Genomic DNA, 125,313 nt, shown 5'->3' with positions numbered 1-125,313 from the left:
ACTGATGTTTAGCTGTCTAGGAAACCCTGCATCTCCATAGCATGGTGGTACGTGTCAGGGCACATGTATGTTTGCAGTGCACATGGCCCTTTCAGTGTGGGGACTGAACTCTGAAAATGTGATTTTGAGCGACTACATGAACTACATGAGGTCACTTACATGGCAGTTGGGAAAGGATGGTGGACGGGAGGACACCAGGTCAAGTGGAGTTTGGCCTTTCTGTAGTATAGAGGAGACATTTCTATCTGCAAGAGATGGGTATATATATTTTAAAGGCATTTTCCTTTCATTAGTCACCCAGTCAGAAGTGCAAATGAAGAGGAAGCAGTTGGGCTGTACTTGAGTTGTGTCAGCCACTGATTTTGACTACTGATTTGCTCACATCTTAAAGACCCTCATCTCCTCCTGCTGAAAGAAGTAGTGATTTCTTTCTTTGATCTCTTCCTTGGCCTACTTGTCTGTCTTGCTTTCAGGGAGAGAAAGTGAGCTGTAAACAAGCGCTTTGTTTTTCTTTGTTATCTGTTGAGGCCATAATTAGCTCCTCTTAATTTGTCTTCATTTTTGCTGTAAATTATTAAGGGTCTATAAAACTCTCATGGTTATTTTCTACATGGAATAGACATTATTTTATCTTGGGAAGGGCCAAACAGTTTTTATGGTAAGTGGTAGGCAAAATATATTTTTGTATTTCCTGTAATTGTGTGGAGCTTGCAGACGGCCTCTGGGAAGAAGCTTTTTTTTTTTAATAGAGTAGGATATGTTTGTTTGTTTTAAAACCACAAATATTTCGGTGACCCTATGGGGATATTCTCTGTTCTAAAACTAGATAAAAAGATTGTGTCTATTCATGCATTGAGATAAATGGCTCTAAACATGTGACATCTTTCTCTGTAAGTGGTTATCAAACATGGACATTTAATATTCCTGTCCTATTAATAAGTTATTCTTAACAGACTTGGCTATAACAGAAAAGAAATCCAATCTAAGAAAAATCAGATTACTATATTGCAAGTATTAATCCTACCGGTTAATGATAATCATAGCCTTTGAGACTAAGGCATGAAAACTTGGCCCGCTGATAGAAATGAGGCCAGAATTTTACTAGCAGTATTAATCTGTGGAGTTGACACCATCTGAAGAGGAATAAGGAAGAATCTTTGTGCTGAAACATTCAGCCTCCCTGGACTTCATCTAGGGCTATAGTTAACTAACCTTCCAGCGCAGTCCATGTTACGCTTGTATCTTTGAGTCTCCAAGGGTGCATTTCCACAGCAGCTGATCTAAATCAGGGGGATGTTGCAGTTCTGCTTCCTCCCTCGTGCCAGCACCAGCACTCATGGGATCATGCAAAAAACTGTTTCAGAGAGCTGAGGCAGCTAAAAACTAAGCCCTTTTTCATGATAAAATTATTTTTGGCTGTCGCAGTTCTCAAGTGGATCGCTGTCTGTTTGCACAAGCATCAAGGCTGACATGTGGGAGAAGGCAGGATCACACGGCTGGAGGGCAGCAATCCCAGCACAGATCAATTCAGACAACTGTGGAACTACATCCTGATACCGTGCCTAATACAACACTGTAACCACCGGATCAGAAGTGTCAGAATATTCAGTATACACCTTTAGAAAGGCTCCCAGGGTTGGTCTTGGAGGGAAGACTTACACTTTTCTCCCAGAGCAAGGGACCAGTAGCCTGTCTGACATGGGATCCAGGATATGATCTTGCTGGAAACCAGGTCTGATATAGTCATTTTTTATTAACCTAGTCCCCAAAACTCTCTGCTTTCCAGTACTCTAATCTGGACTTCCCATCTGTGACTCAGGATGGTAAGGTGACTTGTGACTGTGAGTTTTGGTGGCAATGTTCTTGGATGGTGTGGAGAATAGAAGAGCACAGATAGGCTTTTGAAAGCCAAGCACGGGGATATAAACCAGGTATTACATGGGGGACTTCAAGGAAGATTTTTGCAAGTCAGACTCTTTCTTTGGAGGTGCAGATCTTAAGTGTCTGACAAATGCTGCAGTGGTCAGAAATATTCTCAACCTGTGCTAACTGGTAGAGGTAATATGACCCTTTCGTAGGGAACAGTATCCTAAAAAATTTTGGAAAACATCTACGGAATTATCATTCATAGATGAGACAAGACAGACCTGCTTTTCAAGATCTAGTGCCTGAAAAAGCAAAGCATCAGAAAAGAAGGAACAGAGCAAACACGGAGAGGTGCCCAAACAGAAGAGGAAGTCTTATCATCCGAGTAAAGCCCACAGTATATTAACATATACATTTACTTAACAAAGAGGGAGAGTGGCTTGCGTACTCTATATGGGGGTGCTTTAATGCTTCATGAGTTCTTGAGGTTTGCGCTCACTTTAATATATTCGCTTATGTGGTTATTTTTTTCAAAGATTGTCTCAACGTCTAAAGGGAAACTTTCATCTCATTGTGGAATTAATGAACAAAGGAAGAAGCTACCTGAAGGGATTGTGAAATTGCCTTCACTGGAGGTTTTAGAAATGGATTAGTCAATTACCCGTGAGGAGGATTAAGTTAACCTGAGTTTCAGAAACTGTGCGGTGCAGGTGCTAACGTGCCTAGCGAAAAGTGAACTGCCCTTTTCACCTTCAAGGAAAAGAAAATTTCGCCACAAAAATTTTTCTTAGCTCCTAGATAATTTCCAACATAAACCTTAGTGGGTATAAGAAAAAAAAATAAAAAATACTGTTTCTGATGAAAAATTCAGTGTGTTGAAAAGAGTGCTGCAGTCTTCAGGCTGACAATGTTTAAGGTACTGTTAAGGTAAACCAACCAACCAAAGGAAATGCATCTCACTATTAGTCATTTCAGAGACCTTGCACACCCTTGAACAGCTCTGATTATTTCTTTAAGAAAATGCCTCCTTTTCGAGCCGGGGAGAGATTTAAGGGTGAGAAGAGGAGGCAGCAGCAGGGTTGGAAAGAGGACTGGGAAACGGCGGAGGAAACAGTAGCAGGAAAAGCGAGGAAGATGCTGCCTGAGGGAGCATGTTGGAGAGGGAAAACGGACACAAATGAGGGAAGGAGAGCCGGCCAACGCTGAGAGGCAGCAGACAGGAACCGGACCAAACAGAACGGTCAAAACCCCCGAAGAGGGGCAGCCGCCTCCCGTCAGGAACAGCCTGTCCGTGTTGCCCCAAAAGGAAACGAAGGTGCAAGGCTGGGGCCCGCAGGTAAACAAAGTCCTACCGGACCGGGCTTGAGCCAGCTTTCGGTCCGCCGGTAACCCCTGCTCCCGGCCCTTAGCCTGGCGAGGCCGAGCCCTGAGGGGAGCAGCGGCGCCTCAGGCTGGGAACAACAGCGAAGCCCGCCGGGTCTGAGGTGCGGGGGACGCCCGGGGGGTGTGTGTGTGTGGAAACGTCCCTCCGTGACAGGGCGGGGGGCGCGCGGCCGCCTAACGGTCAGCGTTTCAAACGCTCCCGCGCGAGCCGCCCGCCGACCACTCCGCCCGCGGGGCGGGGCCGCCGGCGAGAAAGCGCGCGGCCGCGCCGGAGGCGGCTCATTGGCTCCCGTCCGTTGGCTGGACGCATTGGCGCAGCCCGGGCCCGGCCCCGCCCCTTCTCTCGGCGCGCGCAGGAGGCGCCCCAGCATCACCGGCCGCTACTAGCGCGACTCTATTGGCTGCACCGCCGCGTCCGTCACCGGCCAACCCCCGGGCCTTTTGCCGACGCGCGGCGGAGGTCGCGACCTCTGATTAGTCGCCGCGCTCGTCGATCGCGGTCGGAGCCCCGCCCCTAAAGGTGAGTCGCGGACGGCGCCGGCGGCGCGCCCTCATTGGCGGCGGCCGGGCGGGCGGGCGGGGCTCCCAGCGTCCCCTTTGTGTGGGCACCAGTCGCCGGCCCAGCTCTGGAGAAGTAGCAGCCGCCATTTTGTGCGTGCTTGTGTTTTTTCCCCCCCCGTCCCCACATTCCCCCCCCCTCCCCTTTCTGCGGTGAGCGGCGGCAGCCGGGACGCCCCGTCTACTTCTGCTGGTCAGGTGAGGCGAAGCGAAGGCGTCGGGCCAGGCCGAGGGAGCCCATCGCCGGCGGCTGCCGCAGCCGTGAGGTCGCGCTGTTGGCAGCGAGCGAGGGGGAAAGCAAGCGGCAAGACGGAGAAGGGGGGGAAAAAACCTTCGGAGCTGCCCCCCAACAGGAGGAGGAGTCTCGGCGCCAGGCCCAGGCGCAGCCCCGGCACCGGCGGCAGCATGGAGAACTCGCAGCTCTGCAAGCTGTTCATCGGCGGCCTGAACGTGCAGACCACGGAGGCCGGGCTGCGGGAGCACTTCGCGGCCTACGGTACCCTCACCGACTGCGTGGTCGTGCTCAACCCGCAGACCAAGCGCTCCCGCTGCTTCGGCTTCGTCACCTACTCGGCGGTGGAGGAGGCCGACGCCGCCATGGCCGCCTCCCCCCACGCCGTGGACGGGAACGCGGTGGAGCTGAAGCGGGCCGTGTCCCGGGAGGACTCGGCCAAACCGGGGGCCCACGCAAAGGTGAAGAAGCTCTTTGTGGGCGGCCTCAAAGGGGACGTAGGCGAAGGGGACCTGGTGCAGCACTTCAGCCAGTTCGGCCCCGTGGAGAAGGCCGAGATCATCGCCGACAAACAGAGCGGGAAGAAGCGCGGCTTCGGCTTCGTCTATTTCCAGAACCACGACGCCGCCGACAAGGCGGCCGTGGTCAAGTTCCACCCCATCCAGGGCCACCGCGTGGAGGTCAAGAAGGCCGTGCCCAAGGAGGACATCCAGTCGGGCGGGGGAGGCGGCGGCGGCTCTTCCAGGCCCTCCCGGGGAGGCAGAGGAGGAGGAAGGGGTCGGGGCGGCGGCGGATCCGGCAACCGGGATCACAACGGCCTTTCCAAGGGAGGCGGCGGTTACAATAGCTACGGCGGCTACGGTGGAGGAGGCGGCGGCGGCGGCGGTTACGGCTCCTACGGCAGCGGCTCCTACGGAGGCGGCGGCGGCGGCGGGGGAGGCGGCGACTACGGCAACGGGTACGGCGGGTTCGGCAGCTACAGCCAGCACCAGTCCTCCTACGGCCCCATGAAGAGCGGCGGAGGAGGTGGAGGAGGGGGCGGCAACTGGGGGGGCCGCAGTAACAGTGGACCGTACAGAGGAGGCTATGGTGGGGGAGGCTACGGGGGCGGCTCTTTCTGAGCTGGAGCGCCCATACCCATTGGGGGTGGCGTGGAGAGCCCTCCCTTTGATACGGGGCAGCTTCTAAATGGTTTCTCCCCTCATTCGCCGAAGGGCAGCTCCTTTTAAATGCCTCCCTGCTGTGGGAGCAGCTCCTAAATGCCCCCTGGGGGTCGCCTCTGCTGCCTGTGCCACTTCTTTCTCTCTGAAGATGGACTGGGCCCCACACACACATACTTTGTGTTACAGTCATTGATGGACTCTATTTTTTTATTATTACTTGGACCTTGGTCGTTTTTATACTAGCAACGAAAAATGTCTTGTTTTAATTTGTTTTTTTTTGGGGTACGGGGTGGGAAGTGTCTTGCTGATCTGGAGTAAAAACTGGGGAGGGTTATGGGGGAATTTCCTTTGTTGTAAGGACTCGATACCTGGCTACTACATTTTTTTCTACAAAATCTACTCGGATCCCATGACTGAAATTAACATTTCTGTAAAGGAGGAAAAAAAAAATCGTTTTTACGTTTTTTATTTTTTAAATAAATCATTGTGTTCATTGACCTTTACATGTCTAATTTTTTTTCCTAGGATCCATTCCGTACGGTTCTATGGCTTTTCTAGGTTTGAAGCAAGTGTTCCTCTGCTTTAAAAGCTCTATGTACTTAGAGTAAATATTTTATTGCCAGTAAAGGTCCTGATTGACTTTTTTGCTACCCCCCTAGTGGATTTATTGGTTTTCAAACACTCGACAGAGAAATTTTTGAAGTGCTAATCCGTGGATGTGGTCTGTTTTTAAATACTCGTTCTCACGCAGTTTGTGTGCATCCACCATCTTGTACTAGGCAGTTTGACGTGCTGACATGGTTGGTCAATTTTTTCTATAGGACTTTTCCATCAACGTATGTACTGTGTAGTTTTGAAGAAATAGTTTGTGTTAAGCATGTGCTTCATTCATATAAAATGTTCAGAATTTCCAATTGCTTAGTTTCAAGTCCTCTTATCGGTTTGTCTGTGTATGATTCCTTCCAGGAAAGGGTCGATATTTATCCCTCCTATTAAACGCATACTTGTTTTCATAGTACCGGGTTAACAGACTTTTCACTCTGGACTATTGTCCTTCGTTAAAGTTCCCCGAGAATCTCTCGCAGCACCATCTACCGACAGGATGGCAGCCCCCTTGCTGCAGGCTTCGTTACAGCAGGAGTAAAATTGGTTTGCTAACAATTGTACTAGACTTTTGAAAGTTATTTTATGCCACTAGATGACTGGTGTAGAATGCAATGACATCTGCATGTGAATAAAGATGGGCTCCATGAGTATTCACTGGAAAAAAGGAATGGATTTGCAATACCTGCCTGAGCACGTTCTTTTTGTTTTTTTTTTTTTTTTTCTTTAAATAATTGCAGTTGCCCATATTTCAAAAAGCGATAATCTAAACTACGTGGGCAAAGTGCTATGATAAATGAGCCAGCTAAGTGTACCAGTAACATAGGTGCCAGTTGTAAAGCAAAAATATCTGTGTAGTCTGCTTGATTAACAAATGTATATTTGTAGCCCTTTCACGCAATAGAATTAAAGTTTGTTGTTTATTAAAAAGCATAATGTTTTAGGGGAAAACTGCCTTCCTGCATAGAAATATAGAATAGCAACGTTTATGGGTTTATGGATATCAAATAAAGATTTGAATTCCTTTATATGCTTGAGTGAGAGTATGTGTGGTACGGGGCATGGATTTAAAAAGTACAAAGTTATTTTGACTTCAGGTTTCTAAGCACTTAGTCTTTAATGCTGATGCTTTATGGGGCTGCATCTTAAAAGCTGACTTTTGGCTTTGCTCCAGATATGCAAGATATTAGGCACGTAATTCCCACTGATTCCAGTGGAAAGTTAAACGTCTAGGTCTTTGTGCTTCTGGGCTGAAGGATTTCACATGAAATTTCAAGGTATTGTCAGTCTTTGGTGTCAATCTAACCTGATGCTGATTTTAGTTGAAATGAGTCTTTTTGTTGCTATTAGAAGTAAAACTAGCATCAACTTAATTACCTATGTGAGCTTAAATAAACAGGACAACCTTTTGGTATCATCAGGATTTAAACCAAGAACTGAGTTTCCTCTTGATTCCGGTAATTTATGGCTCTCATAGTGAAACTGGTTCTCTTTGGCTTAGCTTTTATAAATAGGTTCTAAGTAACTTGCTATTTGCAATTATATTGTAATTTTTTTATTTCAAAAGCTTGTTAGCCTCTGTTGTGAACCAGTATCACTGATACGTTGTTGAAAGTGCAAGTCATTTCAGAGAAGTATTTGTAAAACGCTGCAAGACCAGCTCTTGTTGGCAGATAGCTTCAGGTGGTTGGTTTTATTTCAGTTCACTGGGCTTGAAGTTTTTGACTTTACCTTTGCGCTTTAAAACCGTGTTGGACAGTCATCCTTGAACTTCACTTGAAGCACAGCTTGCCTTTTTGTAGCTGAAGTGAACTACTGAGTTCTAGGTCTTGTGTCAGTTGGGGCATATGATTTAGTCCCTTGCAATGGTGAATTGCCTTAACCTTATCAGGGGACAGCCTGGTTTGGAAAGAAATAGTTAAATTCACTTCTGTGATGGGGCTTGTCATTTGACTTGGGAAGGTAAAGATTTATGTGCCAACTGTAGCTTTGTAGTATTTTCACGTGTTACGTGCTGCGAAAGAATATGTTGATACTAGAAACAAGTAGGTTTTTTTTAGAAAAGTGACTTCATGTGTGAAATCTGAGAGTTTTGCCAAGCTATGGCTCGATTTCGAGAACTGTTGTACTGAAACATGCTGTTTGATTATCTGTACGTAATAGTCTTCTCGTAGGACTAATGTCTTTTCTAGAATAAAAAGTAGATCTGAGAAATTGCACCTCTATTAGGGAGTATGCTACCTAATTTCTCTCTCAAAAGATTGTCATCTGTTTAACAGTGTTCTGTGGTGAGCGTCTCGAGTAGGTAGGACTTGCTCTGCTCTGACTTTTGTCTCTTGGGAGCAAGAACTTCCTTGGGACAGTGCAGGTAACTTGTGTGAGCGCGTGTTTAATAAGGGGCAGTAATGCTAGGATGTACTGTGGAGTATAGTAAGAGGTGCAAGTCTGTATTGGGTAGCATTAAAGACACAGTGACTTAAAGGCTACATGTATCTAGTACGGTTTCTAGTAAACAGAAGAGGTCTGTTGCTAAAGCTGTGCTTTTAATGGTATTTAGTAATTTTCTGACCCCTGGGTGGATTTGTCTGCATAGAGGTGCGTAGGAAGAGCTAAGATGAAATGAAATATATAGCTGGCATGTAAATAAAGAAGTTTGTGACTGCACAGTTGCTCTAGGATGGTCATGGAGATAGATATAAAGTAACTTTAGTTTGCTGTTCCTTAGTTTGTAGTTTAGTTCTGAAGTGTATGTGTCTGAAATTATCTCAATAATTTAATGGCCTTCTGTTCAGGAATGAATGCTGGATTGTGTCGGTTTCACCTGTAAGAAATAGGAAGTGAGAGCAATTAGTTTACTTTCAGCATTTAATAATGAAAGTAAAAGTGCAGTAGTTTTCTTTAAACACAGATGTTCTTTTTATTTTTGTAATCTGCATGAACAAAAAGAAATTTCCCAAAACAAAGCTTTTCAGGGACTACAGTATCACAGTATAGCACAGTGTGTTGTGATGTGCGTGTTTTTTTTTTTTTTAATAGTAATGGGTATTCATGTCTACTCTAAAGTATGATTTGTTCTTGATTCTGCTTCTTGTGTGACTTTTAAATTTTATTTGGCTAATTTTATTAGCCTAACATACACTTTTATAATACTGATGACTACTGCATTAAAGAGAAACATGCTAAACACCTGTATAAGTAATTAATTGATACTTGCACAAATCGGTGGAAGTACCTCTCACTTGTTTGTTTTAACACTAGGTGATGAAAAGGTGGTTTAGAACAAACAGTAACAGCTGAAACAGCTTTGATCACAGTAAATCTCTGTGGGTCACTGACTGTGTTACAGCTGTGACAGATTTGCAAAATAAAAGCTGCGCTTTGCCCTGCAGGCTTGCGTAGCATACTTAGGTGGACAATCTTTACCGTCCAGAGTTGAATAAGCTTTTGGGTTTGTGTTGCGTGTTGAAGTAGTTGCAAGTGGTGTAGCTGCAGTACTAGCTGTTGGACTCCCAGTTCTGCTTACAGGAGTGCAGACCTGCTGGGAGGGCAGCGGTGTGCGCAGCGGGGGCACTGACAGGACGTGTGCTTGAACTCTTATCAGATACTTTGTGCATATGTACTTAACAATCAGTGAAGCAGAAATATTTAAGATGGTTAAAAATGTAATTTAAAGTCCTCAAATGCTTTATGGTGTTCTTCCCCCCCAACTTAGATCCATTCTGTAAAGCAAATTTTGCTTTCATTTAGCATTGGAAGACCTAAGTCAATAGGGTTAGGTCGGAACACTGGTTTATTATCCTGCCCTGTCAGCTGATACTATTGTCGCAATCTAATGGCATTCCTATTGCTGCTGAAAAGGGTCTGAGCCTTGAGTGGTGCTGAGGACCCCGACCTCCCATTCAAGTCTGAAAATAGAGCAGCTTCTTTTTTCTATGTACCTCAATGTGCTTTCTAAAATGCAGAAGTTTGGTTTAAATTGTTAATTAATCTCTAAAAAATAAAACTGGAGGGCACCCCTCTGATGTGCACACAGTAAACAAAACCATGGTGCGTTTTGTGAGAGTAGGATATTGCTCCTACAGTCTGCGAGATGATTGGTTTTCTAATAGAAGGTAGCTTATCCAAGCCTTTTTTAAAAGGATTGCTTGTCCTGTTGTAGCTGTTATGGATTAGTGTTTATCACGTCATCAACAGTTTGTACCACATTTACATGGTATACGTTGTTACGGACCTCTGCTAAGCTGTTTAATAGGAAGAAGGAATTTCCAATATGTCTTTCAAACTCCGTGTCTGTATATAATACCTTGGATTAATATTAGGTGATTGAAAGTGTGCCCCCAAAATTTCCGTCTTTCACCTTAGCCAGAGGTGTAGTTTATAAAACAATGGGTTATTTCATATTTTTTGCAAAACTGACTCTGTGATCTAGTGTATGCATCCCTTAAAGATGAGTTTTCTGCTTGTCATATTTGTATTTCTTAAATGAATAAAACAGTTACATCCCTGCTTCACTTTAAAATGTATTTCACGATGCAAGCGCACCATAAAGAGTTTTGAGCCAGCCTGAACAAGCACGATTTGGTTTTGTTAATGGGCTTTTTTTAGGTCTCCTATTGAAGTATTACTACTTTGTTGTTACTGGTATGTGCATATATATGCACACACGTACATTACTTCTACTTAACTTTAATGAGTATTTATTTGTACTGTAATGTAAGTACTACTATCGACTGGTGTCAGATGTATATTTCTTGTAACAAGATGAAAGTCTTTCTGCTATGTACCTTTACCTAGGAATTTTCTATCATTTACGTGCATACTAGGACTTGTAAAGGGGCTGATGGAGTAGGTGCTTTCCTCCTTGATGTTCCTTTGACAAATCCTAGTCTTTATGCCTTCTCTGCTCTCAGAACTCTCCTCAATTTCTGTTATATATAAAGGGGAGGAAATATATAGCTACTTTTGAACTGATACCTCTTGTTCGTATGGTTTTAAGAGTGTTTTAATCATATCTATGTTCCCCTTAAAAACATTTAACCCATCTTGTGGGGAAAATGAGTAGTGGGAACACTGAAAGAGCAAGGGCTGTAAAGCTGTAGTTTGGTGTAGAAGAGAGACATTCTTCAGATTCTTGTATTTCCTGTAGTTCTCCTATCTGCTGAATAGACTGAACAGTTAAAAAGATGGAACACTTCAGGTCTAGGCTGTAGCAAAAAACCCAGCGGCATGAAAAATAAAATTCTAGTACTGTTTTCTGTCCTTGGTTCAGCCTTTGCCAGTAGGAGTCCTAAACTAAAAGTTGCAACAGCATTTTCTTAAGTACTTTCTCAGTGCGGTTGATCTTGGTGTAACTTTTTTTTTGCTAAAAGTCTGTTAGGCAAAGCTGTAGTATTGCCTATTTCTATTACAGAAAGCATCAAGCTTAGAGCACTGGCTATTCTCAGACTGTCAGCCATCCAAGTAACCAAAGCTCCTTAACTTTGAAAACTAGATGTCAAGCCCAGTCAGACTAATAATGCCATCTGTCTGAGGCATCTGGATATTAACCCTCTTAGTTTGATGCGTACAGTTTCATTCCTGAATGCTTTCACAAATGGAAAATACACAGATTTGGAAAGAACAGCTCTTCCTCAAAAAAAAATAATCAAACTACACTATGTAAAGCTATGTATAATTTTGATACATATTACATGTACATTACATTACTATAAATGCCTCTTTTCATGTGTAATGCAGTAAGGAATTGATGCCAGTTTAGAAAGGGATTAAGTTTCTGGCTGGAAATATGTCAAGATGTACATTTGCTCACTACTATCAAAGTACAAATCACTGATGAACATTGCAGAAAAATTCTTTAGAAGCAGAATGAGCTGACGAATCTGAAAATACTTCAGTTGTTCAAATACTACTTTATACCATGCAATTGCCAAGTAGTTTGTCTCACAGAAGCCCTGTTCTCGCTGGGAATACAGTTTTGAATTGAAAGGCATGCAAAGCTACACATCTGAAAATATGCTGTTAGTCTGTAATCCAGTCAATATAAAAGATGAATATCATCTCAGTCTCTTCTGTCATTTCTGTAACTTTTGTTGCTTTCTGTGGTTTTACAATGGACTTTTTCTGTTTTGTAAGAAATATTGCTTTCCAAAAAATCCCGGAGGGAAGGAAGTGTGAGTCTAGTCACTGCGGGCACTGACTGGGAAGAAGAAAGGTCAGGAGTCCAGTCCCCATTTCCAGCATAGACTTGGATTAAAGCAGTGCTGGATAAAATGCACGAGTAGTGTTTGGGACTGGAGGTCTATGGTCTTTTCACTTGTTCTCTTTCTCTGTGGATCAATAATCGTGTTTTTTTTACTGGATACTAACACAGCTTCAGGGGAAAGCCTCCCTCTCCCAACCACACGGCCTGATGAATGAATTAGGACAACGTGGCAGGGCATGGCCCTGGGAGGAGGCTGTGCTTACCTAGCTAGAGTATAAAAGCACAGCACTGCCAGCTGCATTTTGAAATGGTTTACTCCGACTTCATCCTCCAGGTCCCCTCCCTCCTCAAAAGGGATGTCCTCTGATTTGGGGCTCACTGACTGCTCCCTGGCTGCAATTGCAGAGTCGTGGAAGGTTTCTGATGCTAAATTCCCAGTTCTCTCTATGTGGCTAGCTAGTAGCTTTTCAGGTTTTGGTAATCTTTTAAGTTTACTGGGTAACAAATTTGGCCAAAGTCCGTCACTGTGTGACTTCATTTGGGCCTGTTGGAATAACGATGCTCCGGTTACTGGGGAGAGCTCCTGAGTCCTGTCTGTCTGCAAGTTCAGGGCTTCTCCCCCCGAGATCACTGCTGGACTGCAGGATGGTTGCAGCTGTAATTGCTAATGCCTCTTGCATAGGCTCTTTAGCAGAGTGCATTCTGCAAGAGAAGTAATGCTAGCTTTCTCCTATTATTTTCGTGGCGATGTATCCTCCTGAAAAAGAGAGATCCCCAGGAGCACAGGGTGGGGGGGTGTGTTTCAAGCCTTTGCAGTGAGTAACCTGGAGCGAATTGCCATGTCTTTTTCCCTTTAGGCCCACCCGTCCATTATTTTCTGCAATATTAAATGTAGGCAAATTATTTTTTCTGTAATTATACTATTTAGAAGCTGTTATTGGAGTTTTCTTTTACTCACCCAGCACCAGCTAGAATTGGGGCTTCTGCGCTGTGGTTTCGGAAATGTTAACGTTGAGTTTGTGTGTAGCTGGTGGCAATGGGGAGGTCTTGATTTTTGCGTACTGGGGAGTCAGCTGAGACGATGTTGAGGAACATCGCCTTTGGAAGGAAGATTCGGAAGGAAGAGCTGAGCTTGTTTCATTGCTGGTGCTGCTCTAGGCCAAAAGTGTTGCAACAAGCTGGTGCCACACGCGCTCTAATGCCTTCTCAAAGCGTGTTTTCTTTCTCCCTCGCAGGGTGCACTTCTGCGTGGAGAGAGAGGATGGGAAAGCTGAGCCCTGAAAAGCACACCGCAAAAGTCCAGTAAGTGACCAGAAACCCGAGCTGAGCCCCTGACATACGGTTCTCACTCTGAATATGCTATGGAGATTGAGCAGAAAAAGGTGTTTGCCCAGGAAATACCAAGCAGGGTAATGAAGGACAATCTGTTACCTACAAGGAAGACATGCTGCATGAGACAGCTTTTTCCGTTCAGGTAAAATAATGTGCCTGCAGAAATAATCTTGCCTAAATTTTCGTGTGTGGCAGCTGTGTGATTTACTCACTCGCGTTAATATTGCGGCATGTTGTGTTATGGTACTAGGGTGGTGGGCTGTGTTTCTTGGCTTTTGCAAAGAATAAAAAAATGAAATGTTTTTAAAAATTCTAAAAGAGCAAGGCAATGAGTATACAAGGAGTAATAGTAAAGAGACTTGGGTTGGGGTGGCGAGATGCTGAATGAGAATAGGTTTGTTTATGCTGGTCTCTGAGTTACAGTATAGAAATATTAATTAAGCTATACATCATCTTTATGAAGCCTATGGGTAGCTTCCCCTTAATTGCAGAAGGTAGTAGTGGAAGCAATAAGGGATATAGTATAAAGACAATCACATTAAAATGATATCTTAAGCAAAAATTTTTGGGAAAAAAAATTCCCACATTTTGGACCATAGCCTAAATTTTTTCTCAAGTCCATGTGTTCAGCCTGTAGCAAGAACTGTACACTTCAGTAGATGCAGAAATGGAAGTCAAAACTAAGGGCTTATGAGGCAGAGGGACTTGGTAGCGTTTAGGCATCTGAATACTGGCCTCTGCCTTTGTTCCAGTGCCCACAACAGTTGTTTTCACAGCTTTCTTCCTGAACGTTAGTTTTTCCTTTTGAGCGCTCAATTCTAAACCATAAAATCTATCTGAAAATCTTCCAGTGAGTTTCTGATAAGTACGTAATATGACTACAGGGCAGGAAGTCTGTGCTTCTGACATAGCTGACTGCAGGTGACATCAATTGCTTCTGCTACAGGAAAGAGTAAGAGGAGGAGCAGGAAGAACATTTTTGGCAGATCTGTTACTGCTGGGTAGGGTGAGCGATAGAATGGCTTATGCCCCAGAAATCACAGCCTCGGGTGAAGATGGCTGGGGTGGTTATTCTAAAGGTGGTAACGTTATGATGAAACTACCGGAGTAAACCCGCTATTTTTATAGGAAAGGTGATTTATGTTAAAGGAAAACATATTTCATAAACCCCAATTTTGCTAGCCTGCGACAGACAGGACATGCACCAGCAGAGGGCAACAGTCCCGGAGGCTGGAGATGCTGATGGCTTCTGCAGCATCTCTGCTTGGGGAGCGGGGTCCTGGTGGGGGGAGAGTGCTGGGGTGGATGCTCCAGCCCTCTCTCCTCTACAAAACACATGCTTCAGAAAACAGTGCTTCGGTGGAAGTCTCTTACCTCTTAAGCTTCAGCTGCCAAAACATCACTGATTCCAGTTCTGGGAAGGTCCCTACCTAGAAGGTCTCCTCGAGTTTCCTTTTGAACCTTGTGGTAACTTGGGATCCCTGTGAGTCGCTGTAGTAGCTAAATTTTAGCTGCTGTTTTGGTCTTGTTATGTGAAAGCAATATAGCATGCTCTAAATTCTAGCAGCGGTTGGGCAGCAAATACCGTCAGGACTTCTCTGCCAAGGCACCTCGTGCTCCGGGTCCATTGGGAGCCAGCGCAGTACCCACGTACCACCTCCGGTGACTTCAGTTAGCCGCTGGGGTACCAAGGCATCTGTTTCAGTAGGTGCCTTTCACTGTTTTTCTTAAATTAATTTCCTTAGCAGACCTGTTCCCAGAAAACATATGGTCTAAATACAGAGCTATCTAAATGAACATTTATTTGATTAGAATCACAGAAGTTTAGTTGGAAGGAACTTCTGGAGGTGATCTGGTTCAAGCACCCCTCAATGCAGGACCAACTTCAGGGTTGGGTCAGGTTGGTCACTCAAAGATAAATGTATATACACACACATATACACACACACTTAATACATTTATAAAAAAATATGTTTATTTAGATAAACATATGGGTTTATCTAAAAAAAAATATATATCTCTGTTAAAAAACAGAATGAAAAATCATTTAGGCTGAGAAGATGCAGCCTCGGAAGCTTCCGTGAATGCGGTGTTTTGCGTATACCTTTCACAGCTCTTCAGTGCAGAAGCTATAGTTTTTTAAGAAAGTTGATTAATAATTTCGTGGAGGGGATTATGCAACTAAAAAGGAGAGCTGCTAAAGACAGCAACTTGTTTATGACATGGATCTTTGGAACATGTATATTGGTATATACCTGGAAACAGGTATATATATATAGGGGAGTGGAGGGTTCCTGAATCGTTGTTTGCGCTGTATTTAAGCTGTATGATCCCGTGATTTGGGGCTTTTCTAGTTTGCCTTGCAGAGCCAGAAAGGGGTTTTTCCCACCTTGATGTGGTTTGCTTTCTGCTGGGTTTTGGGGAGGGGGCTCTTTCTGGCTTCTGCTGAAGCTGTGGAGATTGACAGGGTGTTGTCCGAGCGTATTGGTGCTCTTCACAGAATTAAATTCTCGGAAGCACTCTGCGCTTTACTTAACAACCTCAGGGTTAAACCAGCTGCTGGACTTCGGGCCAGGAGAGAGTTTTGGATCAGATTGGCAGGGATTGTTTTTATTCCCCTCCCTTCCTGGCATTTTTATTGAAGAAATTCCTTGCTGTCTCAGGGACACTGGATGCTTTGATCTCTCCTCTCTCTATAGCTCGTTAGAGTTGGGGGATTTGGTCTCTTGGTAGATCTGAAGATTGTTGCAGGGGTCTGGAAAGGTTTTGGTGGGCCAAGTGACAGTGGTGCTGGCTGGAGCAGGCGTTCTGTGGACCTTTCTACTCTGAGCATCGGTTGTATGGTTGTCAGTGACTGAAGGTAGATGAGATGTAGGAGAAATTTAGGACGAATCGGGACTAGGAATTTTTGAAAGAGTCTGGAAAAGTTCCACCCATCAGGTGTTACTAATTCCTTTTAACTGGGTGCTTTTTGAAGATACCAGTCTTGCACTTAAAAACAAGCAAGAAATTTTTGTATTGGGGTTGTTACGCAGTCATGATTATTTTGCAAGACTGCTATAAAGTTAATCTCTGATTACTGGAACAGGCTTTCATCCCATTCCAGCAAGGACTGTTCACTGGTTTGCTCTTGTCTGTCACTGGGATTTGCCTTTCCACGGTTGCTATTGGCACTTAGCGAGTCCAGTGGTATATGCGCTGGTGGGGCAAAGCACATAAGAAGGTATTGCTGGTTTGGTTCAACCTAGGTGCCTGGTTCCCTGGTTGACTGAGGCGAGATGTAGATTTTTATGGTGAAAGCCTAATATTTTGTTATTTAAAATATATGTGTTAACAAAAATACACGAGTACTTCGCAGCAATTTCAGGACCTGCTCTGGACTTTTTATGATTACTGAGGGACTTAGTGGAAACAAGTTCTAGCCCGCGTTTTCTAGGTAAATTCTGCCATTTTTAGTATAGTTACTTTTTCTCTGGTTTGAACTCTTGTGTCTTGCAGTTTTGCACGTTGTGCATCAGGAGTGTAAGGGTGAATGGACACTGGGGAATTACTTGAGGATCTGGATGTCTTAAGCTGATAGTTTAACAGGATTCTCAAAGGGAACATGCAGGAATTTTGCCTGAATCCCGGGTGAGGTTTCACTTCATGGCTTTATCTGTATTTCTTCTGTTTATGGGGAGGCTGCCAAACTGTTTAAACAGCAGGACTCTTGACTCTCCATCCCCATGCGACTTTATCAAAGTCCTTTAACTTCCAGGTGTGTTAAGTTTTCTTATCTGAAGAATGGGGGCGAGGACTAGTTAAGAATCTCAAAAAGCTTTCAAAACCCTCGTGCGGAAGGTTCAGTTGTCATTGCTGATATATTTTAAAAGATGTATGAAACTTAGGCTTAGGACATGGTTTGAGGAGGAATGTAGAAGAAAGAGGTAATTTATTTACAAAAGAGATGGAATGGCATCTTGCAAGAGAAATCTCTTGATACTTCTACTTATCTCCTTTGCACAAGAACATTTTGTGAATGGAAGAGTGATGAAGACAGCAAATGCTTCTTGTCTTTATTATAATTAACCTCTAGGGACTCATTGTTGCAGACTAAGATTGGGAAAATCTTTTAATAAAATGAGGAAAAAAAGATTTACGTAAAAGTCCCTGCATTTGTATCAATTGGAATAAAATGGCAAATGTGATTTAGTCCAGTGCTTCAGGCTAAAAAGCACCTGCAGTTTAGAAGGACCCATATTGCTTGTGCAGCATGCATTTGCCCTGAGAGATTGCACGGAAGGACAGCAAGATTTTTACAAATTGTGGAACTGGAGGCTAGGTCCCGCTTTCTGCGGAGGGAGCGGGGAGACCTTGGGGGGGCTGGGACCCTCGTCGGCAGGTCTGAGCATCCCCGATCCTCTCCTGCGGCCGCCCCGTGCGTGGGCTTGACCTCGCGGGGGATTTTCAGTCCGCTAAAACTTTTTCTTTAGTCTACAGATTGCAAGGATTTACGGTAGTTAGGGGTTATCCACCGTCTCCCCAGAGGCCAACTCTGGAGGTGATGGCACTGGTAGAAGGACTAAGGGTGGATGCGTGGGTGGATGGGTGGGTGGATGGAAGGATGGATGGATGTTGGGGAGGCAGCAGCTGCTCCCTCCCCTCCTCTACCCGTTGCCTTCCCTCTCTCCCCCCCGTGAGGCCGGCTCGGGCCGGCCCATCGCCCAATTTCCTTCCCTCCAGCCCCTCATCGGGGGATCCCACCAGCTGCGCCAACCGCAGCCCGGGCTCTCCCGGGGGGGGAGGCTCTGGGGGAACCGAACCGAACCGGGCAGCGGTGAGGAGGAGGAGGAGGAGGAGGTCCGTTGCCCAGAGACGCTCGGAAGCTCGCCGGGGGCGGGGAGGAGGAGGAAGAGGAGGAGGAGGAGGCGGTGCGGGCTGCGGCGGCGGCTGCGGCGGGGCCAGGCAGCGCTCGGCTCCCGCAGGAAGCGGCCGCGGGGCGGGGGCGGCCGCTCGCAGCCATGCCGGCCCCGGGGCGCTGAGCCTGGCTCCGTGTGTGTCCCCCCCCACCCCCCCAATTTCCCGATTCCCCGCCGCACCCCACAATGGAGGAGGAGAGGTAGGGACCGCCGGCGAGCCTTTGTGGCCACAGCGGCTTCGGAAAAGGGACCGGGGAGGGGGGGTGCAGTGCTTGGCCGGAGGGATGCGGAGGGGGGGGGATGCCGTTCTCCGGGGCTGTGCCCGGGCATGCGGGGAGACCCCCCCCCCCCTTCTTTTCCTCCTCATTCCTGCCCGCAGAAATCCCTCCCGCGATGAGCGCCTGCCGTGGTATTACTAGATGTTGCAATGTCATGGTGACGGGCTGCTTCGCCCCGTGGACCCAAACCGATGGAAGAGAGCGGGTTTTTGGGTTTTTTTTGGTTTTGATTTTTTTGTTTTGTTTTTCAGCGGGATGCGATTTAGGGATGGATTACGAGGGAAGGGAAGGCTGCGCCGGTGGGTGTTTTCGAAAATCGCTCGTGGGGCAGGAAAGGTGGGCTGGGGTGCTGCGGGGTCACTCCAGCGAGAAGATGCTCCTCGGAAAAAACGCTGGGTTCGTGTCCGCCTTGTTCGTGTCCGGAACCTCCAGCAGCTCGCTCTGTCGTTCGGTTGAAGGCATAACCCCTGATATTTGCTGTTTTTCTGAGTGATGAATGAAAATCTGTAACGTCTTGTGGTTGGCTTTACCTGCCCGGGTCCGTGGAAGCCGTACGCTGCGCGGGTGTTACGGCAGGCAGGAGGGGATCCCGTGTCTCCCTCGCACGCTAGCTGGGCCATATATACTTGATTTCCTGCAAGGCAGCTATTTTGCCCCAAAACCCGCGTGCGGAGGTGCTCGCGGAGTCGACCTAATGTCCCCTGAATGCATAAAAGAGGATTTTGCTGCGCAGGGACTTCGTAGACGCCGGTTCACGTTCGGCGTTTGTGCTCTGCCTTCATTCTCCCTTCTGTCGGGGTGCCTTTCGCACACCAGAAGCTCGCTTGCACTGCTTCAAACTAAGCATTAAGCTGGCTTGGGTGTTGTTTTTTTGTTTTTGTTTTTTTTTTTTTTTTTAAAACAGGATATGCTGAGTGCTTCCTTTTGTGCTGGTGACCTTGCAGGGGGTGGGGGAACAAAGAGGGGGCTTGACCCGCTGGTAGTACTGATCGTCAGGGCTTGGCAGAAGTTTTGTTTAAATATGACACATTGGAAAATTAAGCCGGGGTCAGTCCCCAAATTCTGGAAATTTTTGCCTCTGTTGAGGGAAAACACTCACAGCAGCCTGTGGGAGTTGCTTTCCAAGCTGCGAAGGGCAGCTTTCTACCCTTATGTGACTCAAGGGTTGCAATTGTTTGTGTATTTAATGTGCAACCCAAAACTTTAAGTCTGCCACATTTCTCTTTAAATTGCACTGTAGGGCTGCTGCTTCCCATAAGGGTGTGAATGGCCACCTCTGGATAGTAATCCAGATATTAATTAATTTCAAGTGCCTTGAAATCCTAGCTCGTCACGCTAGATGCTAGCCCATGGAATGGGTTTTCCTTTTTTTTTTTTGCTTTATAAATGAGTCTAGTGTTCGAGGAAGTGGAGCGGAGCTGTTTTGATACCTCAGGCTGGGATCATCCTTGGCACTATTACTTATTACCTTTTTTTATGGTTACCGGCAATGGTCTCATTTTGACTGGAGGCCTTTTGCTGGGGATACAGCTGTGAAAAAGTCACTGGGAAAGTACCTGGACTGTTTTGCCTCACCCTTTTTTTCCAGACCATGTGTTTTTAGGGCATGAAGCGCTGTCCCCATCAGCATGTTCTCTGCCTCTGGAAGTGAGGAATGATTACCCAAATTGCTGCTTGTATTTCTAGTTTTCAGGAAGAGGAGGGTGGCCCTGAACTGCTCATGGGCAGTAACGATGTGGGGTTTGACTCTTGGCAAGGAAAGCTGGAAATATTCACCTGCTTTCTGGTTCGAAAGGGCACATCGTGTGGGACTGCGCCAAGGCTGCTCGGAGCAAGTCCTGGGAGGAGGTGTTAAAAAATGACCTTGGTGGGCCAGCACCGTGGGCTGGTTCTGTTCCCTTTTTTTTTTTTGTACTTTTGCCCCGCATTTCAACTCGGATCTATGTCATGCGGTTTAGGCCTCAAATTTTATACTGTGACTTTCATGACAGCAGAATTCCCCTTGGTTTTTAATGTTACTGCTTTTTCCATTTTTGTAGTCAGTGAGGAACGTGTTACTGGTGCTCGCATCACCTCTGACTCTGGTCCGAAGCCTGTCCGGACTCAAATATCCTGATAACTTGCACATCCGAGTTGTTCAGTGGTATCATGTGCCCATGTCATTGCACATGGGCAGAAGCAGCCAGGGGCAAGGGGGATTTAACCTGAAACGTTCACATTTGGCAGTAAATTATTTCAGAATCCTGATTTTCTTTTACTGTGCTGATAGGGACTTTCATTTTATGGAGAAATTACATAAGGCTGTATGATCAAGCATGGTACTCAGGTTCAGAATTAGTAAGATGTGTTTGAGTTTGAATAGGAGAAAACCCCCTGGAATGTTGATTTTTTTTTATCCCCCCCCCCCCCCCCCCCCCCCCCCCCCCCAAGAATTAAAATGCCTGTAATTTTAACTTTATATTTGAGTGAGGGTAGTCTCTTCCTAGTATTTGTTTGAGAAATACAATATTTGCCTTTGAAAGCAAATGGTATTGTCATATTTGAGTTATTTTGTGTTGTTTCCATTACCGTCAGCAAAGACTTTTCTTCTCAGTAGTTCCTGAAGTCTGCTTTTCCCCCGAGGTCTCCTTTGATACGAATATCCTTTTGGGGATCTGTTGTATAGCACTTGTGTGTTTTTTCTAAGCTAATGTGTCCATGTTGATGTAGGCACTGAAAAAGTTCAACAAAATAGGAAAATAATATTGCTATTAAAAACCAAAAAAATCCTTTCTGTTATGCTATATCCCCTGTGTTTTAATCATAATATGTTTCTCTGAAATCCTCTCAAAATCCATCTCAATATTTGGATTCCTTCAGTCAGGTTTTTTTTTACTACCTTTGTATATACCTAAAGGCAAATTCGGAAATTGAGATTTTTATAAATATGCCGTTACGCTGACATCTTTTTCTTACTGTGTCTGCCTGACTCGAGGAATAAAACTATTGGGCGTAATGTATTGGCACCATGATTTTGGCCATTGATTCTAAACAGAGAATTATGCCAGTTAAGGTAAAATGATTTTTCATTTTGCAAAGACTAAATATTTCGGTCTCCATTTATCTTAGTAGAGGCACTTAAGTTTTGAACACTAGTAACTGCTGTCAGGCATCTATCAAACTTTTAGATCAGAGCTATGTCAAACCTCTCAGAAACTAAAGATGAACATTTTACGGGGATGATTGTAACGTATCCCACAAAGAAGCTCCGTAGGGTTTGAAAATTTACCCTTAGCGTGTCACTTTTAAGTTAATATAAGGCTAGAAGTGCCTGCGGAGGTGTTGGATTGCCCGTGCTGCAGGAAGGCAGGTCACCGAACCCCGTTAAATTTTTGGCCAACTTTGGGGGGACCGAAGCTCTGCGGCGTGACGGGACGACCCAGGAGAGCGGAGCTCAGCCTGTGGTCCGCAGGCAGGAGGTGAGAGCAGCTCCCAGAGACCCCCCCAGCCACCACCACCAGTGCTGCCCAGTGGGGTGAAGCTGGGCTGGACTGGATATATCTGGAGTCCCATCATCTCTCCAAGGTGAGAACCTGGTGGAGAGGGACTTTCGTGGTGTCCACGTGTGGGCTAGGAGCTGAGCCCAGTGGCTCTTCTTCCAGAAATATGAGCAGAAGCTCATCCTTCTCTGCTCCGAAGGAAAGTGCGTTTGAGATCTGCCTCTCCTTTAGGGTGAGCTCCTGGCTCCAGTAAAGCCAGTGGTAGAATTGATTTTGGCAGAGCTGGGATTTTTGTTCCAGGGGTTTACCAGGAACAGCAATCATCTTGCCAGGGGACAGTTTAGCTCTAAGCGAGGCTTTTATTCTTTCACGTAGAATCTGCAAAGACATCTGTAATTACTGCTGGTAACTAAGGCAACCCAACTTTATAAGTGATACCTGCGTGCAGCAGAGCTACAGGTTATGGGTTTTTAAAATACCTCTCAGTTGGGATGCGGCCGTGCTCAGGCAGGAGCTGTGCTTTGAGCCAACTCCGGCTCGTGGGTCTTGGGGAGGAGGAACGCGGTGTAAATGGGGTTGCGATTAGCTTTGCTGGCTTAATTGGGGACACTCAAATTGGGGTTTGTTTTTTCTGCTTTGGGACAGCATTGAAAGGCCACGCAGGAGGTGGCGGTGGGGTTGGCACTCCATGAGAGTAACAACCTCTTTGCTTATTTTAGGAGACTCCTGCTGTGTCCCTAACAAGGATGTTCATCTGGCCCAGGGAAATTAAATCATTTGTCCATTTGCTCGGTGCACGGCCTCGGATAGCCCAGGAATAGAACAAATTGCTCCTGGCAGCCGGCTTGCGAGTCCCGCTGGTGTAGTAGGACATCAGCTAGGCAAACGCGAGGGTGCTGGGGGGAAAGTCTCTGTAGTCACAGGGTGCGGGGGCTCCAGCACGTCCAGGTGGTCTTGGCCAGTACCTTTGATCAGAGGACCCTGGTCCTCCTCTGCTTTGCTCCATTAATATAGTAACAGTGTAATAAGTGTAATAATTCTTAGTGTTGTGGGGAAAAAAAAACCCAGAAAAGGGCTACGCAATGCACGGTTTTGGTCTTCTCAGGGGTAGCTTTTGCTTTGCGGCAGGCTGCATTCGCTCGGAGTGTTTAGGTTCTTGCATTTTTACTTTGGAAATGTGTCGGTGATCTCTGAGAGCGTGTGCATGGGGGTGTGAAATCTTTTTCCCAGATAAAATCATCCTCTGTCCATTACTGGAACACAGTTCTGTGGAAGCTGAGTCAGTCTCAAAGATGAGTTAAAGGCTCTTGGCCATTAATTTTTCAAATGTGTTTTTTATGTGAGTCATTTGGAAAAACTTTAAATAGCATATCTTGATTTTTTTGAAACGAGTTTTTAACCAGACAATCTGCAGTATTTTCTTATAGTGAGCCGTTGGCAAAATGTGAAATCCACCCCTGCTAATAAAGCTGAGGATGATTTAGGATGCTTTTTAAAAAGTTACTTTTTATGCTTCTTAGGAAGAACTGGTTCATCTTTTTCAGAAATTCTGAAGCAAAATACACAGAAAAATGTTGGTGGAGTTGAGGCTTTATGAAGGCTTGTTGATCTGACATTTACTTTGGTGTTTAATGAAACTTGCCGTCTCCTTTGAACTGTATCTTTTGCCAGCGGAAAAGTTTGAACATAAGGTATCTTTCGTCTCCGGCACTGGAGTGCTAATAAATAAATCTCAGCGGTGTGCTTTTTCTTTTTAAAGAAGCCCCATGATTTTGGTGTGCATCGCTTGATTTCGGATCCCACGAGGTCTGTCTTTGACGATGACCGAAGCGGTGTCCCGTGGCGGTCCGGTGGGATGGGTACAGCTGTCCCTGCCGCTGCCTTTCGGTTTCACTTTCTTTTTTTTCTTTTTCTTTCTTTTTTGTTTGTTTGGTTTGCTTCCTGTACGTGTTTTGGCCTCGGAGACTGAAAGCTCAGTGAAGTCACTTGCACTTCCAGACCCTCGTTTTTCATGCCTTGGCTCCGGCGCGCCGCAAGGGCATGTTTAGCTGTTTAAAAAGCAAAGGTTTATGCCGGGGTGTTTAAAGCTGTGGTCAAACTTTGCTTGGCCTAAGATTTCAACCAGGGCTCTTGATAGAAACAACACCGAGGCTTAGCTGAATTTGGCCGTGTCCCTGGAGCAAGGAGACTCCCTCACTGGGGCGTGCGGACTTGGGGAAGAGCCGAGAGCCGCCGCCACTCCGTGCCCGTGAACGCTGCTGGCGGTACGTGTGGCACAGAATGAGTTCAGCTTTCTCTGGGGACAGAAAAGCTGGTTGTGTCGTTGCCTGGTACCAGTCCCTTGAATATCAAACATTTAACAAAAGGTATTCTTTCTGATTTTTTTTTTTCTTTTTCTTTTAATCCAGCCACACTAAACTAATTGGATGATGACTGTAACGCAGTCTGGGAAGTTGTCTCCCTCAGTGGGACATGTGCTGAGTGATGTTGTGCTCAGCCTTGCAGCTTCACTTATGACTGAAAATATTTCACTTGCTCAGCAAAGTGAAAGAATTGGACTTGGCTGGTTTTTGGCATTAACCTTTGTCTTGGGCACAAAGCTGGAGGCCGCTCAGTATGCAGGCGTGTATTCGAGCTGCGCACAGCTTGGCTGCTATTCAGCATCTTGTTTCTAGAAGGAGGACAATGCAACCCACCGAGGACAGCTGGGGGGGCAAAGAGGTTCGTGGGGTCTCGAGGGACATCGTGCTGGTAACAGCCACCGGTCGGGAGCTGGCAGCGGGGAGGTTGTGATGTTCAGCAAGGGCTTCACACTGTCAGGGGGTTGTCAATTGTGAATAATAGTGTTTTTTCAAAGGAAAAGCCACTGTGTGTGAGTATACTTATATATAGATATATATGTGCATGCATACGCACCTTAGCAGAGGCTGGCGGGCTGTTTCGGGGAAGGATCCTTCCACCCTTCTTCAGACATCATCTTCTGGTTGCAGGTAGAGCCAGGATGCTGGGCTGCCCAGACTGGTGGTTTAACCCAATTCAGCCTTTTTTATCATGATACAAGCCCAACTAAGAAAGGCGGCAGGGAGGAGGGGACAAACATGAAGCTGAGGGAGACCGTCCTTTGGAAGCAAAACTCCGAGAAGGTCTCCAATCTGGTGCATGGTGGCCACGGGATTATCTGCTGAGGTCTGCCGTTCGCTTGGGGCTGGCTTTCGACATGGACAACCTTGCTTGATTTGTCTTGTTTGCCTTTGCCTGCTGGCAGGTTTGAGGGGTGAGCCGCGGGTGTAAGCAGAACAGGGACCTGGCTCCAAGTGCAGCTTTTTTTCATAGGTGGAAACCTTTAGCGCCGAGTGATTTCACGCGCTTTCAGATCAGGGAGGTAGAGATATTGACCTGATGTCAATTCTGTGTGAAGAGCCAGCGCTCCCAACAAAGTAATGAGGACACGTATGTGCCTTAGGCACCTGTTGGCCTGGTTAAACACAGCACATGAGCGAGTGCATCTGGTTTGATATTACCTATATAACTGGTGGTTCTGGTAGGAAGGTCTGGTTTAATAATTCTTGCTATATGTTCCAGTGGCACTAAATAGACCTATTTCTAAAATGGAAAGGGGATGTGGCCTCTGTAAAGCTAATGCTTTGGAAGCTGTGCAGGGAGTTTTAATAGTCCTTTTCTACTTGCCTCTATAGAAGAAGATACAAGTTGTGTATTGTATGCTTGTGGTTTCAGATGGGACATTGAAGACTGAACTTCTCTTTCTCTGTATGGATGTTAAAGTATCCATGGTACTCTTGTAGTTCCCAGTGCTGAAGTCTATTTCTATTCAGTGAGGCAATTATGTTCTGGCTTGAATTTCAACTTATACTGCTTTCCTGGCCTGAAGCCTGTAGGGCTGGGCTTTGTCCTCAAGTGTTTGGCACTTTTTCCTTTTCTTTGCTGCTGACTGAAATGTGGGCTGGGTTGGCTTTCAACATTCATGCAGCAGTAGCTGCATTTTTTGATGCTCTTCACATGGGTAACCTGAGCAGGCTAACAAACATGCCAGTAACTCCGTGCATAATACCCTGTGCTGCAGATTTATGATACTTTTTTTTTTTTAAAGTGTCATTGAATCAAACTTTCTACTCCTTTTTTTTGTCCATGTTTTTAGCATTAAGCAGAGTTCCCGATCCTCTGAGGCAGCTGAAGATGAAAAGGACCAGCGCACAGTGACAGTCAACCCCTCTCACATGAGAAAGGCATTCAAGGTCATGAATGAATTACGGAGGTACACTTTTGACTTAATGGGCACCCTCTCTGGTTTAACAGAAATGTGCTGATTGGAACAGAAAGGCTCCTGGGAGACTTAGAAAAAAATCTGTGCCATCTTTGTCACAGCTAATGGTTACATGTAGGGGATTAATCAACAAGTAGGAAGAGACAGCTAAAATATAGCCCTTTTGTGGTGGGTTGCTCTTCCCAGTCTCAGACCTGTCCATCTTCCCAGCAGAAGGAAGCCAGCTATGGCTCAAAACCATCTGAGCAAGAGCCTTCAGTCATAGATGATAATTCATTTAGTTTTTTCCATTACTTACAGCAAATTCAGCTGTAAACTATGTTCTGTAAACTATGTACTTAACTGAGCTAATGGTCTGAAAACCAATAATAGAACATTACAGACACTAAGACACCTACGCATAATTACAGACCAAACATTATTAATGTGCTGTTCTTATTCTCTTTAACTAGCAGTGTCGCTCAGTCTGGGCTTAGCACCCCAAAGTAGGGAGTGAAAAAAAAGCCACAACTCGGGAAGAATGTCAGCTCTCTACTTGCAAATCTGAAAATCCAGATATTGGTTAAAAGAGAACACCTTCATCTCTACACAGCTGCGTGGGTACAGGGAGAATGGAGGCTGAAAAAACATCAGCAAACACAGTCTTCAAGAACTGCTGTCATCACATCAGCAATGTGGTGGCAGTGGTTAAACCTGAGTTGTTTCTTGATTGTTGTTATCCCATGAACCAGATAGAAGAAGTTCAGCGAGCATTTCTCTGACTGGTTCGTTTGAGTCCTTTACCATTCAAATAGAGACTTAGAAACCCAATTTTTAAAAGGATTCCTATGGAAAGTACATGTGTCATACCCATGAACGTATGTGCTCCCTTTGTGTCCAGATGGTGTGATGAAAGCAGATAACACCCTTTACTCTTCCTGCACACTCAAAGTACTCAAAAGATGCTGTAATAGCCACCTCTCTTCTGTGGATTAAGTAGTTTCCCAATATACACATACTCTGGTGTGGAGAAGGATTAGAAATGTCTCCTTCCACAGATGTCTGACAGCGGTTTTCAGTTGCATAGGAACAGAAAATGGAAATGTCCTTCCCTTGTAACAATTACATGAAGTGGAGTATGGTTTGGTGGTTTGTTTTTTTTTTTATTGGCATCCCTCTAGTGCTTTCTTTGTACTGAAAGCAAAGGATCTGAAAATAGAGGTTTCTGCGGCTATATTCAGAAATCTATTGTGCTACTATTATTCCTTTGTTAATTGAAGTGTAGTGGGAATAGCTGGAGACGGACAATGTTTCTTAGTGCCTATAGTTAGCTAGATCTTGTGCAATACTGAAGTGATCAAATGTAGAAGACTGAAAGCTGCCCTTAAGCACCTGTTTGGTGTTTTCTTCTTCTGGGTCCTCCTTTTTGTCAGCTTCTGCTATTGTTCTGGAATATACAGTTCTCGTGTCTATGGTATGGGATTCGTTAAGCTGTCAACAATCAATGTTAATAGCTATCTTGAATAATAGTGCCTCCAAATGCATCCAGAAATCTCATACAGAGGGTCTAGAAAAATCTTGCTGAGCCTTTAACCTATTTGCTGTATGTTGCTCACTTGAAATTTTTAGCTTTCAAATGTAGATGAAATTAATTCCACGAGCGGTACTTTAGATAACTATAGTCCAAAGAGGAATTGAACAGAGCCCCTTTTGCATAAGCTGAAGGGAATGAGGAAGCCTCCGTAAGGAGGCTGTTAAAGAGCTTCCCTCATTGCCATCCCCCTTCCAAACTGGGGTGAATGTAGAGCACAGACTACCAGTTCCTACTTTCTTCCTGTTTTCCAACTATAACCCTCCATTTCACAGGTGTTTTGTTCATGTATTCCAATATATGGAGAAGAGGAGACGTACCTAGTCCTTTAGAAGCTCTACGAGTGTTTATTTGACATGCAGTTTCCTAAAGACAAAGTGCAGCGTGGTGATAAGCATTTCTGAAGAGAAGGTGACATCTAGATTTACAGACACTGATCCTTTTTCAGGCTTGACATTTGAAAAGAACACCCTTATTTTGCATTTGTATGCTCAAACATCTTAAACCAACTTATTGGGAGGCTAAGCACTTCTAGCTGTCAGGATCTCCGAAGCCCTGTACAAACATTAACTAATGAATCCTCAAAGGACATACGTGGGGCTCGTAGAAAAGGTCACTAGTTAATGAAGTGACGTTTCCAGAGCTGTACAATGAGTCAGTGGGGGAGCTCAGAAGTTTTTTGGTTCCTGTTTGGAGGCCTGTGCTTTATCTCAGTGACTCTTAATCCCAGACTAATTCATGTGGTAAATGAAGTCCTCAGGCCCATGGATAAACTCCAGTGATTGGCGTCTCCTCACTGGGAGATGGTTGAGGCAGCCTCTGCGCTGGTCAGTGCGAGGAGATGGTTTGGTGGTCACGTTCTTTAGGGCCAAACATGGAAGGAAGTACAGAAATAACTTCATTTTTCCACTTTACCTTTCCCTCGTGGAAAGACGAAAGCACTGCTGGTGTTCCCTTGCACAGCTATTTCTTGTCTTATAGATCTGCTAGAGCTTGGCTCCACGTAGTGCCCAAGCTCTTAAGCACTTCTGTGCTTTTTCCCAGCCCTGCTTGTCTGAGAGATGGAAGGAGCCCCTTACCCATCTGTTCTTCAGCAGCACGTATGCCTAGTTTGGCTTGCAGATGTTTTTTTTTTCTGGGAAAAGCAGAACCACAGGCAGGGCTGCAGCATCAGGAGGATCCTGGCTTTGCGTTGTAGGCAAACACTGACAGGAGCTGGTAGCTGAAGGACTAGAGGACCCTCCACTGGGATTTGGCAGAAGCTCAGGTGCCTTGTCTGTAATGGTGGGTCTTCTGCTTACTTTTTCAGGATATACCGATGTAGCTTTTTGCCTGACCAGGAGTTCTGAAATGATCTTTGTCTTTTCTGGTGTTTTTCCAGCAAGCGGCTCCTCTGTGATGTGGTGATTGTGGCCGAAACTGTGGAGATGGAAGCCCACCGCGTGGTCCTTGCGGCCTGCAGCCCTTATTTTTGTGCGATGTTTACAGGTACTCTTCTTGACGCCAGACGCTGTACGTGGGTTGAACGGGCCATTGCAAACCCAGAGGCTTCTGGCTGTGTCTCCAGCAGGAGCTGCAGCACAGGCAGTAGGCACGGCCAGCGAGGAAAGGGTTTCTTTGAGAGAGAAGCAGTACGGTTAGGTCTGCAGTTTTCTACACCTGATGGATGATGCTGGTCATCCTTGACTAATTCCTCGAGGCACGGTATATGGGTATGGGCTGGTTGTATGGGTGTGGGGGGAGTGGGTAGCATGAGAGTCACAGGAATGTTATTACCATGAGGTTTGTCTCACTGGTTTTTGGGTTGGTTTTTTTATCCCCCCGAACAAGACCTTGGGTCATGAATACACATCATTAACATCAAGCACGTGTGCGGTGCCCTAAATGTTCATGGTGCACATCAAAGAAGTTGCTGGCACAGGAGTTGTAGTTTCAAGGCTCAGCCCTGCTGATGCTGATTTGCAGTCACGGATGTTTAATCTCCCGTGGCACTTTTTGCTGCTGCCCGAAATAACACCGTTGTTCTCTTGATCCCAGTGTGTTTTAGCAGCCCTGCCTTTTTGCAGGGTGTGTTGCTGCAGCCTCGTGTATTTTGGTAATGGCAGATGCAACCTCTGTGTGAAGAGGAGAGGACTAAATTCTTGCTCTGATCGCCTGATCTTGCCATCGCAGATGCCCTTTGGAGGCTGTGCCCAGCAAAAAAACCTGTGCCAATCCCCAGGTAGGGGAGTGACCAGCTTATTTAAGTCATTCTAGTAAAATTAGTCTGGTCAGGAGCTCCTTAGCTTCCTTCATTTTCCTTGCCCTCCTTTCCAGGATAGGAACTGACTTAACCAAATACAAAGAAAATGATTGTACATTCCAGGGAATGGTTGTTATCATCCCTCAGCTTCAGCGTAAATGAGGTTTGGAGGTTTTGCCCCTGTTTCACATTCCTTTGCCTGTGGTCTAGAGGTTGCTTCTTCCTTCTAAAAGCCTTGAGATTAGGCCTCCTTTTATTTGCTTTACTGGAAGCAGAACACAGCATTTCTGAGGAAAAAGCTTGTCCTTTGGGAAGCTTTCTTCCCTTCTGCAACGGAGGCGGGGAAAGAACCTTGGGTGTAAACAGACGTCCGAGTGTGAGATGAGATGTGAGGTTCGCCATGGTGGCTTTATCAGCGTGGGGAGCGTTTGTGTTTTCTAGGGCGCTGGTGCTGTGCCGTGGAAGTACTGGCTGTGGTGGTGAGGCAGAGGAGCAAACGCTGCTCAGAGGCAACCGTTCCCGCAGGGCACCTCGAGGAGGTCTTGCGAGCGCTTGGGATGCTCGTTCCTGACGAGAGGTTTAAAAAAAGAAAAAAAAAAACATTGGGGAAAAAAACCCCGCTCTGATCCTTAGAGGTCATCCGAGCAGGAAGGTGGTGGTGCGGGGCTGCTCGTGTTTCCGTGCAGGAATTCTCCGGGCCGTGTAATCCCTCACACCGCGAGTTAAACAGTAATCAGCTAACCGCTCTCACGTGGCCAGCTCGGCAGCTCCCCTGGGTGACAGCCTTGGCAGCTGCCCGTCCCCGGGGGCAGCGGGTCAGGCACGGACCAGTTCTCCCTTTGCTTTCCATCTAGCTAGCCCCAAATTTCGAAAGTCTGGATCTCCCTCTTGCAAAGACCGAGCGTGCGATCTCCTTCCAGCTGTGCGGTGGTTCGCTCTGCGGAGCGGGGGCATTTTAAAATCACGGCTTGAACCTCAGTTGGTTCTTGTGGCTTGGATTTTTTTTTTTTTTTTTTTTTTTTTTTTTTGCATTGCACATCAGTGATGCAGCCCAATCGCTGGGGGGGCAAGCTGCACCGTGTGGGTGTTTGCAGGACTGGGCAGCAGCTGCTTGTGTGTGCGCTGAGTCCTCACTGGAGGAGCCGCTTTTTGGGGGTGCGGGGAGCTGGAGGGGTTCCCCAGCAGTGCTGGCAGCCACGCGGTAGAGAACGATCATTATAAAGCTGTGAACGGTGGGAACCAAACCGAGACCTGCAGCTCATCCACCTCCACCTGATGCTTGCTCTGCAGCCCCTGTCCCTGTAGGTTGGGCCTGACTTTGGACTCGTGAATGACCTTGTAATGACCGTGGGGTCTTTCCTAAGCCATTTAGGGTCCTCTGGTTAGGCATTCCTCTTTGAAATAGCCTTGGGAAGTCTGAAAATAAGCAGGCACATCTTCCGTTTGTGACTGCCACTGCTGGGACCCAGCACCTCCTAATTGCGTGTCCCTTCCTGAACTGGCTTTCTGGAGCATTTTGGATGGTGGCTGGTCCTTGTTGGCACCATTCGGTGGGGATGATTGGGGACAGTAATTTCTGTCCATTTAGAAGAAAACATGCTCAATTCAGAAAGGGTAACGGATATTTCAGTGATGCTGCTAGGACTGCTCCTGTGAGATACCTGGGGGAACTTCAGAAGCGCCGAAGGAGGAGGCAGCAACGCAGAAACCTCCCTTGCAGGTCTTGCGCGCCCCTTCAAAGCGCTCGCCCCATGTGTGAGAGGCTGTGGTTTTGGTATCCAATGCGCTCGTATTCTCCTTCAGCACGTCTCTGATTTAGGAAAGAAGAAAAGCTGTAGCTGTGCACTGGGAAGCCTCCCTGGAGCGCAGTACGTAGGAGGCAGGGCAAGCTGCTGTGCTGGGTAAACAAGGCACCGCAAGCTGCTGCAGTTTTAACTCTAGTTCATCTTGCGACAAAGCAGGAGAGCTCTGCTCTCTCCCTGCCCTCGTGAGCAAAGGGAAATGGAGAAAGCACCGCTGGGTGTTGAGCGTGATGCCTGGGGGCTTGCCTTCACCAGGGGTTGGTGTCTGCAAAGTCTGTCACCTAAAGAGGGTCTGCTTGGAGCCACTCTGCCTGGCTTTTTTTACCTGCCTTTGCTCCCTCCGACCCTGTCCCTCATGTCTGCCCGACCGTGGCGGTGCGGGGTTGGGGTCTGTGCAGCCCTTTCTCAGCACAGCCCTTATGTGGAGAGATGACGCTAGTGCTTTGAATTATTCTGTAATTAAGGTATCGGGTAAGGCTCGAGTCTGACTGATGAAAGACATCCTAAGGGTTGGGTTTTGGGGGCTTTAAGGCGTGGGGTTTTCTTTTCCTGAAGGCGTGTGGGATGAGATGCCCGAATTGACCCACCGTGCTTTAGAGGCTGCGTTTGCCTTGGCTCTGCGCTCGGAGGAGGGGGCTGCTTATTGCCCGCTCCTGGTCTGCTCCAACCCCTGCCCTGGTTTGCTTGCGGGGTCTTCAGGTCCATCCTCGCTCCGCAGCGTTAGAGACACGTCCAGAGCATCACCGCCTGGCGAGCGGCAGGCGCTCCGTCACACCAGAGCGGCTGGAGGGGTCGGGTCCCATCCGACCGCGGAGCACAGCACACAAAACCCTCCTTTCCCATCGCGCTGGGCTGTTCGTGGAGCAGAGGCAGCGCGGGCTATTAGTATGCAGGGCTGGCAGCTTGCTGGTGGGTGTGGGAGCCCACACAGCCTTTATTTTTGTTGCCTGTGTCACATGAACGCCGCAAAGACAGATGATGTTATCGGATCGGTCCCTCCGAGCTATTCCTGCATCGATCTCACGGGTCCGTGCGTCCGAGCCTCCCCTCTGCCCCGTGTGCTCCCGGCGAACGCGGCAGGGCACCGGCTGCTCCGCTCGCCCCTCGCCGTGGAGGTGATGTCCGGCTGGGTGCTCCTTACGGGCTGATGGGACCAGGCTGTTCTCAGAAAGACCCCTCTCATCTCTGGAGATGTTTTTTTTTTTTGTGGGGGAGGAAGCGTGTGAAGGAGCTGACATTTATTTTGTCAATTAAAAAGTCCTGCCTGTTTTGAAGGCCTCCCAAATGTAGGTCATTTATCCCTTTGTACTTCTACGTTTGCATTCATGGGTTTCTCTGAAGAACATTTTATTATTTAATTTTAAAAATTGAATTTGGGGCAAATATTATTTCAGTCTACATTTCCCTTGGGACGTTGTTGGCTCTTCTAATACTTATGGTCTGAGCCCGCTCCTGTTATTTGCCTCCTTATTGGCATAAGTGAAGCCTGCAAAGTTCAATTTCCAGGATCCAGATTTTGCTCAAGCTTGGACCCCCTTTAGCATCTGACTCTGTGCTGTGCACTTGATGTACCCAGCCGTGTCTTGTCGCACGCTGTACGGAGATGTAGGCTGTAATTACTTCTCCCATAGGCTGCAGGAACTATTTTTCCTCTTAATCCCACAGCAATACTGAGTCACCAGATTTCTCAGGTAGTGATTATTCATGCCCAGGTTTAAGAATTGACACTTCTTCATGCTCTGCTTTGTTCAGCTTTGTTTTTTCACTTATTGTTTTCCTTCTGCCTGGGAGTTTGTTCTTTCTTTTGTGTGGTTCCTCAAGATCTTGGTGATTAAAACCTGGGTGAGGTCAGCGTATGCATGGACGATGGAAGGGCCCCGGGGAGCCCTTCCTCCTCCTCCCCACAGCATGCTTTTGATGCTTTTGTTCCTAGTGACGTGCTCCTGTTACGCACCGACTATGTGGGTTTGGTGCCTGCAGAGCGTTGGCCGCAACGGCGATGGCGAGGGTGCACGTAAATTACTGGTTCATGTATAGGCTTTTACACAGATACGGGTTTTACTTGTATATCCATAGGGGAAATTATTGCTCTAGTTCTGCATGTTTGCTGTTTTTTTTGTTTTTTTTTTTTTTAAGTTATGTATTTGGAGAAAAGGATACACTTTGGATCCAAAGGCTGCCTTGCCTCTGAGGTGTGAGGTTGGGAAGGTGAGAGAGGAGAAATACAGTTTTCTGCACAGATGCTTTGCATAAAGTGTAACTGTGCGGACAGGTTACAGCAGGGTAATTTAGGAGAGAAGCTTGCAGCATGCTGGATGTAACTGCTGGCTTGTGTGCTTGTTTTCCTCAGCAGGTTCAGGCTCTTCCTAAAGAAAGAGGGTAATGCTGCCTTGCTTTTATTGTAGGGTATACCACAAAGCACCCTAACTTAACTGTTGCAACTTATTCATCTACACATATATATATATATAAAATTTTTTAAAAAATATTTTTAATAAATATATAAAATATATATGTTTTTAAAAAGCCCTCCTAAGACTTGTCCACAGTCTCTTTGAGTCTGTCCCTGTGCTGAGACGTGGTTGAGGGTCATACTGGGTGTGTTTTTAGCCCCTATATGTGTTTGAATGCAGGTGAACCATGGCGGGTTCTTTTCTGGCAAGAAATTGAGCTTGTTGCATTTATTGACTTATTTTGCAGTAGTGTCTTCAAATGTTGAGATGTTAGGTGGCATTAGGAGGCTTCTGGGAATCTCGCTGGTTGTCCTTCGATGGTCAGGGATAGTGTCAGGGCAGTCTTTTAGTCAGATACCAGGAGGATGTGCTGGATGTGTGGGGAGCAAGGGCCTGCGACGATGTCCTGCAAAGCCGACTCTAACTGTCCTTTTGAAATGAATTTCAGGAGACATGTCTGAAAGTAAAGCCAAGAAGATTGAGATAAAAGACGTAGATGGGCAGACCCTGAGGAAGCTGATTGATTACATCTACACCGCCGAGATCGAGGTCACGGAAGAGAATGTGCAGGTAGGTCTGGTTCAGCGGCTCCCGTGGAGACCCAAGTAAAAAGCTTGAAACTCAAAGGCGCGGGTCCTTTGGGGGTGAGTGATCTCTTCAGGCTGCAGAAAGTAAAAGGTTGAGCTTGAAAAGAGCTACTTCGAGCCTCTCTTTAGTCTTGAGGCACTTCGCTGCTTTCCCCGCGCTTAAGTCATGTTGCATTTAGCTTTTGTGTCGAGCTCTTATAATGAGAGCAGGCATTTGCCTTCCAAGAAGCTGTGCTGACTTGTGGGTCAGTCTGTCGAAGGTCAAAATAGACTCAAACAAGCAGCAAGTCAAACGTTGTTTTAAGGTCATGGCAGAGGAATCTGGCTGTTTTTAAATTCTTCTGGGTAGTTTGAGTTGTTTGGCAGAGCTTTGAGTGGAATATATTGTTCAAATGAGGGCATTGTTCCTTTTTTTTTGTGTGTGTGCGCGCTCCGTCTTGAATTTCTTTGAGGTAAATATTTGTCCAGAAGTGGAAAGAGTAATTGAAAGGCAGCCTACAGATAAAGCAGGATGCTCAGGAGGAGAGCGCTTCACTGTGTCACGTGGCTGTGGCTGCTGGTAAAGCTTTTTCTTTGACTCTACTTGTATTTGTGGTAAGAAAACGGCTGTGCACTTAGCCACTGATTTCTGGAAGGGACGCTGGGAGCTCGCGTGCGGACGTGCTTTTCGGTTGGTCTCCGTTTTTGTTTGCAAGCGGCAGTTTGAGTCTGTTGTCTTCCTCCCTGTGACTTGGACGTTGGTCAGGGTAACAAGTCTGTGTCTGCGGTGCTGGAGAGACAGGGGCAACGCTGCTGCGTGCGTTCCGTTGACCTAATTAACATGGTAAAATTAGACAGGTTCTGCTTGAAACGAGGTTCTTGCCGTGGATGGGACATGCTCTTCTGCTCCAGCCCCGCAGGGAGGGTGCAGGTTCTTGCTGACCTGTTGCTCTTCCTGCAGGAACTTGGACAAAGCCCTGAGCTATCTCCACAGCCCAAGCCCTGTGCCATCCTTCATGACCTAAGTCTGCAGGTGCCTTTTCTTGCCCCTTCTGCCCTTCTAGTTTTACAACATTGACTTTCTGGCATGCTCTCAACCCGACAGTTGTCACACTGGTAGGAGTGTGGACCCTGGTTGCCCTATGGTGAGGCTGAGGACCAGCAGCGAGGAGACCTTCAAAGTGCCATTATAGCAGAGAAGCTGAGGCTCAAACCCAACGGTGGGTCGCTTGGATGAGCTGTCTGCTGCGTAACCCATGCTTAATTACAGTGTCAGGGTCAGCAGCAGCTGAGATACAACATTACTTCAGTGAGGAACTGGGGTGGAGATCCTTGGACCTCTGGGATCTGGACCTCTGGATCTTTTTTCCATCGCTGGAGGAAAAATGACATGTACACGCTCTCAGGCTGGTCTCTTTTCCTGTGGGAAATGTGAAGACTTGTATCCACATGCTCCCTGAAACGTATGCTTTCCTTCCATGCTGCTGGTTGTTCGGTGGCCCAGAAGCACCCACTCGGCACGTGGGACGCGCTGAGCTCAGGATACCATCTGGCGTGCTGGTCCCAGTCAGTCCGCCTTGAATGAAGCCTGCTTGAAGTGACTACGCATGCCCTGGCTGTTTTCCCATGAGAGTTTTTCAGTGCTCGAGTACAGCCGCACCTGGGTATAGGTGGCGTCGTGGGAGCTGGAGCAGGTTGGAGAGCCAGCTCGGTCCTGCTGTGCATCAGCAGCATAGACGTGCCTGGAAGGTCTGTGAAGAAGTCCAGATGTTGCCTTTCTGAGCAACCAGAAAGCTATCTTTTTTAGTAAAACATAACCAAAGCCTGCCTTCTGTGGCTTAGGGATTACAAAGAGTTAAAGTCAGAGCGCTGTCTGTATTTTGGCTTCCATCTTTCAGACAAGTGAGATAAAAGTAAGTGAATGCTAAGGTTTGGGCATGGTGGTTTTTTCCCAATCTAGAAAGCAGGTCCTTTTACTACAGGATTTATTTAAACAACAACTCTGTAACTCTTTAGGCTGGAGGTAAATTAATTCATGGGAGCTAAGAAATGAAGCTGATCTAATGCAAGATTAACTGACTAGTTTAAATTTTATTATGTGTTAAAAATGTCCATGCTGAAAATGTTTTATGGAATTTAGTATAATTTTGTGATGAAACCGATAAAAAGTTTAAAGAGAAATTTCCATGCTGTCTCTGGGTGTTTCACCCCTGAACAGAATGCCGTAAATAGGTTAATATTCACCTGCAGCCACAGGAAGGAAAGTTTGCAGGAAAGAATAATCTGATTCGTTGGAAATGTTCACATCAGTGAAGGCGAACAACATGAATAACAAAATATTAAGCTCCTTGCAGTCTCTGGTTTGGATTAGCCATGCCAGTCTTGGGAAGAAGTGAGCAGGTTTGGTCCCTTGCATCGTCACCTCCTCCAGCTGCACAGCTTTGTGTCTGGAAGGATGCCTCAGCAATGCCTGTCTGCGTTGTTTCAGCAACGTTGCTTCCCAGTCTTGCTTGAGCACGGTGGGACTTTTTCTTTTCCCAGCAGGTATCTCCTGAGGTCACCTGTTGCCATGTCACGCGATTTTCTGGCAGGCCAAGGGTGCATTTTTAAAGGGGTTTTTCAGACTTCTTCAGCAGCTGGAAAAAGCGATTTCTGGGTATAGGCGCCAGGTAATTTCACTGTAGAAACTACAAGAAAAAAGATTGCTAAACGGCATTAAGTGAACAGATGCAGCCAAGCTACCAAAACATGTGAATAAATGAAAAGACAATATCTTGTCAGTAAGCAAAATAAAATGAGAGCAGAACTGAAGTGAGAAAAAAGATGAGCAGCAAAGGTGATGTGGAGCGTAAGGATGAGTGTTCCCAAGTGTACTCAAATGCTGAGCAGCGCTCAGCACTTCACAACAAGAAGCCTTTTTACAGTGTTTTTGTTATTTCTGTCCTGACAGAAACCTGTCTTTTCTGCTTTTATAGGCTGGTATGGTGTTCAGGAAGTGAAACTCTCTTTCTACGCACGTATTTTTGTAGCTGATTGTCATTTCATTGCACAAAGTGGTTTTTGTTTTGTTTTGTTTTTTGTTTTTTTTAAGTAAGGAAGGATGTGTGTACAAGAGGTCAAGCCAGTACAGTCAGTTCCAGTCATCTTCTATGCAGTGGATTGCTGGGGGGAGTTTCATGCAATTTCTCCTCAACAGTATGTCCCAAGTGTGCAGGTAAAGGGGATTTTTCAGTCCACCCTAGCTCCATGAATGAGAGCACTGAGCCCATGTGGGAGCGAATACCCTCTTCTAACTCCGTTGGGGGTACGTGGGTGAGAATCGCCCTGACAAATGCAATGCTGCTTTATGCGTTGGAACTTCATTTTCAGAGTGAGATTTCAAGGCGATACAGACGCAGTAGTAGGAGGGCTCCGGGGTGATGGATGATAGAGGGGCTTCTGTGCCGAGCAGTGTTTTGCTTCTGAACGCGCATTTGGGATTTAACCTCCCACTTGTTTGGAAGGCATGGAGCAGAGGAGGAATTTCTGTCTTCATTGCAGTCATGTTGTAGTTGCAGGAAAATCAATCCTGGGATTTTTGTCCCTGCTGTGTCCTGTTGTTCTCTTCTGTTGCACCCCACATCAAGGTTGGTTGTAAAGATTCATATGCGTGACAAAAATTTCTCATTCATTTGAAAGCAGAGCTTGATAAATTTATTTGGAAAGAAGTTGTGCCGTGCAGTTTCTGTAAAAGTGAGGAAAACTAAAGTGAGCAACCTGGGGAAGTTCACAGATGCTTGTGCACAGCCCTGGTTGGCTTCGATGGAAACCACATGCACGTGTCAAACAGAGCAGAGGGCCTGCTGTTCTGTACCTGTATGGAATAGCTGGCTGTTTTAACATCTCAGTTCCTTGAATTTTTCAGTTAGGTCTTGATTTTGCAGCCAAACTGGCTGTGTTGCCGCTTGCTTTCCGACGCTCGTATCAAACCTGCCAGCTCAGTGAAGAGTGATGGGAGCAAAGTCCGGTGATGGAGCAGAGGCTCAACATGGTGTCCTTGAGCGGAGCTGAACGAAGAGGAGATTTAGGAATCTGCCTTCTCCTAGGCAGTGAAGACAGCTGGACCTCTGGCTGTAGACAGTGAATACAGTCTCTCTTCAGTGTGTCCCGCCCATCCCTACTGATAGCACTTAATTACTTGCAGGCAGCCTGAGAATTACCCTCCCAATTAAGAAAGTCATTACCATTAGGGTTGTAATGGTTCCCTGGGAAAAGTCCTGATTAACCTGATTCCACAATTAAATTCTTACGAACGAGATGCAGCATACTACGTGTGTGATGTGTCCTCCTATACTACTGCAGCTCGAGATATGGCTCACGTAGAAAGAATGAAGTCTGAGATCAGCTGTCTGGAGGAAATAGATATTGAAACTGCCAGCTTTGCAGACATAGTCATTTTAATAAAAAATGGCTTGAGAAAGGAGGAAAAAAGCTTTGCTAGAAGCTGTAGCATTTCCTTTTCAGAAGTGTGCTTCTGCAGCTCAGCTTTCCCGAGGGACTTAGGACTTCACAGCAAGGAAGGAGAGTGTCTGTGGCAGATGCAGTTTTGATGATAAAGGGGTGATAAGTGGGTCAGTTCATCTCCCTTCCCCCTGTTCACTCCAAAACCTGCAGCTATAGTAGGTGCAAGCCCAGGGTGAGGCAGAGAGCCTTTCTGCCTTTAGCTTGAGGAGATGCAATAAATCAGAGCTACCTTCCTCCCTGGAGCAAAAGCTCCTTGCCATGCCTCACCCTCCTGGAGTGCTGGAGAGCCCTGGTCAGCAGCAGGGCTGACTTCTCTGGGGTGTTACAGCAGATGGATTGGGGACCCTTCGTAGGCTTGATGGAAAGTCTTTTAAATTGGATTGGCCTAATAGAAAAGTGAGGAGAAACTTGTGGATGTGGCACCAAGGACTCTGCTGTGCCTGGTAGGTGCGTCTCCCCATTTTTATCCCACTGTTTAACCAAGGGATGGTGTATCTGCTCTGTGCGGTGAAGTTGGAGAAGGTAGATCAGGAGGGAAGTTGCCAGGTGCTCTCCTGTTTTCTCTCTCACCTCTGTATCCCTTGTCCTTCTCATGCCTGGTCCTGGAGAGGTTTTGTGGCCCCCGATCCTGTCACACATGCCTTCACCTGGGCTATTTCACCCCAGGTGGAGCATTTAAGTAGAAGCACCGTTGTTCACCCTCTGCACTGCCTGGTAGCAGTTGGGGAGTGATAAAGCCTAATTGCCTGCCTTGCACTGGAAAGCCACATTACAGTAATGTAGTTTTATCTCCACTACTTGTGCAGTTTAGAGCTGTTCATTTAAAACCGAGCATTTAACCTGCCTGCAAGCACACGATCTGCTTGTCTCTCTGGTCATGGATTCCCCTGGGAGGGTGCTTGGGAGCTGTCTCCCCGTTTGGGCAGATGTGCAGTTCCAGCTGTGGCCCTGGATGTGCTGCTGAGGATTACAGCCAGTACTCTTATTTGGCTCCTGCTTTGACTAAATTGTCAAAGCTGCTTATAAGCTTTAATACATCCTCTGCCTTGGGGAAATGCTCCTCTTCCAGTTTTGCAGAGGAGGAATGGTGTAGGTTAACTTTTGGCCAAGGTTACCTGGAGGGCTCTGTCAGAGCAGGGAACTAAACCCCATCTCTGAAGTCCAGCGTTAATGCCCTGCCTATTGAATGAACCTTACAGCAACTCAGAGCACTTTTGGCTGAAAGATGTTCCCGGTTCAGAGACATCAAAGGTTTATGAAAGTATTTAATTGCACAGGCAATGTTGTGTAAAACTTGAGATTGGTACAGAGTGTACAGAGTGAGAGAGCACAGCTTGCAAACTAGATGGTTATGGCGCTATATATATATATATATACACACACCCCCCATAGCTGAGGTTCTGGATGTAACTTATTTAGCAAAGAAGTCAGTCTCAGTAGTAATAGCAGAAAATTTTGATATAGTTTCAAAAGATGATTGGGCTTTGGTATGGAGGCCAATCTGGTACAGAAGCCAGCTCTCTGTAAATCGTTCGCGGTGGTTGGAGTTCAAATATTAAAAGCCAAATCCAGACCCAAGTGAGTAACTTGCCTGGATATTAATGGGGTTGCAGTTTGGTCCTGCTGCATGTTTAGGCAGGGCATTTCCTCTTGTTATTTCTAAAGGAAACAGACTTTGTGCTAGCGGATATCCTTTGCTTGCTTTTTGCTTTCCCTGGTAAAAACAAGATGAGTGGTGAGATGTTCAGCTGGGAAATAAGGAAGAGAAAATCCACTCATCTCCTGATAGGCTATTTATATCCTACTTCTGAAAAGTATTATATGATAATGCCCCTTTCCCAATAACTGCAACAGTGTAAGGCTCCTTCTACGTTGCCCTCTCAAGCCGGCACGAGGCCGTAATAGCAGTACTAGGATGTCCAGGGGGCTGTAGCATGAGGGTATTAGTGATGGTAGTGAGTACCTTCTGTTTTGGAGGCAATATCCCAAAACACTCAAGGTAAGCAGCCCACCTGCATTTGCAGCATGCACGCTGGATGGATGGGGGGTGCATGGAGGAAGCTCTGGCTGGTATATGGCCAGAGATGGTTTGCAGAGACTCTGACTTCTTTACCCACAACCCTTACGCAGGTCAGGTGCTCACCTTTCTGCTGATAGAAGGAGATGGTTCAGCTAGAAAGTGGTTCACAGCTAGGTTTCAAAAAATGGGAGAGCATTGCTACCTTGATTTAATCAAAACCGCAAACTATCTCCTCCTGGCATCAAGAGGCTTGGGCCAAAATGGGCTCCCAGGTTAATTGAGTTTTTTTTTGTTATTGTTGCCTGTTGAGGCAGCTGCTTGGCGGCAGTCAGACACCATATAGCTGGGCTGCAGCTGAAATGTGTCAGTGGCTTAGAAAAGACCTGGGGCAGGTTGTGAGCGTCCTGTCCTGATGTGGAACAGGACTGGGGATGGGTGGGCAGGGACAGGGAGGGAACATCTTTTTCCCCTCCCTGCCATCAAGATCCAGGGAGGCGAATGCTGTTAACCTATTTGTTTTGTTTAACAGCCGCTTGTTTTTTTGAGTCGGAAATAATTTTCCGGAAATCTGTGCTGAGATGGTGAGCACAGATGCCCAGTTAGAAGGACATGTGTGAAGCAGCCAGAGCTATGGAAGAGCTGGGATAAGACACATCTGCAATTGCTGTACGACATAAGAAAGGAAGTAGCTGATGTCATGGGCTGTAACATCCCGACCGACTATATTTTCTGTTTCCCATCCCACTCACTGGCCTCAAAGGTGGTTTTTCCAGCAGATGTCGCATTCCTGATCCACTTCTGTCTCCCTTTTCTGCACTTGGTTTTGTAGATACAAAGCAGTACCTCATTTTCAGATGATGCAGTCATGAACCACAAGTGTCCGCAGCATTTTGTGTGAGTGAAAATGAGGGCTGTTGATTTGAATAGTTGGCCCCAACTTTCCTGAGGGCCTTGCTGTCACCAAAACCTGCTTGAGCTTCTGTGAACTCCCTCTCCTACCTGGCAGTTTGGGCACCCTGCTCACAAGCCAACACGGCTTTGTTGGAAATAAGAAAGTTCAAGATTTTGAGGAGTGCTGGGCTGCTATGGGCTTTGAATGTGATGGTAATGCATATAAACAACATAAGCTCTTCAGGGGAAAAACAAAATAAAAATCTGTGTGCAGGACCCACCTGCAGCAAAGCCAGAAATTCAGGTGCATCTGTGGTTGCTTGTGTTTTGTCCTCCCTTTACCTGCCTTGAGGTCTTGTGGGGAGGAGATGTGAGGAGAAGAGCTCCACTTTTAGCCCAGCGTGGGATAGCCGTTTCCAGCTCTCAGAGCATGGATTGGGATCTTCTGCATGCGGATAGTACTAAAACTTTAACCTTCCTTCTGTACCCCACGGGGATGTGTCCCTGTCTGAAGGGGAATTGCATCTAATCTGTGCAAGCTGTGAATCAGACTTTCTTTGTTGTTAAGTCTAATTCCCCTTTCTTGCCTTTGCAGGTTTTGTTGCCAGCTGCTAGTTTATTGCAATTGATGGATGTTAGAAAAAACTGCTGTGACTTTCTTCAGTCCCAGCTCCATCCCACGAACTGCCTTGGAATCCGAGCTTTTGCCGATGTGCACGCGTGTACCGAGCTGCTGCAGCAGGCAAATGCCTACGCAGGTGAGGGAAGGGTCACCCGTTCGTTGAGTTAAACCTGCTTCCAGGTACAGCGACTCGTAGGTTGAGCAAGATCAGCACATCCTGGTTGGTCTTTTCAGGCTTCTAGTATTAGAACAGGGAAGGGAATACTTCGCTGGGCTGTAGACTTGTAACTTTCTGTGATGCTGCAAATTGTGAAATGCGGTTTGGTCGCAGAGGAACACCTAAGGAGGTAAAAAAGCCCTGATCCTCTGGATCGCAGCCCACTAAATAGTTCCTTAGTGCGTTCCTAGTAAGCTCTTTGGCTGTCTGTTGAACAGCAGAGAGTTGGTGTGCTGGTGTCCTCCCCACGTACACTGCCCCGTGAGAGCGATAGGCAATGCTGGGGATTTGTGCATTCTAGGAATAAACGGCACCAGGCAAAATTAAGCCTTGTGGGTGGGAGTGGGAACACTCATCTACAAATATCATGCAGTTTGAGTCTCTGATCTGTGGAGGAATGGCCACTTACCCCAAGGGTGGATAGACTCTTGTTTCCTTGAGAGTGGATGTGTTTGGTCGCCATCAGTAGGTGCAGGCAATGGCTTTCAGCATTTCTCCTCTGTGTTGTAAATATAAAGCTGTTCCAAGCGGCCCCACACTCTTAACTCCCTAGAATTTTCCAGTCTTCTCTGGCAGAGTTGCCCTTGACCTCTGCTTGGGGGAAGTTGGTAGTTTTCTCAGTTTGTTTTTCTGCTTTTCTGTCTATTTGTATAGGGAAAAATACACCTGCTGTCTCCCAGAGCACCTGCTCTGTTCTGCAGTATTTTCCTTGGTATGGTTTTGTCCTTAATTGGACCATACGAAGGCTCGGTGGAATAAAAATGTGCCCACCAAGTCCTCCCCTATTCTCCTGCAAATAAAAGTAAAACCTTTTCAGCTGCTCTGGCTGTATTATCCCCTGGAGGAAAAGGCACCCTGGAAGGAATGGTTAATTGTATAAAGGCTTGCTTGTAATATCTCATTATCCTTGCTTCCAGGCCCTGTTTAATCTTTAACCCAACAAGCATTGCATTCACTGTACATTTATTTGGTTGTTTGGCAATTAGAAAGTCTGCTTTGTTGTTTTATTGGCCTTCATAAGTCCCAGTTAGTACAACAGCCCATGTAATGTTAATGGAACTCCATTAATAAAAATGCCATTAAAATTCTTTTCACTATATTGTTTATGTAACAGCATTAAACCAAGACAGAAGTCCCCAAGCTCAAGAGTCTGTGCGTGCATGAGCTCAGTTACTTGAGAAATGCTTAGTTCTGGCCAATGGATAACTTCAGTAGGTGGAGGAGCCTTCTTGATGCAGGCACAAGTTGCTTTATTAAAATCAGTAAATATTTTTACTTGCTTCCAACTAATAACAAGAGATCAAATGCCTTTCTACTGCCAGACGCCAGTCCAGAATGAATAGGAGTTTGTGTCCAGAAGTCAGAGTGCATCCAGCTTACTGTGTGGGGAACATTTCCTGCTTCTCAACTATTTAAGGCCAGAAGAGTTCATTAGATCTTATATATGATTGCCAGCATAGGAGAGTATTAAAATTTGTCCAGATACTGCTATTTTTAGTCAGAGCCTTTAGCCTAGCTGTGGTGTTCTGGTCCCCACTAGACCAAGTAGGGTCCATGGTTGGGGAGGACCAAGTGCCCTCTGCAGCAGCAGCAGCATCGGGGAGGAGTTGTTCAGGTGCGACCTCCAAGGAGCTCCTCTATGGAAGTTACGCCAGCTTGTGTCCCCGCGGTGCTGCTTTTTGGCAGGCAAAGCACTTTGCAGATGTGAAAACTAGAGGCAGATCTTGCTGCGGAGGGAGCTCTTTGGATACATCGAGTCTGAGCTTCTCAAAGCCAAAGGACTAGAGCTTGAAAAAAACTGCTTCAGATAAAGTGTCTGAGATTCATGTTTCTGTATTTCAACTAAAGATAAATGGGACTCAGCAAATGGCAGGTGAGATTAAATTGCCATGTATACATAACAAATGTTTGCAAAACTTAAATTGTCTGCAACTGGCTTGTTTTGACCTAGAAATTATTTTTTAGGAAGTAATTCTTTCCTAGTGCCCTTTGGCTAGATCTAAAGCTTGGCAGATTTGATGATCCTTTTTGGACCTGTGTTGCAATTGGTCATAATTCTTCCAGTTTTGGATTATAAGCAATGATGCGTATTTTGTTTTCAAGTGGCTCCCAAAGTTATAGCATGGAGCGATTTGGAAGCCAAAAGGGAGAAAAATAAATTTGTACAGTTGCAGACTTAAGTGGAAAGGGGCAAAGCTGCTGGGCAAGATGGGTGCTGAGGGTTTGGAGCAGGAGAAAAGTTAAATTTACACATTTGGGGGAAAGAAGTAAAAGGTGGAAGGAGAGAAGGAGAGCTGATCCCATGTGCGTGCGTGGGACGCTGATCCCCGTTGCTCATCTCTCTGCGTGCCCCCTCGCACATACAGATTCAGCTGGGTGCCCTGGGGTCCCTCACTATTTGCTGCTGAGCGTATGCACCAAACTGACTGTTTGGCTGATTCATGTTAAAGATGGGCTTTCCTTTGAATACCTACAAATACCAAGGACCCTTGCTGGAGTCTCTCATTCAGGTGTTGAGCAGATCTGATTCTATCTAGCTTGTTGAAGTGGGCAAGAACTGAATCTCGAAGTGGTCAGGTTATTCGCTACTTCAGAAAGGCATTGGCACTTTTCTCAATTGCCACTTCTAATCATATTTGCCACTGGAAGGTACTTAGCGGCTTTGCAGAAAGTTCGGTTCCCATTTAGTGTCATTTATGAAAGTGTCTCATGGGGCTTGTGTTACTTGAAATACCATCAGATGTCTTTAACCTGCTCTGAGACTTATTTTCTGTTTCTGTTCTGCCATGCAGTCACAGCATATCATTTGTCTTGGGTGCTCACAGCTGTAATAATAGTGGTTCTGTGAATGCTGTAGTCCTTCCATTGACTTAAAGCATGGATTTCATTATAATTTTCTGTTCCCCCTTTTCATTTGTTGAACAGAGCAGCACTTTCCTGAGGTGATGCTAGGAGAAGAATTTCTTAGCCTTAGTCTGGACCAGGTTTGCAGTTTAATATCAAGTGACAAGCTCACAGTCTCCTCTGAAGAAAAGGTACAGTAAATTGTATAGCAACAGTGAATGTAAGAATGCTGGAATGTTTCTAGACCTTACATCAGGAATTGTTCTTGTGTTATGCTCTTTAGGGGCTGTTTTCCAACAGCGATCACGTGGAAAGGAAAATTAAAAATAATGTGAATCCTAAAACCACATAGAAATGACCTTCACTTGGTTGTTCTTTGCAGGAAGTAATGATTCTCAGATCCATATCACTTCCAAAAGCCCTGGGGGCCAGAACCGAATACCTTCCCTCTCTGGAAAACTAGGAACCTCTCATCTGCTGTTGTGTAAAGCTCTTATTACCTGCTGTAAAACCTCAAAAAAAGCTGAATTTCATTAGGCCAGGGAGGAGTATTGGCTTCTGTTGCGTGTCGGCCAAAACAACTAAAGGAGGCCCACAAACGAAAAGAAGGAAGGAGACGTGTTCCTAGCATCATCGGTGTTTTTAATGGAAGAGGGGAAAAAAGGCACCGGTTGATGTTGTGTTGTGGCTGAAACGTTCAGCACGTCCTGTGTAGTCTGTAGTCCTGGGAAGGAGGGTGTCCAGCGGTTACGGTACTTGGTGAACACCAGCTCCAGCCCCTTTCTCTGGTGTGGGCTTCTTGCATGACCTGCAGCAGGTTTTTGGGGAGAGGTACGTGCCTCGAGTCCTTCAGCTCACCTCCGAATGGCTCGTAACGTCAGGACCCTTGTCGAATACCTGCGTTTTGGTGGGATGAGGCTGGACCCGGGTGTGCTGGGTGCTGCCGGTCAGGCTGCGCATCCAGGCGTGGGCACCCATCCTGCTCAGCCCCTCTGGGCTGCAGACACGTGGGTGCTTGGGACCACGGGGGACCGTAAAGCTTGCCAGAAAACCTGCACCGCGTGAGGTACGAATGCAGCCAGGCTTCATTCAGATCCTGAGCCAGCAAATTCAGAGGCTCCGGGAGCGTGTTTCCGCAGGCGTGGGGCTGGCGTGGGCGTCTCGGCGGGGTGCTGCGAGGTGCCACACAGGCAGGGCCAAAAAGGGAAAAAAAACACATGGCGTGAACTCGCAGCAGAATGGCTTTGCATGAGCCAAGCAGCCTGCAAAGGGAAGTGCAAGTTTAGTAACCAATTTTTCCAGTCCTGTGCAGCATTGTTAAAAAGCTTTTATTGGCCTTGTGCCCAGAGAAATCAAAGTACTCCCTCCCTCATCTGAGCTTTATACAATCAAAACCAGTATTTCTTTAGCTGATTGTAAAAGTTGAGAATGCAAGGCAGTGGAAGGAAATGCGAGCATAAGCTGCACGTTCAAAACAACAGATACGAGTAGCAGGAGAAAGGCAGAGAGCGAGATTGGAGCATAAACATGAAATACGTGCTGGAGTCCAAAGAAGTGCTGAAAATTGAGGACAGTCTCATAGGCTGCTGTTTTATGTTAGCTCCATGACAGACAAGCAGTTTTCCTGACCTTTATTCTTCCTATCTGCTAATGTATGAGATCTATATTGTAAAAAAATAAATATGTATATATAAAAAAGTATATATATGTGTGTGTATATCTATACATACACACACATATCTATGTGTATGCATGTGCACATGTGACGGGTAGATAATATTTTAAGCAACAAGATGTTGTAAGTAGGCAAATACTTCAAAAATCTGAGAGCTAAATTGTCACAGCCAGATTTCACGAGCGGCTTTCTCGTTCCCATTCTTCCCGTGTCTCATACATGTACCGCAGCCTGTGACCCAGAGCGTTGCCAGCTCTGGGTCATTGGGAAGTTTTATAGCTGAGTCCTGCCAGGGCCAGAAGGTAACAAGGCCAGGGAGGAAAATATTGCCCTTATAATTCTTCAGGGCATGTGTGCCCAAGAGCTTGTGTGTTCTCCCCTTCCTCTGCTACCCCCCAACTAATACCAACTGGCCTAATAAAATATATTCTTTATCTCCACAAATTTTGGCATGCTTATATCCCCTAGGTCATCAGCATTACAAAAACTGTCTGCTACCACAGAAATCTATTTTAATTGTAAAATGGTGACGATGTTTCCCTGTTATTCAAAGATTATCCTCCTTTCTCTCCCTCTCCCCTTGCTGTTGCCAGCCTGTGCAGTTGCACAGGCCCTTTCAGCCTAGGGCAAAGGTTTATTTTGGTCCCTGCCTGCTCTTTTTGCTATAGCCGAGTACTTTGAAAACAGTTTTATCAATGCTTTCTGTACCTGACCTAATTGGCTCTTTAATTGCAATGATGCATGCAAGCAAGGAAAAACTATAAAAAAAAAAATGTTTATTCGTATTTACTAATGATGTGTGAAAAGGAGGGGCTTCTAGCCCTTGAGAAGGGGCTCCTGCCAACTCAGAACAGTGACGAAAGAAATTTTTAAAAGGGTTGGGATTTTTGGATTGGGGATTTTACACAGAGTCCAGTAATCGACTCATCGCCTCATGCCGCTAATGTGCAGTAGAAGCTGATGCACAGTTTGGTCCTCAGTCCTGGGAGCATCTAAACAACTGGATTTTTGGCTGAAGAGACTGGGAAAACATCTGGGCTTGCTCTTTGCTTAGGTAGTGTGCAGAAAGGGGATATTCCAGGCTTTTAGCCTTCTGCTCCATAGAGTGGGAAATCTGTTTCTCCCAAGCTCGGGACTGCTCCTACAGCCAGGCAGGTGCCAGCCGCTAACTCAGTCCGTGCCTCTGCTCTAAATAAAGCTGTGTTGGTAACTGCTTCGTTTCATCACACCCCGTCGGCGGGTCGCGCATGGCTGGAAAAACGCGTCTCCTGGGGGAGCAGCAGCAGCTGCTCGGGGTCTGCAGCGGGCACAGCGTGCGGAGGGAGGGTATGGCAGTAGTGGAAACAGATGTGGGCTTTAAATAGAGATATTGCTGTCTTGGATTAAGATTTTTTTTCCCCCTTCTCATAAAATTAGGAATCAGAGCCAATGGAAAGTGCCAGAATCTGATTTTTTTTTTAAATTCTGTTATTTTTAGAGTAGGCACAGCAGGGTAGCATCAGTGTACGCCTAACTCGGGAGCAGTCTCCAGCACCGAGGAAGCAGTTTATTACTTGTGCACGTTTGCTTTACCTTCCTTTAAGACTTGTTCGCTGGCATCTTGGTCTGTAGCTGGGTATGTCCCGGTCCTGTGACCTCTTCTGTAGCTCAGCATTTGTGCAGAAGAGGTTAATGAAAAGCAAGTTTGTTGGCTAAACATTTGCTTTATGTTCCTTCCATGCTCATTTGCAATTAAAAATCTCATAACAACCTAGTTTCTACTTTAAATGCCTTGTAGCCAAAGTGAAACTGTTTGTTTGTTTATTTATTTTCATTTTAAAACAGTTAAAGGTTCTGCAGCACTTATTTTCCTCCGTGTTCGCTGGGGTTTGATTACACGGCCCCCTGTTGTGTTGCTTAAATCCTCATCGCAGTGTCCTGAATTCCAAACGGTTCAGCAGGAGCATTTGTTGGCATAGGAAATGAGGCTGATGCTTTACTGTTTTTCTGAAGTATATAGTTTAGCCTAAGAGGAAGAAGCCCCTTTCCGCTCTGCCTCTCCTTTGTGGGAGGACGCAAATACATTTGCCAGCAACAATTGGGGACCGAGAGATGGTGCCCTTGGTTCTGGTTGATTTTGTCAAATTAGTGACCTTGGACCAAACAAAATGGTTTCCTGGGAAGTGATGGGAGGGATGGAAAGAAAGAAAGAAAAATATCCGTGCAAATTGGCCTGGCCATTTGGTGACCCCAGAGGGAAATTTAAACCAAGGGCACTTGCTGAGTGTGCTGGGGCGAAGAGCCAGCGATGCTTTTTGGGGGAAGCACGGGATGGCCGGGATCTGTGGGAGAGAGGGCTGTGCTCAGCCCCCCACCTGAGTAACTGGGTAGCGAGAGCACTTGGGGAATTTTGCCCGTAGATGTCAGTTAAGGGTCGGAATTTAATTCTGACTCTGTGGGGAAACTCCACTGCAATGATCCAGATCCTGCCGTGCAGCATCTGAGACTGCACCGGCCCCTCTCCTTGCCTTGCTGGGTGTTTCGGGAAGCCTTTCCCACTCCTGGTGACATTTTTAGGCCTTTCTTCTGGGAGGAGTGAGGCTCACAGTTACATGAGCACATGCATATTCGTGCAGGAGCCCACGTAGGACGCTTCTGCCCGCGTCTGTTCGTCGTGCCGGGCTCTGCGTGGCTCCTGCTGCGTGGGGTTGTTTGTCAGCAGTTCGTCACGGAGTCAAAGTTTGGGTGCTTATCTGAACCGGTTGGATCTGGGAGGAAAACTAGGTTTTGGTTCAGACTAGAAGTCCAGCGTGCCCTTGTTTCCCAGCTGGAGTATTTTTAGCCGTGAAATGCATGCAGTGCAGAGGCTCCCTGGCTGCAGGCAGGGGTTTTCCTGCGTGTGTGGTGAACTTGTCCTGAAGACTTCTTGGTTTTTTTTTTCTTTCGGGGGGTGGAACTGGTGCGGTGATTAAATATGATGATGAGCATAGTGATTTACTGTGTGGCCAGACTCCTTTGGGAGGGGAGATCTCTGTTATCAGGAGTAATCGTTGTGGCTGATTTCTTGAATAAAGTCCAGTGCAAATGTCAGCAGGCTAATTAAGTTTCCTGGCTGCCTTCCAGTACTAATGTCCAAGAGGTGTATGATTGTCCTGGACACATGCTTAAGCTTTGAGAGTGATACAGCACATCTAGATGTGAAGTTGCTCATTAATATGCATGGTCAGTTCACCTCTGCTACCGTGGTGCTTGTGCTCTGTGCACAGTCATGACTTTTTCATCTGTTTGATAGAGATCTTGCACCTCCTTCCTTCGATATTGTAAAATCACAAGGCTTCTGATTTTGGGTAGGTAACTGCAAACCTGTTCCCTCTTCTCAGTTTAATTGTACTTTATCTGTGTAGGTCTTTGAAGCGGTTATTTCTTGGATAAATTATGAGAAGGAATCTCGCTTAGAGCACATGGCTAAACTGATGGAGCATGTTCGCCTACCCCTTCTGCCCAGAGATTACCTTGTACAGGTTAGTCTGCAAATAAGTAATTAATACTTGCACGTAAGCTGCTGGTAGCTCCTTACACAATGGCTTGGCTGTTTGTCTCTGAGATGGGTAATTTGGCATGTCGCTGAGCCTGTAAACAGAGGAATAAAAGGAAAAACTGGATGGACTCTGAAATCAATGTGTGTGCACGCAGAAACCTTCTTGTAAATGTGACCCGTGCTCTGCCAGTCAGGGCCAAGAGCAGACCTCCGGCCCCTCTTGGCGGAAGCATTTAGAAGTTAGTATCTTGGGGTTTTTCACCTTGAAAATACCCAGGTGGTGGTAGTACAGGCTTGCGCAGTTTTTTTCCCTAATGCACAGGTAAATTTAGCTTGGTGAAAACACGACACGTGTGATAATTTTGGCTTAAGATGTGTTCTGCGCATAGAGATGGGGCTCTGTGACTGGCAGGTGAGATGCTCTCTGACTTGGTCTGACTTAGAGGTTGTTCTTCACGAGTTAATTCCTGGGATCTGGGCCTTGATAATGAGCTGAGAATCCCCAAAGAAGGGGTTGGCATATGGGCTCTTTGACTCCTATGTTTTTATCATGTGTCTAAAAAAAATCAATACAATTGAAATAAAATTGGTATTCATAAGATGAACCCATCATGTATTTTTTTTCTCTCAACTATATCTTCTGATTGAGTAAAAGATATTGCCTCTCCTTAAATATTCTGACTCAAATAAAAGAAATTACTTATTTTGTACCCAGACTCCTGGAGAATTCTCCTCTGCTGAGTTAAGTGTCTGGCAGAGGGTGGTAAAATCGAGGGAGCACTGCTACTCATGAGTGATATGGGAAAAAACTGAGAAGCTTGAATGTTACTGCATGTGTTTCTTTGGGAAGAGCTGGAAGTCCATGTTTGTCTTCATTTTTTTTTTTTTTTTTTTTTTTTTTTTACTTTGGTACTTTGGAAGAGAAATTCCAGGTTTTGTGTTCTTTCTACAAAACTCTGTGACCTGTGCCACCAAATACTTCAGTTTAAATGATCTTTCATGTGTGTGCATGTTCTCAGACAGTTGAAGAAGAAGCTTTAATCAAGAATAACAACACCTGTAAAGACTTCCTTATCGAGGCCATGAAATATCATTTGCTTCCTCTGGATCAAAGGCAACTGATAAAGAATCCCAGAACAAAGCCGAGGACTCCCGTTAGCCTGCCAAAGGTAAGCCGAGTTTGTCGCTTCGTGTCACCTCACGCCGTATGACTGGTGGCATTTTCTGTCTTTGAAAGGAGTTTGCGTACTTGCCTCGTTACTTCTCACTAACTCCATGATTGTCCTTTGAAGTCTTTTAGTCCCTCTTCTGGTATTGCCTGTGCCCACCAAGGGCACATAATTAAGTTGGATAAACTTAGGAGAAGCAATATCTCTGCTCCCGGGGGCGAGGGTCTGCTCTTTGAACCGTTTTGCCAGCCACAAGTGGTTTTGTGAGCGGCTGTTGCTCCCAGAGCTGCGGTTTGAGAATCGCCGAGCCGTGGAGCGGCTGCAGGCAGCTGCCTGCGGTGCCCGGAGGGTCGGCAGAGGTTTCTGCCGGCTTCTGGCAGTGTCGTGGAGCCCTGCTGAGGAAGGTCGCGGTAGGTGTCTTTCCTTTTCCCGTATCCATAATCGGAAGCCAGGAAAGCAGGAAACAACGGCACGCAGAGCCATGGGCAGGAAGTCTGAAGCAAATTTCAATAGACTCAAAGCAGCTACTGAATAAATAATCCTTGTTACTCCCCAGGTTTATCCTGCAGGCGTGTGATGCTCTGGCCACCACTTTATTAGTGAAGAAAAAAATGACAACAGAAACTATTTTTCCTCTGCCCTGGAGATAAATGCAGTTTGGCACGATGTCTCGCAGCAGACTGTCACTGAAGTTACTAATAAGCCTTTCGGAGATTGTAAGACATCAAAACCACGATGTATTATTTTTCTAAGCACAAATCATAGGGAGCGTGGTTTGTGGGGTGGCGTATGAGATCTGTGCTATGAGGGACTATTTAGATGTTTAGATATTGGACTGTCCATCGAGAAATTGTGGTTCTGCAGAGTGTGTCATGTCCTTTCTGCCTGCTGATGGTGAGATGAAATTGGTAGAACGTAGCTTTGGGGGTATCAGGACAGGCTGATGTGACCCTTGTTCAAGGACTAAAGTAGTTAAGGATAAAACGAACAGTGAACCAGCGAGTTCAGAGGTTCTCAACATCTTCTATAGCATGACCTATGAGTACAAACCCAAATGTTCTGCAGGTCTCTCCTCCTTTCTTTTTAACTGTGAAGACAGGGGAGAAGGTGATGATCTTCCAGCAATCCTGTTACTGAGAAACTTTCATCTGGTCTGTTGGTCCCGCTGGTGAGGGATTACCGTCTGCTGTGAAATCTCTTAATTCTGTAATCGTGTGAAGCTCTGCAGCTTTCCATGGAAGACTGTTACACAACTAGTAGTCAGGCTGCTAATTTAGACTCAGTTTGCTTTCTAACGTCACATTCTCATCTTTGTAGATCAAACGGTCCACTATTTTCTTACTCCTCAAATTCTTTAAATTGCTGTCTAGCTCTGTACTTTTAAAGCAACCGTGACTGGGAGTTGAGCTCATTACCCGAGTGACCTCAAGTGACGATCTTATCCCCTCAGCTACTCACAGCCGCCTTGCAGAGGCTAAAGCCAGTTTCCCATCTACTCTTTGACTATATTTGAAACCCAGTTATCTTGCTTCTAGCTCCTTGGCCTTGTAAAAATCAGATTGTCTTGGGCAGTGTTTGCTCCTGCTGATTTGTTGTGATAAGGGGAGCAAATCCTCCCTCTTGATAACTGGAGGGTTGAAGGAAGCGTGTTCAGAACAAAGTGCAGGTCGAGCTGTATATGGTTTGGACGCTGCCTGTGCACGCGTTGGTTTGCAGTGCCCAGCTGGGGCTCAGCACCGATGGGCAGCCCTTGAGTGCTGAGCTGCAGGGTCGTGGGACCACTGCCCCTGGGACCACAAGTCAGCGAGTTTGTGGGGAGTTTGTCTTCTGTTGGCAGACAGGGCAGATTTGGGAAGGACCGCACTGCACGCCATCCAGGTCTTCTCGCTTTTCCACCAGTGTCGACTGCTTGCCGTTGCTGGGAATGGAGTCTGGGGCTGGACGGACCTTTAGCGTGACCCAGCAGAGCGGTTCTCGCGCTCCTGAGATTGTCCTTGCTCACCTTCACATAGCTCTTCCCTATCTGTAAGGAATTTAGGGTTTAATTACTGGATTTGCATCAATACATGTTGCAGCCAAAAGCCTTAATGAAGCTGACAAATCACTTCCTTCGGCAGCCCAGCACCCCAGGTCTTAATAGTCCTGGTGATTTCCCCGAGTATCATCTTCCCCGCAGGTGGCAATACAGCTGTCAGGTTTTATTTGCTAAGTGGCATCGATTATTTTTAGCACCACCATGGAGATAATGACTAAACAGTGGGCTGGCTGTGGAAATTATGCTGGGATCTTCCTCACTTAAAAATACTTCAGCAGCGAGTCTTGCGTGCGCCGTGGTGCCGAGCGGTTTTGTGTTTTCTGGGGAAATAGGGCAGGTTGCCTACCTCAGAAATGGTGAGGAAGGGTTAATGGGGCTGCCATAGTTAGTGTGCATTAAATTGGAGATGACTTTTTCCCCCTTGGAATAGAATTGACCAAAATAAATGTCACTGCAGAGGCTTCTAGTGAGCCTGCAGCATGTTTTTGGCAGCTACTATTGACCAGATTGGTGATGGTTTCTTTGCAGAGAGCAGCTGCCTGGGCTGGTGTCTGAGGTTTTCAAGCTCTCATCTTCCCTCTCCAGGTGATGATCGTGGTGGGTGGGCAAGCACCCAAAGCCATTCGCAGTGTGGAGTGCTATGATTTTGAGGAGGAGCGGTGGGATCAGGTTGCTGAGCTTCCCTCCCGGCGATGCAGAGCAGGTAACGGGAACTTTTCCTGCAACCTTCTTTGTTTTCCTAGTGCAGCTCTTCAGCGCTGGATGGATGTCCTTAGTCACCCCTTCAACCTTCCCCTGTGCCCCAGGGCTCAAGCAGCTCTTTCTTTTTGCCATTCCTTCCTCTTCTTTCCCTACAGCCACGTATCCTTCTCGTTCAGGTGGATGCCCTGCTCTCTAGAGGGGCTGCTCCTGCCTGTCTGCCTTCCGTAGCCACTGTCTCCCCTTCCTCATCCCTCTCTCCTGGCTGCTCCTCCATCAGTATTTCCCCTCCTCCTCTCATCCCGCTGGCCTGGCAGCCCACAGGCATCCAGTTTTCCTTGCTGGTTTCCTAGTGAAAATCAAAGGAGCTGAGTCAGTCCCTCTGAGTGCTGAGGAGTGGGTGATGGAGAGCAGATCTGTGAGTTGGGAGTGTTCCTCTGAAGACATCTGACAGGGCTGTGAATGTGGATCACCATTTGGTGTTCTCTCTGGCTCAGAAAATTACTCATTCAGGTGGGAAATCCATCTGTGCCTTATGTTGCCATGTATTTATGTGCATTTCACCTTCCATACGACACGTATGTGTTATCATACTTGGCTCCAATGCTCTTAACCTGCAGAAAATGCCACAGACTTGCCCACGTTCTCCTCTTCCCTGGTGTCTTACGCACCCTGACAGACGTCTGATGATACTCGCTCCCCAAACTGTTTGTAAAACCTCCGTAAAATCTCTCTCCTCTTTTATCAGGTGTGGTATTTATGGCTGGCAATGTTTATGCCGTCGGGGGCTTTAACGGATCCTTAAGGGTACGGACGGTTGATGTGTACGATGGCGTGAAGGACCAGTGGACATCCATAGCCAGCATGCAGGAAAGACGAAGCACCTTAGGCGCAGCTGTGCTCAATGATCTCCTCTACGCAGTGGGCGGCTTTGATGGCAGCACTGGTAGGTGACTGAGCAAAAACGAGGCAGTGCCTGACCTGAAAAACTGTTTTCAGAGACCCCTGCAAAGACTGCAGAGCTTTAGTGAGGTTCCTGCGCCCTTTCCTCTATGATTTTGTAGAGAAGGAGCCAGAGATTGGGTTTGCTGCGTGTTGTAACTCACTAACCGCGTGCATGTTCTGACCCATCAATAATTGCAGAGAATGTCACCCTAGTTTTTTTTTTTCTTTAGCGATGCAGTTCTTTCAGTCTCATTCTCTGTATGAATATGCTTTTTCTGGACTGAAAAGGGATTTTTTCCTTGTTTGAGTGAAATTTTTCATAGCAACATGAATAAAATGCCAGCAAGGCATCTTATGGGATGTGTGTCCAGGATTTATCTTGGCATAACTGCATGTTTAAATTCACACCTCTGCCTCTGCTGTAGAGCTTTGCCACTTGGTTAAGCCCTCAACTAATGAGTTCAGCTGGTGATGAGTACAATGCAAGAGGGTCTGGGGGGGTTTTTAAACCTTTGCATGGGCATTTTGTAATGCTTGAAAGGACGTGGGACTTTTGGGCTTGGAATCTGGACTCTGCTCCACCCTGGCGTCCCCAGCACTTTGGAGGGGCAGCAGTCCCTGGGCAGGGGCAATGGGGTAAAAATTTTTCCAGCTGCTGAAGAAGTGGCGTTGACACGCTGGTCCCAGCCTGAAAGGCAAGGGACTAGAAAATTGGGTTGCAGAAGTGTGGGGGGAATTACGGGCTTGGGAGGAGGTGGAAGGCAGATGAAAGTGCAACACCAATCTTTTTTTCTTCTCTTTTTTTTTAATTAGAAAACCTGTGTATCCCCTTTTTAACTAGGTCTGGCATCAGTTGAGGCCTATAGCTATAAAACCAATGAGTGGTTTTTTGTGGCTCCCATGAACACAAGAAGAAGCAGTGTTGGAGTTGGAGTTGTGGAGGGTAAGAAAATCAGCAGCCATTTCCATCAAGCGAACGTTACTGTGCCAAACAGAAGCCTGAACGGTTAAGTGAAATAGGAGGGAACTGCAGGAACTGTTCTCTAGACTAGTTGGTAAAGATTTATTTTATATGACGTAATTGCTGCAGCTTTTTCCATTCTCCTTTTTATCTTAGTGAAAAATCATGTGTAGCTTTCCAAGAGCCTCAGACCCATATCAGCCCAGCCCATGCCTCCTGTGAATGCCATTAAGTGCGTGCAGGTTTCTTTGAATCCTCATTTTTCCTGGACTGCTTCTGGTCGCTGAAAGCAAATGATATTGTGCAGTGTGTGCTGTTGCTATCAGCAGGCTGCGTGGATGGAGTACCCATCACAGAAAAATCTGCTCAGCGAGAGAAACAGGAGCGTAGTTAGTCCCACAGCCCCAAACTGGTGGGTTGGCAGGAATACTAAAACCCGTGTTTATTGACATCAGGCTTGCTGGCACGCACGGCACGCTTTGCTCTGGTTTGTAAACGAGCAGGGACTGACGATAGCAAACGCTGGTGCTGGGGCAGGTCGGGGGTGAGGTGGGTGGAGAGGGTGCTTGGAGGGATCGTGGCGATTGTCGGCACCGATGTGTCGGCACCGAACTCGAGTGAGCTGGAACTGAGCAGCTTGGTTTGGATCCAGGAGAAAGAACCTCGTCTTCCTTTAGCAAAATCAATTCCGAAGCAAGTGAAAGGTTTTATTTGACCTTGTCTTTAGCATGGCGTAGCAGTTTCCAATTAGTACGGTGCGGAGTGGCCACGGGCACGAGCCTTCTTATAAACTGTGCTTTGAAGTGGTTTGGTTTGACCTGCTCAAATGTGAAATACGTGAAATGTGTTTACGTGAAATGCGCTTATGTGAGAAGAGGAAGGGAGATCGAATAAAGAGCGGTGATTGTGCTAAATTTGCGTGTTTGTTTAAGAAGCAAATCCTTCCAAATTGGCCCATGCTTGTGCAGTGCTGGACTGCTGACAGTCATTGGGATTTGGTGAAGTGATTTGAATGCAGAACAAATATTAAGTATGTACCTGAGAGATGCATTTCTATGGACAGGTTTTCTACCGGAGACATAGGAAATCCTTTTCCTTTGCTTTGTTTGAAAGCGAAAATAAGTGTTGCACATGTTGGAGTCCATGATAAAAAAAAATAATAATGAGGGCATGCGATGGGGAAGAAGAGCTGATCATATTGGTGGAGGGAGCAAGCTGCAGCCTGGAGTTAATCCACAGCGTTCATGTGAACGTGCTGAGGATTGATCTGATGTCTGTGGGTACTGAAAATATCTAGTAATTGATGCCAGCCAGGGAACTTTATCTTGTCTTGCTTGGTCTGGCACTCTTGCCTTGATTCATTGACTAACAGCGGGTGGGTTGAACCAACAGCACAAATAAGAGTTTGAAATGTTTATAGAGACAGGAAGATGCAGAAGGAGCACAGTCGTAAACCTGATCCTTGCAGACCTCTCCTAATGAGCACAGCCTGAGGAGGCCATGAGTGGAGCTGAGGGAGAAAGAAAAGAGCTGGCTTGTTCTCGGAGCCTTGCAAACATCAAGGAAACAGGAGGATGCAGAAGCGTAAGACTGTAGATGATAGCTGCTGGTGGGAGTCTCACGTGCATGCAAAGAATTGCATAGCTCATTTGTGGCCAGGCTCTGCTGTTATGGATTGAAAATTGGTCTTATTCATGGGTTTTGTACAAAAACTTGGGTTAGAGCTTTTCTGCATATTTGTTGAACTTTTTAATGGTTGGTTGTTGTAGTGTCTGGGAGGCCTGGTCTTGAACCAGAATGCCTTTGTGCTAGGTGCTCTGGTAAAGAAGCGCAAAGAAACTGTCTGCCCAGAGAGTTTACTGCCTAAATGCAAAACAAGCTGGTGGATGATACAGGGAGACAAGGAGAGAGCGTCAGTCAGGCCTGTGAACAGAGGACATGGTGGAGCATCAGCCGTGTTTCGGGTATGGTGTAGTCCCGTGACATCCGATTGCGCTTGTCTGCTCTCGCCAGGTGGATGTTGTTCAGCTTTCCGTGAGTTGAGGTAGGGAGGGACGGACACACCGCACTGCGAGGGTCTCCCGTGGTTATCTTCTGTGTTGGGATCACTTGGCTTGAGTGAACAGGCTGTACTAGCAGCATTGGTTGGTTTTGATTTGGCCCAGGTTCTTCAAAATCAGGTCTAGGTTTCCATGCAGGTATTCTGTTAACATAAGAGGCTATTGCATATTTATTGCTAATGTGACATTGTAATTAATGTACAGTATCGACCTTTGACAGCGCGCCTGGCCTTGTGGCACCTGAACAGGAGGAAGCGCTCGATCGGCAGAACACGGTTTGATGTTACCTATTCTCCTGGGCCAACAAGTCATTTGGAAAAACCTCTGGGCTTTTGGCTTCTAATTAAGCTGTTGTGTTTTGTTTTTTCCTTGTCTTAGTTGACAGCTTTAAAAACAGCCCTGCCTGTCTGCGACTACACTTCAGATCCTTTTGCTAGGATTTTCCCCAGATGTCCCAGCAGGTTTAGGCACATCTCCCAGGGCCTCCCTCAGCCAGGATCTGTCCTCACCGGGGACTGTCAGGTGTGACGGTGACATAAATCAGTCGTAGCCGTAATGCTGATGCCAACGTGTGTCTCTTCCAGGTAAGCTCTATGCCGTGGGGGGTTACGATGGAGCGTCCCGTCAGTGCCTTAGTACCGTCGAACAGTATAACCCAGCCACGAACGAATGGACCTACGTAGCCGACATGAGCACTCGACGCAGCGGTGCAGGTACTGGCTCTGAGATGTGTTCTTAAGAGCAGATGATCACTGGGTTCTCCTCTGCTCATGGAAGGGAGAGAAAAGTGTGTTTTGGCATTGCTGGGCTGGCAAGTCCAACCTGTTATTTCACCCCCTTCCCGTGAGAGGAAAAACCGTAATTGCTTGGAAGCTCTTAGCAGCTCTCCTGACTTTGTTAAAACCTGCCAAATTGAAATTAATTTCTGGATTAATGAAATAATGTTCAATGTTTCTAAGTAGCCTCGCTAACAGATGCATCTCACTTGTAAGCAAAGAGTTATCTTTCCAAATCACCAGCTGCAGGGACTGGAAAGCCAAGCTGCACCTCCTTCTTTCCTATCATTTGGGGGTTGTCAGATGGATTTTTCGTTTTGGATCTTCTCTGAAAGCACCCGGTGGGTGCTTTGCAGCACAAAGCACACCTGCACTGGGTGATGTGCATATCAAGTCAAGGTAACGGAATTCATCTCAGATTGCCCCTGCTAAGCTAGTTTTTAGTGTAGCTTTTGCTGGCAAGAGTTGGTGATCTGGAGGATTAGAGGAAAGGACATGTTAAAAAAGGATTATATTCTAGTCTTGATGGTTTCTAACTTACTACGTGATGTTAGGCCAGGTAGGCACTTGTCCTCTCTGTGGCTGTTCCTCTCTGAAAGGGATAAAAGCTCTTATCCATTGCATCTAAAATCATCTTCAGATGAAAGGGAGTGTGTCAGTGTTGGTCCTATTGCTCTGTGTGTGCAGTGGGTCCTCCCTGATCTCAAATTGTGCAGTTCTCGTCGTACAACAGCCGAAGTGGCAGCTACACAGAGGTAGCCAAGCCTGGAGGCTGCCCCTTGCATGGGGGCTGAAATGACCCCGCAGGTAAAGCTGTGGTGGGAATTTGCTTCTGAGCTGGGCAGGTGAGAGGCTTCTCTCTACGCGCTGTCTTTCTTTCCTCGCTCTAATACCTTTTCTGTAACTCCAGGTGAGGCAAATACGGTCACACACTGTTTGAATTCAGTTGAAGAGCTTTTTAGTATCTGCTTGATGCTTAAGCAATGCAACCTTATGGGAGAACAGAATGAGCATCTCGTGTTGCTGACAGCACGCTGAAACACAGCAAAACAGTTTGTGCCTGTCGTGAGATGGATTTTAGTGAATTTGCTTTGTTTGAAACACTCTGCTCCGAGTGCTGCTTTGCAAGTACACCTCCACGCGGCAAGTCCAGTATTAGGAACGCTCTTACTTCCCTGCTAAACAGCTTTGCAATTTTCTCTTCCCAACCTGAAAGCTGAGCTTCTCAAGCTCTGCTTGTCCCCCCGACACCCCTCCAGCAGGTCCCGGGGAGGGCATTGCCCGGTGCCCCCCCCTCACCACTGATGCTGCGGCATGATCTATATCGTACAGCTCCGTAAATGAAACCACGCTTTGAATGAAACCATTGCTGTCCTGGTGCTGACATCTAGCGGAGGTGAGGACGGTTGTCCCCAAGTCCCCGGGGTGACCCCAATCCAGGCAGTTGGGGCTGTGTGGATGTGTGGGTGCTGCCTGGGTTTGCTGGACCAGCCGGGGTTTTTCCCTTTCTCCCTCCTGGCAGGGATGTCCTGTCGGAGTGTGCCCTGTCTGTCTCGCCGCACAGGGAGGCAGTTTTAGGTGGAAAAGCCTTAGAGCGTTTCTGACTCTTTTTGCTCTCCTACTTGCTTAAATTAGTTTACTAATTAAATTATTTCTTAAAAGTATAAATTTTTTGCTGACAGCAGAATACAGTGCAATGGTAAGGTGCTGCAAACCCAGGCTGCTGGGCTCGGACGCAGTAGGCTTTCCTCACCAGTTAAGTGAGTTCCCATTCCCCAGGCAACTGGGAGGCACCTTGTACAGCTCTGGGGCCAGGACGTACACTGGGATGTGTTCTGCTCTTCCTAAGTGGTACGCGTTGGAGTCCTTCAACCAGACTGGGAATTTGGCCCGGTAAGGTGGATACTTAGAGATTAATTCCCAGTGTCGGCCAGAGATGAACCATGAATCCCAATGTCATGTTGGGATTTCAGCACCTCTTGGTACAGCGAGAGACAGCTGGTAAACCCCAGCAGTAGCGAGTTAAGAAAATCTGGAGATGAGAGAGTTGACGGTGGTAGACCTGCAGCAACGTACCTGTCCCCCAAACGGTGGCGTCCCTGCCGGAGCTTTAATTCATCAGTTGCTCTCGGTTAGGTGCTGGCCCGTTTTTGGGTGACAGAGAAGCAAGACTGCTCAGAAGGTTTCCCTCCCCGCCTCGTGTTGCCATCCCGCAGATGGAGTGTGGCGGCTGCTGTGGTCCGTGCTCCTGCTGACCGTGGCAAGACTCGGAGTAGTGTGACACGTCGTATTTTTGGGATGTGACACGCCACCAGGAAATGTTCCGGTGGCACGGGACCTGCTGAGCCCGCATGGTGCCTGCTGTCTCGCTCACCATCGCAGCACTGCTCCTGTGCTCTCCTTTCTCTGTGCCGCACGCAGGAAGATATTTGCACGAGGGCCAGCTTGAAAACCAGTTGGTTTTGGGCTGGTGGGGCCCCTCTCCTCCCCGTGCACGCTTTTCCAGCGCTGTGCCTTTCTCTCGATCGTCATCACGAGTCCATCTTCAAGGCACAGGGGCCATCCTGCTGGTTAATGCCCGTGGTTGAAATGATGCAGTTCAGATCTATGTTTCCTTTTTACTACCATTCCACCTTGTTAATTTTAATAGAGGCCTTTGAACCTATTAACGAAGATATGTTGCTGCAAGTTTTAACTCTCAAGGATTGGTGAACATTTTAATTAATTTACTTAATATTAGGCAGAAGCACCTTTTAGATCCCTGTTATTTCCAGAGATTGAGCCAGGGGCCTGCGAAAGTGGCTGGGAAGGGGGCATTGGAGGCACCTTGTCTGTGTGAAGTGCCGCTGCCGTGTTTGGGGGCAGGAGTGGGGGGAGAGGAACCCAGCGGCAGCCTCAAGAACTGGGGCCTGTAAGTTGTTGAGAAGAGGAAGAGTGTCCAGAGGATGAAGCCCTGTGGCACAAAGGTAGCAGGAAAAGCAAAAATAAAGCTCCTGGAATTGGAAATCGGGTTAAAAGCAAAGGGCCCCATGGCAGAAGAGATCAGGCAGGTGGAAACAAGGTGGGGTGGGATACAGCAGCCAGGGAGGCAAAGGAAGAGAGACGTGTCAGTCCAAAGAGATTGAATAAAGGCAGATGAATGTCGTGGGGCTAGACTATCGATCTCACATAGACTAAGATCTACCTGAGAAGCGGCACAGCCCTGAAAGGTAGGACATCTGCCAGGCATCGCTGCGCAGACCTGCTGTAGTGCCATGTGGTGGTCAGATGGAGAGTTGACCATGTACTGGCACACGTGGGCCATGTTTTGGAAATGCCTTGGAGAGGCCAAGGCAGTACCCAGTAGAAGAATGAGGGACATGCAACCCTTTCCCCTGTACGTTTGGGTAACGCTGGGCTCTGTTTGGCAGGTGTTGGTGTCCTCAGCGGGCTGCTGTATGCTACCGGGGGGCACGATGGTCCCTTAGTACGGAAGAGTGTGGAAGTCTACGATCCAGGAACAAACACTTGGAAGCAAGTAGCAGACATGAATATGTGTAGAAGAAATGCAGGTAACCACAATAAGTGTTTCTGTGGTGTTTGGTTGCAGTTGGCTGTGTGGTTTTTAATCCAACTAATGTGCTAGTGATGTAAGTGATCGGTATTGTAAGAAAGTGATAAAAATGGAAGACGAGGTATCTGCTTGGGAATTAATCAGAATGTGGCAGGCGACGTGTTGTGGGGGACGAGTTAGCCCGTGTCTAACCATCTGCGCTCTGCTTTGAGGTGTGTGTGCGGTGAATGGTCTCCTCTACGTGGTGGGAGGAGATGATGGTTCCTGCAATTTGGCCTCGGTGGAATACTACAACCCCATCACAGACAAGTGGACGTTATTACCAACCAGCATGAGCACAGGGAGGAGTTACGCAGGTAAATAGTCAGTGGGAGAGCTGGCAACAGCTGGGGTCGCTCATAAACTTGAGGGCTGTGTCTCCTAAAGCTTTAATCTTGCATTTTTTTATGTTTTATGTTGCTTTCAGTAGAGGAAAGTTTCATAGAAATAGTAGACACCTCTCTCTCTGCTAGCCTATTGCTGGTCTTTGGCTTTGCAGGATGATCTTAGCCACGTCGCAACCCAGGAGCTGCTCCTACGATAACTCTGTCTGTTCATCCGTTCTTATATCAGGTGTGGCTGTGATTCACAAGCCGTTGTGACACAAGATGAAGCCAATGCGAGGAGCAGAAATGAAGTGGATCCAGCTAGGAAGACGACTGACCTCTGACTTGACCCATCGCATTGCTGTTAACATCTTAGCATGACAAGTGATACGTTACAGACATCATCTGCTCTGCGGCGGATTGCAGAGCGAAAATCCCTCCGGGGACATGTTCCATGCTAGACACGAGGTGTTGCTTGTTATCTGTGGTGCAATCAACTGTTCTTCTCAATGGCTAGTGTCCTGAGATAAACACTGTGCTTGAACTGCCGGCACTGAATTTCTTGTGTGAAACAAAACTGCTACGTTTGGGCATGTGAGTAAAAATGAACACTTTGGGATTTCTTCACTACTGATGCTCCGTGCACATTATCTGTTGAACTACTTACTCACTGTGCCTGGAGGGTGGACATTACTACTGGCAGCGGAAACTTCTGAGTACCAACGGAGAAAAGCAGTCAGCAGAAGTGGACTGGAACAGGGTGCTCTGGCTTGAGTGTGACGCTGTCTCAGTCATACGTTTGTATATGCCACTGGACTACTGTATGTATCCCTGAAACGCTTGTCGTATGGTGGAAATAAATACCATGTGATTTTTCTACTTGCCATGAATGCTGTTTGCTGTACGTGATGGGACCTGCTGGGCAGTGCCTTCCCTGGGGCTGAAGTCTCAGCACCTGAACGACGCAAAACTCGCAACCCCACAAAACGTGTGCTGCTCTGATGGGAGTTATTGCTCCTGCGAAACAAATGTTGCTTGAATAGAAAGTATTCCCAACCCATGCATTTCAGCTGTGCTGAAAGCCCCAGTTCTAGCTCTGTCCAGCGTCTCAATGCCATTTCATAATAGAGCATTTAGATGTTAAAAGAAATACCTTATGGTGCCATTAATATAGAGATATTACATAGAGCAAGAACCCACTGTCACCCAAGCAGATATTAATGAGCAAAGCAAAATACCTGTGGTGTTTTAATGCTTCCAGAGTATGGAGATTAACTAATCACTGTCACTGTAATTGCTATTTTAATCTTGCCCGTACTGAAGGTGTTCCTCTATTAGTATGAAGAATCATAAGATTATTTGAAACAGACAAATCTAATCCAGCTGTAAGGTCACTGTCTTGCTTACATCCCAAATTCTTGAAGCTTTCTGTTTAAGAAGGTGTTTTATTTTAAAATACCTTTTTGTGTCTCCTTGTGAGCTCTGGCATGCTTCTGCATACGGGGGTGGACTCCTAGAAGACTCCCTAGCTAAAGGGAACTAGTGAAGAAAAATATTTTCTCTTCTCTTTGTTGTTGCTAGTTTTTTGTTTTTCCCACTGTAAATCAGCTGAGGCTTTTTGTAGTGGGCAGCTGGCCTGCAGGACCAAATCTGCCCATGTTACTGTTGAGCTCCAGCATGTACCAGTGTTCTGCTGGTTTCTTTCTCCATAGATCTCCTATCAAAAAGACTCCACGTGACCTTCTACAGTAGAAAAGAAAAATACTTAAAAATGTATTTCAGAGGGATCTAAGGCTACATCACCTTGTACAGCTTTTGTAGAGGAGTGGGTTACCTCTGTAAATAAGTAGATTTTTAGTGTTTGGGTTGACACGGTCCTTGTAAGATGGGTGCCTGTTCACTGTGGGGGAAACAGCACCTGCCTTTGCTGTGTCACCTCCCACAGAGGGGCCTGACCTTCATGGGGAACGTTAGGTAGCACCCGCTTCTTTTTGGATGTTCTTGTTTTTACAAACAAAAGCAAACTGCCCAAAGAAATGGCAGTATTATTCTTGATGTCTACCCTTCCATTGTGTGTCAGCTCAGAGGTCCTGAAAATAATAATTAAAAAAATGAGTCTTTTCTAAAATACCCTTTAAACCTTTTGCGTTGGCTTCTACAATCCGCAGTGAAACGTGCCAAAATATTAGTACGACATGCTGCTCTTTTACAAGGTGTTGCTTACTGTAAAAGCTATTGAGGCTGGTAGGAATCGTGTCAGTCAGTGCCCCTGACTGCAGCTGCCTCCAGATCAGAGTCCCGAGATGCATCTCTGCAGTGACATAAGCAAGATGATGCCTTGGGTTGGACGGACTCAAATTCACTGCCCCAAAAGCAAACACCACAAGGCGCAGCCTGTGGGAATAAAGGATAAAATGGGACAGGCAAAGTGTTCTGATCAGCGTTAGCATCTCTTGTTGGGCTGAGATGACTGGACAAGGGTGGACAAGCATTTGGGCAGACAGGGTCCTCGTTAGGTCTGGTATAGACACAGGGAACGTAAAGCTAAATAGCTACTATATAGCCCAACCTACAGCTCAGTAGTTGGGAACGGTTACCAGCTAACCTTTTCACACTCGTGGTGTCACTGGAGCAAAGGCAAATACTATCCAGAAACTAAGAGTTTACGTGGGCTAGAGATAAAACCTAGTAGTTAGTGCTAGAGAGATGCAAGTTTGAAATTTGCCGTGTTTGTCAGATGTGAAAGGTGGATATGCCTGAAGGTTGGAGAACTTCTCCCCCTCTATACATCTCTTTATAAACCTTCCTTGCTTATAAGGAAAACAGTTTTTGGTGGTTTTCTGCTATTGTAAAATGGTATTTCTGCCCACTGCTGGCCTAGACCTGCAGCTTGCTGGACAGGGCTGGGGCTCGTAGCCCTTGCCAGGGATGAGTGATGCTGTTCCTGGCTGCAGCCGGTTCTCCTCGATGGCAAATGACACGTTTCTTTCTTTCCTTCTCAAATGTTGCAGTGTTATGCAAGTCAAGTGACCTCGTTTTCCAGCTATGCAATATGAACAACCGTAACACGTGATGAACCAGCTGTATCCCCCCCCCCTTGAAATGCTTTTTGAATTTGTCCGTCTTTGGCGTGTGGTTTCATGTTTGTATTGTTAATTCTGAGCACCTGAGCCAGATCCTTTGAAGATTGCCTTTTTCTAGGACTGAAAACGTAGCATTAGCGCTAACAAATTTTACTGTAAATATTTTTATAAGACAATTTTAAATAATTTTTTGGATTGCTTTTTATGGTCGCCAATGACACTTCTGTTAAATTCTGGATCTAATTCTTACACTCCAGTACAGTTTTTGCTGGCTGTGATGTAGGTGTGAATCTGTATGTTTTCTGCACAAGAAATTACATGTTGTAACTAAGATCTGGGATAGCTCTTATGTTGATTCTAACGTATTAGAAGGACAGCATTGGGCTCAAAATTGTGAGATAAATTAAAATCCATTACCTCAGTCACCCCTACGCTCTTAGATTATTAGTTATTTTACAGCAATTTCAATACCCTGATTTAATTTTCTTGTGCCATGTGTTTGCTTCCCGGTCAGCTTGGTGGACAAGCTGTCTCTCAGCAGTTTCGTTTCTCGGCTCCCGCGTGAGCGCAGCGCTGCTGGAAGAGGGAGGACGCCGCGCACGCAAGAACGCGTGCAATCAAATGCCCTGGGCTGCCAAAACCAGTGAAATTATTGCAGGAGGTTTTGTAAAAGCTTTACAAACCCAACTCAGGCTACTTCCTCGCGATGGTCCTTTGTGAATCTGGAGCTTTTCCTCAGCTCTCTTCTGTTGTCGGCTCTTTTTTGGGGGGTCACCGTGTGCTGACCCCCTGCGGGATTCTGGCCGTGGGTTTCCCAAAGGTGACTTTGCTTTTGCAGAGAAAGCATCCCTGGGGCTGCGCACCCACAAAAGCCAACAGCATCGCACGTGGGTACACACGCTGCAAAACAGGCAAGCATATATAAAGCAGGATAGATTTGCCTCAAGCAATCTGTTGTTTAAACAAGTTTGAATCAAGTCCATCTTTTCCATTTGTGCCTAATAGATAAATTGGGGGTGATTAAAACCAATTTTCAGTTCATTCAGTTTATCCAAATACTTTTTTTGTACAGATGTGTACAGCACTGTAATTACCATAAATATACTTGGCAGCATTTGCATGACACCACCATGAAAGCTTAATGCTGTTCTCTCGTTTGCAGTGTTTGGAGACCAAAATCCTTAATATCCAGCGATGTGTGATGCCTATTCATCAAGCTAACATGATGGTTCAACAGATAAATGCAGCTCATTTTTAACCTCTGGGATTCTTTGCTGATAAAATGTAGTATCAAAGCAGTTGTCCCCTTGGCTTAACATTATGCCCACAAATCACATTCACATGAGCATAATTGGTTGCTCAGAGCTGCAGCGTTTGGAAGTGCGTTAGACGTTATAGTCTGGAAATGAGCGAATTTACTTTTTTTCCTCTGCCCTTATGTTTGTTTATGGGTTTATAAATTATTTTCCTCTACAGGGACAATAAATAATTATTGAGAATTTTAATTTGTATATTTTATGTACAAAAAACCCTTTTAAGAAAAATGGACGATTGTGAAATAATTTACCTGGGTGTGAAATTCTTTGTTTTTGTAAAACAGACATTGTTGGTTCGATAGCTGACAGTACAACGTAATGAGTCAGTTGACTGTTTAAGCTAATTTTTTTAATTAAAGATTTTTTGCATGAGTGTGAAGGACCAAGGACTTTGCAAAGTAATTCTCTTGACAGCTGTCTTGTCCAGTGCGATAAATGACTTGAGAAACATTCTTCACTGGCATATTTATATTATAAAAGAAAATCACGTTGTAGTCCCCCATCCTTTAATTTGAATAAAAACTGGCCTAATGAAACTCTCCTGGGTCTGTTTTGATTTCGCCAGCTTCTGACGGCAAGGAACAATCTCATCACTCCACGTGGCCTTCCCCCCCCCTATTTAATTACAGCAAATACAAACCCTGGGTTTACTTTGTGTCCTTTGGAGCGGGGCAGCGATGCTCCCACGTGCCGATGCTGAGGGGTCCAAATGCTGGCGGAGATGCTGCCCTGACGCCTGGCTCTGACACTCTCCTGGGGTCTGCGCTGCTCCTTTTCCAAGGGAAGTTTAAGGGCGTTTGGCTCCTGGGGTGCAGGAGGAGAGTGTTTCTCTTGGAGGTGGGAAAGCCCTTGGTTAGCGGCATCGATGGCAGAAGACAGAACCTTTTAGTGAATGCGACTGGGAAGAAAATTAAGAAGGAGAGTTTACCCCCCTGGGCTCAATATTTCTTAATAATACCATAAAGTAACACATTTCCTACACCACTGGAAAGATCAACACGTTTAACAGGTAGCACAACTCATTTTGTCTTATGCTTATGATATGTCTCACTGAGCTCTCTAGTTTTCCTGAAATGCTCCTTGTGCCTCATCTGTTAATAATAATGTATGACATTGAATTTACCATGTGGGATCCTGACATTTAATTACCTGATGAACAGGTAATGACACAATGTGGGTTGCTCTACACAGCCAGGGGACTTTGCAACTATTCCTTATTTTATTTCAAAACGTCTGGTCTCCTGCACAGTTGGCCCCTTTTTATTCATGTTTAAACTGATAAATCTATAAATCCATGAAGCTGCGGCTAAAGAAAATCCTTTGCAATACAGGAAGAAACGTCACTACCTTGATTTTGCTGCCTGACTTTTTATTGTTTTTTCTTTTTGCATCCTACATTTTAATCTTTTGGCGGCATGGGTCGCACCCCAGATTTCACCCTTGGCAGGGCAAGGACCATATAGCAGTAGCTCCCACCTTGCCTCATCTACCTCAGAAGGGCAAGTACTTTTGCAGCGAGGAAAGGAAATACAGGGAAAATTCATGCAGCAGGGTTGTACGGCAGAGCAGCTCTGATCCCGGACCGAATTTGGCATTTCCCCACGCTGCTGCCCACCTCGTCTCTGCCCGTACACCGTGCAGATCTCCGGCTTGCAGGAGGGCTCCTTCCAGGGAGCATCACTGATGTTGTTGTGACATTGAGACTTTTACCCGCTGAAAGATGCTTGTTGCTCTGTTCCCCTCTAAACGCTCTCTCTAATAAGCAGGCTGATCGCCTGAGCTTCTCCTCGCAGGTGATGCTCGCTCCTGTGGTTCTCCTGCAGACTTTGGTGCACCCACGCGTTTCTCAGGCTGGGTGTCCCAGCCTGGGTTGCTGTTGCCAAGCTCAGAAAAACAGCTCGCCTTTTTGTTGCTGGGTAGCACGCGTTTTGAAATAACCCGGGGTGAGATATGCCTCTTCCGCAACAGCGATACTGTGTAATTTGGTACATGAGTCATCCGGAGATGGAATCAAAGGTAGGGCAGAAAGCAGTGGTAGTTATGGAAATTGAAAACATCTGATAAAAGATGAACCTATTTAGTTGTAGGTCCAAATGAATAAATATGGCCAAAGAGAGATTCCCTGCATCCCCGTGCCCTGAAATGCAGTGGGAAGTTTGCACAGGATCTCCTTTTTCCGAGCAATGACGATGTGGCCTGGAGATGGGACGTGGATGTGGGGGCTTCAGAGGGCAAAATTGCTTCTTCCCTGGCTGGCAGCTTGCTCTTTGGCCACACTGAGGGTGCTGTGTGATGGCAAAGAATAACTGCACTTAAAAAAAAAAAAAAAATCTGTTGGATACTTTTGAAAAAAGATAGCCTGTAGGAGGCACAGGACCACCGCAGAAACATTGCCATGAACCGCACAGGGGTTCCTAGAGCATCCCGCAGTTACTCAGTGACTAATGATATTGCTTCATATAATGTTATTCTGCACTGTAAACAAGCACAAAATCACTTAACTGCTTAGTGACATGAAATATTCTAAGAAATTTGCCAAAGTGATTAATGTTAACGTTCTTGTTCAGCAAATTGAATGAGATTTAATTGGCACAGCTGCTGAAGCTCGATGCATTTGATTTGGCCTCGATTTACAAACTACATTATCATGAGCCTTCTCCTCTTTCTTTCATTGCGAACCTCCACAGCCTCTGCTAAGCATATTGCTCAGTGAATTACAGGTCTTAAAATGTTAGAGTCTCTTTTTTTCAATCAGTAAAACTTCTAAAGGGGCCCTTTAAAGGATGCACAATGCCTGTCCCAAAGGATCTGTTCTTCTTCTGTAAAGCATAAGAGGTTTAAATGTTATTTTTCAATGTCCTTCTCATACGTCTTTACCTTATACACTTTCTACAATATTATCTCACTCAGTGGTGAGTTTGTCCCACTGGAGAAATGCTGAAATACAATTTAAATCATGTTCTTTAAGTCAGAGTTGTGTTGGGACAGAAATATACCCTAAGACTTTATATGATATTTATTAAGGATTTTTAAGCACAAACAATTTGTGCTGGTGAGTCCCAGCTGCCAGAACCATGCAGGCAACATCAGAAAAACTGCACTTGTTCATAAGACATTTTTTATTGTATTACAACCTCATATATATGCTGGCTGCTTTTTTCCTTTTTTTTGCCCTGAGAAGGGGCATCTCTTTCTGCCTTGCATTTTGTTCCACACAGATCACCTTTCCTGAATCTACCTAAAGAAATTACTGGGCTCTGTTTTTCTCCCAGAGGAGCAGGGAAAGTCACGTGGATCTGAGACACACACAGGCAAAAAGGTTTGTTTTACGTTGTGCTTTACGCACAACCAAATCTCTTCCTAGTGCCCCATTCCACCTCCCTGCAACTTTCCTACCTGGAACACTTTGCCTACTGTACATACTGTAAAATACCCCACAGCTCTGGTGCAAATGGCACAAAGCTTCCAGCTTTGCAGGGCTCCTGCGCTTGCAAAGTCACCTTGTTGGTGTGTTGGGGGAGCTCAGGCAGCCGCCCTTCCAGCTGGACCTACGGGCACCTGAGCCAAATTAGAGTTCAGGTCTTAATGACCGGGAAACATTGCATGCAGCCCCGCCTCCTCCTAGGCTGGAATCTTTGCCAAGTTACTCTGGGTTTTGGGTTTTTTTTTTGTCATGACAGAATTTTCTCTGATGGAAACTACAGTATTTATAGAGCTACAGTCTTCCAGACAGCTGTAATTTGATTCAGAATTGGATAATTTTCTTACTTGTGTAAGGAAAGGTTAATGAGCTATCAATTTGCATTTTATTGGTTTAGTTTTAAATGCAATAATATGTATAAAGTATGTAATCACATGTGCTTTAATGCATTACTATAGTTGTTGCATCCCAGGGCACACGTAATGTGCCAGAGCGTTGGAGCTTTGACCCAGTGCCCAGAAATCCCTCAGGCAGCTGCACAGACCTGAAGTGATAACAGACCTCAGTTAGTTAGTGGAAAAAATGCTGTTGGTAAATTGCAGCTAATTTTTGGACTAAAGGAAAAAGGCCTGAGACACTTAACTTGTGGTTACCTAGAAAGGTGACCATGATAAAATCATTCCAGGAGTGTTAGATTTTGTCTAAACTGACTTTCCAAGTTCAGACTAGGTTTGAGGGTTTAAATGGCGGGGGGCTCTTACATTAAATGAGTTTCTGAGATTTTAGGACCTATCTCTACCACCCAACCTGATGTTAGGAAACCACTCGCTGGCTGGGACTCCCAGTGCTTCTTCTCCCTTTACCCTCCAATCTGACCACAACCTGCCAAAACACCCATTAACAGGGTCCTGTGAGATCGGTGGTCCATGACTCGCTTTCTCTTCTCCTCTGTGGTTCTTCAAATCCCTCTTTAGCTCAGGCTTTGCAAAGAGCAAAGGCTGCGAACCATGTCGCAGCCTGCGTCTGCTGTGGTGCAGCATGGTCCAGGCTTCACCCAACGGATACAGCAAAAGCAAAAGGAGGTTTGAAAGGCCCGTAGCTTACAGGAGCCCGGTGTGTGAATGGACTTCTGGACTGCATGTCTTAAAGAAGTGGTATGTGTCAAAAATCAGTCCAATTATTAGCTACAGATATTTTTAATAACTACATCTTGAATGTAAAATGTGCTTCTTTTCTGGAAGCATATGAGATATTGGGAATAGTTTGGCTTATCTAACAAGAAATTAAACTGTTATTTATATATTCTTAGTTAAACCCAATGTTTATTAATATACAGATTGACATAAATTCCAAGAGCAAAAGGTCACATCGCTGTGAGAGGAGTCATCCAGCATGATGTGGAGCCTGAGTCTTGGAACATTGGTAATTTAACTGTTAAAATGGCTATAGCTATGGTTGATCCTGGTGGTTATTGGGAACAAACAGGGACTGTATTTGTTAGGGAGCTACCTTTAAAAAAAAAAAAAAAAAAAAAAAAAAAAAAAGTGGGAACCAGGTGGAAGTGAATTACTTAAAACAGGAACACCTGCTTGATGACTTAAACCTTAATTGTGATCAATTGGTTCAAGCTGCAGGTGTTGACTGCTTCACTTGCATATATCTCTCCACTCTTTCCCCAGCCACTCTGTGTGGGGGAAGTTTGACCACTTTCCTGGATTTCCTTCTGTTTGGTGGGTGTTTCTTTGTTTTTTTTTTGGTTTTGGGTTTGTTTGTTTGTTTTTTTGTTTGTTTGTTTGGTTGGGGTTTTTTTGGCAAAATGCTTTATTCTTCTCGTCGGTCCCAAACAACTTGTCCCAGCAGGTGAAAACAGGAGAGCGGTTTCTGTGAAAGTTGCTGTGGTGGAAGTCATGGAAAGTGGTGTCGACCACGAAGGGGAGTGGGACCCAGGGGATGTTGTGCCCCTGCAGCCAGAGGAAAGGGCATGTTAAGTGAGGATAAAGCTGCAGGAGAAATGGTATGTACAAAAAGGGGTGGAAGCTCTTAGCACTGGGTTATGCATGTTGTGCAGGTGGCTTGTTGCTTGGATAGAGATGGGTGCAAGCCCCTCTTGCTGTGAAGGAGCCTAGTGTCAGGCATATTGCAGATGGTAGTGGTGGTTGTGCAAGGTCACAGTGAAGTCTTATGTTTTCTCTGTTGTGCCTTCTTTCTACATCCCTAATAACTTGTGCTGGAAGAAGAAAAAGTGCTGGGATCCCTGCCTTAAGTGTAGAGGATGTTTTCCTACAAGGAGATGATACATCGAGGATACAGCATCACAGAATTTCTCTTGGCTTAACCTGTCCTTGGAGCTGGATATTTTCCGAAATAGCTATTTTACACTTAACTAGTTCTAGTGTTAAATACACCTGTTTATGGCAAAATATTGCGGCCTCTGGTGCTGAAAGAAGGAATGTAGGGCTCCGTGCTGTAATCTTGCTGGCAGTGGGACACATCACGGCACTGGTGCTGAGGGGCTCCAGCTTGTTTGCAGGTGGGAGTCCTGGTCCTGGCTCCCACCGGGCTGTCCTAGCACGGGTGATGTATCGGTGCTGTAGCATCCCATTTGCTGATACAGGGTTTCCAAGTAGTACATGGACCTGAATGATACATCAAGCCATATCGCTCTTCTGGTTCATCTCTAGGATGTTATTTATTATTACTTTTTTTTCTTTCTTTTTTTTTTCCTGCTTCAGCACTTTCCCTTTGTCCCCTGTGTGCACACAGTGTCAATGACAACCAGCCCTGCAGCTGGGGAGCGTGTTGCAGCTCCAACTGGGTGTCCAGCACGCTGGTGACGGGGCGGGGGGGGAATTTGGGGGTGATGTCCTTGTTCACAGACCCCTGAGCTACAGCAGCGGCTGAGGAGACGTGTCAGTCTAAAAGGTGGTGCAGAAAAAGGTGGAGGTTGGGAAGCACAGCCAAGAGCAAAGATCCTATCTTCACAGGAGGATATATAGAGATTAGAAGAGATTTATCAGGTTGCCATTTGTGCAGGGAGGAGAGGGAAGATAATTCCCATCTGGATTGTGAAAAATGCCTCTTACCTGAAGACAAACTTCAGTTGTTTTTTTTCTAGCCTGAAGGTGGCATTGAGCATTAAAAGTGAAAAAAGTATGTGGGTATATTAAACTTGCACAGAAAACAAGCCTTAAACCCTAATCCATGAGGAGACCTAGATTTGGGTAAGGGAAACTGTATGGTCTTTTTAATGCTATATGCAAGAGAAAGACACTTCAGTTAGTTCCTAGAGCAAAGGCACAAGGCAAGAATCTGATCCTAACAAATGACAAAGTAGTTCCCCTCCCCACCGCCCCTCCCCAAAATGTTCAAACAGCACTTTACATTTTCCAGTCTGGTGGATTTTTCTGTGGTTATTTACCTGTGTGTATCCGTAATTTTCAGTAGAAGTGTTGCGAACCAAACCCATGCCATGAATAAGTGTTTGCAGCAAATATGTATTGCAGTGAAGATACCTGTTCCTGTGATGATGTACTCTCCCAGGCTGATGTATAGGGAATGCATAGCAAAAAGTGTCTGCAGGGCACGCATCTGGTTAGTGTACGTGGGGAACACTGGATAGGAAACTCCTGGCACCCAGTAGTTTGTTTTCTCGCTTTCCTGATTTTAATGCTCAGTTATTTGTAAATGTTGAGTAAAAAGATCATGTAATTGATGTCTAAATACAGTAAGGGCTCAGCATCAAGGGCGAGAGAAGGCTTGGTGAATCACTAGAGCTCAGGCAGTGGTTTTCAAGGACCCCCAATCTTCCCACATAATTTTATTTTGCTTCAAGCATTTTGACTGATTTGAAGATTGTTTTCACCCCTTCTCTTCATCCCTTCCCTGCTCCCCAGAGTATGAACATTACTGGGTAATGGCCCATTTGATTTTTAGTAAATAATGTACTTTATGAAACATGAATTTTTACTCCATTCCCAAAGACTGAGAGACATAATTGCCCATTCACGGTTCAGCTGCACTCTGGAATGCCATCTGCCACTCATTGCCAATTTATTATGATTACACCTTAAATTCATAATGAAGTTTATGTAAATATGGGTAGAAGGTCTTGTGATGCATTAATCTGTGCATGAAGTAGATCCATGTATCTTCAATTATAAAGCAGCCCAAGCATTGAGCAGTAACAGAATACCTATCAGAAAAGGGAGAGAGACAGAAATGTTAATTGTGGTAATAACTTTGCAGGGGAGTAAAGCAGGTGGTTTTGCCCATCTTTGTCTCTGATAGTATTGAGGTTTTAAGGAGTATGCAGTACCATGGAGGCATGGGGTCCCATTTGTAAGGGATGTCGAAGTCCTCTGAATAAAAGTAGCTTAAAATGAATGCTGGTAGAAGCAAAGTGGGGATTCTTATCAGTGAGATCTTGACATGCTGCCATTGCTCTTCCCAAGTTTCAGGCTTGTCCTAAGTCAACCAAGGTGGGGGAAGTGAACGTAAACAAAACAAAAATCCAAAGCAAAAAATGCAAATGTGTTAGTTTGACACAATCCTTTTAATTTAGGGGAATAATTGATTCACAAACTCTTTATTTGGAGCCAGAGGTTTTGGGAGGTTTGTTTGGTACTTCATGAAGTGGACCCAAAATAAATTTCTTTCCTGAACAAAATGAAGAGCTAGATCCATCAAACTTAAAGATTAAAAAATGCAGAGGTAGTGGATCACTTTAATTTCCCCCTTCTCTACAAAATAAACTAAACTGACAGACTCTGCAAACTCACCAGGAGTCAGAATGAGCACAGGTCCCCTGGAAACATCTGACTGCTTTGTAGGTGCAGTAGATATCCAACCCCATCCTGTGACTGCCTGGGTAGGAATGTTCCTATTTATGTTTTGGGGTTTTTTTGTTTGTTTTTTGTTGTTTTTTTTTTTTAAATTTATAGATGTCTGTGCATGTCTGACTCGCTTCTCTTGTCCTTGCTTACCAGCTGAATCTTGTATTTCTTAATGGCTGGGCTGAACTGGTAGATGAAGGCTGGCAGGGACACCAGCAAGTAGGAGGTCTGGTAGACAAACAGGGAGTTGGGGTGGTGGTGGGAACTACTTTGTCATTTGTTAGGATCAGATTCTTGCCTTGTGCCTTCTCCTTTGATCTAGGAACTAACTGAAGTGTCTTTCTCTTGCACATAGCACTAAGATGACCATACCCCTTACTCCAATCTAAGTCTCCTCGTGAATTAGTGTTTAAGGATGCCCTGGTTTCAGCTGGGATAGAGTTAGTTGTCTTCCTAGTACCTGGTACAGTGCTATGTTGTTGAGTTTGGTATGAGAAGAATGTTGATAACACGCTGATGTTTTCATTGTTGCTAAGTAACGTTTAGTTTGAAGTCAAGGATTTTTCAGCTTCTCCTGTCCAGCCAGCAAGAAGGCTGGAGGTGCACAAGAAGTTGGGAGGGGACACAGCCAGGACAGCTGACCCCAACTGGCCAAAGGGGTATTCCATACCATGGGACATCATGCCCAGTATATAAACTGGGGGGAGTGGGGGGATCGCCACTTGGGGACTAAAAGGGCATCGATCAGTGGGTGGTGAGCAATTGCTTTGTGCATCACTTGTATATTCCAATCCTTTTATTATTACTGTTGTCATTTTATTAGTGTTATCATTATTAGTTTCTTGTTTTCTGTTCTATTAAACCATTCTTATCTCAACCCATGAGTTTTACTTCTTTTCCCGGTTTTTCTCCCCATCCCACCGGGTCGGGGGGAAGTGAGTGATCAGCTGCGCGGTGCTTAGTTGCTGGCTGGGGTTAAACCACGACAAAGGACGAGGGAACGTGCTGCAGCGTGTTTTTCCAGGCAGCCTGGAAAGGGCTCAGCAATGGATTTGGTGGCAAAAAGGAATTGAGGTGAACCATTGCCGGAAAGGACACGATGGGAGAAGACAGCACTGTGGGACGAGGAGGTCACTGTCTTGCAAATACATATTTGTGGAGCTCCTCAGGGCATCGCTCTCTGCTCAGGGAATGGGTGCTGCAGTGAGGTGTGCTGCCTTGGAGGCGTTTGCGTGGGAACTGCATTGAGTGCGTCCTTTTCTCTGCCCTTGTCCGTCATGCAAATATTGTAATTGTGTCTGCTTTGAGGGGCTTTTGAGCTTTGATGTATTTGCTTTATTGTCTTGAGTTCTGAAATTGAGAAATTGGTCTTTTTCTCAATTAAAAAAAAAAAAAGAGGCACTCAGCTTCCAGTGTCGTCCTGTGCTGAAGTAGTTTTGGTATCTGTCACAGTGGTTTTAACATCACAACTGTGTTCTAAACAACTTCTCTTATGCAGCAATTGCCTAAGAAAAATTAACCAAAAGGATCCATCTCTGTTTTCTGTGAGTTTAATAATGGTTGATTAGTAAGTTTGTTAGTTGTTAATATGGAAAGCAATTATTTCAGAAAAATGGACATAGAAAGTCCTAAAAATGTGCAATATAAAATAGAAAATAGTATCAGCTTCCTCCTGACTCAAGTAGCAGAAATAAAGGATTCCCTTCTGCCACAGCTGGTGCTTATCTAGTAATAATTTGGGTTTTGCCAGGTGTGTAGCTGGAGATATTAGATATAATCAGACAGCTTCCCCATGAGCTCCTCTATGTGCTTTTATTGTAATGCCTATGTATTTTTTTTTTTTGCCCCATATCTAGTTAATTCTGCAGTTTCTCGTGCATGCAGCAATTTGAGTCGACATGGGGTAAATGTCTGTTTTCTCTCACGTTGTTAGGGTGCAATCAGCCCTAGCCTGCGGGAGCAATCACTTCAGCAAAATCTCTTTTGAACGAGAGGCAGTGGATGGAAAGCGTGTCAGCCACCCGGTGGGTTCGGGGTTGGGATGTGCCGTACAGGGTGCCAGACTCTGGGGGTCAGCACAGCCAAATAAATGAGCGCAAGCCTGGCTAGCAAGAGCCCTTTGCAATGCAGGGCGTCTTCCTGAAAATAGTGTTTGGAAAAAAAACAAAAAACCCCAAATTTTTCTTCTCAAGCAGTGCAACTTCATAATACAGGCGCCTGGGCTCGATTTTGCATATAGATTGGGATCAAAAGTACTGCAATACAAATCTTTCCTGCTCTGTTTTCCAGCTTCATTGCATCTGAACCCCTCACTTGATGTCTTAAAAATAACCCGTGGACAGGAAGCAGGAGTTTTTAAGGGGTATTTTTTTCACCCACATGGTTTGTCATCTTTTTTCCAGTGTGAGGCACCTGAAGGGGCAGTGAGCTGAGCCACAGCTGATGGGAGGGGGGGGTCTTTAAATTGATCTCAGGGCAAAACCTGTGCACTGTGGGGTTGTAGCCTTAATTAAACTAATATTGACTACTTGTGAACTTTTAGGGGTGTCATTTAGCCCACTTCACAGTTTGATTCTCTGCTAATTGTTATCCCCCCAAAAAATCCACCAAAGCAGAAGTTATTCCTCACTGGTGGAAAATAGGGAGGTTGAGGCTGTCTCTCCAGCTGGAGCATGCCAAGGATGCCTGGGAGAAATTTGGCCTTTTGCCTCTTGTATATGGGGCTGAATCCTGCCACAGCTTGTGCTGTTCCTTGGGTGCAGGTGACAAAGACCTGGAACCCCGGGGCAGTGGGTGATCTGTGACACGGAGCCCTGGAAGGGCACATCTTTGCCCGTGCAGCAAAATGTGAATGTGCCCAGCTGGAAAGGAGCTTAGAAAAAAACCATCATGAGATAAAAGCGATCGGATCTCACCCCTGCCATGTTACTGTGTGAATGCTGGTGCTGGGGCAAGGAAGAGTTACCTGGGTAGGAAATAAGAAGTTTGGAGTAAGGATGGGACTGCTGTTTTGGGGAGCAATGCAGGTTTAAGTTGGCTTCAAATGGTGCGTGGTCCAATGTCTTGGATCCATGCTCTGTGGCAACCTAAGACAAACTAACAGCTGGTCTTAGCCTCTTCTTGTCCTCAACATTTCCCATCTCTCCAGAAAAAAGGTTAACTTTCTGCTGATTTGTCTCTTGGAAAGGCCTCTGAGGTGCGATGTGGGCACAAGGAGGGAAGGAGAACCAGAGGAGCCGGATCAGCATGGGATGCTGCGCAGCTTATTTTAGGGGTCTTTCACCCCTCTTGCCTTCTGATTCTTCCAATAGCTAAAACTTGGGTCTCCTGCACACCTGCTGTGATCCACTGCTTGTGTATGTGGATGAATAAATGAAGGAATTATTTCAATTGCATTCATTTTCTTAAGTCCTAGAGGCATGCTGGGCATGCGATAGGTGCCAGGCAGTCACACGGGACCCCTGCTCACAGGGAGAAAGGTGCAGGCACTGGGAAACCTCGGTTACAGGGACCTGCAGGGAACCTGCTGGTCTGCACAGATTTTGGGGGGGCAACCTCCTCCTGTCATGTATTTTATCTGTACAAAGTTGTGCTATGCGTATAGTTAGTGTGTATACACAAAAATATATAAAATTTATATATATAAATATATTGTTTGCTTTTCTAGGTGAGACTTTTTGTCAAAATGCACTGGGAAAGCTGAGGAAAGGGATCATGGAGCACAGTAACTGGTGAAACTGGGATTTGTGTCAGGGCATGATGACTACCTGCCTGGTGGGCCATGGTGACTTTCCAAACTTTTTGCGGGTTGTTTGCTGCCCTCCAGAGCTGTATTAGTTCAGTATTTAGCGGATTAGGTCTTCATTCACGTGGGGTTTCTTGGTTGTCTGGCTACTGTACTGCTACAAGACCTTCCTGAAGTTCCCTTTTATTCCAGTAGAAATGGAAGTTTGCCCCATCAGCACTGCCCAAAAGTCTTGTTAGCAATAAGGTGTGCTGTGCTTGAAGTGCTTTGGTCAAAATTTAAACTGAAGGAAACTGCCTTTTGGAGAAAGTAAGCCATTTGGAGACGCCCTTAGAGGAAGAGTGAGATGGATGCTCTCTAGCTGCTGAGTTCTGGGATTCAAATCTAGTGGAAACATAATTTAAAATGTCTCTCTGATATTACCTAAAAGCTGCTCAGCTCTGTAAGTAACACTTAGAAATTTCTGGAGGTCAAAGAGTATGATTTTGTTGAGCATGTGCAGGCGGTTACAGGGCAAATAATTACTCTTGGTTGAAATTAGAGCCCCTTATTTGTTTCAATCTGCCTCCTGCCTTGACAGCTTTTTTTTTTAAACTCAAGAGATAAGGCCCAAGAGGTTATTAGCATCTCACTTTTCTATCATAACACAGAAGCAGGCATTGCCTAGGACAGGACTGATTGCCTGTGCTGTCAGTGGCTTGTTGATGAACCAGAAAAGCTTCTATTAGTTTATGGAGATGAGATTTAGACTTACACAAAAGCTTGACACCATGCCATGTTTTTAATTAGTTTTTTTGAAAAGATATGTGAGATGAGACATGCATACACCATCAGTTCTTAATGTGGCTGTTAAGGAGAAGGTCTTTGGTTCTGAAATCTGTATCTTTTTGCAGTTAACTCATTTTATAATTGCCATTTAAACAAATCAGGAACAGATTCCTCTCATTTTGTGCTCTCTAGAAAATACCTTTCTTCTTCAGTTAGCCTGTTGCTTTTAATGAGAGATTGTCTGGATTTGATCCTGAGTAAATGTAAAAGCAACAGGTAAAATCAAGATCAAATACTTCATAAATTTTACTGTTACATGGTTTTAGAACTAATTGAGCCCTTTCAATTAAAAACATCAAGGAGAAATATTTAATCTTAGGAAGCTACAGGTGATTTCCCACATCTCATGATTTATGGCTGGGATTATTAGTGGAACCTGGTCTCATTGTGGCTTCTCAAGGGAATGAGTAACTTCTTGAAGCCCTTTTTTCTTCTGTGGAAGGCAAGCAGCTTCATGTAGGCAAGTCAATGTGAAAAAAGGTAACTTGCTCTGTTGTCTGATCGCCTTAAAACATCCCCTAAACTGTTCAGGGCGTTTCAGTTTCAGATTTTTACAGACTAACAGATGACAATTTGTCTCGTAACCTTTCCTAAACCCAGCTTTAATTAACTGACACTTTAATGGTCCCTAAGTGGTCACCGGCTTCAATATAACTTAATTTAATTTAATTTGTTGGGCATGATTCTGCACACATGAAGTCTGTAGCCAAACTCACGTTCTCATCCCTGCTGTAGCAGTGCCAGTCTGCCATCAGCCACTCACAAGTGTCATTAAGAGCTGGTCCAAAGCCCAGATAAAAGCAGTGTGAAGATAGGAGGAGGCTTCACGAGCTCTCCCTGTGACTGCAAATTTGTAAATAACTGAGAAGTTAGGATTTTTTAATTTATTTTTAAAGAAAAGACACATGCCCTGGAGGAGTCCAGTCTGGTAGAGGATGGTGCCTGGAGGGGTGCCTTTGCTGTGGAGCTGAGGACTCTCATGCACATCAGCACAGCTCGCTCCTCCCTAACTCGGTTTAATATCATCCCCACCAACCTGTGAGAAACCTCCAAAAGACACTGGGAAAGTACTGGTCTGTAACCTTGCAAATGTCTGAGGCTGGCTTTCTAAAGGGATATAGAGGAAAAACACTGTAGCCCCAGGGCTGAGGCATTTTTGAATTGCTGAATCCTTGCTATGTTGAGGGGATCTTCTTCTGCAGAAATAAATATTATGTGAATAATCTTTCTTCTCTAAAACGGGTATTATAAATTCAAAATAATAACTATAAATCTTCCTTTCACTAAATATATTTTCAGTTCCACTTTCCATCCTCTATCGGGGCTCCAACCCTGGAAGACAGGCCAGAGAAATACTTCCACCTCCTCTTCTAATGCAAGTCATATTTCTCCTGTCGAATGAAGCTGTCTGTAGCTTCAAAGTACACAAGAGATGTGCAGAGTATAAGCTGTACAAATGTTAGCACTTGAGTTCGAAGGCCTCTATTAAATTGCCCTACATATATTTGCATATGTATTTACTTAATTCCTTCCTTTTACCAAATATATTCAGTATGTCAAGGGAATGTTTCTCTGGTTTACTTGCTGGCAGGTCAGCTGTATCACTTCTTGCCTACAAGCGGTGTTGCATCAATCACTACATGTTGCCAAAGATGTTGATTTACTAAGAAGCTAAAATACGTGTTTATAACTTAAAATTTAATGGAGTGATCTAGAAAAAAATCCCTGTGCTTGATACCTTAACTGTCCTGGTCCCTGTGCCTCTAGCTGGAACATCTACAGCTATTTTTATAAACAGTATACTTGTTCTTCTTAATGGTCAAAGAGTACAGAAATGCTCTATAATGCCGTGAACCAGTTTGGTAACATGTTATGTTCACATAGTACCTTTTGTTCTGATGGTGCTGTATGAGTTTTTTATAAGCTGATACAGAACTAGGTTTACACTATTCATTTTTACTTATCTACCCCTTATAGTTCTCGAAGGGCACATTTAGCATCTGGAAGGGGTTTACCCTTGTTATGGGAGGGTGGGGGAATCTTGTCAAAACCACGGTCTGCAAGCGGGTACTATTCAACATTTTAAAGGCAAATGGTGTGACACCCTTTTTTACTCTATCATAGCTGTAACGAACAATAATTTGATGAGGTTACCCTGGGAGGCTCGGAAAGACTATGCCAACCTTGATGTGATGACTTTGCTGTCCCTGGATTCATCACCTGTGTCACTTAGAGACAGTTTTTCTTGAGCTTGTAACCTCGATGGCTGGTTTCCATCCTTCACTTCCCTGCTGTGTGACTGACTGCTCTCTCAGCCCCCTTCCAAAGGGCTTGATTTAAAACAGTAATAATGGAGCTGGAATAGAGAGGGATTGTGTACAACCTGGCAGCGTAAGGCACTGCCAAGAACAACTACGGAATAAAAAAGACAAGTCTGCTTACGGAGCCCTAGCTAATGGGAGGATTAGCAAACTTAGCTGCTGACTTTCACTTAGCAAGTGAAACTCTTACACCAGGGGCCAAGTGCCTTCTCACCCAGCTATGCCCTGGCAAAGCCCCTTTGGGGTCCACCTCGAGGCCATTCGCTATGCCCAGCATGTACTGAAATTACAATTAAATAATTAAGTACTAATATTTTTTTAAGTAAAACTATTACTTCAATGCTTCAATGATTTAAAGGAAAAATAAACTTCTTGATCCTCTTGGTGTAATATTGCTTCTACAAACTCTTCAGCAGAGAATGGGAAACCTTGCCAATGTTCTGAATGTTGCGAAATGTTGCCTTTAACCATGCAACGTTTTAGCACACAGAGGATGAAATTAATGAATCTGATGATAATGAAGGTATAACTGAACGAGATGAGCGCTATGCCTAGAGGCTAATCATCAAGTAATTCAAGGGAGGCTGCAATTGTAAGATTAAGATTTGTGTGATAACATTGTTTACCTTTATATAAACCAAAATCCAATACTTAATAAAGCAACAGCAAATTAAGTTAGAGGAAAACAAAATATAAAGAGATTCCCTCCCAGTCCTTATCTTTCACAAAGCAGGTAGATTTAGTTAGCCATATTTGTTGTTCTGAAAAGCCTGGTGCTTCTGCAACCTGAAACACAGAAGAAAATTTGCTCGAGACCCTCGAGGAAGGTGGGGGTCTCACCGAGGCAGATGAATGCACGGTCTTTACTGGTTGTATCGTCCCTTGTGCAGGGTACTGCAGGCAGTCGTGGTAGAGAGCACGGTGGGAGCCGCGAGCTCTCGGTCACGTAGCTACGTGTGAATTTTAGCAAAGCTGGAAAGGTTTCCGCTGCTAGTGACTCAACTCCGGTGCTCTGGAGTGAGGCACTGCAAATGCTGTCCTGCTGTCTGTATTCTCTGCCTGTATCCAGGAGCTTCAGTAAGAAGCAGGAGTGGGAAATGAAATTTTCTCTCTATCGTTGTTATTCATCCAACATGCTCACTCACATGCATGAGGGGGTTTTTATTCCTGGTCTTACTCAGTTTTTGCTGGTTGATAGGCAAATGGCTCATCTGGCTTGTACTGGGACAGTAAAATACATCTTGTAGCAGGTGAGAGGTAAATCCAGCGGCTTTTTGAAGACTGGAGGAGATCCTTAAGGTTGGCAGATCCCCTGTTCTGATGCTCTTCTTTGGCATCTCCCCCATTAGAAAGGCAAAGTTAAAGTAGTAAATCCCCAGCTGTGCCCCGGCTCCTGCTCCCTCCCCTCCGAGCCAGTGCTGTTCCAAGCCGTGCTCAGTGCCGATCCTCTCTCCAGCCCCACCAGCCGAGGAGCCAGGAGTGTCCTCGCTGCCCAGAGAGGGTCAGGGCAGCCTGGGGACCCCCAGTCGTACATCTCTGGGTGAGGGGTGGGTGCTCTCCTGCTCGTGGTTGTGCTGTAAGCACCAAAGCCCGGCTTGCTGCGGTGATGCTCAGGGTGATGCTCCTAACTCGGGTACCGGCTGCTGCGTGGGCTGGAGGGGTGCAAGTCCCCTCCTGAGGGGGTTAGAGGAGAAGTAGGTCTGAGTTAAGAAGGTCCATGGAGGCTTTAGGGTGGATGGTGAGCATGGCCATCTCACTAGTAGAGGCCTGATATACCTAAAGAGCAAGTGTTTTGCAGGTTGGGGTGTGTAACTAATGACTGATGGAGCAATAGGTAATTGCACGTAATAGAGGAAGGAGTTTGAGCAAGGGAGCCGGATCCGTGCGTGCCTCTCCTGGTCATTCTGTCCACCAGCGTGCTTTCACAGCAGATCATCCAAACTACGTCAGGTGCTGTTGTGTTTCACAGCACCGGTCACCTTGGTGAAGGGGATGGGAGAGACAGAGGGACCAGCTCCTTTTGCCTGGAGGTGGGGTACGCTCGCACACTCAAGGGAAGGAGGGAAGACCAGACTTCTGTGAAACAGATGAGGTCACTACACAGAAAACAGTTGGAAAAAAAATGTGAGAAGAACATCTAGGAGTATGTGAAACACCTCCAGGTGATAGAAAGGAGGAAAGAGAGAGCTGCAGAGTGGTGTGAGCAATATACTGGCTTTCTTTGAAAGAAACTAAAAGTAGGGCAAGAGTGGTGATGTCTGAAAGTAATGAGCTTGTGAGAGAAAGACTCAGCAAAAGAGAAGAAATTGAATTGCTTAACATAAAAGATGGTGGTTCTGGAATAGCGGCCTCGGTGTGGGCTGTCACTGGAAGCACCGTGGATGCAGGTTTGGTACTTCAGCTATGAATGAGGAAGAAATCTGCATGCAGTTTCAATTTCTAAAAGCTCACACTTCAGCTAATTTCACAGTGCTGGAATAACCATTTAGAGTTTAATAGAAATACCGCTCTGAAGGCTGGGAGTTAGGAGGAGAGACGTAGGTTTGGAATATAGTCACCGTTCTTGTAACACTGAGTTAGTCAAGGATTATTTTGGCTATTAAAGGAGACTGAAACCATTGGGAGACAGGTTTTTTTCCACCACAAGATGGCATCGATTATGCAGTGAAGGAAGGAAAGCTTGCAAAAGGACCTCAGACTGGCGACGAGAGTGGATTTAAAATAAAAAAAAAACCCAACATTTTAAAATTAATAGCAGACTGGTATGAAACAAGCATTTGTCACATAAGTGTCTCTTAGAAAATTGTATTATCCAAGAGCTTATTTTGGATGCATAAAATGAAATTACCACTCATCAGATTAGCCAGTACAGCTGCTGATTGTGATACTACTGGCATGAACAAAATTTTGCTTGCAAATGCTTTTCTGCTGTTTGTGCATGCCAGATCTAAGTGGGTTTATGTTCCCTCATAGGCCTCCTAAAGCCTATCAGTTGTTCGCTGTAAGCTAACAACAATATTTACCCTTGTCTAATACTCATCTAATGTGTTCTAAAGGTCTTTATTGCAGTTCATTTTATGGAAGTCCTCATTTAGATGCTCGATGCTTCACACATATTTTTTTCCAATCCTTTTTCAGGGGTCCCTTTTGACTCTGTTTGGCCTCATAAAGTTTGTTTAAAGTAAAAATCCACATAAATACTCATGTTGCCTCATAAATCTCTGTGAACAATCACTAGCTGGCCTGAGATTTATATTAATTCAGATAATTTTGCACTTACTATTGCAAATCTAGTAGTAATCTGCTAGTAATCTCAGAATACCTTGGTACTTGTTGGTCTTCTCTTTTCAGAGATGTCAGAGCTGTGTTTTTTTGATTTTTTCTTTTCTTTTTGGTTAAGAAAGATTTCTAAAAATGCTGGTTTGTACCCTGTATCTGTGGTATTTTCTAAGAAAAGGAAGAGGCTCTTTACAGCATTCCAGTATGGCCACGCTCCTATACAAAGAGATAAAAAATCTCATTCCTTCTTCTCTTAATGATTTATATCTCCCTTTTTTGCTGATTTGGTTTTAAAAGCAACGGTTATCAAAATGTCATGCTAGAGACTGTAACTCACGGTGTCACAAGATTATGGCAAGGCATTTGGAGATTTATCAAGTGCTAACCATAGGTTCTCCTTTGTCGTGTTTTACAACTTAGTGCTGCCAAAGGCTAATTTCTTTCAACTGTTGCGTGTGTTGCTTCAGCTTTCATAGGACTCACAGAATTCACGTTTTTTTCTTGTTTTTAGAAAAAGTCATGGGCTTTACTGTGTGCTTATGGCAGAATAGGAGCATAAGAGAGTGAATTGTCTTAGTAGCCCTTCCAGTCTAACCAGCCAACATGTATGGCCCAAGTAATGTATAAAGCAATGCAGAGCCTCCATTCAGTTGCACAATAATGTGCGTGCTCTTTTGTTCCTCTTGCAGCTATCAATTTATTTCTGAAGTATCAAATGCTTTTGTAAGTGGTATTGTAACCGTGATGGTTGTGCTTGATCTTGCATGTACTTCACACATGGAAACTCCACCGAAGTCGATGGGTATTTGAGCTAGCGGGCTTCCAAGCCTGGCCTGTGATTGCTATTTATGACAATATTCAGTCGCTTAAGAAACAAGCCCAAAAGATATTGTATGACTTGATATATTTTTTCAGCATGGCTGATACTGGAGAGTTAAACAAGATTAGACTGACATAGACATGAAGAAGGGCTTTTTCAAAACATAGCCACTCTCTTTAACAGTTATACCCTGACTCCTCAATTAATTTTATCTAGATGGTCTCTGACAAAATTGCTAGATTAGCACTTCAAAATAACCAGGAGGTGGTTGCTTCCACAGAGCAGCCCCGATGGCCTGCTAATGGAGGAGGTAATTACGTTTGCACTGCGCGGAGCACACCAGTGCTGAGGCACTGTATTCTCACAATATTTTAACTCTTTGCCACTTTGCACTGAAAGTTGAAGGACCATCAAAGCAGTGACCATGTCTTTGAAAACTGCCTGCAGTAACCCTTACCCTTTCCCCACCAGGATTTCCTTAGCTGTCCCACAGCAGACATCACGGAGCAAAGGTATCGTCTGCGTTTCCCTGCAGTGAGCTGTGTACATCACTTATTCCTGGTCATCGTAGGTCATTCCCAAATAGTATTGGCTTTGCCTCTTAAACTGGCAGGGCAGGACTGTGTCATGCTAAGGAGAACCAGCTTTTTCTAACCCAGACTTGCCTTTCTCAGCACAATGTAGTTGGGGTATTATTGTCCATTTTTCCCTTTTTCTGCAGAATTTGAGGGGGGATTACGGCTGTGGTGGATTTCTGTTGATCTGCAGTTGTGAATCCTCCGTGGTCTCTTCTGGCTTTAAGTATGCTGGCCAGCAGCATTTTCTTGAGAGAAGAAAATGTTAACTTCTGGTGCCTGTTACCTTCCTTCCTGCAAACAGAAACATTTCTCTTAATTTTTCTTACATGTCCCAGGGGGTAGATTTTTTGTCTTTTAATCTCAGAAAGGTTTGACAACTCATGTTACCAGCCTTTTGTTTGAAACGTGCTGGAAATAGTGCTGTTATTTTGCCTTCAATATTACCTTCCTTTCATAGTCCATTTTAACTTCTTAGTCATGTAGGTGTAGCATATCATTATACAGTTTTCCCTCTACATGTCCACTTAATGGTTTTTTACCCTTCTTAGTTCAAGACAGTTTTTAATCAATCCTTCGTCAATTTATTTTAAATGTTTCTTTCCTCTACTTTTTTAGAAAAGGAGATAAGAAAATAAAAAGGCAAACGATATAATTGCAAACTTGCTTCTTTTGGCATCAACGCTCTGGCATCTTTGACAGAAACCCCGCAGGGACTCCAGAGCCTGGTACATGACTGCAACACCTCCAGCAGTTTTGCACATGTTTTAGACACAGTTTGGGGAAGATTTTGCTTTGTTTCTGCAGGAGTACTGCCCTGCCCTTTGGACAGCTCTTGCACAACCTTGTGTTTCATGGCATGACAACTCACTTTGGTTTTAGTGTAATTCTTTACTAGTGGCTGTAGCGAAGATAGAGTGCAAAGGCTCGTGCTCCTGACCCTGTGTGCGGCTGTACGTGTCCCTCCTTGTTAAGAAGCACCTGATGGAGAATGTCTTTCAAAATATACCACTTGTTTTCTGACAGTATAGAGCATATATTGCCACCTGCCAATCCCCTATGCCATGAAATACATGTTCATATCAACTTCATAAAACTCCTGTATTGGGACTGAGCATGGTATGAAGCAAGGCAGGTAATTTGGCTCTTCCCTCTTTCAATATTCAGCTTTTTTTCTTTAACCCCACTTGTATAGCTATACCCTCATACATAATGTATTCATAAAAATGTATTCAGGTTTGCGCTGGCTGAACATGGTCCCCTGAGTTAGAATCAATGCTACTTACAACCTAATAATCTAATAGGTTAGTCCCCCTACACAGAAGATGCTGGGGGTATGGGAGTGAACCTCTTCCAGTCTTGGGGAAATGAATTAGCACTTTCAAAGTAGTGGGAGGATTCCTGGAAGTGTTTCTGGGCTTCAGAGAAGGAAGAGAAGAGCATCGTCAAGCTTAGACGATGCACTTGCAGCAGTTGTGTGCAGAGAAAGGAAAGAGGCACCTGGATGCCAAGGGAGAGGATCAGAGTAGGAGATCAGGTTTGAAACCAGAGAAACTGCTTGGAGCTGCTTGTCTAGAAATGAAAGTAACACTAAATTAGCTGGAATTTGAAGGATTTGAAGCCAAATGTAATTAGAAGTTCAGCTGGATTTGGATAGAAGTTTCTGGGCTGGCACATTTCTACAAAGAGTGCTGTTTGCATTGCAATCCTGTATTCAGTGACCATCACCTGCAGTCATTAAAAGATGTGCAGTTTTTAGATATTTTTTTAACAACCCAAAAAAGCCATAGTCCTCCTTTAAAGCCCCCACAGGCAGAGGTTTTGTGTTCTGCAGTTTTGTACCCTGCTGCTGCTCTTGGGGAAGCAACAACCCAGGTGTGATGAAGGTGGCATGGATGGTGCTGGCACCATGGTCACCAAGAAGCTCACCCAGATTTTCCTCCAGAAACTGGAGGAGAAGGACTGACAGATCCCTCTCTCCTAACCCTTCACTAGCGTCTGGGTTTGCTGAGGATGGTGTTGCTCTGGTAGAATTGCTCTGATGTTTTTCCCTGTTGGCGGGTGGGGAAGGAAAGCTTTTTCATCTAACAAAAGGACATATCCTTGCTAATCAGCAAGGGGCTCGGTCAGCCTCTAAATTCTTGGAACTGACTTTAAAGTGAGAGATAGACATATGTTTGTGATTATTTTATGCCAGCGTTATTTTGTAATGGGATTGTTGGCAGTAGCTGTTATTGGGATTTTTCCCTGTATTAATTTAAACTGAGACTCGTCAAATTAAATTCAACCAAAGGATGAGGCACTCCGAGTTCAATACCCTTCCTCTCCTCCTTCCTCCACCTCTGCTCCCAGTCCCACATATAATGTGGGTCTCTGAGGCCCTTGGCCAGCAGCCCTGCTCCAGGCTCGGCAAAGTTTTCTCTATTTGTGAGAACAAATGCTGTAGTGAGCCCAGAGCGGTCCCTTCAGACCGGCAGCGTGCACAGAACAGGCAACAGATGCTGGTATTTTTTGTAAACCCAAAACCTAATTATGCTTTGAGCAGTCCCACAGGTCTGGGAAAAAAAAAAGCCCAACCTGATTTATGGATTCCAGTTATCACTGCTGGGTTTTAAAGCAGCAGAATATGTTTTTCAGTGATGCTTCCCTCTGCTCAACCTCAGGAAAACAGGCAGGAGCGTTACCTGAGCAGGAATGATATTGCGTTTGGTGCCTTCCCACCGCAGGGCTGCAGATTGGGGCTCTCCATGTCACCAGTGGGAAGCTGAATTCTCACTGGGGCATGAAACGGGGAACCTGGCATTTAGCAGACATGCAGGTGTGGACCCAACAGCTTCATTTAGTAAGTGCTTAGGGCTGATAAAGCTGCTTCGGAAGTGCTTTTAAGGATATCTGTCATATTACAATGTCAAAATCCAGTGTGAATCTGCACGGCTTATTATTTTTGCTGTTTCTTAGCGGGTATGTCTTGTTTTCATTTATATTGAACAGATACTTTATTCTTATCGCAGTATCTGCCTGGCAATCTTGGATAGCTGGAGAGTCTTGACCCTTTTCTGATCCGGGCTTCCAGAGACTCAGAGCCAAAAATATGAAAACTGCCTTTCAAGAAAACATGAATTATAAAGTGAATAACAATTTTCCCCCATCAGGATACAATTTGTGTACACCTGAAGCAGGAGAAAAACTACATAGAGGAGAGGCAAGTCATTTCCCAGTGCCTTGAGAGGCTCGCTGGCTCTGATGAGCTTCCAGTTCAACTGGACTAACAGCCTATGGCAGATTTTGGACGCCTTTTGGGTCTCTGCAGATCTCATTTTAGGTGCAAAAGACTACTAATAGATTTTGCTTTGCGTGTGGAGGCTAAAAGATTTATATTCTGTGTGCTCTGCTTGTGGATGATGGAGAGATGTTATAGCCTGTAGAAAAGTTCATTTGAATTGTACTTGCAAAACACATTAGCAATAAGTAGAAAGTAAAATAGTCCCTTCTGGGTGGAGAAGAGGTAAAGGAGTGTGGAAATAGGGCTCCCTGGGATAGCTGGAAGGTGTCCCTCTGTGCTGGGGAGGTCTGCAAGCCACCAGGATGGTGCGGGCAACTCCTCCAGCACAGGGCGGACCTGGAGGCCTGACAACAGCTTTTGACAGAAGCAAAAGAAGCTTTTTTTGGCAGAAGCATCTCCCCTTCCTTTGGAGGGGTTCAGGCCCTTGAGAGCTGCAGTCTCACTAGAAGATGTAACTGAGGTAGGGACCTGGATTTTGGAGGGTAACGGCAGTTTGTAGAAGGGTGAGCTCCGCCTGGAGTTAACAGACGCTCCATGCCGATTGCAAATCTGCTCATTAGGCACTTGTTTGCCCAGGAAAACTATGTGTATGCGGCTATGTCTACGGTAGTACTGCGGTTTGGATGAGAGCGTGCTTTTGAAGCGAATCCCCTGACTGTCTCCACTGCTTGTGCCTTGGTTTGTATTGCAGAGCCATCTCTGAGTGCCCAGAGCAGATTCCCTTCAAATGAACCCAACTGGCATGTATAGCTGGAATATGCTCCAGTGCTAATGTGCCTTGGCCCCCAGCACCAGCTGTCCCATGCTGCATATCCTGTTGTAGAGCATTGCATTAGGTATAGCCTTGGCACGGCTGTAGGAAAGCTAATGCTGAGACAACAGTTGGACAAAGCAGGATCAGTCTTTTTAGTACCCTGGCGTGATTTGTTACAGCTGAGTCCTTCCAGCAAATCCTTAAGATTTTCAGCAGCTATAAGCTTTTTACAGCAAATCAGATTTTTGCATCCATCTGGTTGACTGGTTGTAAACATACATCTCTCAAGTTGGCTTGTTATGTTTTGTTGGTATGAAAAAGAAAACCCACAATGTGCAGTGGAGTATTCATCTGTATCTGCTTTTGATGACTTAGGCCTCTTGCAAATGAACACAAATAACCAAGAAAATTGGTTTGCATGTAAAATCCTGAAGACAAAAGACTCAAGCACAACAAAGCAACAGGTTGGCATGTTGAAAACATCAAGGCAGTCTGACCATGATTGCTGCTCTAAGTCAAACATTCTGGTACAATAAAGAACTTAGAGGAAATTGATAGTGAGCTGTCTGGTCTTTAGGGGTGCCAGGTGCCCACCGGTCTTGTCAGGGTGATGTGCCCGACTTTTGCCATCTGTATTCAAAAGCGTCGATCTGGGCCTTCGGTGTAAGCCTTTGCTGAGGGATAAGCAACACTAATTAATTTTCCTCCTTTCCTCTGAATCTAACTAATTTAAGAAATGTCTTATCGATTGTGATTTTGGCAAGTTAAATTTGTGTTGTGTGTGCTGTGAACATAAGGAGAACCGTTTGCCATTGAGGGCTGCAGTCAGCTGTAGCGGGTTGCTACTCGCTCAGCATGGGAGGAGTGCTCTGCTTACTGCTCCCTCTTGCTCAGTTGCTGACCTTTTTATTGCTTTGGTGCCTTGTAGGTATTTTGGGTGGATTCCAATGATCACAACTACAAAGGATCCGAAGCATTCTTGCCATTAAAATCTAGCAGCGTAGCTGCAGTACAGTCACAGCAGATTTAGGAGATCTCAACCCTGGTCTCACTCAACACACTCAACACTCAAGATTATAGCCCAGACATAGACATACAACATAGACATAGCCCAGAACAGATTTACAGTTAAGTCCCACTGTGTTCCATAAAACTACAAATTTCTGTAGTTTAAGGTACAGAAAGGATACATCTGCCTTTCTGACCGGTGCTGTGCAAACGGGGAAGAGCTGGGGTTTGTTGTGGCTTGGTTAGTCTACATGCCTAATCTTCAGGTGATGGTTGATGCTAACCTCTCCTCCGGCATGTGTATGGTTTTGGAGCATTTGAAGTAGAGAATCTCTGATGCTCCAATACAATTTATTGAAAGAACATTATTTCCCTGAGGCAATGAAATCAATTGAATGAACGATCCATGTTTAAACCTCTGTCCTCCCCATCCCCGCTCCACCCGCCTCTGTGTAAGAGCGAAATTGGGAGGAATTCAAGCAAAATGTGGTCTGGAAGTGTACGGCTTCTGGCTGGATGCCAGCAGCCATGCTTTAAGGCTTATCACCTGTAGGATGTAAAATGCCAAAGAGAGACACTGCCACATATAATGTGAAATCTTTGAAGGGGGAATACGCTTTGCAGTATAGATGACTCTTTCCACGGAGCCTTTCAGACTGCTCAGCAGTTACGAGTTTTTTATAGCAAGTCAAATTTCTTCACCCATCTGCTTGTCTGCTTATGAAAATGTATCCCTCTGGTGCACTTGTTACATTTCATTACTGTTAAATAAAATAAAAAGTCAACATACCTTGCCCACCGGTTTAGTCATCTGTGTCTGCTTTTGGTGAACTGCATCTCCTATAAAATGAACACACGTGCTCTGGACGTAAATATCACCCCCTGTTACAGCTTCCAGATCCCTAATAACAAAATCAACTTCATTAATGATGAGACTAAAGGCAATGCACACCAAACAGAACAGCTGCACTGGGAAGCTTTTTAAGTAGAAATATGATGGATACGTGATTCAGATGTCTTTCATGAACAATTAAATTTCTCATGATTACACCCTCTTGAGAAGGAAAAATAGAAAAGGAAGCAGTATTATTAATAGTCAGCTTTATTTCTGATTGCTTAAGTGACTATACTAAGATGAGATTCAGTAAAAGAAGGCAGTAAAAACATTGTAATGGAAATGTTAGACAAAAATTTGCTTAGGCCTCAGACATTCTGTATATCAAATGAATCTCATGCCGTAGCAATCATCTGCACTTGCTGCGCAACGCTGTTGCGTTGGTCCTCTCCTCGCGGGGGAAAGAGGAGCACAAGGGCCCCGATCTCTAGGGACAGCCTCGATAGCATGCTCTAATTTTGTCTCGTTGTCTTTAAGGTCTTAAAAATTAAGAACGCATTTCATTGCGCTGCATATAAACAGTCAACCCCCAGTGGGAAAGTTAATTAAAATGGCCAATGCATCATATTACCAATCATCTGGGTAGAGCTCAGTGCTCTCTGATCAGCCTCCTGAACATAATTCAGGTTGTACGGATGCGGGTGCACACAGACAGCGAGACTTGTAAGATGCTCTTAGTCATAGGTTCATCACTTGTTAAAATACAAGTATTATTGGTTGTAAAGACAAAAATGTCTAGGGTCTAGTCCGATACCATGCCAAAGAATAGGACACAGCTAATGCAACTGTGCCTTAGGTTAAATACTAATCTCCCCCTTTCCTTTTTCTTTTCTCTTTACCTGTATCTAATTATTTTCAAGTTTCCAGGCCCACTTGCTTGAGGTTAAAAGGGCTCAATTTCATTCTGTTTTTCTTTCTTCACCTTTCCATCATCTTGATGGTTTTTATTTTTCTTTTCTTTCCTTTGTTGGCCTTTCCTTAGCTAGTTGGTAGCTAACGTGGATTGTTAAGAACAGATTTTACAGCTTATATGCAGGCACTAGTATCCGCTCACACTGGCTTCAAATCCCACTTTTGGTAAGCGTGTTGTGCCTCCCTACATTTCCTTGTGATCTTATTTCGGAACAGTGTCCTCTCCATCACAAGCTGATTTGCAGTTAATCAGCTGCTACATTTCTGTGGCTGGTAAAGTGATTCCTATGGGTATTTAATTTGAAAACCATAGTGGTTTTCCTTCAGTATGACACGCAGGTAGAGGGGATACTGTGTGAAGGCAAGATGGTACTGTATATTCCTCATCTTGTAAGGAAAAGTCTCTGTGTGTGATCCAGTTTTTTAGGTGCTGCTCATGGGACACTGAGTTTTATTTAGCTGGATTTGTTATAAAGTTCTTACCTGAGGCTGTGGGCAGCAGCAGCACACACCTTAAAACCAGATAGTACTAAAAGTCAGTACTACAGGACATAAACTTACCCATCCTCCCCAAACAAATAATAACCCCATAATAAAGTAATGACTGAAGCCATGGTCTCTTCACAAGCAGCCGATGCCGCAGTCCTGCTCTGTGATGTATTTTGGTACAGTAACTCTCCTTCTGCAGGGGGTATCTTAGAAAGCTATGGCTGTGCTCTATCTGTTTATTTATAGGATCAAGATTAATGTAGTGTGGATTAAAAACATGTTTGTTTATAGGATTGTGACTAATGTAGTGTGTGCACTCTACATCAGCAAACATTAATGAATATTCCTCTGCATGAAGCTGAATAAGTGACTCGACTGTTGCGTTGCTCCCACACAAGAAAGCTGGGCACTGCAGCGGCTGTGCGGGGTAATTCTGGTTCCATCACAAGACCTCATGTACTGTACCCATTACAGAGCCAGAAGCCAATGTTTCCATAGTGAATAATGACTTGGGGTCCTGAAATGTTTATTGAGATTAGCCAGGGGTGACGTTAAACCTGTGGGATGGCACTGATAGTACAGAATCCATTTTGTCATGTAGTACCCTTCAGATTTAAGGTATTTCTAAGTGCTTGACAAAATTGAAATCCTGAGTGTTTGGGGACTACGATAGCAACTATACCAGTCATTATGAAATGAGATGGAAAGCAGTGAAAGACCTGAAAGAAACCCCATAAGCAATGATAACGTAGCATTACCACCAAGAGGTAACCCAGTTGCCCTACCTCAGCTCAGTCCTTGCTGTATTTCCCTGTATGCAGCAGATGACCAGGATCCTCAGTGCTGTGTGTGCAGAGCCCAAAGGGAGAGCAGAAGCCCTGAATTCACCGTGCTTTTTAGGCACAGAGATTCTTCTGGTGGCTCCGCACCTCTGAGGGCCTTGAAGCACTTGCCCAAGAGCGCAGAGTAAGGAATTGAAATACGAATTGCAAGAACCAAGTCAGGATCACGCTATTCTTGTTTTTGACTATCTGCTGCTTTTATTGTAACCTACCTGCTTTGCCTTTTATCTGCTTAATTTTCCTCCGCTTGTGGCTGCAGTGTATCTAAAACTCGCTGTGCTAGGATGGGTTTCCATAGGATGTCCAGCATGTGCGGAGGCTGCACACAAAAAGTAACTGCCTTCTACCTTGGGAAACTCTTGGGAGGAGTGAAGAGACAAGTTACTTCCTTTGGAGATTTGTAAAGTTTTCTCTCCAATCCTTCTTGCAATTCCTATCTAGATACACCTTACTCCATATGTGTTCCCAAAGCTCTTCTTTGGCACATTCGGGATGACCTACCTATGAATGACTCTCAAAAAATCAGCACAAAAATTTGTTCAAAAAATCAAAACAAGTGCTTACTGATATGTGAAGAATAACCACAATATAATAGACAAAGAAAACACATCACGATATATTTTCTGGCAATAGGCTTTTTCCTGCATGTGCTTTTCAGTCTGTTGGAAGAGCAAGTAGAAGCCAGTTCCCTCTTTGGATCTGAATCCTGCCTGCAAAGGTTGTATTTGTTGGTGCAAGAACCCAAAACGAGGGAAAGCGGCAATGTTTGTCCTTTACGGTCTTTACAAAGCACTGAACTTTTCAATCTTTCCTGAGAAGGGTGGCCAGAACCACCAGCTTTTGGGGGATTTTTAATTCAGTGCAGATAAGGGTGTGACTTGCTACAGCTCTGCATGATGCCACTGTTAGCTGAGCTAGATCGTGCCTGCGGAGCTGGTCACGCCGAGCTTTACGGCATCTTCATTTTACACAAAAGTCTTGGCAATGCAGGAAAAAGAAATTACAGAAAATCCAGAGAACTGAATGGGAATTTGAATAAAACGCCATAGAGTAGAATGGGACTCTTCTACTTGCATCGGAGGCTGGACAGCCGCAATACGGCACGAAGGTCTCATCCGAAACAACGTCCCTCTCAGCTCAGCACCCCTCTGGTATCGCTGTGCAATGCAAATGCCTGTGCGGGACTGGCACCCGAGGGCTTCCAGCCCTCAGGCAAGAACTGCTGTCAGAGCTCTTCTGCGGCTTTCTTTTACCCTGACAACTCCCCTTACAGCTTTCCAGCCACCCTACATGTTCAAATTCCTCAAGTAGTTTTGTGCGCAGCTCCTGCAAATTCATCTAAATGCAGAAGCACCTCTGCACACCTTTCCTGTCTGCTTTGGGCTGTCACGCACAGGCTCCGCGCCGTACAAAGTGCAGTAATAGCATAAAATACGCTGACAAACCTGCCTCTGAACCACATTGGCACAGGTGATTAACAACCTTTCGTGGTAACGCTTTACTGTGCTTGCTGATCTGTCTGCACAAATAGGGGGAAAAAGAGAGGGCAATAGGGACTGGTCTCGAAAACACAGGACCGGGGCATGTGCTCTCTCTGACTTACTCAACTGACGTATTTGTGCATCAAATATTGGCTGAGGGAACCCTGCCAGGTCCTTTCTGGCTGAAAGGGAGATGCCTCTTTGGCTGTCGCTTGTACGTGACCTTGGGGTATCATCTGTGGGGTGTCTGGCTGGCGGATGCAGCCTGGGATGGTGGATGCATCCTGTGTGTATTGTTTTGAGGAGGCTTTAAGCCATACCTTGCTCTAGCCTGTTCCTGCCTCTTCCTTGCTCCCTCCCAGCTTATTGCATCATTGCTAAACCCTCCCCGGTGTGAAATGGCTCAAGGAGCTCGGTCTGCAGCTGGTTCTCCCGGCATGACCCTGCTTGGGAGCTTTGGGGTTGTAAAGGGAAGGGGTTGTGCTGGGTAAGTAGTTCTGGTCCCTAGCCACAATTTGGGAAAGGAGACAGCGAGGTGACTTTATTAGATAACCTGGCAAGAACAAAAGCTACCCGCTGGGGAGCGTGCTGCTTCGGAGCCCCAGAAGGACTTCTTCCCAGGGTTCTGTGTAACGTCACCACGCTTTGTTATTCCCCATTAATATTTTAGCAAGCAGAAGAAGAAAGTTTCCCTTTGAAGTTATACACTAGTAAATCAGCTTCTTATTATAGCATTAAAATAGTGACAGTTTTGCTTGGGGGAAAGAGGGGCAGGCAGCCCAGCTATAAATACTATATTGGAGCGGTTAATAACTTTAGGAATAAGCAAGTACTACAAACTAGAAATTTATTTTCTGTGGCCCCTAAAGCTGAACCTGCAACAGCTCTGATCTTGTTAGTTCGTTCTTTCATCCTTTCTGAGCCTAATGCAAACCCTTGAGGGAGCACTTCGGGCCTAGATGGTACCAAGTACTAAGGTACCATAAAAAAGAACATTTTCAGGATGATGTTCTGGGCTAGCTGGGAACAGAGACACAAACATACTGGGCTTAGACCTAACTTTTTCTATCAATTACTGTAATACAAGAAAATGTGTATATATCTTTATTGTGTAGTTACAGCTAGCCAGGCTAAAAGCTTGTCTGAGAAAAAATCTCTTTCCTAGTGGACACTAAGGAAAGCACTTTGTCTGGTAAGTATAATAAAAACTGACCAGCACACAGTGTTGTAAAGATGAAAAGTGCTGTAAATGTGTCACTACCTGTTATGTGGTTTATATGAGAGATTTGTAGCCATCGAGACAAGCTGCCTATAGGGAGTGCATTGGGAATCTGGGAAAGGGGATTGTACTTACAAGAGGATCGGACGTACAGATCCCGGTGTAATCCTTCTTACGAAGAACTTTTTGAAATCTCTGTTATCAGTGGCAAGACAGTACAATCTAAATACAGACCCATTTGATCTACAGGGTTATCTCTATTTCCAGGATCAAAATAAATCTCAGCAGGACAGTTCAGCTGTAATCACAGAGAGGGAGTCGGGAAAACCCTTCGCTCTCCAGATCAGTGTGAACACTGTTACCGAGACTGAGCAAAAGTTTGACTTAATCTCTTGAGTAGGCAGGAAAAAAATTTAGAAGCCTTTAATAGAAACTAGTTGTCCAAGCAGTGTTTTGCAATGATATCTCTTTCGATGGGTTTTGCTGAAAAGAAAACTTCATGCTGATCAGCTGATGGCAAGTTTAATTTAATCTCATTTTCCCTCAGGAAGCCTTGTCTGGCCTGTTTCATTATCTCTTTGCAATTTGTTCATTTGGGAAGGACTTTTTTTGTTGTTGCCTTTTAAACGACATGTTTGCATAGCTACTGGCATAACCTCAAGTGGATCTGTCAATAACGACTATCTCATAAACTGCTAATGAAGACGTGTCCTGTGCAGGCACGGGAAAGCGCTTGGGTGTCTCAGACCTGACGTTGTTCCCTGCCAAAGCTCCTGCCCCTTTCCTCAGCCCAGGTGAGACCCCTGCTCTTTCCTGGCTGGCCCCAGCATCGCTCTGGGGAGAAAAAACAGTGTCATTATGCAGATTTCATGTGTATCTTCAAAGGCCTCTAATGTTTAGAGCTAAAACTTGGCATGTCTTAGCCCTTATTATATCTAGCTAATGTTTTATCCTTCACAAAAATGAACAAGGTAATCCTTTAAGTTATTAACTTAAGGAATCAATAATAATTCTAGATGCCATGATTTGCTTTCTGCTTTGAAATTTGGCTTAGCAAACTGTGTACCTTCAGCTCCTCTGCTAGAAAATGGCCAGAAGATCCCCTTTGAAGTGACAGCTCTTTTATGGCTTTTTATCTGTTAATAGTATTTATAATCTAACGGAGAACAACTTTCCAAATCTGTTTGAAATATTTCCAAGCTGTTTATCATGATGTAGCATTATAATCCAGCACTAATTCACATTAGCCAAGGATTGGATTTCAATTAATAGTCGCAATACTTAAGTTTATTTAGCTAAACCATTGGCATTGGTGTGGTGTTCATAAAATCAACATGCAGTTGCATAGCTTCCTTCCATGTTGCCCTTGTAACTTAGGACCAATTTTGTAAATTATGCATAAACCCGAGATTTTTTTGTAAATTTTTTTTTTTTTTTTTTTTTTGTTTTTAAATCTAGGGGGCTCTGAAGAAAAATGAGGCACATATTTCCTGGGTACCAAATCTTCCTCTATTGCCTTTTCAAACCCTGACAGAAAGAAATAACATGAAATCCCAGTTCCAGTACTGCCTTGCATGTTTATGGCCAGGTTTGCCCTGGTGATAACAAACCCAAGCTAGGGAAAAGTGACAATGTGCAGATCAGAAAGTGCATTTCACAATGTGCCATCGGGCTGAGTTCAAAGCGGTTCCTTTTACTATTTCATCCTCTAAATTACTTGAACAGGATTCACTCATTCTCCTGGCGTTTCTGTGCATATTGCACAAGTGCCCTGCAGTACAAAACACAAACAAACATCAAAGCAGGGAAAATAATTTGACTTCCTCATCTTTTTGGAGGATGCGTCTTTTTTTTTTTTTTTTTTTTTTTTTTTAGATATATATAATTCCTGAAGTAGCCCGTGGCTTATATTAAAGTGCAGGCATTTGAAATAAAGTGAGAGGGGTTTATCTTCCTGGAAAAAACAGGAAACTTCTAAAGTGATGTGATCAGATCCTGAAGTCTGAAAAAAATACAATAAGAGTTGAGGCCTCCCTTCAACAAACAAGCCTGAGCTAAAAATGAAATTTTTCCTAGTTTTACTATTATTCTTCAGCTCTCTGCTATGGAGCAGGACCTTAACAGTTTCTCCGGGGAGCAGATGGATGAGAGGGAGACCAGAAGCACCTGTAGCTCTTCTGCAATTCTTGACCTCTTCATACCTCTGTCCTTTCCTGGTGTCACACACTCTAATTTTGGGTGGTATCTCTGTGTCCCATAGCTGCAGCGTTCATTATTTCAGGGTGGTCATGGTTTGGTGACTGGCAGCGATGGAATAAGAGGAAATGTTTCATTTGAAGTGAGTATCAGCAAGCAGTATTTTTACAGAAACGGCTTCACACAGACTCAGATTTATATGGTGTTTTTAAAAGAAATCATAAAGGAAAATTGGAAAAACATGTGCCCTCCTGTGCTTGAGAGGGTGTGAGGGTTTGGAGCGGGGCTGTGAGCGGGGTGAATGCTCTGGGGTTTGTTCCAGCCTTCCCTCTCACCAGGCTCACTGCTGATTAACCCACCCGCTCCTGGCATTATTATATAGAGGGCTCAAGATGCGCAGGGGTGGTTACTGTGCATTTACACTCTACAGGAGAAATGGAGAGCATTAGGTACTGTGCTGCACGTCGGCGTGCCCAAACAAGCTATTGGGGAATTGCTGAGAAAAAAGGGACTTTTTAGAAACTTTCTCCTGGGTGGAGGAGACGCGGAGCTGCGTTTCGTACCCCTGCGACGCTGGGAATCAGCTGCTGAGGTTGTTTCTCGCCTTTGGGCACGTTTGGTCCGGTGTTTGCATTTCCCCGTCTCGATTTAATTCCACGCGTTTCACTTCGTCTTTTAGGGTCATGAGCATGCAAGAAAGCCCGAGCGTCCTCTGGGAAACCTCCCCGTACCCGGTGCCTGCCAAGAAGCGTGTACACTTGTTCGCTGGCAGCATGCACATCTCACCTCTCGCTATTTCTCGTGCGTCCCTACAGCCCGTTTTGAAACCTCGTAATGCAGAGGGACGAGCCCGGGACTGACCCCGAGGTACGTTAGCACTCGAGCGGAGATGGGATGTGGCACCCTGTCACTCCCCAGCCTGCGCTGGGATAATCCGGGCTGGTCGCAGCAGGGTGCGGAGCCTCCTGCTCGCCTCGACAGGCGACGGTGTCGGCACGAACGCTGCTGCCTCAGCACCCGCTCAGGGCCAGTCGCTTAACGGCGATCGCGTTCATCTGACGCCGCTCCGGGGCGCGTGTTTGCACGCCTATCGCTTTTGATCGTCGGCAAAACGACACCTCGAAAGCATGTAGCTCTCCCACAAGGGCACCTTGAGAAGCTGAGCGCCTTCGGGCGCTCCGTGAGCCGTCGTGCTCCTCGCAATCCCATTTTCGCTTGCTTATCTGCTGCAGCGGTTTGGGCTGTGTCCTTCTGTTGCAGGGCACAGACCTGGCCCCAGGCTTTGCATCTCCGCTGGCTCACACGTATCGGCCCCTTCAATCTATGCACAGTTCCCGAGTAGCAACAGCTTTGATATTTTCTGGCTAGAGTCGCACAGAGTCATCTAATTCTAGGTGTTTCATTACTCGAATTGCACTGGGGAAATACATTGCTTAATGGCTTTGTGTCACTTGATCTAGCGGTCTCCTCTTGGGCCATGTAACATGACCTATAGAAATGGTGTTGAATTTGCAGCCTAATAAAATGTTTCCTCGCCCTGCTGGGACTTGCTCTCTCCCTTTGCTCACCAGTTTGCAGGAGGCAGCACGTTGCTGCTCTGGTGAGGAGGATGGAGCCATTCTGGCGATACGAGTTACTGGCTTTGTTGTCCTTTTTCCCTCCGACCGTCCTACAAGACAGAGTAGAAAACTACGTGGCTGCTTTCCACAAGCAACTACAAGTTGTTGAAATGTAACAACTCCAGTAAAGAACAGCTTGCGATACTCTGCTTTTCAGCTTGGCTTATTTGTTTGTTTACTCACTAATTTTTCTAGCTTCAGCAACTTGCAATGAAATCTCAGTTATTAGCAGGAATTAGCAGGATTTGGCTGCTTGGCTTTCCAGAGTAAGCTCATTTGCTTTTGTGTAAGTCATGTGCAAATACATATGAAATCTGAATTTAAAGCACCAAAACTTCATAACAAAAATGGGCAGTGTCTTGTCAGTCTAAAATCAGCAGATGTTTTCATGCAAACTCAACCAGATCAGGCTCCAGTTTGAGCAGGGAGCTGGGCTCCAGAGGTCACTTCCAGCCCAACTCGTTAGCTTATAAGGATGAGGGACCCCTTCCATCAGCATTTCTTCTCCTTTCCTCTCCATGGAAGAGAAGGATCATCTTTCTCCTCCAGCACTCCCATGAACTCCAATGTCTTTTTGTTTTCCAATCTGCTGCCTCATCTCCAAATCCTGAAAGTTTTTTACTGTTTTCTACTGTTTTGCAGGTTGAAGCTTCCCTCCATCCCCCATGAGGACCATTTTCCTTGTTCTTTCCCTACACCATCAGGTGCTCTGGAACCACTCCTCGTTCCAAACACCCTTGCTTTAATTTACCATTTTTGCTCTAGAGGTCCTTTGCTCCCTGTAATTGGTAGATGCCTTCAGCCCATAATGTTTGCAGGCGAAATTGTCAGAAGCATCATCTGTGGCATGTGCTGACTGACATGTCCCAAATGCCCAGTTTTATTCTCTCTGCACTCAGAGTCCATTACAGCAGTAAAAGGCACTGATTACGGCTCAACACTAACTCCCGTTGGCACGAGCAGAGCTGAGAAGGGAGATTCATCTGGAGTAAGTAAGGATGAAGCAGTTCATAGTCATCCTTCCCTGGGTACTGCCAAAGGCTGATGGCTTCTCCATGACAGAGGTTAGTGCCTACCTGGGAAAGCTGCTCTTTGTAGAGCAGTGCTGGGGGGCATTCTCCCCCTCTCTCCCTTAGCCCTGCAGCATCCTCCTTTTCTCTCCATAAATGCGTTCTCTTGTGTACCCTTTGTACATGATGTGTGGGATTACTGGTACTTGCCAGTACAGGACTATGGGTCCTGCTTCCATCCACAGCCCGCTACAGCACAGTCACCTTTCCACGCTGACTGGTTTTCATTTTATGCCACTGGGAACATGCTCTTTCTGTGAACTTCTTTTCCAAATACGCTCCAGAAACAATGATTTCTGGGAATCCAGAAAACATCACGGGTTTGTTAATCCCTTGTGCAATGCAGAATGATGGTGGGATTCAGTTAGGAAAATTATGAAAACTGCAAAGAATGGTTCAGATAAAATGAAGGAGTTCTCTTGGTAGCATTATATGTTCCTCACAGCTTTGTATGCTATTTATAGCAACATATTTGGCAATGCAGATTAAATACATTCTCCTTGCAAGAGTCAGATTTGGAGCTGGAAAAAACAGGGTATCTGCGTGTCCGTGTGCAGCTGCACATTGAAGGCTGAGATTGCATTTGTGTGGGGGTTTCTTGAATTTTTTTAGGGAAAAAAAACCATTTTATGTTCAAGTTGGCTTTCTGTATTTCAAAGCTCCCATTTCTCTCTGACTTTGCAGTTTGACAACAGAGGCTTTCAATTCTCATTTGATTGCTTCGGTAGCAGCTTTGAGACCACCTCTTGTTCTTTCCTCAGCTCCGCTCACCAGCTGGGCAGGGCAGCCCCTCTCCCGGAGGGGTTTTTAGCTGAGCCGTGGGCAAGCAAAGGCAGTTTGCTTCTGACTGAGGCTAACGTGGCTCTGGGAGTGAGGGAGTCCCTTTGCATCCTGTGTTGCTATGACATTTTCCACCACGCTCCTTCTGCCGCCTCTAATTCTGGCCGACAGGGAGGGGGACGGAGGGATGGGCAGGGGCGTGAGTTGTAAATTAGTGGGACATCCTACAGACTGTCACCTTGGGTTCACAGCGGGTGTGAGGAGCGGTAGGGACGTTCTTTACCCAGCCACGCTATTTTTTTTTAACTTCTGGTTTATTTTAGCAAATGTGCAAAGGGATTCACGGGCTTAAAGGGTAGGTGGGCAATGTTGGCGCACACTACTCTTTTAAGTGGAGCTGGGTAGTTTTAATAGCCAGAACCCAAATGCATATCTCCAGGGTTTTTGGTTTTGGGGAGTTCACAAGGAGTGAAAATTAAAGATTTCAAACCTGCTTAGGAACACCTTTGCCATCAAAAGCCAAAGGGACCCATGGTCCTGAGTCGTTCAGGTGTAGAAAAATTCCACCCTGAATCATATCTAGATTTTTTTTTAATGCTGTGAGCATGCCCCAAAATAAATAAAAATAAAACCTAGGGGAGATCAAAATGGAAAGAGGCTGTGCCAGCATCTGCCAAAAGACAAGACAGGCTCTTTATCTTACATCTTTTACATAAAATTCCTACACAATTTCTGCTTTAATAATAATAAACCTCTTTACCCAAGAGATTTCTCAAGGCTCTGGTCTAGTTATCGGCTTCAGACTTTAGTGAGGTTCAAATCTGGTGCTGGGCTCCTTATCCTAAACAACCAGCCTGTTGTCAGCCATCACTCAAACCTCTGATTTCTCCCTTGACTCAAAAAAGATTCCCCCCCTCCCCATTTCTTTTAGCATGCTCTGCACTTTTCCTCTCATTTTCTGGCTCTCTTGAGCTTTAAGAGTATTCTGGGAAATAATAAGAGAAAAGATAAAAAGTTGATTTAGTGCTTAGCAAACATTGGAAGGAGATTTGTGCATGTGATTAGAATTTGTTTGTTCTCTTCTTATGTAGCAGAGGAGGGTTTGGTGTAATAGCTAAGAACATACGTGGCAGAAGTTGCTGAAGAAGGCTTTTCAATGTTGACAGACTATGAATTTAAAATTAGCAACTGCAAGTCATAGTTAAAGAATCTTATATGGGGCAGAGAGGGATTTCTTGCCAGTGTAGATATGGCTACAGCCAATAGGCACAAATCCATGGCATGCGGACGCAAGGAATTTAAGGTGTGCCAGGCACATCCCAAGAAATGCAATGGGGAGAAGTGCTTGGAAAAAGAAGAAGAGATTATCCAGCAATTTAAAGAGTTTCCCTCTTGTCTTGTTTGGTATCAAGCCCTCATTCTGCTTGGGCTGGGGAGCAGTGAGTGGGTACAGCTCCATAAAACTGAGTTTTGGCTTGGGCCAATAATCTCCGAAGCATCTTCTGGACTCGTGTATGTGTGTGTGTGTGTGCGCGCGCGTGTGAGATAGGGATGCTGGAAAAGCTGTCCTGCTTTCATGTCCAAAATGCGGTGTGTGGGTGGTGTTAGTATACCGTGAAGGAAAGACCTCGTTAGTCCATGATGAATGAAATACAAAGGCACAGAAGAAAGGAAGGAAGTCAATGGTGATGGGAATTGTAAAGAGAATAAAAAACCTGGGCATTTAGAAGAGGAAGGGATCCCTGTTTGAACAGATAGTCTTGTAAGAAAGTGATATAAAAATAAACTTAATTTGCTTCCTAACATGACATTGCAGCAACATAAGGTTGGAATAAATCTTGAAATGTCTTATTGGAGAGAATATAGAGTAAAGCTTGATCAAATTGTTTGTGTATAAAGAATGAAAGAATGTGTAGGAAAATGGAGTTGTACTGAAGAAAAAGCATGTTACAGAAGGAAAACAGACACGTGGTTCCAGTTCAGCAAAGCCTGTAAATGATGCTTTCGCCTCTCTCGCTGCTGAACACGAGGGGACTTTGTAATGAGCTAGCAGCAGAGAAGGTGCAGAGTCAGACCTCAGACCAGCTGGGAACTGAAGAACTGGATCGATCAAAGGGACTGGGGATGCCCAAGGGACACGGCCACCGCTCACTGGCTTCAGAGGGGACAAAGCAGCTGTGGGTCCTCTGCCAGCTCCAGCATCTTCTTGGGTTTGCTCCTGGGTGAGCACTTAGTGATTCCCAAAGGGAGATGAGAGCAAGTAACACGTCACTGTCCTACAAGTTAAAATATTGAAAACGTACCTATATTGGCTATCAAATTAGAACCTCAGAAACATTTAAAAATGTTTTCTTGATTCTTGGTTTTGATGGCAATGAGAACAGAATCGGGGAAATTAATGAAACACATTTGAAGTGAGATATTGTTAGCAAGGTACAGTGGTTTTTTATCAAGATTTATGTATGGCAGGTAAAAACCAAAAGAGAGAGTCTAGCAAGCCAGATGAACTGTCAGACCTAAAAAGTGTCGTCATTCTGGAAGCAGCTGAAAAAAGTCAATAGAAGACAATTGACTTTAGATAAATGGTCAAAAAAATGTCAGCACTTGAAGTTCAGAGAAAGGCCTCTTGACAATGGAAACCTATGGTTTTCCTTGATAAAAGTCTGTTAAGATTATTAGTAATGCATTGATAGAAAGTTTATAGAGTAGCTTTGAAAATAAATGATGAAAGGAAAATGACAAAGAGCAGCTCTGCCAGAGGTAGGAGAGCTACTGTTCTGTAGCAAAATGACCTCTGATAGGGAGAGAAAAATGGAAAGCAAGTAAATGAAATAAGTTTTTCTTGATTTCTACATTTTTATGATCACAAAATGCTATGATATGGAACATAAAAGAAATTTCATATAAATGTATAATTCCTAAACCAGAGTAACCATTATGAATGTTGAGGTATACAAATGACTACTCTGGTAACAATAGTGCTTGTACCTCCAAAGACTCATTTTGCGATCTTTGCTTATAATGCTGGCTGTTTATTCATGTGAATCATCCATTTACTCTTTTCCATGTGCTATAAAAAGAGTGAGAAGAAAAACAGAGTTTTACAAAATTTTCATTCAATAAACCTGGGGTGCTGCAATACACTACTGAAATCTAGCAGGAGCATACAGAAACCCTGGGTGGCCCAGGTTTGCAAGGTTGTGAGCTGGGATACACAGTAAATCAGCCCTCTTTAACCCTTCAGAAATCAGTTTTGGGAAAATGCCCTTCATGGCACTCGCTGCTCCTGCCAAGCAGTGCTGAAAGCAAGATGTTGACGTTGTTAAAATGGTGCAGACATTTCTGTGGATGCTGTGAATATGTTGGGCTGGGGGAGGAAGGGTTGAAACAACTGGTCTGCCTTAAAAAGCAAGTCAAGAATTATGGAAGGAGTATAAGTACTCTTATCCCGGTGCCTGAGCTTTAACAGCAGCAGGAAAACTCCTTACAGACAGGTTATTCTTATGCCTTCCTCTGAAATAGTAATATTCATGGAGACAGGATGCTGACCTGCGTGGACTGCCTGTATCCATTGATGTGCTGATTCCTGGGATCCACATTTACCTGGGTTCAAATTCCTTGAAGCTAATAAAGTGGGATGTGGGGTTTGCTCTGCATCCGTTTGAAGAGGATCTGCATGCGGAGTAAAATACGATGGTTGAAGGACTCTATCTTGATATGATTTATTCAACTCATGAAAAATGTAAGAAGATTGAATTATATTGGCACTGTGTCTCATATCACTGGGTGAAAAATTAAGATATATTAGTGGAATTTAAGTGACTAGTTTCTCACTGAATTTGCATTATGATTAGCCCAGCTGTCTCTGCAGTGCACTCTGCCACGAGCACGAACAGGAAAGCAGCAGGCAGGTTGTCTAAGTGCTTTAGGAACACCAGACTACAATAAAATGTGCAGAGGTTTGTGGCTATTATGGAGTCATGTCTTGTCTGCGTTTTGATGATATCAAACTTGATAGAGTGGCAGGAAGAAATTAAGAGGGAGGTTTTGCAGTAGGGAGGAGAGCATATGTGAGACTTGAAGGGTTTTGTTCAAGTTTGAGGAAGAAAGGTGAGACAAATTGCAGGACAAAAGGAAATTTAAAGTGTGTTCTCTGAAATAGTGTAATTTGTCAGTAACAGCAGAAGGGGAGAGACAATTCCAGTAATCAGCAAGAGAGGGAGAACTCTTAAGAAACCATCAAGAGTCCTGTTCACGCAAAGGTTTTTTGCTTATTAATAAAAATCAGGGAAGAAAACCAAACACTGTATTTAGGGCTGTTTTCTAATCCTAATTTTCAGTTATGCATTTTTATTCTTTTCCTAAATACTTTCACATCCATCTCCCAAAGGGCAATTATATTGAATAAAAATAATTTGAATTGATATTAATTGCATTCTATAAATTTTCAACCAATATTTTTCTATTCAAATTTTCATGAGACACATATTTTAATTCTCGGTTCAAGTCTTCAAAACCAAACCCAGTTTATAATTTAATAGCGCAATTTATTAGTTTTACAATCCCTACTTTTGACCTCATCCCTTGTGCTATGTTTGACTCGGTGGCTGCAATTTCAGGTTTTTATGCATGGTAAAGTGGTGTCTAAATGGCGTAGTTCCCGTTAAGGCATGGCTGGATGGTGCTGTGCTCTCCCTGGGTTGTTCATCTGGTGCTCGCTGCATGCTCACGCTGCACAGCATCAAGGCCAGGTTTTAAAGGAGCTCTTGATAATGTCGTGTAAGATGCAACCGCACAAATTACCAATTCAAAGGTTATGGATAGAAAAGAGCTGTCCAAAGAAAAACTACATCATGTTTGAAATCTAGACTGACTAAGTGGCTTAAGAGGGCAAAATTTAATTAAATGCCTGGAGCCAGCCTGAACTGTCGGGAATAAATCTAAATTAAATATGATTACAAAGTGATCTAATAGAATGAGATAAGTTATACATAAATTAGACATAGCTTGCGCGACAGAAACAAATCAACAGAAAGTCCTTGGGTGTATATCAGTCCTAGTACATTTTTATGACACAGATCAAAATGGGATGAGAATTCCTGACTGTACAGCAGAAAGGAGCCTATAAACATGATTGACAAATCTGCCAACAAAAGTTGAGTCTGTGCAGGGCGGAGATGGATCATGCAGCGGTTTCTGTGTTACGTGCTCTTAGTTGCTGAGAGGTTATAAATTATTACAAAAAGGCTGGTTTGCTGCTCTTGTTCTTTTAATAGTAGAAACGGTGGTTGATTTAAATGGAGAACACCTGATACAAAAATTAAATGTCATTCCCAAAGCACACTTAATGGTTTTACCTTACTTTCTGCCAGGGAAACATAGCTTGTGACTGTGAAGATAAGATGGAGAAATTGTCTACTAAATTGGAATACTCTTCGTGATTAAGCCAGGTCACAATTAACAGAGTAATCCAAGGATTTGATCACTGATAAAAACATTTTACAGCATGTTGTTGTCTTAAAAAAAGCAAACTGTAATTAACTTGTAGCCATTGCTAGATTAGAGCCAATAAATAAATTAATATGAGGTTGGCCGCTTAGCAAATTGTATCAGCAGAAAGACAAACCAAATCAAAAGGCACCTCTTCGATGACAAACATCAATGTTATTACAAATGGCAAGAGCCAGCTCTTCCCCAATTAAAACAGCTTCAAAGAGAATTCTGAGACTCTATTATGAGAGAAATGACCTTAGAAAGAGAGAATGTGTACAAATACAGCAATTCTTGTTGCTCAGCCTATTGTCCTTTGAATATTTGTGTGTTAATTATTATTTCTCTTAGCACAGTGACACACGCTAGGTTTGGGGGAGAGAAGCATGTAAAGAGCAGACCCGAGGGAAAAAGGGCCAGTGAAATCAGATGTCTGAAATTTGACTACATAAATGTTATTTTTTAAAAGGAAAATGTGAACAGAGGAAATAGCAGGAGTGTCAGGAGGCAGGTGAGGCTGCCCGCGGAAACACGGTCTCGTGGGACAGCGGTGTAAGACTGACTGATTCTGGATGGCAAAATAGCAGTTTGGTGGTGTCAGACCACTTACTCCTGAACAGATGTCGGGATCAAAAAATACGCAGCATTTTTGCTAAAATCCTCTTGGTAGGCTTTGAAGGAAGCCCAGAGATGGGGTAGCCTGGAGTGTTGTGTGCTTCGAAATAATCCTTGGATGTCAGGAGCTGGGGGTGTTGTGGGGCTGCAAACTTTCTCGCTGGTGGTAACACGTGTGTTGCGCAATGGAAGAGAGGATCTTGTTCTCTATTCGCAAAGGGAAACTAAGAGTCTTTCTGAGATAAAGATGGCATCTGTTTCAAAGCTGAAGAAAAAAAAAATAATCCCCTTTTTCTGGTCTGGAAGTGTCACATTGCTTGTGGGAATCTGTACCATGGTCCCTGGGACAGCGTAGAGGCGCCCGTCATGTTCCTACCACCTCTGATATCCACATTTGGGTGGTTTTCTCAGCCTGAGCTGTACAGCACAGATATTCAGCAATTCACTGCGACAAACTGGAACGGTGATGGGGAGAACTAGACCCCACGTTTATCTCTAAGTTTCAGCGTAAGAGAGGTCAGATTTCTTGTGAAATCATGGTTCTTACAGCCTGCATTTCATTAATTGGTCGCAGAGCCTATTGCAGAGACTGACGATCAGCAAAATAAGACTGTCAAGTCCCCCTGAGCCATCCCTTTCTTTTGGGTAAAAGCACAATGTTGCCTTTTATTTTCTAGTCCTTATCTTGCTTTTTTAGTACAGTGTGAACCAATGCTGGCATGGAAAAACATGACAGTTCCCTGAATCAGCAGTCATAGGTTTAAGAATGAATAGGGCTTCTGTGGAAAATTTATTAGGCTTAGAAATAGAATTACAATGTTGGTGGGTAAAATATAGAGGAACATAACCTTGTGCAGAGAAAACTAAGCAGTCTTCTTCCCAGTCCTCTGCCTGTTTGTCAAAGTTGACTCCATACAATCTCAAACAGCTATTTCCCGGCCATCCTTTTAAATATTATTACTCTTATTTAAGACCTTTCTCCATTTTGCTCTGCCCCTGCCTCTCCCATGTCCTCAGCAACTGGGTGTGCTTGTGGCAACGTCGCAGGAGTGATGTCCGTCGCTGTCTTTAGTGGTAGAGGCGAGTGAGAGATGAGCATTTTTAATTGAGGGTGGTAACACAGGAGAAGCGGAGGGGAGGGGATCCAGGGGAGCTGGACAGTCAGCAATTGCCATGGCGTTTCCCTTCCCTGGCTAGTATGGGACTAGCTGATGCTTTGACCTGAGCAGGAAAAATGCCTTTTGGGAAAAGGCTTCACAAATCACACCCCTATAACATGAAGTAGGTTGTAGCCTCAGGACCTGAATTTCTCCGGTAAGTGTGATGTAATTCGTACTTTCCTTGCACGGCTCCTCTTATTTTAAACACCAGGCTCTGTCCCGAGGAGGTCAGTGCTGCTTTGCTGGAGGGTTACGCTCAAGGCACGTGGTTGGGCGTGACGGTGGGATGTCCTGCAGGACACGTGGATGGAGGTGCAGGGCTGGCCCCAGGCGGTGCTCACCAATGTCCATGCTTCATAGATGCAACCGCTTCTTCAGATATAACCCTGTTCTCACCTGCAAATCATGTAGCCAAGCTAGGCAAACACTTTCTAATAGCCCACTTATTTGACAAATGCGGCCTTTGTCTCTGTACGAGTGTCCCTAAGTCAGCTGCGATTTGAGTTCACGCTGTTGTTGGCCCTTTGATGGGTAAAATCTGAAATTGGAGCTGTGGTTTGGTGATTGCTGGCAGAAGCGCAGCCTCTGCTGCTCAGCTGCACCAGTTCGTTTCCTACCATGGGGCTGCTGATTTAGAGCTTGCTTTAGGAGCTGGGTGAGTGCGTTTTTAGGAATATTTGATTAAATCTCAGTTACATGAACACCTGAGGAGAGAAAGTACAGAACTGGCACAAATACAGCTGACATGAACTCATTCAAACAAACATTTGCCAAGCCACCACAGGGACTTTTTTTATTGCTTTTGTATTGGAATCCCTTTCCTGAGACAGCCTTATTTGTTAAAGGAATCTATACATGAAAAATGCAGTACAAATACTCTGGGCCAGATTTACAGCTGACTTTGCTGCCCTGCTTCATCTGGGGATTTGTCTGTCTGTACTAAGGTAGAGGGTGGTTATTCCTGGTCAAAATGCAGCAAAATACATTCATAGATTAGGGGTAAAATGAATTTACTTACAGGGCATTAGTCATTCTCATCATTTCTAGTAACTGATGTTATTGGTGAAGTTAACTATCCTTAATTCAAACCCAGAGAAAAGCCAGGATAAGTAATTGTTTCTTGTTGGCATCTTAATTTTGGAGCTCAGCTCAGTTTATTTGGTTGCTTGTCTCATGGATCTAATAATTACTTTATTTGATATCCCTACCCTAGTCTGAAATCGTTCTGTAGTTTCATTAAAGAGAACAGGATATCAAGATAAATCAATCAGCCTTCTCTCTTCATCATGGGGCAAGCTCTTTCTCCCGCAGAGGAAGAAGCTCTTTGTCACTTGCTACACTTTGGCATCCCTTAACCGCTGGTTTCATCATATCTTGGGTTGCCGCTGAACTGTCAACCCATGAACTCTCTTGTCTTGGGTGCAGAAGAAGCTGCTGCACGTGTTGTCAAGAAACTGTAGCTGCCGCCTCCCCTCCAAAAAATTAATATTGTGCTCTGGTGGTGCTCCTGAACCTTCATAAACCAAAGGGGACAGGCAGACCCTCGCCTGCCCTGCTTTTACCGGCGCTGGAAGGAAGGATGCTCAGTTACTGCCGTTGCCCATCTCTGCTGGGCACGCTGCCCACGCGGGCTGTGGCCGCTGGCGTCGCTCAGCGCTGGCCAAGACTTGGCAGCAACTCCAGCTTTGGACTTGATTTCCATTTTTATTGCTGCCGCACTTAAAAAAAATGAAAAAGTTAGTTATATCTGTGTTCATGTTCGCGTCTCCATTGTTAGCCATGACCTAGCATGCCATATTTTGCTGTTGCAGCACCCAAGTGAAATTACATTTCTTAATAAGGAAACTCGGCTACGCGGAGTTTGGAAGGTGCTCTACAGAAATGTAATAACTGCTTGTTCACCTGTCAAGGTGGAAAGTAAGTTTGGGTGTTGCTTCAAGCACAATTTCTGCTGCTTCTGTGCCATATTAGACTCGGGTTTAATATTAAATAAATCAGAATTCATGAAAAAGGCTGCTCCTTTTTATAGCATTAAATGGATTTTGAATACTGCACCGAACTGACAAAAATGGCACTGAAGGCAACGATTGCACAGACTGCAGACCTTTAGACTGCATTTGAAAAGGATTTAAATACATTCTGAAGTTGGCTTTCAAATATTTGTATATTTTCTTACCCCTTCTTCCCTCACTCTCCCTCTTCCCCCCAAAATCATGAATATAATTTCAAATATCTTGGGAAAGTTTTGGCATAAATATATGTAAATTTTAAATCTGTTTAAAGGGATATTGTCAAATATTTTTCTTTAAATAATTTCCAACATCTTTGTTTACTTCTCTTGCTTACAGTTTGCAGCATTGCAAAAATATAATCCTCCTTGACCCGTGAAAACCTTTTTCTATTTATCAAAGATTGATTTTTCTGTGTTTCTGCTAGAGCTTGAAATTAACAGAACTGTGCTGATAATTAAAATACAAATGATCATAACAGTAGCCTTTTCATATGTAGATCACTTCGTATAAACATCTAGATAGCTATCTGTAGCCATTATGTATTATTTGTATTTACACATAAAAATGGAAGGAAGCTTGCTTAATTCAATTAATATTTTTTTCTTGGTTAAGGAAAAAAAGCAACCACTATAACAAAATATATTCATCAGCGGGAGGAAATACTTGGGTCCTTTTTTCCATTGGAGTTGTTGGCCTGCTGCTGGTGACCCTCTTGGCAGGCTGTTTGGCCTTTTTGGCGAGGTGAGGATGGGCAGCACCTCTCTCTTGCTGCCAGTATTAGGTTGGGATGGCAAAGCAGAAATATGGGGAAATGCTTCCAAAGGTGCCAGCTGCCATCGGCGCTGGCACCCCATGGAAAGGCTTCGCAGCAGCGTTGGGGACCGGGAGCCAAGTCAAGAAACCTCTCCTGCCAAGGGAGGCAGGAAAGTGAAGGAACCACACAGCTTGTGAGAACAGATCCACTATTAAAAATGGAAGGATAAGGTACGTCCTTTCCTCCTCTGCACGAAACGGCACTGACACAAGAAGTGCAGAGATGCTGTGCTAATGTACCGCTGAGAGCTGCTGTTGGCAGGCTGAGCAAATGAGGGATGGAAGAGCTGGCAGGGTAGCAGCAGCGTGGGGCAGGGCAGAATTTGTCCCATTGCTCCCACCTATGAAGCAGATGAGGCACAGGAGCTGTGACCAGATCTGGGGGTTCATTTAGCGAAAACGCACCTCCCCTCCGCCTGCAGAGAGACAAAGTTCCTCCTGGGATGGTCGGACCCTGGTCGGCAGCAGTTCGGTGCTGAACGTCCTGGCCCTGGAGAGGGGCTGGTGGATGCCGGGATCTGCTGGTGCTGTCGCTTCATGGCGTTCCCGCTTCGTGCAGAGCAGAAAAACCTTTTACTTTTCCAGCATGAACATTTGTACCTGCCTTGCTGCCTCCCTGCTCTTGGCAGCACGAGAGACTCTGCCCCGGCCAGGCAAGATAACTTCTGCTGGTTTCTAAGGCAACCATCACCGGCACATCCAGTCAGACACATTTCAGGAGGCAGAAAGAAATCAAACCCACACCCCAACTCCTCCTGCTTTTCCAGATCTGGGTAGTGGAACATCATGCAACGGCGTGCGCGCACACACATCTCTCTCACCTGAGCATCTTCAGGAGACTGATGCGTGCATCCACTGGATGTGTGCAACTGTGTCCTGAACATGGTCACGGATAAAGGTGGAAGTAAGTATACCGAAAATAGGCATTATCAGTTAAAAAGCGAAGCATAATCATGTTCTCAGGTGTGTGGACAGATGGATTGTCACCATCCACTGAGTTGCTCGTGGTGTATTGGTACGAACAGAGAGCATCACTCTCCCTGTGACTAGGAAAAATCCATGATGGGCATGGGGGTCTGGAGCTGAATTTTGTTGTTTGACTCTGCTTTTTATAGGAAACTGCAAGTGTGGGTGCTTATAACTAGCATCGGCTCAGCCTGCGTTTGGAGCTGTGTGCTTGCACGCAGCCTGGGTGGCATGTGCACGTCGTGTCTGAGTTCCACCATCAAGGGTCATATCAGATTATGAACTTTGTGAGATTATCAACTTTGAGATTAGTAGGTTGAAATTTTTAAGGGTAATGCTTAAACAGCAACAGCTCTCACACCTGGACAGGAGTCAGTTTGGGCTGAATTTAGCCAAGGAGGTGTGCCTCCTAGATCAGTTACTTGAAACCTGATGTTAAAGGAGCGACTAACTTCCTGGGACATGTGCTCTTATCTAGAGATGCAGCAGAGGCATGAACCACAGAGAAGTGTAGATGGCATCGCTTTGCAGGATTCCTGCCGGAGATTTTAGATGTAGGTCGGGTTGGGAATGATGTTCACTCTGCTTTTGCAGTTGACTGTAGTGAGAAGCATTTAAGTTTTGTACATAAAAGCTTAAATGACCCAATGACGCCATTAGAAATAAAAGAAAAATAATTGGGTTTAACAAAATAATCTTTATTCAAAATAGGTGAGCTGAGGTGACCTTCTGTTCTGTTATTTTGCTTCATTCCTTTAGGAAGAAAATACTTGACTGCTTTTTACAGCGGGAGGTGATAATGCATAGAACTTCCCAATGACTCTTTTAGAACAGCAAATTTGGGGGAAAAAAAAAAAAGGAAAGAAAAAAATCTCTTGGGTTGTGTGCAGTCTATTGCTGTCTTAGGCAAGCAGTGAGTTTCTTGGGTGGCTGTAAAGAATAACCCTTTCTCCTTTTCCACGGTCACCCTGTTCGGTGCGTTGTACCCTGATGACAAGCAGAGCGCTGCGGGACGGGTGAGTGGGGACCCCGACCGCTCACACACGGCCGCCTTCCAATGTCACCGGGCAGCTTCTACGGAGCACAGGGGCAAAGGGCGAGTGTGTGACAGACTGCTCGTCTGCGGGGAGAACGGGTGACGCTCGCGGGGTCGGCTTCAATTAGGGGCTGGATCTGCCAGGGGTGATGGAGCTCGCTGCGCGCTGGGCTGTGTGCGCCGCTGGGGAAGGTCACCGGGGCTGAAACCCTGGATTGATTGTACTGTTGTACCTTGAATAAAGGTTAAAGGAAAAGTTTTGTACCATATGAAGTGAGTATTGATTTCCTGAAGGCAACTGGGAATTGCACTGTGGCTACACTTTCTTTTACTGAGGTAGTGTCACTTTTTTTCCCCTTAAAGGGCCAAGATGTTTCTTTAGGCAAGGTCTCTTTGGTCTTTAGTGGTTAAGTGGTTAGCTTTCTGGTTTTGTGAGTGATTGAAACAAGAGTGTGGTTTTAATGTTCCCAGTTGCACCACCCACCAGTTCTGTGTCTATAAGGTTTCATTAACTTTAATGATACAATAAAAAATAACCCCTAAGTGTAATAATGCAGCGATGATAGAAAGGGAGTAACTCAAAGCAGCTCAGAGCACTCCTGTTGCTAATGCACTCCATATGAGATCTTGCCTTTAAGTAATTCAGAAAGCAAAGTTGCAAGATTCATTTGATTCATTTTGGTACCTCAAAGTACCACAGGCCTGTGCGTGCAAACCTCTCTGTACGGGGATAATTTTGGCTTTCACTTGCTCCACTTGTATACACTGGCATAATAGATATGTATGTCAATAAGCAGGTAGCCGGCTGAGAAGATCAAATGACTGTGATTGAGCTCTTGCAGAAAATGCTAGGGTAAATAGCGTGGCTGTATGTCTTGAAAAAGACAGGAGAGGCCCCAGAAGTGTACATGATGGTATAAGCTAAGAGCTGGAGAGCCACAGCTTACCCCCACCATCCTCAAACTTTTAACCAGCAGTGATGCTTCTGATTCATATCTTCAACTTAGCAGGGCACACTTCTGCTGACTTCTTTTTCAATACATTGTTTATTCAGCAGTCCAAGGCGACTATGAACTTACTGCACGCTCTCAAATACTTCTTGCAGATAAGGTTTTGTCATTACTGAAATTTAACACTTAATACAACCTTGCCTTGAAATTATCTGGCCCTATCACAAAACCATCACAGCTGTCCTTTTACTGTGACCATACTGTAAAGAAGATGATGATTTGTAATTTATTTTTGCAACAGAATTACTCACTTACTGTGAGTGGGGAGTACAATTTTGCAAGGCTGATTTAACTTGTTTTGTTGTTTCAAGGACAGATATAATCCTATATTTACAAAGTAATTACACGGTCCTTCATGTATAATACTTAGTCTGTTTGTGGAAGCTATTCATCATATAATTAAATGAATGGTTACCCTTTACAGCTTCTTGTAACAGGTAAAGAGTCCTCCAAATTTGTGCAGTACTAAATACAGCTTTACCCAAATTGCAGATGCTGGTTAAAGTGACCAACAGTTTTGCTACATTATAATTATGTATTCTTTCCATTGCTTTTCTTCAAAATTAATTCAGGCGCATGAGTATTTGACTAGACTTTGGGCGTTTTTTCATTAACTGGTGTGCTGAGGAGGGTTATATCTGAAACCAAGGATTAGAAAATAATAATTTTGCAACCTCCTAAACTGCCCACGTCACTCATGTCTGTCCTGTAATGCCCAAAGCCTTTGCCAACTGTTTAGAGTATTCAGAATAATGATAACGATTTTTCATTCATTTAGTAAAAGAGAGGGAGAAAATGGAGGAAAGAAACTGAAGTGACCTTTTGTGGTAAGCAGAAATGTGCCAATATTGAAACACAATTATCTGAAGTGCCTGTGGGTACCAGCTTCCTGTTGATAACCTGTGGTGCTAATTACCTGCAAGAATTCAGGGCAGATATTTGTGACTTGAATTAATTGGCTCTCGGGAAAGACAGCACTTGCAGAGGCTATCGAGACAAAGTAATACAGAATAGTAAGATGGAAAAGATGCTTGTGATGACGGTGGGGCCTTTTGGTTCTGGCTTCCACCGTTCTCCTCTATGTGTGCCGTTGTGCCGCAGCCTGAGTGCCTCAGCCTTTCTGTGAGATACCGTGTTTTATCGCACTCCTTTAACCTTCCCAGTGATTAGAAATGTGATTTGGTAGCTTTTCCACCTCTTCGTCCCTCTATAGCCTTGCAGACCTGTGGGGCAGAGGCAAGGTGGCCAGTTAATCAAAATACAATGTACTGAAAAGGTCAAAATAGTAGAGCAGACTCAATATATTTTTTCTAGAATGGGAGGCATTAATATTCTGTGTCTTCATAGACCACAGCGTAATGTCAAGGACTGCAACATCTGAGCAGAAAATAGAAAAAAGGCAATAGATTCCCTTGACAAAGATTTTAATTAGAATGAATAATGATACAAAACTAACTAGTGGGGTTTTTTTGCATGTCTCGTTTTGGAAGATACATGGACTTCTGTGAAATGGCTCAGAGGATACTTCCTTTTGCAAAAAATCAAATGATTTGCACAGTGCATAAAATCAGCAAACTTGCTTTTGGGGAAAGAAGTGCTCAAATGCCCATTGATTTTGGTGGAGGTAGGATAGCATCACTTCTGTGTCACGAGGTGCCCATGGCAATTCTGTGCCTGAGCCTTCCTCGCTCATCTTCTATAGCTGAGCTAATTTGTACATACCCTGGTGAAGAAGTAAACTGGCATTACATTTTAAAAGAGATTAGGTGGGATCAGGTTTTTCAAAGAGCTTGGTGCCTAGCAGGGTGTTAAAAAGTCAGCAGATACTTGTGAGGGCTTGAATCCTGCTGCCTCTGAGCATCTGGCCATGGAGAGCCCCAGAAAACGCTGCATAATCCAGGGAAATTTTGCAAAGTTAATCCTTACTGCCATGCCGAAAAAGCAGCTTGGTTGCTTCCACATAGCCGCTGAGCCACTGAAGACATGCTTTAAGCTTCAGAAATGCTCTGCTACCCACAGCTCAGCCCCCGTGAGGACAGCTAATATCCATACACAGCAGCAGCAAAATGAGGCCACCTAATTAGGTACCTCTGTCTGCTTAGTTAATGCAACTGACCGTGTCCTAAGTGATATTCCCAAGGTCACACAACGAGCCAAAGCCATGACTGGGCTGAGGGTGTGCTGGCGCGGTCTTTCTGACCCATGACTCCTCTAAAAAGGTGTATTTTTGGCCCCTCTCCCCTCGCAGGGGTGAAGCCGGGCGAGCAGCGCTCAGGAAGGCGGATTGACCTTTTCTTCTGCCCTGGTGACAGATGTTCCTCGCAGACATGTCAAAAAGTGTTCTTTCTACTCCCTCTCTCCTTTTCAGGGTGTCTTTTTATTGATTAGTCCAGGCAGGTAAATCCGAGCCTAAAGTAATTACCTTCTCTTTGTTTCATAAGGTCCCTGGGCCCAATATATTTTAATGACTTTCCTCCACTTTAATGGATATCAAATGACTCCTCATGACGTCCATCATTTCTCCTCGGTGACACTGGTGGCTGGTTACAGCTGGTTCAGACAATTCTGGGCAAACAGGCCTTTTAAAGATAATTAACATTCAAAAAGGTCAGTTATCCTTGCAGGTCTGCATGCTGATGTTGAGCTGTAAGAGAGTTTAGCTACCCTTTATTATAAACACCGAATTGAAAACCCTAAGCACAGCCAAATCCATTTGTAATAATCCCACACAGGTATGGCTTTCGCTGCACAGCATATGAATATTGAGCTTTTAATTTTTTTCCATTTCTTCCACCAGCGGACTGCTCAGCTATTTCAATGCCTGTAAAATGTTTACAAATATCAGCTTCTCCTGCTGCCTCCTGCCTGCCTACCCCAGCACTCACCCCCTGAGTGTAATATTTGCATTTCTTTGTCCCCCGACAGCACCGATGAACATTTAATTAGGGCTTTTGGAGCCCTAACATACGAATCTAGTCCCTTGTTCATCTTGGCCTGCCTCCATGCTCCTTTCTCGATGAAGAGCACTCGCTCCTGCCCTGCACATTCATCAGCCCCGGCTTGGCTCATTCCAGCTGTGATTTATGGGGAACACGTACCCAAAGGAAATGTCTTTGAAGGTCAGATAGGAAGAGACATTTCAGCTTGTCAGGATAAGCAATAGTTAATGCAGTACTTCCACATGCTTTCGTGTGTGTGCATATATATATATATATATATACACACACACATATATATACACATGCATATGAAAATATAGGCATGAGAACAAGCGCTATTCCAGCAAGATGTGTAAGATGCATAGGTGCGTTCCTGAACAGGAGCTGTTACGAGGGGAGTTGTGTGTGTTCTTGTGATACAGTTTCTTTACCAGAATATATTTAAGGAATTGCAAGGCTTGAAGATGGTGATTAGATGGTAGAGTAGTTTTGCAGATACTGTCTTTCTATTTTGGCTGAAGAAAATGGCTTGGTCTTTTTTATTGCATTTTTAAATGAGATTGAGACAGATACAGATTTAACCCAAATTGCCGAGGTGAAAGAGTCCCAAGGCTGACTGTATGGACAAAGCTTTCCCAGAGGATGACTGCTTATACAATTATGCAGCTGACCCAAATAAAAGTGCCCATTAGAAACTGCAAATGGAAGCACTTTCTGAATGCATATCCTCCTACAAATTGAACCTGAATTGGGATTTTTGTTTCTTGAGAAAGCTGTGTCTGAAAACAAATTTTTTTTTTTCTCTTGCTGCAAGGGTAGTTCATTAACAATGAGTTTCTGTGCTTTATTATTCCAGCATTACATGTTTATCTGCCAGGTATTTGTCAAAGCAGGCTTCTCTGTGGACAAGGAAAACAAAGGGAAAATGTAATTGTCAGCAAGGGTCATGAATTCTGGCCAAGAGTTAAGTATCACCATGTCCGCTGTATTTTTTATTTTTCTTGCTTTCCAGCCTGTGCTTTGCTTTGCACAAAACTTTTTAGTTCTCGTGATTCTGTATCCATAGACGGTATGGCATGCAGGCAACTGTGGTGGCTTCCATAGAGGCATCTTAGGAACAAGCAGACCTTGTGGACGTAATGGGTATAGAAGGCACGAGCAATTTGGTGACAGTCAAATGGCTATTATCATGACGGTTAGTATCTAAGTTTCTGAGTTGGATGGTTAATGTGCGAGTTTACAGATACACAAATGATAAAATGAGGGACAAAAAGTTTTTCAACCAAAACGTCCCATTTACGTCTTCTGTCACTTCGGAGAAGATGAAGCCCAGGTCCTGGCCCCACCATGGGCCCTGACACCCCCAGCCCTGTGGTCGGCCCCCAGCCTCCTGCTTGGCATGGCTTTGGCAACTGTTTCTAGTGGGGGTGTAAAGGAACGCTGCAGGAGCGACATGCCTTGCCGCATCACAGCGGAGGGCTCAAGGGGTTTCAATTTTTGGGTGTCCAGATGGTCCCGGCAATTGTGAGTGTCACAGTGAGGGATGGTCATTTGAGAAACAGCTGTGGAATTTGTTTTATTTCACAAGACTGAACAAATCCATGAAAACGTGCAAGCTCAGCCCATTTATACACTCTGTCTTTATTTACACTACTGCTAGAGGTAATCATTCAAAGCTGCTCAGATTGCACTGGCGACTTTGGAAAAGTCACTGCCGGCACCAGCCTGGGTGCTGTTGGACAATATGTTACAGCAGGAGTAGGTGTCAGTTCTCCAGTTTCATTACTGCTGATGGTTATGACTGTCTTCTGGAAATCTCCCTCCCACTGATGGCTAATCAATGAGCTGGGCATCACTCCGAAAGAAGTTGTAGGTCAGTAGTAAAAGTGCAACAATTAGCAAGTTTGCCTTTTGCGCCAAATATTGCAGCATATTTCCCCACCTCCTCCCCAAATAGTCTGCTTATTGAATTGTTACTTTTTTGACACTAACAGATGGTTCTTAGTGGCTGGCATCTGCAAAATTTGGGAACAGATTGATGAAATTGATAATGACCGGTTTCTGCAACAGATGGCTTATAGACAGATTTCTGTGTAAACTGACAATGTTGCATTTAAAGAGAAGTTTCCAATGAACCCACACATTACAGCTATGATTACAACATTATTTAGACCCTGAAAAATGGGTCTAATCTTAGCATAAGCGCTATGTAGTGTCTAAGACAAAGGTTAAGAAAGATTGATTAGATAATTAGCATCGCTTTATTAGCCTTTCGCCACATCTGCACGATGTTCTTACATAAATATTCCCTGCCTAAAATTGCAGTGATGATGTTTTAATATTTATTATGCATATAGGAGAGAACTCAATTTATTTTATAAAATATAGTTGCCTCAGATTTGCAAACCCTGTCTAACAGAAAATTTTACACAGCAAAATCATAAAATAGCACGAGCGAGCCCCATGCCGTGGTGGGATGGAAGCACGTTGGCTGCAGCCGTGGCTTTTCAAGCCTGCTCTCGCTGACGTGAGCGGAGCACTGTCTCACTTTGCAGTGTAGACAGGCCTGGAGAATTGCTGTGGCTGTAGAATTGCTTTTCTGTGTTGGTCCTCTGCTTGCCAACAAGGTTCTCCACAGCCTTTCAAAACAGCTATGATGTGCCCCCCCCTTTTTTTGGATAGCAAATGTGAGAACATCCTTGAGATGTCGTGATGCTATCGCTTTCAAGATTTACTTCAGCTGCGCCCCTGTAACCTGTCTTGTTGGCCTACCACCCATGTTTTAGTTGGCTTTGGGCAGCCTGTTGGCTAAGATAAGTGCCAAAGTCCCAAAGCAGGGGCACTGAGGCAGAGGGAGCGCTGCCGTGCTGCCGAGCAGTGCTCCGTGGCTGCAGGGTTCAGGCTCTGTTCTTGCCACCTTAATATGATCGAGTTTGTAAAGGCAACATCTGCAATGCTTCAAGTGAGACGTGCAGGAGAACGGTAATGCCCAGCACACCTTTACTTGTGTCGGATACTTTTTTTTTCCACTTCTGACACATTGCTTTATTCTCCCCCAAACTGCCTCGGCTTTTGCAATCCTCCCCGTGCCTTGTTGCCAACCATTGCACCAACTCATCGGCACGTCTCTGTTGGCACGTGCCACCTCCTCGAGATGATTTCCAGCGAGACGGCCTCCTCTGTCGCTTTTCTTCAGGGGCTCAGGCTGAAGCACTTTGCGCCGTGATCAAAGCACTAACGGGCTACGGTCCCTCCTCAGTTAAACGCAGGGCACGGGGCCAGCGCGTTGGTGACCTTTGAGTTAGCGGAGTATCTCTGGAGTAAAGGCTGAAAACTCTGCCATTGATAAAGCAGCGACTGCAGGTTCATCCATCACAGGCTCTGAACCCATCAGAAGCCCCGCAGCGTAAAGGATGTTAAGGAAGAGTTGTGTGAGGACTCGGGCTCGCTTTGTGCTGGTTTTTCCTACCTCGATCAAGGACTCTTGAGAACAACAAGAGTAAAAGTAACACAAATTATTCAAAACTTGCCTGGACACCTTAATTTGTGCTGAAGCTCTCAGAGGTCAGTGTGCTAGAGCTGAGGCCGGTCAATGAAGACGTATGCAGTGTGCACTCCTCATAAATTCACCTGCCTAAAAAAGTTCCATCAGGGCTGCCTTGGGTAGATGGGGACAGGGACAACTCTTCAGAAGGACCATATTTGCATCTTTCCTGGTAAAGCTGTTGATTGCTACCCTGGCGTTATTTTTCTAGCAATAAGAGAAGTGAGAGCCCACACAGGGTACCGCCACATGAGAAATTCAGCTTTTTGTTGGCACAATTAGCATCATGGGACAGGTTTTTTTGTTTCCTGCAACTGTATTTTTAAATCCAAGCACTCTTCCTGTAGGCAAATTTAAAATAGTTTAACTAAAATGAGTGTAAAACCAAATAAAACTGGAGCAAAATCCCTTAGGGAATAGCAGTTTAACTGTAATCAGTTCCTCTGGTTGAATTGGACAAACAGACTTTAAAACTGAGCTGCATTAATTTAACTAGGTAGTCCTGGAAATACATGTTTTGTTGGTGTCTTACAATGCAGAAGTGCAGTTAGATAAAACCCTCTGAGCTTTCTGCCCTGCAGAGCTGCACGTATATACCGTTTCTCCCAAGAGACTTTTTTTCAAATTTGTTCCTTCTTATTTTGCTTCCTTTTTAAATACATAAAATGGTTTTTTAAACAGCTGCAGAGGCACAGGTGGCTAGGGATGGTGTTAGGGTCTCACAGGAGTAACAGATTCAAAACTACCTTTTTTCCTGAATGGCAGTTTCTTAGAGCTTTTTCTAAAATACTCTCAACTCTGGTTCTGATACAGACATTGTGATTGATGTGCAATTTTCATTGGGTTTGAGTAAATCTGATGATTTGATATCAAGCTGAAATTACATTGGTAAACACAGAATTGAATTTGGCTGCAACTATTTGCATCTAGTATCAGATTGTGGAAAATAGTTGTCCACCAAAGAAAGTGAAATATTAAAATTCCTGAAGCCCTTTAATCCTTTTTGTTCTTATTTTCTTTCTCTTATATGAGGTTCCTTCGGTGTAGAAAAACAAAACCCTTGTGCAATACAAATGTATCAAAATGCTAAGGTTAGTTTATTTACATAAATGCTGCTTTCACTGTCTTCCCTAGATTATTTTCAGTGCAAATCACTGTTGCTTGAATGTGTGGTGCTTATAATGATTCAAAAGCTATTA

At 45.0% G+C, this 125,313-nt stretch overlaps 2 protein-coding genes and 1 long non-coding RNA gene across 8 annotated transcripts in view; all 3 read left to right on the top strand.

The window, feature by feature from the left end:
- The window catches only part of LOC142044315 (uncharacterized), a 23,460-nt gene extending 20,779 nt beyond the window's left edge, over positions 1-2,681 (top strand). Inside the window, exon 3 of the long non-coding RNA XR_012654293.1 lies at positions 2,403-2,681. This is a non-coding gene — a long non-coding RNA (uncharacterized LOC142044315). The remainder of the gene's footprint in view (positions 1-2,402) is intronic.
- Positions 2,682-3,852: 1,171 nt separating this feature from the next.
- On the top strand, positions 3,853-13,338 carry HNRNPA0 (heterogeneous nuclear ribonucleoprotein A0). 2 transcript variants are annotated; one of them, XM_075057039.1, is made up of 2 exons: positions 3,854-4,997; positions 13,243-13,338. In XM_075057039.1, exons 1-2 carry the CDS (start codon positions 4,213-4,215, stop codon positions 13,286-13,288), a joined length of 831 nt encoding a protein of 276 aa, XP_074913140.1. In that variant the 5' UTR covers positions 3,854-4,212; the 3' UTR covers positions 13,289-13,338. The 2 variants fall into 2 exon arrangements, with proteins under 2 accessions (XP_074913139.1, XP_074913140.1); XM_075057038.1 differs by lacking the exon at positions 13,243-13,338 and having other exon boundaries at positions 3,853-6,529.
- Positions 13,339-13,366: 28 nt separating this feature from the next.
- Positions 13,367-68,683, top strand: KLHL3 (kelch like family member 3). 5 transcript variants are annotated; one of them, XM_075057033.1, is made up of 15 exons: positions 13,367-13,481; positions 26,151-26,267; positions 29,228-29,334; positions 34,792-34,913; positions 42,919-43,081; positions 46,088-46,197; positions 51,065-51,181; positions 52,218-52,367; positions 54,988-55,105; positions 55,850-56,047; positions 56,888-56,989; positions 59,652-59,780; positions 63,254-63,394; positions 63,609-63,752; positions 64,009-68,683. In XM_075057033.1, exons 1-15 carry the CDS (start codon positions 13,369-13,371, stop codon positions 64,035-64,037), a joined length of 1,860 nt encoding a protein of 619 aa, XP_074913134.1. In that variant the 5' UTR covers positions 13,367-13,368; the 3' UTR covers positions 64,038-68,683. The 5 variants fall into 5 exon arrangements, with proteins under 5 accessions (XP_074913134.1, XP_074913135.1, XP_074913137.1 ...); XM_075057036.1 differs by lacking the exon at positions 13,367-13,481 and adding an exon at positions 28,122-28,257 and having other exon boundaries at positions 26,215-26,267; XM_075057034.1 differs by lacking the exon at positions 56,888-56,989.
- Positions 68,684-125,313: the final 56,630 nt, after the last annotated feature.

This window comes from Buteo buteo, chromosome 24 (assembly GCF_964188355.1).
Source record: "Buteo buteo chromosome 24, bButBut1.hap1.1, whole genome shotgun sequence".
Lineage (NCBI taxonomy): Eukaryota > Metazoa > Chordata > Aves > Accipitriformes > Accipitridae > Buteo > Buteo buteo.
Note: the sequence above shows the minus strand (reverse complement) of the source record. Positions and strands in the feature narration are given on the sequence as shown.

Excerpts from the sequence above, each read along its gene's own strand:
- HNRNPA0 (XM_075057038.1), top strand. The coding sequence starts at position 4,213 with ATGGAGAACTCGCAGCTCTGCAAGCTGTTCATCGGCGGCCTGAACGTG.
- KLHL3 (XM_075057033.1), top strand. The coding sequence starts at position 13,369 with ATGGAGATTGAGCAGAAAAAGGTGTTTGCCCAGGAAATACCAAGCAGG. Across the intron at positions 13,482-26,150 it reads AGACAGCTTTTTCCGTTCAG|CATTAAGCAGAGTTCCCGAT; the intron begins GTAAAATAATGT and ends CCATGTTTTTAG. Across the intron at positions 56,048-56,887 it reads CGGCTTTGATGGCAGCACTG|GTCTGGCATCAGTTGAGGCC; the intron begins GTAGGTGACTGA and ends CTTTTTAACTAG.